Source organism: Lissotriton helveticus, chromosome 4_1, assembly GCF_964261635.1.
Source record: "Lissotriton helveticus chromosome 4_1, aLisHel1.1, whole genome shotgun sequence".
In the NCBI taxonomy this organism is placed as follows: domain Eukaryota; kingdom Metazoa; phylum Chordata; class Amphibia; order Caudata; family Salamandridae; genus Lissotriton; species Lissotriton helveticus.
The window spans coordinates 1,480,983,627-1,481,127,805 of NC_136063.1; positions in this window are offsets into that span (position 1 = coordinate 1,480,983,627).

Sequence of the window (144,179 nt, forward strand, 5' to 3'; positions counted from 1 at the left end):
CAATCTTTAAGAAGGTGGGATACAAGGATTATGTATTCTTATAAAACACTATTTCGAGCAGGAACACTCTTATCTTGCCAAAACACGGGCCAAAAGGAGTTCGCGGATTATGTCAAAAAGGCCAGGACATTTCTAGAGGGGATTACAAGGAAAAAATGCTTTAAGCCGGAGCACGTAAATATGCGTTATAGCAGCTCACACCGAGCACCTGTGAAAACTAATAACTACAACAAATCTTTTCACTGAGAAACGCACCAGGCACTATAAACGGATGAAAACTATGGCTCAGATCAGCTAAAAAAACACCAAAGAAATAATGCAAAGCCCATTGGGTTGAGAGTGCTCCAGTTCCCCCCCCCCCTCCTCCCCCCTCAACCCCCCTCCATCCTCCCCCTCCCTCCTGTCACCTGGGGTAGGCCAAGCTGACCGGGCTGCGGCTGCATGAAACACAGAAAACTGGATATTTGCATCATGAACGAGACCAACTATGTTTCTAACGGTGGCGAGATGAAATGCTGATTATCATTAAAGTAGAGTTAGGAAAACTAAAAGACAGACAAAGACCTATAGCATTGACTGCAGATGCAGAACTGGAAAGCCGGACGAAGACCGGATGTAGGTGTTATCGACAAGGATCTTGCACAAGAACATCCCTTCTCCGCACTAGAACAAATATGCAGCGACGAACAAATAACCTGTGAGGTTTGGCGGGGAGAATCACTTTCAACAACAAATGGATAACCAAAATTTGAAAAGCCGGCTAGGCGAGACAATGAGATGGGAGACAATGCTGCAGAATGCAGTGCAGCATGACACAGCACAAGACATACAGTGAGCTACACTGCTGCCTAGGCTAGAACAAACTGTTACACAATGAATGTAGAGGTGACTCGCTTCCTTCCAGCGCCTATTCATGGCACGGCAGAACGGACGCAAGCAGATCTAGGCACTTGTACGCAGCACATAAAGGACACAGGGCAATAACCCAGGCCCTGGGCCAGGGAGGGGATGTGCACCTGTGCACTTTAGTGCGGGTCAAATGGCAATGGAGGGCTCAGAGGTCATACAGGGCACTGCAGAGCAGAACACTTCAAAACGTAGTTTGAATACAGTAGTTTGTAAGCACTAACATGCATAATGTACAGCAAGATGTCTCACTGAGTTAAACTCTTGCTGCGAACATCGATTTTGATAGGAAGAACAAGCAAAGCCAACGTAAATGTCCATCCTTCCTATGTATGTAAACTGCGTACCAATTCATTGGTTAACTGTAACATCTTTTGTTGCAGCGCTTTCAAGTCGTAAGTGTTGTGAGATGTGAGATGTGAGTGCAGAGTAGTGTGTAGAGTAGTGAGTAGTGAGTAGAGTAGTGAGTAGAGTAGTGAGTAGAGTAGGGAGTAGAGTAGTGACTAGAGTAGAGAGTAGAGTAGTGAGTAGAGTAGTAGAGTAGAGAGTAGAGTAGTGAGTAGTGAGTAAAGTAGTGAGTAGTGAGTGCAGAGTAGTGAGTAGGGTAGTGAGAAGTGAGTAGAGTAGTGAGTAGTGAGTGCAGAGTAGTGACTAGAGTAGTGAGTTGTGAGTGCAGAGTAGTGAGTAGAGTAGTGAGTAGTGAGTAGAGTAGTGAGTAGAGTAGTGAGTAGAGTAGTGAGTAGTGAGTAGAGTAGTGAGTAGTGAATAGAGTAGTGAGGTGAGTAGTGAGTAGTGAGTGCAGAGTAGTGAGTAGTGAGTAGAGTAGTGAGGTGAGTAGAGTAGAGTAGTGAGTAAAGTAGTGAGTGCAGAGTAGTGAGTAGTGAGAAGAGAGTAGTGAGTAGTGTAGTGAGGTGAGTAGTGAGTAGTGAGTGCAGAGTAGTGAGTAGAGTAGTGAGTTGAGTAGTTAGTAGTGAGTAGAGTAGTGAGTAGAGTAGTGAGGTGAGTAGAGTAGAGTAGTGAGTAAAGTAGTGAGTGCAGAGTAATGAGTAGTGAGTAGAGTAGTGAGTAGTGAGTAGAGTAGTGAGTGGAGAGTAGTGAGTAGTGAGTAGGGAGTGCAGAGTAGTGAGTAGTGAGTAGACTAGTGAGTAGAGTAGTCAGTAGAGTAGTGAGTAGAGTAGTGAGTCGTGAGTAGAGTAGTGAGTAGAGTAGTGAGTGCAGAGTAGTGACTAGAGTAGTGAGTAGAGTAGTGAGTAGTGAGTGCAGAGTAGTGAGTAGTGAGTGCAGAGTAGTGAGTAGAGTAGAGTAGTGAGTAGTACATCACAGGCAGCAGCTGTGCAAGCATCTTACACTCACAAGGAGACCACAGGCAGCTGAGGTGCAAGCTTCTCCCACTCACAAGAAGGACATCACAAGCAGCAGCGGTGCAAGCTTCTCACACTCACAAGAACGACATCACAGGCAGCAGCAGTGCTAGCTTCTTACACTCACGAGGAGACCACAAGCAGCAGAGGTACAAGCTTCTCACACTCGCAAGAAATACATCACAAGCAGCAGTGGTGCAAGCTTCCCTTACACACTGACAGCAGGTACTGTGTCAAGGCAGCAGCAGCAACAGAGCAAGAGTCCCTTACAAAGAACAGGAACAGCACAGAGATGCACAATGCAATCTTCTCATACTCACAGGCAGCAGCGGTGCAAGTTTCTCACACTCACAAGAAGGACATCACAGGCAGCAGCTGTGCAAGCTTCTTACACTCACAAGGAGACCACAGGCAGCTGAGGTGCAAGCTTCTCCCACTCACAAGTAGGACATCACAAGCAGCAGCGGTGCAAGCTTCTCATACTCACAAGAACGACATCACAGGCAGCAGCAGTGCAAGCTTCTTACACTCACAAGGAGGCCACAGGCAGCAGAGGTGCAAGCTTCTCACACTCGCAAGAACGACATCACAAGCAGCAGTGGTGCAAGCTTCCCTTACACACTCACAGCAGGTACTGTGCCAAGGCAGCAGCAGCAACAGAGCAAGAGTCCCTTACAAAGAACAGGCACAGCACAGAGATGCTCAATGCAATCTTTCTCATACTCACAGGCAGCAGCGGTGCAAGCTTCTCACACTCGCACGAAGGACATCACAGGCAGCAGCTGTGCAAGCTTCTTACACTCACAAGGAGACCACAGGCAGCTGAGGTGCAAGCTTCTCCCACTCACAAGGACATCACAAGCAGCAGTGGTGCAAGCTTCTCACACTCACAAGAACGACATCACAGGCAGCAGCAGTGCAATCTTCTTGCACTCACAAGGAGACCACAGGCAGCAGAGGTGCAAGCTCCTCACACTCACAAGAAGGACATCACAGGCAGTAACGGTGCAATATTCTCACACTCACAAGGAGATCACTGGCGGTACACACCACATGAACACATTCCATAACACATAGCAACAATACATTGGCATTTACAATGCCATTAGCTCAAACTCAAATAAATCCGAGCCCGATTGCATTTCTAATGCTTGTTTCCAATTGCTTCATTTAAGATACTCTTCCCTTTCTTTTAAATGTAATATAAACTCCCACATAAACAGTATGACACAGATATGAAAGGATGGTGATTGACGACAGCTTCTTCATATTCACCACTTGTTATTTATTGAATTGTTATTTCACTATTTATTATTGGTTACAAGCAATGCACTTATATGTTTTCCGTACTCATAAAAAGCAATTCAGTAGAAAACAATAACTGTTTTGCATTATAAGCAAATATAGTAGAGCAGCTACATTGACCATGAAAACTACTCACCACCATCCTCCACCCACACCTTGCACATCCCTTTATTTAGAGATTTCACCTACCACTATTAAAAAAGTAAAACATGTACATACTTAAAATTAGCTTAAATCCCTTTGCTGCTATAGCCTTGCTTCTACTAGAGATTTTTTTGTGTAGTAAGTATTGGAGGAGGTTAGCTGAAGATTGGAAGTAGGGCGAGTTCAGTTTTTGAAGTAGCTGCCCAGTCACAAGTATTGTGCAGCACAGATCGGGAGTAGTGGGTAGGACCTGGGATGCAAAGAAAATAATAATAATTACCTTCTCGTCACTCTCCTGTTCTCTCCCACATCATCTCAGTCTCTGCTCTCGGGGGCCAGAACAGGAAGCAGCCAGGCTCCCTCGCCTCAGCCAATCACAATGCTGCAATGCAGCGTTGAGATTGGTCTGAGTGCAGAGGTTCGGAGAACAGCCAGGGAATAGGGGCATAGGCATGTTCTCCACACAGGCTGTAATGCAGCCTGCATAGAGAATATGCAGAGAGCGCATGGCTGTTTGACCGGCTCAAGAGGGCTGGCAAAACAATCTTGCACTTAGGAGTGGGCAAACCACTTCTCCCTGCTCTGAGAGCAGAGCAGCCCCGCCCGCTACAAAAAGCTGCAAAGCAGGGCCAAGTACAATGGTATTAACCTTGAGTTATTATCATTGTATTTGTTCTTTCTTTCACTGCATTGCAGCAGTGGGGCGACGCTCCTGCACTGGTACAGCAGTGCCCTCTCAGTAACCTAGATGAACCACCTTTAGCACCAATCAGTAGCTAGGTCCAAATGTCCTCTCTAAATGGGGGAGGACTGGGAAGATCAAGACTTACTGTGGTACTAATATAAACTAGACTATGACATATTAACGCAAATATGTAGGCTACTTTTTCCATTGCACAAAACACAGACGGGCCTATTTACAGAGAATGTTTGTCAGTACAGCGCAGTCAGTCAACTTGTTGCGCTGCATGACAGGGAAAGGGTAGGAATGTGCTGTATTTAAGGCAATATGGCACATTCATGCCTTTTTCCATGCACTCGCGTCATTTTGGCAGCCTAGCGCCAACACAGGCACCCTTGCACCATGGTGCAAGGGTTCCTGCATTGCATGCCAGATTGTTTTTGAGCAGGAAGGTACACCTCCTGCACAAAAACAATCATGAGAGGCACATTAATCTTTTTACGTATGCTGCAGAATGCAGCATACATAGAATGTGGAAGTAACGGAGAAATAAAGATATTTCTCCTCGTTATACTTCATCTGAGAAGGTGTACCTTTTTGGTGCATTCCCAGATCTACTCATTCTGGTAAATCTGGGACTGTGTCAAAAACCATGCAAGTTGAATGGGGGCACCCACACAATGCCCATGGAATGCCTTCCCCGGATAGAGTAAGGCAATGCAGTGATTTGCGCTGCATTGTCTTACTCTATATGTATGAAGGTACTCAGGGCCACGCAAAGTAGCATTGCATGACTTCATAAATCACATGTAATGTTTGTGTCACTCACACACCACATTACGTGGTGCAAGAGCGACACAAACCGGCTCATAAATAGGCCTGATAGGGATTCAGAAAACATTTTTCTAATTGCTAAATGGGTCTAGAAATAGATACCAAATCGGTATTTGCAAGGGGCATTTTAGGGTTTTTCAAAGAACTGATTCATTACCCTATGTATCAATGTTTTGCTACCGCAATCCGGTTGCAGAACTTTGAAAAGGTATAGACTCCCGTGATCGGGTGCTAGCCCATTCACAAAAGGGAAGGGGTCCCCTTATGCAACCCCTTCCTCTTCGTGATTGTAAAAAAAAATGTGTTTGGGAGTTGTCAATCTTCCACTGGACCACTGCCAACTCTTGAAAAAACTATAAAAATACATTTATTTTAAAAACAATGCAGCCTGGTTTCCTTAAGGAAACCAGGCTGCATTAAAAAAAAAGTTTACTTTATCCAAAGGCGATCACAGACTTGGTGGTCTGCTGATTCTAGAAGGCTATTATCTATGTGATGGCCCCCAATTGGAGTGAGTCGCAATTTGCAACCTATCTCATGAATATTAATGATGTAGGTGATTTTGTGAACTGACCTATTCGTACATAGGTTGGTTCACAAAATAACTTAGTGGTCGGAAAAAGTTAATACAAAATTAGCAACCGCTTTCTGAAACCACATTTTTAGTATATGTCACTCATGCCGGTTCCAACTGCAAAAATGCTTTTACATGTTTACAAAACACAAATTGCGATTCAGAAACTTGTTACCAAATTGCAATTAGTTTGTGCGATTTAATATTGGGAAGGGGAGTGTTTATTATATCCATTCCTAATAACAAACCTGAATGGTATTCACAAATGCTTTGCGACCAAAATGCTGTCGCAAAACATTTGCACTTCTATTCACAAATGGAAAGGGCTCTCCAAGAGACCCCTTTCTTTTGAGAATCGTTGAAAAAATATTCTTTAATAGCAGGCAGTGGTCCCACAGACCACTGCCTACTTTTAAAGAAAGAAAATAAAATATTTCTTTTTTTTTTTAAATGCCTCCCTTTTTCCTTTAAAGAGAACAGACTGCATTAAAAAACACAAAAAGATTGCTTTATTTAAAAGCAATCACAGACATGGTGGTCTGCTGACCCCAGCAGGTCAAGTTCCTGTGATTTTTGTGATTCCCAATGGGTCGCAAACTGAGATCTAACTCATTAATATTCATGAGGTAGGTCTATTTGGAAGCCACTGAGAATCACAAAAAGTGTAAAACACACTTTAGTGCACTGGTACTTGTGATTACCAAATAGTGATTCGCAAAAAACTCGCTATTTGGTCATTGCAAACACTTAATAATGCTTTTCTTTCACATTTTCAACCAATTACCTTTCAATAAAATATCCATGCTAACAAAATGTTTATTGAATTGTGTACAATGAAAACTAATTCTGATATTGTATGCAATGCACTGAGAAGAGAAGAGTAATATTGAACAGCACGGCCCAGATTTACTTTAATGTGACGCAAAGCAGTGCAGCAACCTAAGTCATAATGCTGCTTTGCATCAAATGGAAAGAGAAACGTGTCATATCTACTAAGTAATTGCATATTTTTCCTCTCCCCCATTGCTGGTGCCTTTTTGCCTGCCATCAACCAACACATACCCTTGCACCATAGCACAAGGGCCAGTCCGCTCTCTAAAACATAGACTTTAAACTCAAAAGGGACCATTCCAGAATAAAAAATGTCCTTAAGACTTTTCCGACTTTGAATATGTGCTGTACAATGCAGCATACATGCAAAGTTGAAGAAATACGGAGAAATTAAAAAAAATCTCCTCATTATGCCTGCCTCAAGGAGGCGTAAGGTTTTGCCCTAAGTCCCTATTCACAAATGTAAGCAGATAGGGATTTGCGTCAAAAGAACATAGAATATTGCACAACTTTGCTTTTCTTTAGGATACTTTCCAATGCAAATCCTGGTTTGCATTGGGCACTAAATCCCACTCCAACACTTGGCGGCAGGTTTGTGGCACAAAAGTTATGCAAACCCAGCAGAACATTTTAATAAATCTGTGCCCAGATGTGAAGCGATCTTGTGGATATGTTGCAGATCTTGGGACCCAGAGATGTCAAAAATAATGTTTTCCTTCACAACTAGCCAAACAGCTATATTTTTGGGGCAAATCACTTCATCTTCTTTGTCTCAAATTGTCAATACGTCTACTGCAATGTAAATTTATATTGTCACCACATTTTAGTTTCTCTAATTTGGCCTCACCTAGCACGACAGACATACTATTTTTATATGCATATCAGCTACTATTTTAAATACTCCTACATTTTTTCTGTATAGCTAATTTCAGTCTATATCCAATAATGGCAGTCTCTATCAAATAATTTAAAAAACAAGCCCAGTTTACTAAGAATTCAAGCAACATAGTGCAGCAAGGCAAGCTGAAGAGCACCATATTTGCAAAGATATTATGCTCTTCAGCTCTCGACTAATGGTGGCACATTTGATGCTGCCTAACACCAACGCAGGCACCATTGCTGACAGATGTTCCTGCACAAAAACAATCCTTAGAGGCAATGTTGTCTTTCTATGTATGCTGTAGAAAGCATGACTCATAGAAAGAGGAAATAAGGGGAAATAAACATATTTCTCTTTGGGACGTATCTCTGTGGTAGGCTTACCAATTTTATGTAACTCCAGATTTAGTGACCATCCTGACTCCTGCAGAGGTGGTCGCTCCCCACGCTCCCTGATATCGTAGCGCTGGACTGCTACATTGCCTGCTTTTAAATGGTGCCAGATTGGTATCGTAGCGCAGCACTGGACTGCTACATTGCCTGCATTTTCAATTGTGGCACACTGGTATCGTAGCGCTATATCGCATTGCCTGAGTGTTTGCTTCGCCTTGTTTCGCTTTTGTTTCTGCTGCCATTTTGTTGTTTGTTTGCCTCCCAGCCCGTCCCTCCACCCCGCTCCCGCCTCCCAGCTGCTCCTCCCTCCCACAGATAGCATAGGAATCGTCCTGCCTGCCCTAGCGCTGTGACCATCCTGACTCCTGCAGAGGTGGTCGCTCCCCACGCTCCCTGATATCGTAGCGCTGGACTGCTACATTGCCTGCTTTTAAATTGTGCCAGATTGGTATCGTAGCGCAGCGCTGGACTGCTACATTGCCTGCATTTTGAATTGTGCCACACTGGTATCGTAGCGCTATATCACATTGCCTGAGTGTTTGATTCGCCTTGTTTCGCTTTTGTTTCTGCTGCCATTTTGTTGTTTGTTTGCCTCCCAGCCCGTCCCTCCACCCCGCTCCCGCCTCCCAGCTGCTCCTCCCTCACTCCACCCCCTCCACTATCCACTTATGACAGATGCTTTTGCGCGCAGCGTTCACGCGCAGCGGTCGCGCCCCATGCGCGCCGAAGGCGCGCCAAAGGTAAGCCCATCTACGCCCGTCCACGCCTGGACCGCGCCCAGTGCCAGACCCCCTGGCCCCCGCAAAATCCACTCCACCCACGTAACGTACGACGCCGCTACCCTCTCAGCACTTAACCCCGGCCGACTCCCAAACTGCTACCAAGCCGCCCCAGGACACACCCATGGACCCTTCACCTGCCACTCCTGCAAGCTCGACTGCATCAGGACCCACACCAATTCCACAAACTCCAAGCAGAGCTCTGAAACTAACCACCTGAAGTGCATTCTGCTCAACACCCGCTCGGTCCACAGACACGCCATTGAACTTTGGAACCTACTCGACACCACATCGCCGGACGTCGCCTTTCTTACAGAAACCTGGATGAACGCCTCATCTGCGCCCGACATCGCCATAGCCATCCCGGACGGCTACAAGATCATCCGAAAGGACCGCATCAACCAAACAGGAGGAGGAATCGCCATCATTCATAAGAACACCATCCGCATCACGACCAGTTCCGATGACAACCTCAGAACCGCCGAACACCTTCACTTCCAGATTCACATCGACCCTAAGACCACACTCAGAGGCACCCTCATCTATAGACCACCCGGACCCCGCACACAATTCAGCGAAGACATCACTGACTTCATCAGCCCTCACGCCCTCCCCTCCGAGGACTACATTCTACCGGGAGACCTCAACTTCCACCTGGAAAAGAACAACGACAGCAACACCACCACCCTTTTGGACAACCTCGCCAATCTCGGACTCAAACAACTTGTTGACACCCCCACCCACTTTGCCGGACACACGCTCGACCCAATCTTCACTTCCAGCAAGCACATCTCCTTTAATCACACCACAGCTCTCCATTGGACGGACCACAGCTGCGTTCACTTCAACTACAAAAAGACTACGACCCACAACCACCCACAACCAATTCCTCAGAGAAACTGGAATAAAATTACCCCCGACCAGCTCTTCACATCGCTTCACCAAAACCCTCCTGCAAAATCATCGGACCCAAACCAAGCAGCCACCAACCTCACACAATTGATCACCCACAGCGCTGATGAATTAGCACCCTTGAAAAACCATCAAATCAAGCAAGGCAGCAAAAAAGCCCCCTGGTTTAATGATGACCTTAAGAAATCCAAGAAGATCTGTCACATCCTCGAGAAAGCCTGGCGAAAAAACCCAACCACTGACAACCTGGCCACCTTCAAGAACGCCACCCGCAAACACCACCAACTGATCCGATCCACCAAGAAATCATCATTCAAGGATCGACTCGACAACAACGCCCACAACAGCAAAGAACTATTCAACATCGTCAAAGAGTTTACCAACCCCACCGCCGGCACCAACGACATCACTCCCTCCCAAGTCCTCTGCGACTCTCCAGCCTCGTTCTTCCACAACAAAATCGCTGACATACATAACAGCTTTGGAGACCAGCCCACCCCACCCACCTCCGAACTAAAACCCCCCTCCAACAATATTTGCGCCTGGAACCCAATCACCACTGAAGACACCATCCGCCTGATGAACACCATTCACTCAGGATCGCCAACCGACCCATGTCCCCACCACATTTTCAACAAAGCAGATTCCATTATCGCACCCCATCTCCGAGACGTCATCAACTGCTCCCTCAACTCCGCCACCTTCCCGGATAGCTGGAAACATGCCGAACTCAGCGCCCTCTTGAAGAAACCCACAGCAGACCCCACTGAACTTAAGAACTACCGCCCCATTTCGCTCCTCCCATTCCCTGCCAAAGTCATTGAGAAAGCCGTCAACAGTCAACTCGCCGCCTTCCTTGAATCCAACAAATCCCTCGACCCTTCACAGTCCGGCTTCCGAGCCAAACACAGCACCGAGACCGCCCTCATCGCAGCAACAGACGACATTCGAACTCTACTGGACAACGGAGAAACTGCTGCCCTCATCCTACTCGACCTCTCCGCAGCCTTCGACACAGTCTGTCATAGCACCCTCATACAACGCCTCAGCAACGTCGGAATACAAGGAAAAGCATTGGACTGGATAATCTTGTTCCTCGCCTGAAGAACCCAGAGAGTCCCCCTCCCCCCTTTTAGATCAGAGGCCACCGAAGTCATCTGAGGCGTACCCCAAGGATCTTCACTCAGTCCCACCCTCTTCAACGTATACATGAGTCCCCTCGCATCCATTGCGCGCCAACACAACCTCAACATTATCTCCTACACAGACGACACTCAGCTGATCCTATCCCTCACCAAAGACCCAAACACCGCCAAAACCAACCTACACGAAGGGATGAAAGAAGTAGCCGAGTGGATGAAGAACAGGAGTTTAAAACTAAACTCGGACAAAACGGAAGTCCTCATCTTAGGATCATCCCCCTCCGCCTGGGACGACTCATGGTGGCCACCGGCCCTGCGAACCGCACCCATACCAACGGACCACGCACGTAACCTGGGCTTCATCCTGGACTCCTCCCTCTCGATGACCAAACAAGTCAACGCCGTCTCATCATCATGCTTCAACATCCTACGTATGCTCAAAAAAATGTTCCGTTGGATCCCCACCGAAACAAGAAAGACGGTCACACATGCACTGATTACAAGCCGACTGGACTACGGAAACACCCTCTACGCCGGAACCACAGCCAAACTACAGAAAAACTCCAACGCATCCAAAACGCCTCAGTCAGACTCATCCTAGACATCCCCCGCCAAGCTCACATTTCCAGTCACCTGAAAGACCTCCACTGGCTCCCCGTCAACAAGAGAATAACGTTCCGCCTCCTCACCCACGCACACAAAGCCCTCTACGACCTAGGACCCGAATACCTCAACACGCGCCTGTCCTTCTACACCCCCACCCGCCAACTTCGATCGTCCCATCAAGCCCTCGCCGCAATTCCACGCATCCAAAGATCCACCATGGGAGGAAGATCCTTCTCCTTCTTAGCAGCCAAGACCTGGAATTCCCTCCCCACCCACCTCCGCCTCACACAGAACCACCTCTCCTTCAGAAAACAACTAAAAACTTGGATATTTGATAAGTAAATCTCCCCCCCTCCCTCAAGCGCCTTGAGACCCTCTGGGTGAGTAGTGCGCTATACAAATTTAGACTTGACTTGACTTGGCTTTACAAACCTTAGTATGTCTGCAATTGCGTGAAAACCCTAAGTGGATGCACTGGGAAGCCCAGTCTCAACTCATGGTATAGGAAGTGGTGGGAGCACACTGCTACACCTCCCAGCACAGTACGAACCTTAGCATTATGGTCAATGCAGTTCATGTTACATGCTTACTTGAATATTTCCTGAAGTATTCCACCAAGCTTGGTGCAGGTTAGTGCTGTAAATCTCTAGACACATGTTTCTGGATATCATCCATCATCAGTAGAGATAAAACACAAATTGAATCTGGGGTTGCTGAGCAGGCTGCCACAATCCTTTCAGGTCTCAGTACCTCTCACAGGCACACAGATGCATCTTCACAAGCTCATCAGCTCAATGGCTCAAGGAAGCCTTTTCAAACAGGAAGGGGTGGGAGCAGACTGTTTCACCTCCCAGCACAGTTTGCCCCTTAGCATTATGGTAAATGCAGTTGATGTTACATACTTACTTGAATATTTCCTGAAGTATTCCACCAAGGTTGGTGCGGGTTAGTGCTGTAAATCTCTAGACACGTGTTTCTATATATCATCCGTCATCAGTAGAAATACAAAAAATGTAATCTGGGGTTGCTGAGCAGGATGCCACATTCCTTTCAGGTGTCAGTACCTCTCACAGGTGCACAGGTGCATCTCCACAAGCTTGTCAGCTCAATGGCTCAAGGGAGCCTTTTCAAACAGGAAGGAGTGGGAGCACATTGCTTCACCTCCCGGCAGCTTCTCCAGCACCCCCCAAAAAAAGTGTTGCTTTCTACTGAAGAAGGACAATTATCCTGAAACACGTGTCTAGAGATACACAGCACTAGCTGCACCAACAAGGGCCCAGCAAATGCCCAGCCTCTCAACAGTTGGAATTGGAAAATATAAGAAACTATATAGATATAGATATCTAAGCTGAATGTTGATAATACTATAGTAGAGCTTTAATAATTTTGCATCAACACTTGCAATAAAAAATTGTTTGAATATTTGTTGATAAATTAATTTAATTATTCCAGAAAACATAAAAACTACCAGTCCGTTTTCACTATCGTTCATGCACAGAGTATTGCACGTGTTAAAGAAAACAGTTAAAAGACTGTTTGTAATGGAGCCTCAGCATTAGTGAGCAAGGCTGGTTGCAGTCGAAACACGTTTATTGGAGGCCGGACAGTAAAAAGTTTGAAATATTTTCACATGGCGTCATCATCCTTTTGTGTAAGGAGAGGTGAAATTACTAAGTACCCTCACTTGTGAGGTCTGCTGAGGCTACGCGCCCTTCGGTCATAAGAAGCGGTGCGGAGTAACAAGAGAATGGGTGAAAGAATATATATATATATATATATATATATATATATATATATATATATATATATATATATATATATATTACCTACTGGCGGTCGCCAGTAGGTATATATAGTTAGGATTTTTTTCCTATGGGATTTTTGAAAATTCTATGTCGAATAACTTTGGCGTTTGAGGACGGAATTGGCTGACATTTTCAGGAAAATGGAACATTTTGTTTCGGAGCAGCCCCTGAAAATTTGGGGGGGTTTCGTCAAGGGGGGGCTGAGAAAAAAGGGGGGTCCCAAAACGCGTTTTTCCCATGCAATTTTCCATAGGGCGGTTGGACTCACTTTTAGCTCGAACGGCTGAATGGATTTCCACGAAACTTGGCAAAATTGTAGATATTGTTTGCCCGATGTGCCTTTGCTAGGTCTCAATATATGTGCTCCAGTGGATTTTGATAAATTAACGTTCAAAAAAATATATATATCTGTAACAGCGCTCCGGTTAGCGCACCGGTTCACGTACCTGACGCGTAATGGAACTTCGCGAAGCGAAGCTGATTGGCTCTCCGGTGTCTGTCAACATTCTAAACAGTCCGGAGCGGCCGCCATCTTGTCTCTCGGTAGGATCGAGAGACAAGAGGTGAAGAAAAACGAAGGGGGAAATTAATGAAAGGGGGCAAGGTAGACCCCTCCTGACCCCCTAGGATTGATGAGGGGGCTATTAAAGGGTCCCGCGGGGCAAAAAATAAATAAAATAAAAATCTGTTTTTTCGCGGTAGAGGCGCTACCCGGTACGCGAACCGGGTAGCTAACCGGTAGCGTAACGGGAGTCCGCCATCTTGTGTTTCGGTCGAATTTAATCACAAGATGGAGGAAAAACAATGTGGGAAATGGGTATAAGGGGGCACGGGAGACGTATCCTGACCCCCTAGGTTTTCTGAGGGTGGCTGAGGAGGCCCATATGTGCGGAAAAAAAACCAAATTTTTTTCAAATTTTCGCTCGGTTAGTGTCCGGTGCGCGAACCGGGTAGCGCTCCGGAAAGCGTAAATCATGAAAATTAGTAAAAAAAAAGTTACATTTAAAATTTGTTTAGAGTGATCATAGTTAGGGTAGCTCTGAGAAGAGCTTTTGGGTCTGTGGTAGATTTAGGTACTTATAAGTAGGTACCAATACATAGTCTTAAATTCAGGATGAAAATTCTGTTCCCCTCATCTGAGAAGTGAACTCCATCTCCTCTGTAGATATCTTGCATGTAGTAACACAAGTTATTGTTGTAGATGGAGCCCATTCCATGGTCTCTCATGTAAGCTGAAACAGACTTATTTACATGCTTCCTCGATTTCTCAATTTGTGAACAAAATTGGTTGGACCACCTCCATTTCTGTCTTTGGCATATATTTGAATATACCAAGGCAGTTTGAGGAAAAAGTGCCATCAATTGCTCAAAGGTGTCCTTTAAAAGCATTTCCAGACCTACCCCAGTCAAAGTGCCCAAATCATTTCCTCCACAGTGCACTATTAACAGGTCAGGGTTTGGCAAATGCAAAAAGGTTTTCACCAATGGTATCAATTGGTGACATCTCAATCCTCTGTGGCCAATCCAGTTGATTTCCACATTTTGTAAATTGAGGTTGTGTAAATTTCTGTTAACAGCATACCTTTGAGCCCAGTGGATGTAACTATGTCCAATAATCCAGACAGAAAACATGGTGAGAGAATGTTGTGCTGCAGTCAGATGAAGTGTGGGAATGAAATGGCAGTTGAAACAGTAGGAGTTTGTAATGAAAAAAACTGTGGAGTTTCAGTGCTGATGATTCAGTAGCAGTGATTGGTGGATTATGATTGTTGAAAACAGAAAGTTAGGGTGCATGGATGAGTTCTTTGAAAGATGAAATTTGAATGGTTAAGAAAAAATAATTTTAAGAAACAATGCACTGGATACGCAGGTGTACTGAGAGTTCAGAGTTCAATTGAAACATTGTTGTGTGAACTTGTAAACATGAGAGGTCTTTCAGGAGGTAGTTGCTATGGAAAAAAGGCAGAAAGGGCAGAGGGGGGAAGGGTGTTGATTTGAAAAAAGTGAGGGAAGAGTTTTGATTGGGTGACATGAGAGATATGTGTGATGAATTACAGCATTTCTGTGCCTTTGTTGGTTGCAGCCTCTGGAGTGCATACCCTTTGCTCTGCTAAAGAAAAATTGGTGTGTGTCTGAGACTGTTTAGAAACTCAAAAAGAATTTGCTAAGGTGAGAAAAGATTCATTTAATTTAGATAGAGATTAGTATGCTTAAGGGAAAAAATTAGGAAGAAAGTTGTGTATTTAAAATGTTGCTTTGTGTCAAGTGTTTTAGAAATAGATTTTGTTTCTTTGAGTTTCATAGCCCTGTTAAAAGTGACGCAAAAGTGGTGCAAGGGCCTTAAAAATACGCTTTCATGTGTGTTAGGGCATTTTAAGTCACTTCCCCATGAATCTGGGTGAATAATTTGCTTACTTGATGTGTTTAAAAACGTTTCTTGAAGTCAATTAGGTTTCTTGATATGTGCTGCTAGAGTTTCATAGCCAGCATGGGGCATATTTAGAAGGACTTTGAGCCACTTTCACGTTATTTTCCCCATGTTAAAGGTGACGCTAAAGTGATGAAAGGGCCTTGTAAATACATTCTCATGTTTGAGCCACTTTCATGTTATTTTCCCTATGTTAAAAGTGACGCAAAAGTGGTGCAAGGGCCTTGTAAAATATGCCCTCATGTGTGTTAGGGCATTTTAAGTCACTTCACCATGAATCTGGGTGAATAATTTGCTTACTTGATGTGTTTAAGAACGTTTCTTGAAATCATTTAGGTTTCTTGATATGTACTGCTAGAGTTTCATAGCCTGCTTGGGGCATATTTACAAGGCCTTTGAGTCACTTTCACGTCATTTTCCCCATGTTAATAGTGACGCAAAAGTGGTGCAAGGGCCTAGTAAATACGCCCCCATGTCTGTTAGGGCATTTTAAGTCACGTCACCATGAATCTGGGTGAATAATTTGCTTACTTGATGTGTTTAAGAACGTTTCTTGAAATCATTTAGGTTACTTGATATGTACTGATAGAGTTTCATAGTCAGCATGGGCCATATTTACAAGGCCTTTGAGCCACGTTCACGTTATTTTCCTCACGTTAAAAGTGACTTTAAAGGTGGTGCAAGGTCCTTGTAAATACGCCCTCATGAGTGCTTTGCAAATTTAAGTCTTTTCCCCGTGGTGCAAGGTCCTTGTAAATACGCCCCCATGTGTGCTTGGCAAATTTAAGTACTGACAGGGTGTGCTTGTACATAGGAGCTGTGTTGTGTTTTCAAATTATGACCAGAAAATCGTTTTTTTAAAAAAAAGAAATGCTTTTTACATTTATGAGAAGGTCAAAATGGTGTCTGCTTCTTTAAATAAATATTTCACTTTCCACCATGAATATGGGAGAATAATTTCCTTGTTTGCCGGTTTAAAAACACGTTTCTTGAAGTCATTAAGGTTTCACAATATGTTCTGCAAGAGTTTCATAGTCAACATGGGGGCAAATTTACAAAGCTTATGAGCCACATTCACGTCATTTTCCCCACGTTAAAAGTGACTTTAAAGGTGGTGCAAGGTCCTTGTAAATACGCCCTCATGAGTGCTTTGCAAATTTAAGTCATTTCCCCGTGGTGCAAGGTCCTTGTAAATACGCCCCATGTGTGCTTGGCAAATTTAAGTACTGACAGGGTGTGTTTGTACATAGGAGCTGTGGTGTGTTTTCAAATTATGATCAGAAAATCGTTTTTAAAAAAAAAGAAATCCTTTTTACATTTATGAGAAGGACAAAAAGGTGTCTGCTTCTTTAAATGAATATTTCACTTCCCACCATGAATATGGGAAAATAATTTGCTTGTTTGTCGGTTTAAAAACTCGTTTCTTGAAGTCATTTAGGTTTCACAATATGTTCTGCAAGAGTTTCATAGTCAACATGGGGGCAAATTTACAAAGCTTATGAGCTACCTTCACGTCATTTTCCCCATGTTAAAAGTGTCTTTAAAGGTGGTGCAAGGTCCTTGTAAATAAGCCCTCATGAGTGCTTGGTAAATTTAAGTCATTTCTCCGTGGTGCAAGGCTCTTGTAAATACACCCGCATGTGTGCTTGTTAAATTTAAGTACTGACAGGGTGTACTTGTACATAGGAGTTGTGCTGTGTTTTCAAACTATGACATGAAAATGGTTCATAAAGAAAAGGAATGCTTTTTACATTTATGACAATGACAAAAAGGTGTCTGCTTCTTTAAATAAATATATCACTTCTCACCATCAATCTGGGAAAATAATTTGCTTGTTTGTCGGTTAAAAAATCGTTACTTTACGACATTTAGGTTTCACAATATGTACTGCTAGAGTTTCATAGTCACTATGATGATAATGATATACATTTAGAACTGTGTAGGAGGCATGGAGAAACTGAGGCTTCTGTAAGTGTCAAGGGAGGTGAGTAATGTACATTGCTCTGTTGCATACAGCCTTCATCTTCTGCGTACTCTTGGATATGCTAGACTACATCTGCACAATGAGATACCTAAGCTGAGGAAATACAGGTGATGTGATTGTGAAATGAGCAAAAATATTTGCACGTTTTTCAATTATATCACCTGTGTTTCCTAACATTACGAATCACATTGTGCAGATGAGGTTTAGGCCTGTCCAGGGAGACAGAGGAGGTCTGGCCTTTGTTCAAGAGTGCAGTGGATATGACTCACTTCGTTGGTAGGCCTGCACATGTATTATCTCCTCTGTACTCTTCAACAAGCCTAAATTTCATCTGCAACCCTGAGTAGGCCTCACCTCAAACAAACCTCTGGATAGGCCACACCTTATCGGCATCCTGAATCAATCATTTAAAATGTTAGGGGCAGATTTATGATGGCCGTGCGCCTCTTTTGCGCCGCCGTTGCGTCACTTTTGTGACGCAGCAGCGGTGCAAAAGATGCACCATGTTGCAAGATAGGCCTCACTTCATCTGCAACAAGATACCGTCAGTTTAAAATGTATACATTTAGGACTGTGTAGGGGGCATGGAGAAGCTGAGGCTTCTGTAAGTGTCAAAGTTGTTGCATACAGTGCTCACCTTCTGCGTACTCTTTGATATGCTAGACTACATCTGCACAATGAGATACCTAAGCAAAGGAAACACAGGTGATGTGATTGTGAAATGAGCAAAAAAATGTGCACGTTTTTCAATTACATCACCTGTGTTTCCTAACATTACGAATCACATTGTGCAGATGAGGTTTAGGCCTGTCCAGGGAGACAGAGGAGGTCTGGCCTTTGTTCAAGAGTGCAGTGGACATGACTCACTTCATTGGTAGGCCTGCACATGTATTATCTCCTCTGTACTCTTCAACAAGCCAAAATTTCATCTGCAACCCTGAGTAGGCCTCACCTCAAACAAACCTCTGGATAGGCCACACCTTATCGGCATCCTGAACCAATCATTTAAAATGTTAGGGGCAGATTTATAATGGCCGTGCGCCTCTTTTGTGCCGCCATTGCGTCACTTTTGTGACGCAGCAGCGGCGCAAAAGATGCGCTATGTTGCGACATATTTACAACTTGATGCATCTAGGCAGATGTGTCACGCTGTAAAGTCCTGCGCCACATGAAACCTGCGTCAGGTTTCATGTGGGCGTTTTGTTGCAGGGTGGGCGTTCACTTGCATGAAAGCCCTGTAAAACTAACACAGTGAAATTTACAAGATTTCACTGAGTCAGCTTTATGGCATTGCTGAATCAAATCCTTACGCCTGTTTGAAACAGGCATAAGGAGTGATGCACCATGCAATGTGTGGCTTGCCCCTGTGCATTGCAGTAGTCATGTCGCGCTTGCGACGTGATTCCTGCAATGCGCCGCTTTGGCGGCACAGATGCGTGACGCATCTGTGCTGTTTTTGCCCCATGGTGCTCCGCATTGTAAATGCGGCACACCATGGGTGGCAGAGCAGCGGCGCACGTTAACTGGTGCATCCCTGGGGATGCGCCAGTTAACATAAATCTGCCCCTTTACATTTAAGTATGAGCAGGGGACACAGAGTCGGTGAGGCTTATCCAAGGTTAAGAAGAGATAAGTCCTGTTCACTGAAAACTTGGACATAGGACTCACCTCCCCAGCATCGCTGGACATGGCTAAATAATATCTGCAAAATGTTACTCTTGTTAAACAATTTTACTATTATAGTCTCTGAGATTTGTCTCTTACTCTGCAACATCTCATTGTTGTTCTCTTTCTTTAAAGATAACGACAACATCAACCATGAGTGATAATGAGCAATCTGTTGATCTCGATCTTATCATTGAACTTGTCATTAAAACGTCAGTGGAAGTAGATCCCTTGGATGATTTATATCCTGTGGATGATGAAGAATATGACGAGGATGCTGATTTGTCAGATTTGTATGACATAGGGTGGGCAGCTGACCTGCTCGAGCCTATTAAACTATAAAGACTTAAAAAAATAAATTGAAGTTACTGGAAATGAAAAGTAACCATGTTAACCATTTTATTTAAAATTAAATACAACTTCAAAAACAGCTTGTGTGAAGTGTCTTTAATAAAATAGTGAAATATGCTAATAAAATTAGTTCAGATTCACATATAAAAGAGCACAGGTCAAATGTAGAAGCATTGCATTTCTTTGCTACTATTTGTGAGTTTTAAATTTGTCAATGCACTAAAAATTATTGTATGTAGAATTGACAACTAGTGTGTTACTTTTTTGACGACTGTTATTGATTTACTGTTTGGTAATAGTGGTTAATAACATTTTTTATTATATTTTACCACAGATTCAACTGCAGATCATTTCAAAATTAAAACATGCCTTCGAGGCAAAGGAGAAGAAAGGCTACAAAACGTCAAACACAGCAGCTTACTACATGCTTGCAGCAGTCCTCTACAATAAAAACTCGTCAAGTCACCAAAAAAGCTCCGGGTAAGACAACGAAATCTTTCCTAAAAAACATTTCCAGAAAAAAAAGTATCACTACAGAACATGTTTTAGTCCAGAAGAAGAGAGTCAATTTAAACAGGAAGGAAAGGCCCCTTAATAAAGTTAGTGGTAGATCAGGAGAAAACTCTGTGAGTGCCGGTAGAAGGCACAATCAATTTAGGGACATTCGTACACGAATGTTCCGCAACAGGATAATTGTAAAATTTGATGAAAAATGTAAAGAAAGGTCAACAGAAACTGGCTTTTTATAAGAAAAAGAAAAATGTTGAGAAAATTATTGATCAGGCTTTGGAAATGAAGCGAAAGTTATTTATTTTGGTAATCAATAGAATTAGGAAACTAAACAAGGCAATTTAGGAATTTAAAACAAATAGTAGATGGAAGAGAATAGTTAATCGTACACATTTTTGTGAAGTATTTTCAGGAGAATGGATGCATAGTTCAAGTTGTGAGGCATTTTTCAATGAGGAGAGTTACTTCCAGGACAATGATTTGGTGCATGCAGTTGACACCAGTGGTCGAGCATATGAGGTGAAAGACGGTTGTCCAGTTGAAAAAGAAAAACTTGTGTCAACAGAGGCAGAAGAGGTGTTAGGTGATGAAGTTTTAGGGAGACGTCCTAAGGGTCCAGTGTACACCTGGAAGTGTAGTAGTATTTGCAGTGTGCGACAGGATTCCATCAATTTGCTTTGTGATTTTGTACATACATTTAATAAAAAAAGTTTAAAACAGAAAATGAAGTTGTTGCAGGAATTAGATCCATGCAGAGTGAGAGAAGTGACAGGTTTACATGGTCATTCACTGGCTGGTCTTTCCAGGAGAGTATGCCAGAGTGTTTTTCATCATTTCAGGATGCTAGCAGTCCATCATAATAAAGTGAGGAAATTAGTGAGAATGTTGTATTTTGCTAAGAGTCCAGCAATTAAGCTTAAACAATTAAGCAGTGCTCTTTTGCATGGTTCTGAAGTAGATGTGAAGAATATTTGTGAAGAAATTGAGTTTTGTTACTTTTCAAGTAAAGAGGAGAATGTTGAAATTGACCCAGAAGAAGAAGGTAATGTGGAAGAGAGTGTACAGGTTTCCAGTACAGATAATTTTCAGAAGGAAATTGCCACGTTTCAGGTGAAATCAAGTGAGAGGCCTAATTTCACTTGTGTGTGTTGTCGACGCACTTATTATAAGAATCAGACTAAGTTAGTGGATTTATATGCAAAAAGTGAAAGGGAAAATAATAGTGAATGGAAGGATTTCGCAACATACTTGATGGTAGAAAATTGTTTTGATTTGGGATCGGATCAACGTGTGTGTACTTATTGTTGTAACAAATTAAATCAAAACCGGATGCCTGCTAGAGCGGTTCATAATAATCTGGAATTGGTTGACATTCCTTCTGAATTGAAGGATTTAAATACTTATGAATCTATTTTGATTCAAAGTGTCCATCCCTTTCAGGCTATTGTACGAATGGAGCCAAAGACAGGGAAATTGCCTCCATCAGATTTACAGAGAGGATTAAAGGGAAGAGTTGTTTATTTGCCTCTAGATTTGAAGAAAAACATTAATACAATTGGAGTAGAGAAAGTGGAAGAGGAACCTCTGGTTATCTTAGTTAATGGGGTTCCGACAAAGAGTATGAAAATCTGGCAAGATTTAGTGGATGTTAGGAAAGTCAAAAAGGCAACATTGTATTTGATGAAAAACAATGAGTACTACAAGAATGTATGTGTTGCAGAAGAGGAAGTAAGTGAAGAAGAGGGCAGCGATTTGTGTGCTGGACAAATTGAGAAAGTAGAAGCCTCTAAAAATGAAGAAATATATGAACATTATAGTGTTCATCCTTTGCATTCCAAGGAAGTCATGGGGAATGCTATTGAGTTGTTTCAAATGAAACAAGCCAAAGGGAGTCCCATTAGTGTTTGGGAGGAAAGTTTGGAAGCTCGGTGTTTCCCACAGCTATTTCCAACAGGTCAAGGAGGAAGATATGATGAGCGACCTGATCAAATTCCTGCTTCTGAATACCGGACTTTACGATTGTATGCAGAAGATCCTAGGTTTCGTCAATGCATTCCCTATTTGTTTCATCTACTGTTTGAAAGTGATCTGTCTGGACTGTCATATGCAGTGAACCACATCTTGAAAAGTGGTGTACAGATGCAAAATATCTCGGCAAGGGACTTTATGGATAAAGTCAATGTGCAAGACAGTATTTTGGATTCTCACCTGATTAATCTCATGGCATGTCAGCGTGGTACTAATGAGTACTGGTACCGTCGTCATGGTGATTTAAAATGTATGCTGAGGAACTTAGGAACTCCCACATGGTTCCTCACTCTCAGCTGTGCCGAGTATGGCTGGGAAGACTTACTTGAATTTCTACGAGAGGCAAATGGAAACATTGAAAATATCGAATTCAAGACACCCGGAGAACTGTGCTCTTTGGATCCAGTGAATGTATGCAGGTACTTCAATCATAGATTAGAAGCTATGATGTCTTTCATCATGAACAAGAAAAATCCACCTCTTGGAGAGGTGTTGGATTTCTTCTGGAGAAAGGAGTATCAAGCAAGAGGTGCTCCTCATATACATATGCTGCTATGGATCAAAGATGCACCCAAATTTGGAACAGATCCGGATGACTTAGTGATGAGTTTCATAGAACAGTATTCTACATGTGCTGTTCCAAAGACAAAGGAAGACAAAAGCCTAAGAGAACAAGTTTTACGCTTTCAAAGCCATCGTTGTGGAAAGTACTGTCGTCGTAAATTCAGAAACAAGGACAAGTTCTACACAAAATGTCGTTTCGGCTTTCCACGACCGGTGATTTTTAAAGGAAGAGTGAACAGTTTGATGTCTTCGCTGCGACATAATGTGACGAGGAAATCACCCAAAAATACATACAATTTGAAAAGAAACGAAGAGTCCAAGTACATCAACGACTACAACCCAGTGATTTTGTCCATGTGGAATGCTAACATGGATATACAGTTTGTGGCTGATAACTGTATGGCTGTGGCTCGGTATGTGACATCTTACATCACAAAAAAAGAAAAGACAGAATTGAAGGATATGTGGGAGGACATTTCCCATGAAAAGAGCCTCAGTAAGAAGTTGTACAGTTTCAGTCTGAAGATGTTGTCGCATCGAGAAATCGGAGCTTACGAATGTTCTGACCGGTTATCTTCAGCAAGTCTCTATGCCAAATCTAGGAGTATCATTTGGGCGAGTCTTGGTCTTGCTGCAACGCGTAATCGAGTTCTGAAACCTGTACGGGAAATTGAGTATTTGGCGGAAAAGGAGCCAAACAGTACAGATATTTTGAAGACCAACATGTTGGATACATATTATCCAAATAGAAGCAGTCACCTCGAGAATGTTTGTCTGTATGAGGTTCTACAAAATTACATATTCAAGAGGAACATCAAAGAAGATATTGATAAAGGAGTGTATGCTGTAATTGGAAGTGAGGGATGTCTGGTCAAGCAAAGAAAATGCCAATTGGTAAATCATCGAAAATTGAGTGGCGAATCTCCTGAAAGAAAAGAGTTTTTCTATTTAGCTCTTTTGCAACTTTTCAAGCCTTGGCGTGCAGAAGAGGAACTGCTTGGAGATTTCCTCTGTTACGAAGACTCTTTCAATGCAGCCAAGGAGACCATAGAATGTCCTGTTTTTCCAAAATATCTAGAAATGTTGAATGCGGAAATCGAGCAGGAAGCAACAATTGCAGCCGAGATTGCTAGAGACAGTTCTCAGGACAGTCAGAGTTCTGTTTCATTGAGTCAGGATCCACTAGGAGGACCAGTTATCGAAAATGAAGCTGCCACTGCCATGATTGAAGTGGAAAGAGCCATGGCACATGCTCAGGAGAATGCGGTTAACTTAGAAGATTTCGAAAGACAACTCAACGTTGAGCAGAGGAAAATATATGACGAAGTTACCAACCAAATTGATCATGGATTAAGTCATGAGAAGAAAGAGTGCTCATGTACGTCGTTGAAGCCTGTCCGACTGTACGTGAGTGGAGAAGCAGGAACTGGAAAAAGTTTCCTCATTAAAGCAATTTCATGTTATTTGCAGAAAAGGACTGAGTCATCGCTGTCTTGTGTTGTCACCGCTCCAACTGGACTGGCAGCACATAACATTAAAGGTATTACTTTGCATCGTCTACTGATGCTGCCAGTGGAGCATGATAACAAATTACAATACCACAAGTTATCTGGAGATGCTTGTTGTGAAGTTTCAAGAGTCTTGAGGAAAATGAAACTTCTTATCATTGACGAAGTAAGCATGGTTTCCAATGTCATGCTTGCCTTTGTGCATTTGAGAATGCAAGAAGTTCTTAAAACAGAGTATGATGTGTTATTTGGTGGCAAACACATCATTGTGTTCGGTGATCTTCTGCAGCTGACACCAGTGAAAGGACAACCAGTGTTTAAACTACTTACACATGAAGATACCAGGAAGTGCCTAGGGAGCATTGGCAACGTTAATATATGGTTAAACTTCAATTATGCTGAACTGCGTGAAAATATGCGTCAAGCGAAGGATGAAGATTATAAGAATATTCTACAAGATGTTAGAATCGGAAAAGTGACCGAGCATGGGAAAGAAGCTTTACATGCACGATTACTGTCAAATTTGTATCCAGAAGAAGACGTTCTGCCAGAGAATATTTTTCGGAAAATTACTGAGAAGAAATCTGGAATATGTTTGATGCCAACTCTTGCAGAATGTGCCATCTTCAACAACAAAATGTTGAATTTAGAAAACCAAGAGATTGTGAAACTGGAAGCTATTGACAGAATAGAGCATATGGGAGCAACAATTATTTTGTCTGAGAATTTGAAATCTAAATTGGATTCATTAGAGAAGACTATATCTAAAACTGCTGGGTTTTGAAAAGACTCTGAATGTGTGCTTAAATTGCCGTATCATTTTGAGAAGGAATTTACATGTTGAAAGAGGTCTGGTAAATGGATCAATGGGTAATGTTGTTGATTTTGAGAAATACAGAAATAGAGATGGAATTGAATTTTTAAAAATTAAATTTGATGGCATTGAGGAAGTACAGCTAATTGGTCGTTGCTCTGCTAGTTTTTTGCTTGTAAAAGACTTATATGTTCGCCGTAAGCAGTTTCCTGTTTGCTTGGCATATGCGGTGACAATCCATAAATCGCAAGGTTTAAGTGTAGACAGTGCATTGGTGAAAATTGGCAGTTCTGTGTTCAAGGAGGGTATGGCATATGTGGCATTGTCACGAGTCAGATCTTTATCGGGATTGTACTTGATTGAGTGTGATGTCACAAACATTTGTGCGGATCTAGATTGTGTTAAGGAATACAATAGGTTAAGAAGAGAGTATGCGCCACATTTGCCTCAATATCCTTGGTTTGAGAAACGTGTGGTAGGCCGGAAACGAAGACATGTGACCAATAGTAGGGAGGTTGTAGCAAAAAGACGAAAAGTCGATGAACCCGAAATTATAAGCAGAAAGAAAATGGATTCTGTTGAAGATGTTGTTGGTTTTCAATTTGAAAATAGTTCTGGTGTCAACTGCTATGCTAATGTAGTGGTTAATGTTGTCTTTTCTCTAGAAACTTTAAAAGAACAGATTGTGATCAATTCGGATCAAAGTTTTTGCTGTTTATTGAATTCTGTGTTAGAGAAATGTAGCACTGATAGAACAAAAATAGAAAGTGTGTCTGAAATTCGAAATCTGTTAGACAAATGTTCAGGTCAAACGCAATTCTCTCAAAATATTCAGCAAGATTGTCAGGAGTTTTTAATGTATATGCTTGATGTATTGCAAGATGAAGGTGTAGATGTAGATCATCTGTTTGGCCTTTCTTATCAATGGCAGCATGACTGCGAGAACTGTAGGGTATCAAGTACTACTAGTGTAGACTCAGAAAGATTTATATATTTAACTTTGCCAGACAGTAAATCAGTGTCCTTTAATAAGCTAGTAAAAGCAGCCGATCAAAACATGGAGTGTAGCCAATGTAAGTCTGCAATGCTGTCCACATTATTTATACGAACATATGGCCAGTATGTCATTTTAATGTTCCAACGATGTAGGCCTGATGGAACAAAATTGACAACTTTAATTAAAAATTTTGTGGCTTTGCAGTTGTCAATATCAGGAAGGACTTTTGTAACTGCAGCAATTATATATCATGACGGTCCTTCAACAACATCAGGACATTACACAGCTTATTTGAAGTCTGGAAACGGCTGGTCATTCTGCAATGATTCTGTTTTAACTTTCAAAAAAAGATTGCCTTTTGACCTTAAAAATTCTTACCTGGTGTTTTTACAACCAAAATTTTAGGGAAGGAATCTCAGGATTTGCTCTGAGGAATTTCAAGAGGTTCTAATGGCTCCTACACTATTTGGCCTTGAGGATAAGTGTAGTACAGAGTGAAAAGTTATTTTTGAGTTTTAAGTAGTTCCTGAAAAAAAGAAGGTTTTGTTACAGAAAGTGGTGGGCACGGATTAGTTAAAGGACAACAGAGTATTTCCCAAAGCAAACGGTGTTCTTACCATAATACTTGACGTCATGGAAAAATAACTGCACTTTGAATGAGTTCAGAAAAACTGTTTCTTTTAATAAGCTAATTCAAGCAGCCAATCAAAACATGGAGTAGAGGTAATGTAAGTCTGCAATGCTGTCCACATTATTTGTACAAACTTTTGGTTATAATGTCATTTTAAAATTCCAACTATATAAACCTGATGAAAGTAAGTTTTCAACTTTAATTACAAATGTTGTGGCTACACAGTCGTTGATTTTAGGAAGAACATTTGTAACTGCAGCTATTATATGACATGATGGTCCTTTGACAACATCCGCTTATTACACAGCTTATTTAAAATGTAAAAAAAGCTGGTGTTTCGGAAATGATTCCCATTTGACTATGAAACAATGTTGCCTTTTGACTTAAAATATTCTTACTTTGTGTTTTCAGAAGAGAGATTTTAGGGTAGGTAACTGGCCTATAATGATTCTAGGAGTTGATATAATTTTATGTACTGTTTTAAATTGCTTTGTGATTAACAGTGATCAAGAGAATTAAATAATTGTAGTAGTCATAGAGGTAGTGTAAGTGTGCCTCATAGTAAGCAGTATCAGTGTCATAGGAAATGTGGAACATGAGTGAGCAAGAAGGGTGAGATATTACTAGTACAGGATTGTGAAAGTGATCTTGAACGTTTTCTTTCTGAAAGTTGTGGAAAAAGAAAATGACGGGATTTGCTTAGAAGAATTCCAAGAGTTATAAATGGCTCTTACACTATTTGGCCTTGAGGAGAAGTGCGGTAGAGAGCGAGAAGTCATTTATTGTATGTAACATATTTGTCAAAACGATGGAGCTTTTCTTTCAGAAAGTGGCGGGCAGAAAATAATAACAGCACAACAGAGTATAAGCTGTTCATAGGACATCCTTCGACGTCATGGAAAGTAAGTTATTTTTGAGGAGTTCTGATTTCTGATTGGTTATGTTATATGGGTTTTTTAAACACAATCATTTTGATTGTGGTTTTTTTCCCCGCTGTTATATGATGAATACCTTCAACTCACTGTTTTTAGTGAAATTTGATATATTCTGAGAACAGCAAAAATAAACCATTTAACATGTATAATTAATTCTGTACTTTGAATAGTGAATTTTAATTTGTACTCGTCTTGTCTCATGCTCACTCGTCTTTTACTACCTTCTATCAATCCTCTTTACATACTCACATTGCCTTTTGTTTTATTCTCTTTCACCCTTGTTCTCTAACTCCACTTATCTTTCAACCTTTGTTTCCCTATTCCAACTCTGCTTTTTTCTTTTCTCCCTTGCACCACTTTCCAGCTTTTAGACCTTCTGCTTCGCTTGTCTTTTCCATCTTTCCTCCCTTTGTTTTCTAAATTAAATATTTTTGGGTTCTCCTTTTTTGGTGCAATCAGTTAGTATAACTCACCCTCACTCATTTATCTTTCTTTGTTGCCTCACTCAGTCTGTATCTGATACTCTTTCCTTCACTTCCTCTGTCTCCTCTCTCCCTCACTCTCTTTTCCTTATTCACCCTTTCCTTATATAGTTTACCTTACTCACTTTCTTTTAGTAGCTTACACAACTTCAATTTAGTTTTCTCTTCTATCCTTCTTTTCTGTCACTGAAAGTATCTTCCTTTTTTTTCTCTTAGTAATTTACTCAATTACAATTTCTTTTTGTCTCTGACTGTCTATCACCGTTTCTTTCTCTTTTTTTCTGCATGTTTATCTCTAACTTTATTTCTTTGTAAAATTGGATGATTTTCAATCTTTTCCCTTGTCTTTTCTAATTTTTAAATACATGTTTTAATATTTTTCAAATTTTTGTTCTTTCTTTCACAGATTGAAAGTATAAAAATAACAAGTGACTAAGTTAACAACAATTATAAGGTGAGTGTTTTGTACTCTTTTCGTTACATTTCTATCACATTTAACTTCTATTAGTTCCACTGCTTCATTTCTTTAACCCTCAGTTTCCTGCCTTTGCTACTTCCCTCATTCCTTTTTCTATTACTTACTTGCTCTACTCCTTCCATTCCTTTTCTCAGTCCCTCTGTTCTCATAGTTCCTCACTCCTGTTCACTCACTCCGTCTCTATTACTCTCACTGTCTCTGACTCATCACTCTTTCACTACTTGTTCATTATGCTTTCTCCCTGTAGTTCAAGCACACTATGTTATTTACATTTCTTTGCTGTTTTAATTATTCCTTTTCTGTCACTTCTTCTTTTCTGCTTTCTGTTTTTTCTCTCTGTTATTCCACATGTTTTAACCTTAGTCACTGTCATACATCTTGTTTTATTCCTATTTACTTTCGCTCACTGTTTTCTTAACACTTTCCCTCAGGGTTGTCCTTTTAGTCCGGTTCTATCCCTACCTCTTATTCCACATCCTTTACTGTTTTTCTTCTTAATTTGAACATTCACTCACATTCTCTAAGAAACTCTTGTTTATTATTCTTCTACTCTCCTTTTTTTCTTTCACTTCCTTATCTATTTTGTTTTTCTCAATTATACCCTCTTACATCTTTTCTTTGGTAAATAGATCTATTAAACAGTATATCTGTGTTACTCCCTCTAGCTGTCTTTCTTTTAACATTACTCTCTGTTTCCTTCCCTTATACTCACTCTTTCTTTTTAAAAAAAAATAATTCTGTTTCGCTTCCGGTTCGCGTACCGGCGCGCGAACCGGGAAGCGAATCAAAAGAAATAGAGGTTGCCAGAGTGCTAAACATTCTAGCAATTTTTTTATAAATGGGAGGTAGTTCTGAAAAGAACTTTTTTTATTGTTTTTGTTGTTTTATATTTTTTTTATTATTTTTCTGAACATTTATTTACATTTTTTGTATTTTTTGAACGGTTTTATATTTTTTTTGCTTTTTTGGGGGGGGGAAACGAAAATCATTCATTATAAAGGGCTCAACAGGAGCAAAAAAAAAAAAGATAATTTACTTTCTGGGGCGTTTTGTACATTTATGATTTTCAATAGCTCTGTTGATTAGATTTATGCTACTCTCCCTATAGCAAATTAATTTGCCGCAAAAAATGCAGACTTGCTTCACGACCCCGAAGTTCATCTGGATGTTTGGGACCGTCTCCCTCGCCTCTGGTCCCGTCACTGCCTGTTCGGTTGATGTACTGGCCACAGGAGGGGGGTTTTCCTGCAGGTCACGTACCTGCGCAGCACTATAATTTATAGGGTGCCACCTCTCCATGTGCCGATGCATGGTGTAATTCCCGAAGCTGTACTTTTTATCAGTCCCTCTGGACAGAGCTTTGTCACTGATCAGACATGTGACGTAGCGGGCATTTACTTTTTTTTGGCCCCGGGGAAATGTATAGAATTGCCAGATATAACTATCCTTCACATGGGACCTCCTTGGCTCTTCAGGCAAAAACTGTCTCCTCTCTTGCTCCTCTTCCTCTTCTTCCTCATCTTCCTCCTCTTGATTAAGGATGACCTGAGGAGGTGGTCCATCCTTTTTTGGTGGTGGTGGTGGTGGTGGTGGATTGGCTCCAACAGCTGCAGCTACAACACTTGCCATTTTAGAAAATATGGAAAGTAGGTCTTCCTCTCACAAAGTTGAAAGTCAGAGTGAGAAAAAAGGTGGGGGCTTTCATCATTTGGGGAAAAAAATGTTCTAAACCAATGAAAAGTGTTATTTTTAGGTCACATGACCTAGCCTTACATCATTAGGAAACCAAAAGTGAAATGAACCAATGAAAAGTTTTATTAACAAGTCACATGACGTGTTACGCTTACGTTACGCGCTCCGCGCCGCGCCCCGGATCACTTCCGGGGTGTTGCGCTTCGCGCCTCAGTTCGCGCTCCGGAGCACTACCGGGTGCGCTAACGCGGCGCATCATAAGACGCATTACGCGACAACGCGATACGTCGTGCTTACGCGACGCGTCACGATGTTGTTTTCTAACGCGGCAGTTGCGCAAACGGAACGTTTACCGGTTCGCGGACCGGGTCGCGGCACCAAATTGAGCTAACCGGAAGCTACCCGGTGCGCTGACCGGTAGCGAAACAAACAAAAAAAAAAAAATATATATACATAAAAAAATTGTATTAAAAACATACAAAATATATTTTTCGATTTAAAGAAGAATACATTTTAAAGCTTTTGATATTTGCTATTAAAAAACCATTGAAATTCACTGAAAAAACATAGGTTATAGACCATATATAGTTAGGAATTAGCATTTACAAAACCTTGAAAATTCACTGAAAAAACCATAGGTTATACACCATATATAGTTAGGAATTAGCATTTACAAAACCTTATTTTACTCACACAAAACCATTGAAATTCGCATATATAGTTAGTTGCACTAACTATATATCGCGCACCCGCAATCCACTGCTGATCATGTCACATATTACATCATTCATGACATGGTCAGTGACATCACTGATGACATCACTGATGACATCTCAAATGACATCACTGATGACATCACTGATGACATCTCAAATGACATCAAAAATAAGGTTTTGTAAATGCTAATTCCTAACTATATATGGTGTATAACCTAAGGTTTTTTCAGTGAATATATATATATTTGATTTTTTGTTTTTTTTTTCCCTCCGGGAGTGAAAACATTGTTGTAATAGATATCGGCGTGGTTCTGCCGAAGGTCAAACACCGCCACAAGAGCGCCGTAGATCTCCCGCCCTGAACCATCCTGTTGGACTCGGCAAAACCGAAAACAGGGAGATTGGTGCCGCCGAGGACTGTATCTCGGCATTGGTTTTTGGAGTCGGTTGAAATGTAAGCTGACCCGGGAAAACTCTCTACCAAGCTGAAGATAAAAATGTGGAAATAAGTGCTGAAACGACAAACAGCATAATGCTCTACCCACTGGAGGGTTACAATTACTAATCAGCCCTTTTTGAATCACGAGTCGGAAAAAGTGTCCTAAAATAGAGTCAGCACGGAGAGAGAACACCAGGTGAGACACACAAAATTAATGGGAACAAACTTGAAAATAAATCGGACTGTGAAACAAAAATGACTGGGATCCATGCACAACCACAAGTCCCACAATTCATTTCAAAACGGAAGTGATTCCATAAAAGAATGCCACTGGAGGCAAACGAAATGATTCCAAAATATCGAACTGTGGAGTGAGTTGGAATTGGTTTACAGAGCGAGGCTTACCTTTGAAGAAGTTCCAAGAGGAACGAAACATGTCAGGACTGTGCCACAAGCTGTTTGTTTTCCGTGAATAAAAGAAGCTGAAGTAGAGTTTTCAGGTGTGACCAAGTTTTTTTCCCTCCGGGAGTGAAAACATTGTTGTAATAGATATCGGCGTGGTTCTGCCGAAGGTCAAACACCGCCACAAGAGCGCCGTAGATCTCCCGCCCTGAACCATCCTGTTGGACTCGGCAAAACCGAAAACAGGGAGATTGGTGCCGCCGAGGACTGTATCCCGGCATTGGTTTTTGGAGTCGGTTGAAATGTAAGCTGACCCGGAAAAACTCTCTACCAAGCTGAAGATAAAAATTTGGAAATAAGTGCTGAAACGACAAACAGCATAATGCTCTACCCACTGGAGGGTTACAATTACTAATCAGCCCTTTTTGAATCACGAGTCGGAAAAAGTGTCCTAAAATAGAGTCAGCACGGAGAGAGAACACCAGGTGAGACACACAAAATTAATGGGAACAAACTTGAAAATAAATCGGACTGTGAAACAAAAATGACTGGGATCCATACACAACCACAAGTCCCACAATTCATTTCAAAACGGAAGTGATTCCATAAAAGAATGCCACTGGAGGCAAACGAAATGATTCCAAAATATCGAACTGTGGAGTGAGTTGGAATTGGTTTACAGAGCGAGGCTTACCTTTGAAGAAGTTCCAAGAGGAACGAAACATGTCAGGACTGTGCCACAAGCTGTTTGTTTTCCGTGAATAAAAGAAGCTGAAGTAGAGTTTTCAGGTGTGACCAAGTTTTTTTCCCTCCGGGAGTGAAAACATTGTTGTAATAGATATCGGCGTGGTTCTGCCGAAGGTCAAACACCGCCACAAGAGCGCCGTAGATCTCCCGCCCTGAACCATCCTGTTGGACTCGGCAAAACCGAAAACAGGGAGATTGGTGCCGCCGAGGACTGTATCCCGGCATTGGTTTTTGGAGTCGGTTGAAATGTAAGCTGACCCGGAAAAACTCTCTACCAAGCTGAAGATAAAAATTTGGAAATAAGTGCTGAAACGACAAACAGCATAATGCTCTACCCACTGGAGGGTTACAATTACTAATCAGCCCTTTTTGAATCACGAGTCGGAAAAAGTGTCCTAAAATAGAGTCAGCACGGAGAGAGAACACCAGGTGAGACACACAAAATTAATGGGAACAAACTTGAAAATAAATCGGACTGTGAAACAAAAATGACTGGGATCCATACACAACCACAAGTCCCACAATTCATTTCAAAACGGAAGTGATTCCATAAAAGAATGCCACTGGAGGCAAACGAAATGATTCCAAAATATCGAACTGTGGAGTGAGTTGGATTTGGTTTACAGAGCGAGGCTTACCTTTGAAGAAGTTCCAAGAGGAACGAAACATGTCAGGACTGTGCCACAAGCTGTTTGTTTTCCGTGAATAAAAGAAGCTGAAGTAGAGTTTTCAGGTGTGACCAAGTTTTTTTTCCCTCCGGGAGTGAAAACATTGTTGTAATATATATATATATATATATATATATATATATATATATATATATATATATATATATATATATATATATATATATATATATATATATATATATATGCCACAAACTCCTCCCGAAAGAACGAGCAGAGACCCAGGGGAACTGTTGGAGGCTTTTTAATGAAAAGTGATGGCGGATGCATTTCTAGCCGATGTTTGGCCGTCGTCAGCGCCACAAACCTCCAAAGATGGGATGCACTCTGCTGGTGAGCGCCGCCTTTTCTGAACTCGTGGTAGCGAGTTCGCACCGCCCCCTCAAACGTGAAGCACACCTGTGCAGAGTCCTCAAATGTTAAAGGAAACTACATGTCCCAGAGTCCTGTGTTGCGGGTCCCCAGGGATGTTGCTCGGGGGAAGGATCGGTGGAAAGAGATCCACTGTGCTCGGCGGAATTACCGCAATGTGTGCCCAAAAGAAGAAAAAACCCAAAATGAAACGGTTTAAATTCTGTGGGTTTGTAATCCATTAAAAGTCCTTCTTGGCTCCCCGTACCACCTCAGCTTCAGGTTGCAGGGAATGCATGCGGCAGGGGCTACGCTGACAGTGCAGGCAGCCCAAAGCAAGGTCGGATGACCTCATCACCACCAACTCCTTTCCCCGGGTTCCAAAGCGGGCTTGAACTGTTTCAAGGTGCTCTTGAAAAAGGTTGATTGTAGCAAGGGAATGCCACAATAGGTGCCAGTGTTGTTCTCGCCCAAACGAGGCAGGGGTCTCTGAAGTGCACCTCTGGCCGATGCACGGTTTACTTGCCACAAACTCCTCCCGAAAGAACGAGCAGAGACCCAGGGGAACTGTTGGAGGCTTTTTAATGAAAAGTGATGGCGGATGCATTTCTAGCCGATGTTTGGCCGTCGTCAGCGCCACAAACCTCCAAAGATGGGATGCACTCTGCTGGTGAGTGCCGCCTTTTCTGAACTCGTGGCGGAATTACCGCAATGTGTGCCCAAAATGAAACGGTTTAAATTCTGTGGGTTTGTAATCCATTAAAAGTCCTCCTTGGCTCCCCGTACTACCTCAGCTTCAGGTTGCAGGGAATGCATGCGGCAGATGCAGAAATCCAACAGCAAACAACAAGGAATTCAGACGAGCCCACAAGATAGTTGCAGCAGGTGAGTTTATTACTGGCAAAAAAGACGACGCGTTTCAACCACGTCCGTGGTCTTGGTCACATGATCCACGTCTCCACAGTGCAGGTATTTAATGGTGCATTACAATTAGTCATTCACATGGGCATAGAAAAAAGACTCTTTTCCAACATGTTAATGGTCACAGTTTTGGAAGTAGTGTTAACAGTGCATTCCATAAAGTTTTTTTATATCAATCAAAAAAAGAGATTTTTTCCAACATGTTAGATTGTCACATACAGGAAATATTGTTTATAGTAAATTTATGACATGTGTGCAATAATTAAAACAGGGGTACTGCAGGTTGATTTGAAATATTTCGGTCAGGGTATTACATGTTGAGAGTACATTGGTATACAGTCATGGTCGGGCAGCATGGTTTACAGTGTTTAAACAAGTCAAACAAAGCATTGTAAAAGGTTTTACAAAAATCAAAGTGCAACACATGTTCTCAGTGCGGGAGTGCTAACGTGATAAGGAATAGTTACTCCTAGTGCAGGTATAATACCTGGGTGTGCTCGTTAATCAGAAGTGACTTGGAGTTTCGGCAATAGCCATGGACTCCGGTGCTCATATCTCTATCGCAATTGTGACATCACGATGCAAGCTGTAAAGCACTCTCCTGCAAGATGAAAATATACAATTAATACATGAAAATCAACATTAATGCATTCAACGTTAATTATAGTACATGGTATGTATAGGTTCTGTCCCCTATGTTCTGACCATGCTCTGAATCGTGCCCAGGTAAGCAGTACCCTAGGAATTTAAAAGGACTGGATAAGGCTGTGAATGTTAATGTTAATGTTAATGTTAATGTTAGTCAGCATTTATTGAGCGCTCGTACGCCCGGAGGCTTCATGGCGCTATAGGGCGGAACAAGGCACGACAGTCAGTTAGTGGTGATGGCAACTCAGTGATGTACCTGAGAAAAAAGCCAGGTCTTCAAAGAATGTCTAAAACTGAGGATATTGTCACTCAGTTTTAGATGAAGAGGAAGAGAGTTCCAGAAGGCAGCTGCAAGGTGGTCAAAGCAGCTGCCTCCGAGACGTTTCCTCTTGTATGGAGGTACAGTCAGGAGGAATTTGTGGATGGATCGGAGGTTACGGGAAGGACTGTATCTTTTAAATAAGTCTCTAATGAAAAGGGGCCCAGTGTCATGTACAGACTTAAATAAAATGCACCCGGCCTTAAAGGCCACACGTTGCTCAACCGGCAGCCAGTGTAGCTGTTTAAGGCCGAGTCGAACAGATTGCCTCCTAGGTATGTTCAAAAGAAGTCTGGCTGCTTGGTTCTGAACCAGCTGGAGGCGTTTAAGCTCTCCAGTTTGGAGCCCAAGGTAGAGACTGTTAGAAAAATCCAGTCTGGACAGAACCAAGGAGATGACGATCTGTGTGAGGGCCGCTGAAGAGAAGAAACAAGCTATTTTTTTTATTTTCTTTAACTGAAAGAAGCTGGAGGACACAACTGCTCCAACTTGTTTTTTTAAAGAAAGATCCTCGCTAATGAAAATGCCTAGGCTCTTAACCGAGGGTGACTTAGATGGGGGGACGCCCATGCTCGTGGGCCAAAAGCTGGGATTCCAACTAAGTGTACTCTGTCCAGGCAAGACCAGTTCGGTCTTGCCTGGATTGAGTTTCAGATGATTGCAGCTCATCCAACTCAAAATGTGGGACATGGTGTTTTGAAATTCTACCACAGAGTCCTTGGTGTTCAACGGAAAGATGAGCTGCAAATCATCAGCGTAGTTGAAGATGGTGGCCTTTGCATTCCTGAGGGAGTACAAAAGGGGGCGTAAGTACAAATTAAAAAGCAGGGGAGATAACGAGGAGCCTTGGGGAACTCCGCAGGTGGTGGATATAGCAGGAGCCGTGAAGGAGCCCAGTCTGACCGATTGAGTTCGGCCAGAGATGAATGAGCGGATCCAGCTCAGCGCAGGGCCCCTAAGGCCTGCCTGCTCGACACGGTCGACCAAGATGGTGTGGTCGACCGTGTCGAATGCAGCAGAGAGGTCCAATAGCACCAGAGCCTGATGGATCCCTGCATCCGCGTTCCGCCTCAGAGTATTCTGCACCGAAAGAATGACTGCCTCAGTAGAATGGCACGGGCGGAAGCCAGCCTGATTAGGTGCAAGATACTCCGATTTCTCCAGGAACGCGGAAATGCTGTCACAAACATGAGACTCCAAAAGTTTGGCGCAGTATGGCAGCAAAGATATAGGTTTGTAGTTGAGCGGATCTAACGGGTTGGCTCCTGCCTTCTTTATAAGGGGGATGAGGAGGGCTTTTTTGAAATTGCTTGGGACTTTACCCTGTATAAGTGATCCATTCAACATAGAAAGTAAGCACCCGGACAGGCTGGTGCCCACTTCTTTCAGAATGTGAGGGGGGCAGATGTCATCAGGGGAACCGGATTTGACCTTTGTAAGGAGTTTGAATAAAGTGGCAGTTTCAATGGGGGGATAGAAGTCCAGGGTAACAAAATTATAAAAAGTGTCTGCCAAGAAAGAAGAAGGCTGAGTGATAGGGATACTTTGTTTAATGGTACAGATTTTGTCAAAAAAGAAGGAGTTGAGTGAGTTGCAGAGCTCCTGTGTGGGGACCATCGGGAGAGAGGTTCTATCACTAGTGCTGAGGTTTTCCACAATATTAAACAATTCTCTAGATTTGTTTTGAGCCTTGAGAATTTTTTCCGAAAAATAATCGGTTTTATGTTTCAGAATGAGCTTTTGGTAGTCCTTGCGAGCCTTACAGTAGTTAGCCCTGTCTTGTCCTGAGTAGGCTGTTCGCCACTTTCGTTCCAAATGACGGACTTTGAGTTTAAGGGTTTTCAAGTGAGGTGTAAACCACCTATGAGCGTCATTGGGGCGAGAGCGGGGAAAGTTGGTACAGGGAGCATAACCATCAGCTGCCTGAAGTAGCCACTCAGAGAAGGTTACTTCCATTCCTTCAATGTCCTGAACGAGTGAGGGAAGGGAGGAGGTTAAGGATCCAATAAAAGCGGGGATGTCAACATTCTTCCACATTCTAGTCTTTCCTCCTAGCTGAGGCAAGGGCTTTCTACTTCTTTCAGTGGTCATGGTAAAGTTGATCAGAAAATGATCCGACCAAATGCAGGGCATGATGGACTTAATAGCCAAGGAGATGTTTTGAGACCAAATTTGATCTAGGCTATGCCCTTTGTCATGGGTTGAAAGGTGAATGTGTTGGATGAGGTTCATGTCTAAAAGGGTCTCTTTCAGCGTAGCTGCCTGAGAGTCAGACTCAACCAGGTCCAGCCAGAGGTTGAAATCTCCCAGTAGCACAATTTTATTGTGGGAAATTATTAAGGGGGCAAGTTGTTCAGCTAGAGATGCTGCAAAAGTGGGCATATTTTGAGGGGGGCGGTATATGAGGATCAGAAGTAGTGATCCAGTGTTCATATCCATTTTAAAAATCAGATTGTCTGATCCTGTTAAGTCAAGAGATGGTAAGGAAGAGACTTTGTGGATGCTGCGAATAATCGCGGCAACCCCTCCGCCCCTTTTGCCCACTGGCCTGTCGACATGCAGAATGTAATAGTTCGAGGGAACTGCAGCTAAAATGTCAGGCAGGGATCCCTCATTGAGCCAGGTCTCTGAGATAAATAAAAAGTCTGGTTGTTCGGCCTGGAGCAGGAGGAAAATGTCCAGGTAGTGTTTAAGCATGGACCTGGTATTTAAATATAGACACGTGAGGGTAGTTTCAGAGTCAAGGGGGGTCGGAGGAGGAGGCAAAGATTTAAGCTTAGAGGCATTATGAAGATGAAATTCCGGCTTCAAAATGCCGTGAGTGGCGGCTCGCTTTAAAGTGTGAGCGGGTGGGGCGAGTCCAGCGCTGTCAGGGGGTCTGAGGGACAGCAACGAAGCAGAGGAGTATTTGTAGTATGGTCCAGGGGTTCTGGCCCCGGGCCCCGGTCTGCCGCGGACGGGCGCAGACGAGCTTGACTTGTGCGCGACTTCGGCACGCATTCGTCGCGCCCGCTGCGCTCGTCCGCTGCGCTCCGGTCGACACATTGGTTATGTAGCCTCTGTCTCGGGGGGACTAGACCGCTAAATCCGGTCCAGCCCTACCCAAGATGGCGGCTCGCCTCACCCTCCACGCAAACGGCACCAGCCGCGATGGAACAGGGCGGGCTGCAGTAGATAAATCAGTGCGTTTAGGTAAGAAGTTTTGCACAATACATGTAACAATAAAATTTTCAGTTTTTAAAATTTTCAAAGCGCTGGCGCCGCAATCGCGCCAGAGCACCAACAATAGCTGTCCTTTACTGCGCATTATTATGGTATAGCACAGGGTTCCAAAGAGAGCCAGGCAGCTGCCACCAGCCTAGCGTTCTCGGCGGGCTCTGTGCCGGGGGTTGTTTTGTAGCCTCTGTCTCGGGGGGACTAGACCGCTAAATCCAGTCCAGCCCTACCCAAGATGGCGGCTCGCCTCACCCTCCACGCAAACGGCACCAGCCGCGATGGAACAGGGCAGGCTGCAGTAGATAAATCAGTGCGTTTAGGTAAGAAGTTTTTCACAATACATGTAACAATAAAATTTTCAGTTTTTAAAATTTTCAAAGCGCTGGCGCCGCAATCGCGCCAGAGCACCAACAATAGCTGTCCTTTACTGCGCGTTATTATGGTATAGCACAGGGTTCCAAAGAGAGCCAGGCAGCTGCCACCAGCCTAGCGTAATGTGCAGTGAAGGATGAGAGGAGTGGGGGGTGTGTAAGTAGTTTAAAATGGGTTAGAGATAGGAGGAGGTAATTTACGACAGCGAGGCTATGTTGAATTTACTGACTTTGGCACAGAAATCGCTAAAGATGACTGTACAGGTCCTCATCCTGGTTCATGCCAAATGGGAACTTGGCACCGGCCTGGAGGATGAACCGTGACTCACGTTTGCGGAGTGCAGCAAGACGGTTACCTCCTCTGGGATTGGCATTGACGGTATCCAGAGCAAAGAATCTTGCTTTGGTCCAGTCTGCCCCATGTTGCTTGGCAAACTGTGCTGTAGCTATTGTCCCTGTTGGTGATGGCAAGCCAATGTTCTAGGATGCGCTTCTTTACGGCAAAGGTTGTGGACCCTATGTACCATAGGCCACACGAGCACACTATCGCATACACGACCAACTGTGTGTTGCAATTAATCAATTGCGGTATTTTCCATTTGGTTCTAGTTCTTTCCAGAGTGACGTCTGTGACATTGCTGCTGTGCTTACAGGCCTTGCAGTTCCCGCATTTTCGGAACCCCTTGGGCTGTTGTAGCCATCTGCTTTTGTTAGTCTGAAAGTGGCTCTGTACTAGGATGTCTCTGAGGGATGTGTTCCATTCGTATGTGACTGCTGGTGTAGTCCCTATCGTGTTTTTCAGGATGGGGTCTTGTCTTAAAATGTCCCATCTGTTTTTCCGAATGTTGCGGATCTGATTCGAGTGGTTACAGAATTTAGTGATGAACCTAATCAGTTGTGTCCTATTTATTGAACTGTTCTTGTTGGCAGATCTACTCTCTCTTAGTATCTCCTCTATGCATTTTGCTTCTACTCTGGTTTCTGCCTGATTTATAGCCTTTCTTGAATACCCTCTTTCCTTGAACCTGAGTTTCATGTCATTCTTGGTTTGCCTGTAGGCCTCTTCAGAGCTATAGTTGCGTTTGGCTCTAAGGAATTCGCTGTACAGCATACCCCATCTGAAACTAGGGGGATGTGCGCTAGTAGAATGTAGGATGGAGTTCCCTGCAGTAGCTTTGCGGAAAAGATTGGTGCTTATTTTTCCTTTTTCTACTGTCAATTTGAGGTCAAGAAAATCAATGGATGCTTGGTTATAGTGTCTGGTGAATCGCAGGATCAAATTGTTACAATTCAGACAATCGATGAACATGTTCAGCTTTGTTTCTGATCCTCTCCATACAAAGAAGATATCATCAATATATCTTAGCCATTTGGTAACATTCAATCCCCATTTTTCTGTTTGTTCATTCCAGAGCACTTGCTTTTCCCACCAGCCAACCATGAGGTTGGCATAGCTGGGGGCAAAGCAAGTGCCCCTGGAAGTGCCCTGTAGTTGTTTAAAATGCACATTTTCAAACATAAAAACATTTTCTTTGAGACATATAGAAACCATTTCGAGCAGCATGTTCGTGTGTTGCAAAACCCCCACTTTGCAATCTCTGAAAAAGAACTGGCACGCTTTAAGGCCATCCTCATGCCGTATGCTCGTTTAGCGCGCCTCCACATCCAGACATACCAGCCAATCATCATCACGCATTCGGATGTTCTTAGTTTTGTCTAGGAAATCTGTTGTGTCTCGTATGTAAGTTTTCAATTCTTTAACATAGGGAAATAGGAAGTGATCTACAAAGGTGCTGTTTTTTTCCATGAGGCTGTTTTTTTAGGAAACTATTGGTCGTCCCGGCGGGTTGGTTTCGCTCTTGTGGACTTTGGGCAGGAGGTATAGGGTTGGTGTGGTGGGCATAGTGTTGGTGAGGTATTGTTTTTCATTTCAGCTCAGAAGACCTTGTTCATGCCTTATCTTGAGTTTCTCATGGTATGTATCCTTAAGGGTTACAAGGTATTTCCAATCTACTTTGGCATAACAGGTTTTGTCATTAAGTTGGCGATACGCCTCTTTAAGGTGCATTTCCCGAGTAAGCAGGACAATGTTTCCGCCCTTGTCTGAGGGTTTGATAATTATGTTTCGATCTTTTTGGAGATAATTTATCACTTCCCACTGACCCTTGGTAAGATTGTTTCTGGTGTTATGGTTCCCCATAAGGGAGAGGAGATCATGTGCCACTAGTTCGCTGAACACATCTATGTTGTCCCTGGGTAGTATCGGGATATATTTGGATTTGGCCCTGAATTTAGTTCTAGGAGTTTGCCCTGTTTCTACCCTGTTTCTACACCTAGATGGTCTGGAATTTCACTAGCACTTGTGGGATCGAATGGATCAATGATAGCAACGGGAGCGTTGTTAAGAGTCTGTTCAGCTAGGTCAGTCATAGCTTGTAGTGTTGGGACATCCCTGATTCTTAAGCTTGATTCCTCATCGGAGATGCCATCTGCATTTGTCCCTGTTTTGTTTTTCTTGGAAGCATGCAATTTACAGAGTTTCAATTTGCGTCCAAATTCGTAGAGGTCTACCCTTATTTGCGCATAATCTAAGCCTTTATAAGGACAAAATGATAGCCCTAGGCTAAGTACATCATTCTCTGCATCAGATAAAATTCTATTGCTTAAGTTCATTACCGTACGTTTCTGCGTGTTGCTCTCCATTATTGTCTTTTCGCTGCTTGGCCTTTGGTTCCCATACCAGTTGTTCTTATGTCGTTTGCACCTCTCATTCCTTCTCCGGTTCTGTCTGCGTTTCCAGTCCCTTTGCCTTTGGGTCGCCGTCTCACAGAGTGTTCTTTCTCTTTCTGTATTAGTAAGTGTTCCCGGGAAACAGACTGCTGCTCCAGAGTGCCAGATGCTGCGCTGTCCAAAGACTTCTGGTCAGAGCTTATGTCAGAGATCGATCCATCCTTGCTTTGTTCAAGCGTTTCTAGGGCTTTGTCCTTCTTCAGATCTGTTCTTATTCTGTCGTATTTTCTAGCAAATTTTAGTATGCGACCAGCTGCATAGTCTCGTTCGTCACGTATGAACTTCCTTTGTTTTCTGGCCACCACATCCTTTTCGAAGCCTTGCATTTTGTCCTCCACTATTTTGATGATTTTGTTGACTTCTTGTTGGTCTTTCTCCTGTTTGAGATCATCAAGAACCTCCTGTATCTGAGATATCAGCAGCTTCTGCTCTTCCCACGCGTTGTCGATAAATATTTTCAACATGAGGTCTGCTGAGGCTACGCGCCCTTCGGTCATGAGAAGCGGAGCGGAGTAACAAGAGAATGGGTGAAAGAATATATATATATATATATATATATATATATATATATATATATATATATATATATATATATATATATATATATATTACCTACTGGCGGTCGCCAGTAGGTATATATAGTTAGGATTTTTTCTCTATGGGATTTTTGAAAATTCTATGTCTAATAACTTTGGCGTTTGTGGACGGAATTGGCAGAAATTTTCAGGAAAATTGAACATTTTGTTTCTGAGCAGCCCCTGGAAATTTGGGGGGGGGTTCGTCAAGGGGGGGCCGAGAAAAAAGGGGGGTCCCAAAACGCGTTTTTCCAATGTTAATTTCCATAGGGCGGTTGGCCTCACTTTTAGCCCGAACGGCTGAATGGATTTGCACGAAACTTGGCAAAATTGTAGGGACTGGTAGCCCGATGTGCCTTTGCTAGGTCTCAATATATGTGCTCCAGTGGATTTTGAGAAATTAACGTTCAAAAAAAGATATATATCTGTAACAGCGGACTGGGCAGCGCTCCGGTTCGCATACTTTTCGCGTTACGGAGCTTTGTGAAGCGAAGCTGATTGGTTCTCCGGCGTCTGTAAACATTCCAAACAGTCTGTAGCGGCCGCCATCTTGTCTCTCGGTAGGATCGAGAGACAAGAGGAGGCCAAAGCGAAGGGGCAAATGACCATAAGGGGGCATAGTAGATCCTCCCTGACCCCCTAGGTTTGATGTGGAGGTTTTAAAAGGGCCCCGCGGGGCAAAAAAAAAAAATAATGATAATAATCGAACGGCTGAATGGATTTGCACGAAACTTGGCAAAATTGTAGGTACTGGTAGCCCGATGTGCCTTTGCTATGTCTCAATATATGTGCTCCAGTGGATTTTGAGAAATTAACGTTCAAAAAAAGATATATATCTGTGACAGCGGACCGGGCAGCGCTCCGCTTCGCGTACTTTTCGCGTTACGGAGCTTTGTGAAGCGAAGCTGATTGGTTCTCCGGCGTCTGTAAACATTCCAAACAGTCCGTAGCGGCCGCCATCTTGTCTCTCGGTAGGATCGAGAGACAAGAGGAGGCCAAAGCAAAGGGGCAAATGACCATAAGGGGGCATAGTAGATCCTCCCTGACCCCCTAGGTTTGATGTACCATTTTGCCAAGTTTGGTGTAATTCCGTTCAGCCATTCAGGCTGTAGACGTATCTAAATGTCCTATGGAAAATTGCATGGGGAAAACACATTTGAAAGTGTTGAAATTTAGAACCAATTAAAATGTTACTTTGGTTTTGTATTTGTGTGTGATGAAAGTTAATTGGTTATGTATATATCTAAAATGAGAGGAAACCACAGCCATTTTGTGATACTACTGTCTGAGGTACATTTGTGAGGAATTTTTGGTGCTCAATTTCTGGTGTTTGATTTACACAGTACTAACGCTTCTCCTACTTTCAAAAAGGTGAGTTGTTAATTTGTAAGGGGAACTATGTTGTACACTTTAAGATAATTTGAAAAATGTTTTCTGTTATTTATTTACAGTCCTTCTGTTATACTAAATACTTGATGAAGTTAGTTTTATATTATGTATTACTAAAAACGATAAATGAAAGTGATTATTTTTTTCTGCAATTTACAGCAAGAAATTTCAAAATAAAATGGATCACAATGAAGAGACCGTGGCAATTTCTTTTGAATTATCCACTACATTTATTGAAATTGACAGCACCAATAATGAAATATTCTCACAAGGAGGAGATGACTTGAATGATTTTTTTGATCAATCTCTTGACGGCGAATTTATCGAATGTTTGGAGACCATAGAGTTACAAGAATCATCATTGCAGACTTTTCATGAGGAGATTCCTGATGAGATGATTGAAGAGGAAATTCCTGATGAGGACATGTTACTAGTTCTTTCAAATTATGAAAATTCAGAAGAATAAATTTATATTTAGAAATCAAAAATTGTTTGAGACATTCATTTTTATTTTTAATTTATGAGGTTGTAGCGAAGTGATTGTAGTATAAAATGAGACTTATAGTATAGAGTGCAACATTTTTATGTTACATAGTAAGTTTACTCATATTTACTGGTAGCCCGATGTGCCTTTGCTATGTCTCAATATATGTGCTCCAGTGGATTTTGAGAAATTAACGTTCAAAAAAAGATATATATCTGTGACAGCGGACCGGGCAGCGCTCCGCTTCGCGTACTTTTTGCGTTACAGAGCTTTGTGAAGCGAAGCTGATTGGTTCTCCGGCGTCTGTAAACATTCCAAACAGTCCGTAGCGGCCGCCATCTTGTCTCTCGGTAGGATCGAGAGACAAGAGGAGGCCAAAGCGAAGGGGCAAATGACCATAAGGGGGCATAGTAGATCCTCCCTGACCCCCTAGGTTTGATGTGGAGGTTTTAAAAGGGCCCCGCGGGCCTGGGGAGCGTACTACAAGGAAACAAGAATGATTGACTTTTAACTTATTGTATGTTTATAGACTTTTTTTTTTCTTTTTTTCTGCTGAGTGACGTCTCGGCCTATCTCCATGGGATGCAGTCCCTACCATCTCGGCGTTTAAGCCCAGGGGGACCGGTAGTGTGGTAGAGATAACGTCTGTTAACGTTCGATTCGAAGGAAATCAGGAAGTGTTGATAAACATTGTCTGCGCCATCTTGCCTTTTTTCAAATGCCACACTTTTGTCGTGCACGGCAGCCATTTTAGATGCCTTGACCAGACCCACTCTCTGCACGCTGTCGATCCTTAGCATGGCTCCCCACCCTCGCAAGCATCTCCCCCAGGCACTGGTCACCCCCGCTCTCTGTCTTACGCATGGGCAATAAACCTCCCCCCATCTGCGCTGCTCTTCCCTGAGAATCACACCCTGTGCCTGTCCGACACCTCCCTTTCGCCCTATTCACTACCGCACCCTCTCACACTCCTCTTCCTCTGTGTCCGATTGTCCAGGCCGGTCCCAGGCTATCAGCTAGCCCTGCAGATGTAGTTTATGGCCCCAGCTGTAAAGAATCACCCCTCTTCAAAGGAGTTATAGTAGATCAAGGCCCACACCCGATGAGATCCGTCACACCACACGCGTTCCTACTATCTGAAAACCATTCTGTATTGTGATTGGGCAGGGGACCGAGCCTGAAGCGGAAGATTCCAGGGATGCCTCTTTGTACATCAAAGTTTTTACAATTATGTGTCACATTAAAAATATATAGCACTCCAACAAAGTAGTAGGATTATAAAACTTTAATAACTTATAAATATATACAACAAAACAAAAACAGTAAAAACATTTAAACATTTTTAGGGAAAAAGAAGGAAGTAGCGGTCGGTTGTGCGAATAGTCCCAACGCAGCACAACGTCCAGATTTCTGGACGGCACCCAGGTGAGGTTGCCTGGGTGCCGCACTGATTTCGGTATCCGGCGTGGGGCGTCGCGGGGGGTGGGTCATCAGTAGCGGTCTGTTGTGCGAATAGTTCCAAGGCAGCAGAACGATGGCACCAAGGTGATGTCCAGTAAGTTGCCGCCCTCCGAATAACGGCGTGGGGCACCCCGGGGGGGGGGGGTGAGGCGGCGTGAACGGGCCTCCCCAGGTGGAGGCTCGTCTGCTGTAGTGGGGCGCCCCTTTACCGTTTCAGTTGCCATTCCGTCCGTTTTTGGTCCACTGTGTCAAAAGCCGCAATTCAGCTGAGTTGCGCCCACTCTTGCGGTGCAGCGATAGGCGGCTGCCACAGGACTCTCAAAATGGCGGCAGGCTCTTTCCTTTTTGGGCCTGGTCCACTGAAATGGCCCTGGGACACCTTGGAAATCGGACGCTAGTCTGCTAGGTCTTGGACCCCATTCTCGAAAGCGTTCCCTCAGCCTTGAGGATTGTACAAAAGTCTTGGGGGCCCCCGACTCCTGCAGGCTTCCGGTGAGGGGCGGCTGCCATGATTGCTCGCGGAATGACCACGACGGAGCCACGAGATGGTGGTGCTTTCATGCTGACGCCAGCTTCAGTCTGAAACATCCAGAAACAAGGTGGGGCTTTCATCGTTTGGGAAAAAAAAAGTTTTCATCCAATGAAAAGTGTTATTTTTAGGTCATATGATCAAGCCTTCCATCATTAGGAAACCAAAAGTAAAATGAACCAATGAAAAGTTTTATAAACAAGTCACATGACCTGTTATGCGGCATAGGGTATAAAAAGCGTAGAAAATCCGTTGGCACGTGAGGCAGCGTCAGTAGCGGACCGATGTGCGAATAGGCCGAAGGCAGCACAACGCGCCAAGATCCGGATGGCACCGAGGTGGTGTCTAGCAAGTTGCCGCACTGGTGTGGCCATCGTACAATGCTGAAAGTGGGCGTGGGGCGCCCCGTTGGCCTGTGAGGTGGCGTCAGTAGCGGACCGATGTGCGAATGGGGCCAAAGGCAGCGCAACGAGCCAAGATCCGGATGGCACCGAGGTGGTGTCATAGTTGAGAGTTCTGAGCAGCAGTTGTAACACTGTCTGAAGCTTATTTGCAGCTGCTGCAGCTTCACTACGCGCCAAGATCCGGATGGCACCGAGGTGGTGTCTAGCAAGTTGCCGCACTGGTGTGGCCATCCTATAATGCTGAAAGTCGGCGTGGGGCGCCTCGTTGGCCTGTGAGTTCGCGTCAGTAGCGGACTGATGTGCGAATAGGCCGAAGGCAGCACAGCGCGCCAAGATCCGGATGGCACCGAGGTGGTGTCTAGCAAGTTGCCGCACTGGTGTGGTCATCCTACAATGCTGAAAGTGGGCGTGGGGCGCCCCGTTGGCCTGTGAGGTGGCGTCAGTAGCGGACCGATGTGCGAATGGGGCCAAAGGCAGCGCAACGCGCCAAGATCCGGATGGCACCGAGGTGGTGTCTAGCAAGCTATGCAGCTGAGTTGCGTGCGCACTTGCGGCGAATAGGTCGAAGGCAGCACAACAATGTTTTCTGAATAGAAGACACCACAAGGCGCTGAGATTCGGTTGGCACCGAGGTGGTGTCTAGCAAGTTGCCGCATTGGTGTGGCCATCCTACAATCCTGCTCTGAATAACGGCGTGGGGTGCCCGAAGGGGGGGGGGGAGGCAGCGTGAACGGGCCTTCCCAGGTGGAGGCTCGTCTGCTGTAGTGGGGCGCCCCTTTACAGTTTCAGTTGCCATTCAGCTGAGTTTCGGCCGCTCTTGATGCTACAGCGACAGGCGGCTGCAACAGGACTCTCAAAATGGCGGCCTGTCCTTTGGATTTGGGCCTGGTCCACTAAAATGGCCCTGGGACACCTTAGAACTCGGACGCTCGAATTTTTTTTCCTTTCCTCTACATGCAAAAAAGGTAAATTCCCGGTACGTTACACGCTTCATCTGCCACGATGTACTCTCCAGAGGAACCGAAAAAATATATAGTTATGGTAACTATACCATGCATCGTCATATGGAGAGGTGGCACCGATTAATTATAGTGCTGCATAAAAGAGAGATTTGGAGGAGAACCCCCGACCTGCCAGTACATTGTATGTATGTATGTATAGGCATTTATATAGCGCACTACTTACCCGTAGGGTCCCAAGGCGCTTCGACCGCTGCAAAACCCTTCCTGGCTTCCCTGAGAGGTGGTCCCTTAATGGGTATCTCCAGGGTGAGACCAGGCATCCCCGGCGGTCTGGTGGGGCCGTTAGTGAAGATGAGGCAAGCTATTGCCCAGAGTTGCCGAGTGTGAACGCTGATCAGAGTGGGCACCGAGGCGAGAGAATTATCGAGTCCGCTGACCCTGGTCCAGAAACCTGCCGCGTCGGGAATCGAACCCTGGTCCCGGGCCGTCCTCTGCTCTCGGGTCTGCCGCCTCTAACCAGTGAGCCACACTACTTCACTGCTACTACTACTACTACTACTACTACTACTACTACTACATTCATTAAAGAACTGGCACTGACAGCATCAGAGGCAAGGGAAACGGTCCCAAATATTTAGAAGAACTTTGGAAAGATTAAAATGACATGTTTAGATTGTGGCAAATTAATTTCATGTGGACAGATGAGTGTTACTCTAATAAATACAGCATATGAACATCATCATAGTCGATGGTTGGTAGAGACATTTTGACTATATCCTGGACCTGCCCGTCCTCGCCCAAAATGGCGCCAGAATAAATGGGAGTCGTAACTCCTTGTTGTGTACTGGTTGCAGAACATTGAAATCACGAGATACGTATGCAGTTTTGAAGCACATGGCGGGCGGGGACGAGAATTGATTGAATATTTCGACATCCCTATTGATATTAAGTTCTGATGTGTTATTGATTACTGTACTATTGAAAGTTCGAATTAACGTCACTCATGGTACTTGCCCGCAAATGTATATCTAGATAATTTTATTGTAACTGGCCCTGTCGTATTTTAATTATAAAATGTACGTCCACCGATTCCGCAACTGTTAGACACCTTAGTTCTTGCAACCTAATGGCCCGCCCGTTACGTTCCTCTACAGTGTAAATGTCTACTCATCATATACGATTACAGTTTGCTCCGTGGCCGGCCCACGTGGTTATAGGCCCGTATTTGTATACTGACATTTTCACAATAAAGGTTTTTAAAAGAAAACATGGTAGTAGTATTTACATTGGTAAAGTTTTTAATAATAGTCACTGTTTTAGAATCAGTAAAAGGCAAGTGAAATAAAGCATTCGAATTACATGAAGGGTAAAAGGTATAATACGCAAGAACGCAGTTACGATAAATGGTCAAGGGTTGTTGTGTTTTCTACTCCTGCAACATAAAGTGATCGATAAGAATCTGATATTCTGGCGTATCGGCGACTAAGACAGCAGGCCGACCCTCTTTTGCTCAACGGCTCCGTCATGGGACGAAGAAACGCCCTTTTTCTCGAAAAAGGAATATATTTTACTTGCAGGACAGTTGTAAATTTTCCGGGAAAGTACATTAGCCTGGAACATTATAACATATGTTTAAGAAAAAATAATGTTCGAAAGTAATAAAAAGCGTAATTTTTAGGTCATATGACCAAGCCTTTCATCATTAGAATAAGAAAAGTAAAATGAACCAATGAAAAGTTTTATTAACAAGTTACATGATCTGTTATGCTTACGTTACGCGCTGCGCGCCGCGCCCCGGATCACTTCCGGATGCGCTAACGCGGCGCGTCATATGACGCATTACGCGACAACGCAGGTCCAGAATATAGTCAAAATGTCTCCACCAACCAGCGGTCGGAACACAACCCCTTTCAGCAGGCTAAATAGTTCTGTTAAATGACAACAGAAGGGACAGGCAACAAGAACCATCAGTCAAAGAGGGGAGGGCAAGTTCTTCTCTACCGGGTCACGTTGGGGCGCTACCGGAACTGATCGAATTGGTAGTCTACAGAGTTTCTGGATGTTTCAGACTGAAGCTGGCGTTAGCATGAGAGCACCACCATTTCGTAGCTCCGTCGTGGCCATTCCACGAGCAATCATGCTAGCCGCTCCCCACCAGAAGCCTGCGGGAGTCGGGGGCCCCCAAGACTTTTGTAGAATCTTCAAGGCTGAGGGGACGCTTTCGAGAATGGAGCCCAAGCTCTAGCAGACAAGCGTCCGAGTTCCAAGGTGTCGCAGGGCCATTTTAGTGGACCACGCCCAAATCTGAAGAGCCGGCCGCCATTTTGAGAGTCCTGTGGCAGCCGCCTATCGCTGCACCGCAAGAGCGGGAGCAACTCAAGTACATGGTGAGCGAGACGCTGTAGTCGAAAGAGCGGGCGGTAAACAGCTGAATAGCGGAAGAGGCACAGTGTAGCAAAAGCGGGCGGAATGGCAACTGAAATGGTAAAGGGGCGCCCCACTACAGTGTGTCTTTAGGTGAAACGGATTGTGGGACAAGGTCAAGAATGGAAGAGTTACCAAAAGGCAAAAAGTTCCGCTTGATCCCGGGAGCCGGCCACCTATGTCGGGGGCGATCTCAGGCCACACCAGGAGAACACGACTTGGGGAGGGGGCCGGAGCCAAGCGCCCCCTCCGAGTCCGCGCCATCACACCGTCCCTCGGGGGCCTCCGTTAAGCGGTTCAGGGTGGCACCGCATCACATTGTTTACAAATGCAGTAACGTACTCAAACAGCCCCCACTTACTTTTAGAATAGTGAAGATGAAGCAAGTGCAAATAGGCTTCAGACAGTGTTACAAGCACTCTTCAAAACTTTGAATCATCAGAGTGCATGAGTTTCATGCTCGATCGATTGAGCTAGCCGGATCGGGCAACAAAAAGTTTAAAATAGTTATGTAAATAGTTGTTTAATAAAATGTTTTACCCTGTTACTTTGCTGGTGTGTTGTATATATTTGCATAGAGTTAATCGTTATTTTGGGCGGGGTGGGTGGCGGAGCCGAGCTGTCTTGCAGCCATCATGGTGTGGAGTTCAGTTCATCTCACTAGTTTCGTATTTGTCATGAGGGGTTGTTCCTAATGTTTCTATTTTAGCGAGGTCAAAAAGAGATCCCATTAGTGGCCTACTGATTTTGCTCGATTCCTTTAGTTTTTTTACACGATTTTTCGCTATCTGCAAAGACTAAACAGAGTATTGCGACTCTGTGCTTGTTTGTAAATAGAGAATGAACCAAAGAGAACCAATTCTAAAACAGTAAATGCTTGGATAACAATCAATCAAATGGAGAGAGAAGCAGGCACGACGGATTACAACGGGGGCAAAGGCCTGCGTTAACTACCCTTCACTATCTGCAAAGAGAGAGTACTCCTAATAGAAATGAGGGGGGGGGCAGCATTCAAAGCAGATCAGTGTGCATAAACACGAAAATGTTTTTTCTTACCACGTACTTGACATTCGACAGCTTATGATATTTGCTATTAAAAAACCATTGAAATTCACTTAAAAAACCATAGGTTATAGACCATATATAGTTAGGAATTAGCATTTACAAAACCTTGAAAATTCACTGAAAAAACCATAGGTTATAGACCATATATAGTTAGGAATTAGCATTTAAAAAACTTTTTTTTACTCACACAAAACCATTGAAATTCCATTTATAGTTAGTAGTACTAACTACATATCGCGCACCCGCAATCCACTGCTGATCATGTCACATATTACATCATTCATGACATGGTCAGTGACATCACTGATGACATCACTGATGACATCTCAAATGACATCACTGATGACATCACTGATGACATCTCAAATGACATCACTGATGACAACATCCAGTGACTGTGTATTTCTGTAAAGTTAAAATATATCTTACATATTGAAGAATGAGTGGATGTAGAAGTGTCTGGATGAAGGATTTAGTAGGTGCATGACTGACTGTATGAGTGAGTGGTTAAATGTGTCTCACTGAGTGCATGGGTTGGTGACTGAACTGTGTTAATTTGTGCATCATTATGTTTGTTGTTCTGTAAACTGCTGCATGTGTTGATCAGTAGCTATATGAGTAAGTATATGGGTTATTGATTGGTTGCTCAAGTATTTGTATGGGAGACTGAGTGTGTGTGTGGGTGGCTGGGAGGTGTATGACTCTGTGCATTGGTGAGTGAATGGATATCTCAGTGCTACATGTCAAAGTAAGTACATATGTAAAACACAGTACATGTGAGAGTTGGCATATATAAATAACTGTGCATAAGAGCCAGTGAATGTGTGAGTGGCTGCATGGATGATTGTGAACTTGTATCAGGGATTGTAAAAGAGAGTAAATATGTGTTAGTATATGTTTGAATAAGTAAGGTGTGTATAACTGTATAGTTGAGGAAATGGAGGTGTGATTGATTCTTTGCATGACTGACTAGGTGTGTAAGTAACTCCATGGATGAGTGACAGTCTGTGAGTGTCTGTTTACACTGAGTGTATCTAAGGTTATATTAGAGTCTGAAGAGGTTCATCGTATTATCACATGAATGATGTCATCAGTGATGTGATCAGTAATGTCAAATGAGATGTCATCAGTGATGTCATCAGTGATGTCATTTGAGATGTTATCAGTGATGTCATCAGTGATGTCATTTGAGATGTCATCAGTGATGTCATCAGTGATGTCATTTGAGATGTCATCAGTGATGTCATCAGTGATGTCACTGACCATGTCATGAATGATGTAATATGTGACATGATCAGCAGTGGATTGCGGGTGCGCGATATATAGTTAGTACTACTAACTATATATGGAATTTCAATGGTTTTGTGTGAGTAAAAAAAAGTTTTTTAAATGCTAATTCCTAACTATATATGGTCTATAACCTATGGTTTTTTCAGTGAATATATATATATATATATATATATATATATATATATATATATATATATATATATATATATATATTCACTGAAAAAACCATAGGTTATAGACCATATATAGTTAGGAATTAGCATTTAAAAAACCTTATTTTACTCACACAAAACCATTGAAATTCCATATATAGTTAGTTGTACTAACTATATATCGCGCACCCGCAATCCACTGCTGATGATGTCACATATTACATCATTCATGACATGGTCAGTGACATCACTGATGACATCACTGATGACATCTCAAATGACATCACTGATGACATCACTGATGACATCTGATTTGACATCAATGACCACATCACTGATGATATCATTCATGTGACAATACAATGCATCTCCTCACATTTTAATATAACCTCTGTTTCACCCAGTGTTAAATACAGAGTATAATTTTTGAAACCATTGACACACCAATACTAGTTACTACATACGCACTCACTGATTCGTACGTCTACACACACATTCACTCATTCACCCATACAATCATTCATACATACAATCACTCATCTTTACAACACTATCATATGCACTCATACACCTATACAGACACTCACACTCTGCCACTCATCCATGGAGTTACTCACACACCTAGTCAGTCCTGTAAAGAATCAATCACAGCTCCATTTTCTAATCTACACAGTTAAACATAGAGTACCTTACATTTTCAAACATATACTAACACATACTTACTCTCTTATAGAATCACTGATACAAGTACACATTGATCTGCACAGAGTCACACACCTCCCAGCCAGCCATACACACACTCAGTCTCCCATACAAATACTTGTGCAACCAATCAATAACCCATATAGCTACTTATATAGCTACTGATCAACACATGCAGCAGCTTGCACAACAACAGACATGCTGATGCACACTTTCAGACAGTTTAGTCACTAACCCGTGCATTTAGTAAGACGCATTTAATCACTCACTCATACAGTCAATCACGCACCTACTAAAACCTTCATTCAGACACTTATACATCCACTCATTCTTCAATATGTAAAACATATTTAAACTTTACAGAAACACATAATCACTGGATGTTGTCATCAGTGATGTCATTTGAGATGTCATCAGTGATGTCATCAGTGATGTCACTGACCATGTCATGAATGATGTAATATGTGACATCATCAGCAGTGGATTGCGGGTGCGCGATATATAGTTAGTACAACTAACTATATATGGAATTTCAATGGTTTTGTGTGAGTAAAATAAGGTTTTTTAAATGCTAATTCCTAACTATATATGGTCTATAACCTATGGTTTTTTCAGTGAATTTTCAAGGTTTTGTAAATGCTAATTCCTAACTATATATGGTCTATAACCTATGGTTTTTTCAGTGAATTTCATAGGTTTTTTAATAGCAAATCTTTATAAAAATAATACATTTTAAATCTAATTTTATATTTTATTATTTTTTTATTTTTTTTTAATATTATTTTTAGTGCGCTCCCGGGGCGCGGACAGGTGAACGCACGGGTAAGCGCAATCTTGCGGCGCGCCCCAGGGCGCGTACTAATGCGCGTCCCGGAAGCGCTATTGCCGAGAACGAAAACAACATTGTGACGTATCGCGTAGCCGCCACGCCTTGCGTCATAAGACACGTATCGCGTAGCCGCGAGATGCGTCTTATGACGCACCGCGTAAGCGCACCCGGAAGCGCATACGATCGCGCAACGTAAGCGCCCCGATGCGCTTACGATACACGCCCGGGACGCGCCCCGGGGCGCGTAGCGTAAGCGCGTCAAACCATGTGACTTTAAAATAACACTTTTCATTGGTTCAGAACTTTTTTTTTTCCAAATTGTGTGAAACCCACCCATTTCTCTCACTATTGCTTTGTACTTGGAGAGAGCAAGAGCTGTTGTGTCTACTCTATCTCCTACTTTTCTGATCTCCAGCAATGGCTGCAAGAGAGTCATCCAGCAGTGATTCGGAGGGATTTTTAGATGAGGACCCTCCTCAGCAAAAGAAAAAAACCCATTTCATCTGGAAATTTTACGAAATCCCAGAAGGACAGAAAAAAGTCAACGCTCCCAAAGTAACATGCAAAATATGTGGGAGTAGTTTATCCAGAGGCAATCCTCTGAAAAAATATAGTTTTGGGAATGCTAATTTGATCCGGCATGTGAAAAGAAGACACCCTAACAACTTTGCCAGGGAGAGTGTCAGAGAGCTGGCACGGAATGCACCCACAGATGGCGGCAGCACCTCCACTGGTGGAGCAACACCTTCGGGACCACCCCGTGGAAGAATGGTCCCTAACATTCAGCCAGTGTTTGCGGGCATCAAATTTTCGTGCACAGAGTGTGACGAACTGCTCTGCTATGGGGAGCAGAGTGTTGAACTGATTGCCCTAAAGAAACAGCAACACCGCTGCTCTTCCAGTCCCTAAATGTTCAAATTTTTTTGCTCCTGTTGAGCAGTTTTGGAATCCTTGTTTTTGTTTTTCCCTTGAAAAAAATCCAAAAAAAATATAAAATTGTTTTTAAAAAGTCTAAAAAAATATAAAACAATAAAAACAAAAAAATATATATAAAACAACAAAATCAAAAAAAAAGTTCTTTTCAGAACTACCTCCAATTTTTAAAAAGAAGCTTTATTTTTTTAAAAGTCTGTCATTTTTAATCTCCATGGTACGCTCCCCCGTACGCTCCCCGGTGCGCGTACCGGGCGCTCACCCCCGCGAAAATCGATTTTTTTTTAATTTATTTTTTCACCCGCGGGAGCCTTTTATGGCCCCCACATGAAACCTAGGGGGTCAGGGGGTGTGTACCCTGCCCCCTCTTGCTCATTTCCCCCTTTGATTTTTGCCACCTCTTGTGTCTCAATCCTACCGAGACACAAGATGGCGGCCGCTGCGGACTGTTTCGAATGTTTACAGACACCCGAGAACCAATCAGCTTGCCGTGCGCAAGTCGCGTTGCGCGCCTGGAGCGCTCCCCGGTACGCGTACCGAGGAGCGCTCCAGGCGCGGCTCTAGATATATATCTTTTTTTGAACGTTAATTTCTCAAAATCCACTGTAGCACATATATTGAGACCTACAAAAGGCACATCGGGCTACCAGTCCCTACAATTTTGCCAAGTTTCGTGCAAATCCATTCAGCCGTTCGGGCTAAAAGTGAGGCCAACCGCCCTATGGAAAACTCAATGTTAAAAACACGTTTTGGGACCCCCCTTTTTTCTCGGCCCCCCCTTGACAAACCCCCCCCAAATTTTCAAGGGCTGCTCAGAAACAAAATGTGCCATTTTCCTGAAAATTTCAGCCAATTCCGTCCACAAACGCCAAAGTTATTAGACATAGAATTTTCAAAAAACCCATAGAGAAAAAATCCTAACTATATATACCTACTGGCGACCGCCAGTAGGTAATATATACATATACATATACATATATAAATATATTTATATATATCTATGTATATATATATATATTCACTGAAAAAACCATAGGTTATAGACCATATATAGTTAGGAATTAGCATTTAAAAAACCTTATTTTACTCACACAAAACCATTGAAATTCCATATATAGTTAGTTGCACTAACTATATATCGCGCACCCGCAATCCACTGCTGATGATGTCACATATTACATCATTCATGACATGGTCAGTGACATCACTGATGACATCACTGATGACATCTCAAATGACATCACTGATGACATCTCATTTGACATCAATGATCACATCACCGATGATATCATTCATGTGACAATACAATGCATCTCCTCACACTTTAATATAACCTCTGTTACACCCAGTGTTAAATACAGAGTATAATTTTTGAAACCTTTGACACACCAATACTAGTTACTACATACGCACTCACTGATTCCTACGTCTACACACACATTCACTCATTCACCCATACAATCATTCATACATACAATCACTCATCTTTATCACACTATCATATGCACTCATACACCTATACAGACACTCACACTCTGCCACTCATCCATGGAGTTACTCACACACCTAGTCAGTCCTGTAAAGAATCAATCACACTTCCATTTTCTCATCTATACAGTTAAACATAGAACACCTTACATTTTCAAACATATACTACACACATACTTACTCTCTTACACAATCACTGATACGAGTACACATTGATCTGCACAGAGTCACACACCTCCCAGCCAGCCACACACACACTCAGTCTCCCATACAAATACTTGGGCAATCAATCAATAACCCATATAGTTAATCATATAGCTACTGATCAACACATGCAGCAGTTTACAGAACAACAGACATAATGATGCACAAATTAAGACAGTTTAGTCACTAACCCATGCACTCAGTTAGACATATTTAATCACTCACTCATACAGTCAGTCATGCACCTACTAAATCCTTCATCCAGACACTTCTACATCTACTCATTCTTCAATATGTAAAACATATTTAAACTTTACAAAACACACAGTCACTGGATGATGTCATCAGTGATGTCATTTGAGATGTCATCAGTGATGTCATCAGTGATGTCACTGACCATGTCATGAATGATGTAATATGTGACATCATCAGCAGTGGATTGCGGGTGCGCGATATATAGTTAGTGCAACTAACTATATATGGAATTTCAATGGTTTTGTGTGAGTAAAATAAGGTTTTTTAAATGCTAATTCCTAACTATATATGGTCTATAACCTATGGTTTTTTCAGTGAATTTTCAAGGTTTTGTAAATGCTAATTCCTAACTATATATGGTCTATAACCTATGGTTTTTTCAGTGAATTTCAATGGTTTTTTAATAGCAAATATCATAAGCTGTCGAATGTCAAGTACGTGGTAAGTAAAAACATTTTCGTGTTTATGCACACTGATCTGCTTTGAATGCTGCCCCCCACCCCTCATTTCTATTAGGAGTACTCTCTCTTTGCAGATAGTGAAGGGTAGTTAACGCAGCCCTTTGCCCCCTTTGTAATCCGTCGTGCCTGCTTCTCTCTCCATTTGATTGATTGTTCTCTTTGGTTCATTCTCTATTTACAAACAAGCACAGAGTCGCAATACTCTGTTTAGTCTTTGCAGATAGCGAAAAATCGTGTAAAAAAACAAAAGGAATCGAGCAAAATCAGTAGGCCACTAATGGGATCTCTTTTTGACCTCGCTAAAATAGAAACATTAGGAACAACCTGTTGAAAATAGCAATGCGTATGTATATAAGCGGCGTTCATTTGTGTTCACAGTACCCCTTGTTGATTGTTTCAATCGAGCATTGAATTGTTCGAAGTTAATTCTCTTAAGGATCTTCTCTACCTGCAAACGAGGAAGAATAGGAATATTCTCTCTCCCTTTGCAGATAGTGAAGGGTAGGTAACGCAAGCCTTTAACACGTCGTACCTATTTCATTCCTCATTGATTGATTGATTGTCCGAACATTGACTGTTTGGGAATTAGTTCTTTTTGGAGGTATTCCCTGTTTGCAAATAAACGTAGGAAAATCTTTGCAAGTAGTGAAAGGGTACGTAATGCGGACCGTTCTCCCCCGTTGTAATCTGTCATGCCTATCTACTCCCCACTGATTGATGCACCTTTTTCACCCGGACCATTTACTAGAGATACGTCATCTGGCCCGACCAGAGAGCACCCCTAGTGAAAAGGACATATGCAATAATAACGAAGTGATCACTGTATCCTGTTAACAGAAACTTTACCATGAAACAACCTGGAAAGAAAAAAATAGGAAAACGAAAATCAGTAGGCCACTGATGAACATGAACTTTTATTAAACAACGAACAAAGAAACGATAACATAACGTAATGATAAAACCTATTAATGTCCTAGAAACAAGAAAACGTTAAAATATGCCAGTGGTGAGAGACCAGAAAAACAGTAAGAGAAACCAAATCACCCCTCGCTGTCCCACCGCCTGCCACGCCAAAAAAATCGATAGACTAGGGAAAATGCAAGTCAGTAGAACATCCACCCCCACTCTGGAAACTTCCAAGGTGGGGCAGGGTTCCGGCTACGCCCAGCCGGGAGCAGCCCATATAAGGCAGGTCCTGCTGCCACGCCTCGGCCAGGAGATCCTAACGTAGGGTGTAGCCGGAGGAGAGGCCGAGGCCAGCGGGACCCGGCCAGGGGATTGCCTTTACAACGCTGAACAGTTGCAGGGGGGGGGAATGTCTCCTCGACCCTCCCCTCTCTCTCCCAGTCCGGCCGCGGTGGCCCTTGAGAGTTGCAGGTAGTCCCGCCACATGCTCTTCCGGTCTGACCACCAACGGTCGGGGGGCCGAGGCCGACGGGATCCGGCTGCAGCCGATAAACCAAGAAACCCGTTCATGGGGCCAGAGCCAGGGGCGTCCGGCCGACATCCACCGGAAGCCCGGCCCGAAGACGGACGGGACACTTCTTTCTTTTAAAATGGCTGCGACAACACTGGGGGGGGATGTCTTGCACATGCCTCCGACCCCCCCGCCCCCTCGTCCTCATCGCCTGGTCCGGCCATAACAAATCTCAAGCGAGACGCCGTGGGGTGCACTGGGAGGGAGAGACGGTGCGAACAGGCCTCTCCCGCCTCCCCAGGTGGAGGCTTCCCAGCTGCACCCTCAGCGCTCCAGGCGCCCGGAAAAGGGTTCTTCCACTGTGGCCATGCTGCAACGTCTCGCCCGGCAGGGTGGAGCCCGTCCGCTCATGTGACCCCGCGATCGCCGGTAGCTGCCGAACTCTCAAAATGGCGGTCGACCTGGCAAGAGCGGGCCCAGCATAAAGAAATGGCCCGGTCACTGGTTGACTCCACCACCGTAGTCCTCCACGACCTTGAAGATTCTAGAGGAGCCGCGGGAGTCTCCGACCCCCGATGGGGAATGACTGCCATGATCGCCCGTGGAGTGACGAAACTGTATCCGCGGGACGTCGGCGCTCCCATGCTGGCGCCAGCCTCACTTTGAATTACTAGAATCCTGCAGACCTCACTTCCGGTGAAAGCACAGTGTGACCCGGTAGGAAAAATTATTGCACCCCCTCCCCTTTTTGACTGATAGTTCAAACCACCGATCCTTTCCTTTGCCCTTTTAACGGAACTTTGGACTGCCTCCGCCTCTTTTACATTTTCTAGAGAAAACAAAACATTAACCACTACATTAGCATAGCAGTTGACACCAGAACTATTTTCAAATTGAAAACCAACAACATCTTCAACAGAATCCTTTTTGTTTCTGCTGTGACCCTGCTACAGCACAGGCATTGTCCCCAGCAGTAATTCTGCAATGCCGGTAAGAATAGCTGTGGTGCCTACTGGACTCACTCACCCCCGCGGCGCCCCACGCCGTTTTTTGCTGGGCGGCAACTTACTAGACATCACTTTCGTGCCATCTAGATTTCAGCTCGTTCTGCTGCCTTGGAACTATTCGCACAACAGACCGCTACTGACAAGAATATTTCATTATTGGTGCTGTCAATTTCAATAAATCTATTGGATAATTCAAAAGAAATTGCCACGGTCTCTTCGTTGTTTAAATGTTTTTACTGTTTTTGTTTTCTTGTATATATTTATATGTTATTAAAGTTTTATATTCCTACTACTTTGTTGGAGTGCTATATATTTTTAATGTGACACATAATTGTAAAAACTTTGATGTACAAAGAGTCATTCCTGGAATCTTCCGCTTCAGGCTCGGTCCCCTCCCCAATCACAATACAGGATGGTTTTCAGATAGTAGGAACACGTGTGGTGTGACGGATCTCATCGGGTGTGGGCCTTGATCTACTATAACTCCTTTGAAGAGGGGTGATTCTTTACAGCTGGGGCCATAAACTACATCTGCAGGGCTAGCTGATAGCCTGGACAATCGGACACAGAGAAAGAGGAGTGTCAGAGGGTGCGGTAGTGAATAGGGCGAAAGGGAGGTGTCGGGCGGGCACAGAGTGTGATTCTCAGGGAAGAGCAGCGCAGATGGGGGGAGGTTTATTGCCCATGCATAAGACAAAGAGCGGTGGTGACCAGTGCCTAGGGAAGATGCTTGCGTGGGTGAGGAGCCATGCTACGAATCGACAGCGTGCAGAGAGTGGGTCTGGTCAAGACATCTAAAATGGCTGCCGTGCACGACAAAAGTGTGGCATTTCAAAAAAGGCAAGATGGCGCAGACAATGTTTTTCAACACTTCCTCATTTCCTTCTAATCGAACGTTAACAGACGTTGGGGCATATTACCAAAGTTAAGCGATATTTATCGCTAACGATGCTTACCAACCAATTTTTTACCACTAAGCATCGTCAGAAATTATCGAAGATAAACCTTGCTATTATCAAGGTTTATCGCAAATGCGATAATAAACGGCCGCAATGCATGAATATCGCTAAAAACTCAGCGATATTCATGCATTACCGAGCTAATGCTCTTAGCCATGTTATCCACCTCCCATTGGATAACATGGCTAAGAACTGCTCAGGGCAGGTGTTACTTTTTGGAGATATTCGCGCTTAGCGCGAATATCTCCAAAAGTTGGTAATAGGAGATAGATATCTTGCATGTTGTAATGCAAGTTATTGTGGTATATGGAACTCATACCATAATCTCTCAGGAAAGCAGAAACTGATCCTTTTGGGACCGCCTAAAAAGGCCTAGGGGGTGAGGAGTACTCTACTTTGCCCCCTTTTCACGTTCCGAACTATTTTATTTTACTCTCTTCTGTAATTACACAAAATAACAGCGATAAGATGCATCGGAGACACACAGTGAGAGAAAGGAGGCCGGAGATGAAGAAGAGATGTCAAATACACATTGGAGATAATATAGTGGCAGAAGGGAAGTAAATATGAGTAAACTTACCATGTAACATTAAAATGTTGCACTCTATACTATAAGTCTCATTTTATACTACAATCACTTCGCTACAACCTCATAAATTAAAAATAAAAATGAATAATGTCTCAAACAATTTTTGATTTCTAAATATAAATTTATTCTTCAGAATTTTCTAAATTTGAAAGAACTAGTAACATGTCCTCATCAGCAATGTCCTCATTAAAAGTCTCCAATGATGATTCTTGTAACTCTATGGTCTCCAAACACTCGATAAATTCGCCATCAAGAGATTGATCAAAAAAATCATTCAAGTCATCTCCTCCTTGTGACAATATTTCATTATTGGTGCTGTCAATTTCAATCAATGTAGTGGAATCATTCAAGTCATCTCCTCGTGACAATATTTCATTATTGGTGCTCTCAATTTCAATCAATGTAGTGGAATCATTCAAGTCATCTCCTCCTTGTGACAATATTTCATTATTGGTGCTGTCCATTTCAATCAATCTAATGGAATCATACAAGTCATCTCCTCCTTGTGACAATATTTCATTATTGGTGCTCTCAATTTCAATCAATGTAGTGGAATCATTCAAGTCATCTCCTTGTGACAATATTTCATTCTTGGTGCTGTCCATTTCAATCAATCTAATGGAATCATACAAGTCATGTCCTCCTTGTGACAATATTTCATTATTGGTGCTCTCAATTTCAATCAATGTAGTGGACAATTCAAAAGAAATTGCCACGGTCTCTTCATTGTGAGCCATTTTATTTTGAAATTGCTTGCTGTAAATTGCAGAAAAAAATAATCACTTTCATTTATCGTTTTTAGTAATACATAATATAAAACTAACTTTATCAAGTATTTAGTATAACAGAAGGACTGCAAATAAATAACAGAAAACATTTTTCAAATTATCTTCAAGTGTACAACATAGTTCCCCTTACAAATTAACAACTCACCTTTTTAAAAGTAGCAGAAGTGTTAGTACTGTGTAAATCAAACACCAGAAATTCACCACCAAAAATTCCTCACAAATGTACCTCAGACAGTAGTATCACAAAATGGCTGTGGTTTCCTCTCATTTGACATATATACATAACCAATTAACTTTCATCACACACAAATACAAAACCAAAGTAACATTTTAATTGGTTCTAAATTTCAACACTTTCAAATGTGTTTTCCCCATGCAATTTTCCATAGGACATTTACATACGTCTACAGCCTGAATGGCTGAACGGAATTACACCAAACTTGGCAAAATGGTACATCAAACCTAAGAGGTCAGGAAGGATCTACTATGCCCCCTTATGGTCATTTCCCCCTTCGCTTTGGCCTCCTCTTGTCTCTCAATCCTACCGAGAGACAAGATGGCGGCCGCTACGGACTGTTTGGAATGTTGACAGACGCCGGAGAACCAATCAGCTTCGCAAAGCTACGTAACGCGAAAAGTACGCGAAGCGGAGCGCTGTTACAGATATATATCTTTTTTTGAACGTTAATTTCTCAAAATCCACTGGAGCACATATATTGAGACCTAGCAAAGGCACATCGGGCTACCAGTCCCTAATATTTTGCCAAGTTTCGTGCAAATCCATTCAGCCGTTCGATTATTATTATTATTTTTTTTTTTTGCCCCGCGGGGCCCTTTTAAAACCTCCACATCAAACCTAGGGGGTCAGCGAGGATCTACTATGCCCCCTTATAGTTATTTCCCCCTTTGTTTTGACCTCCTCTTGTCTCTCGATCCTACCGAGAGACAAGATGGCGGCCGCTACGGACTTTTTGGAATGTTGACAGACGCCGGAGAACCAATCAGCTTCGCTTCACAAAGCTCCGTTGCGCGAAAAGTACGCGTCCTGGGACGCTGCCAGGTCCGCTGTTACAGATATATATCTTTTTTTAAACGTTAATTTCTCAAAATCCACTGGAGCACATATATTGAGACCTACAAAAGGCACATCGGGCTACCAGTCCCTACAATTTTGCCAAGTTTCGTGCAAATCCATTCAGCCGTTCGGGCTAAAAGTGAGGCCAACCGCCCTATGGAAAACTCAATGTTAAAAACACGTTTTGGGACCCCCCTTTTTTCTCGGCCCCCCCTTGACGAACCCCCCCCCAAATTTTCAAGGGCTGCTCAGAAACAAAATGTGCAATTTTCCTGAAAATTTCAGCCAATTCCGTCCACAAACGCCAAAGTTATTAGACATAGAATTTTCAAAAATCCCATAGAGAAAAAATCCTAACTATATATACCTACTGGCGACCGCCAGTAGGTAATATATATATTCATTGTAAAAAAAACAAAGGTTATAGTGACGTTATAGTTGGGAAATGGAATTTAAAAAACGTAGAAATTAAGACACAAAAAAACAAAGGTTACAGGGATGTTACAGTTAGACTCAGGCTTCACTCATGCAAAACCAGTGAAATTTGGCAGTTACAGTTAGCTCAGCTAACAATAACTTGCGCCCCTGCAATGCGCTGCTTAGGACTTCACATATTGAATCACTCATGACATGGTCAGTAACTGATGACATCGCTGATGACATCTCGAATGACATTACGAAAGATATCACTAATGACATCATCCACAAAATCACTATCAAACCGACTCAAACCCCATTGAACCTTTCATAAATTTACTCCCACTCTCACACAATCATTCACAAACCCATTCACAGACCCATACCAGTACTTACACACCCACTCACTGATTCATAGAGCTACACACACATTAACTCACTCACTCATACAACCACTCATACACCCACTCACTTACTATATACAACCACTGACATATCCACTCATATACCCATTCAGCCATTCACACCCTGAATCAGTCATCTGGCTGAATTTTTTTTTTTTTTTTTTAAAAGCTATGTTTTGCCCCGTGGGGTCCCAGTGGGATCCCCCTAAGTGGTCTAGAGAGTCAGTGTGTTTCTACCCTGACCCCTTTTCTTTTTTATAAACATTTTTTATGGGACTTGGATCACCATGTCTCAAGATGGCTGCCAACACTTCTTGGTTGAAGTGTTGGCAGCCAATTAATTTTCAGTAGGGTTTCAGTAGGATTTTGTTCGCCCAGATATCTATATTTTTTAAACTTAAATATCTCTGAAACTATTGAACGTATTTACACCAAATCATAAAAAGCATGTTTTCTGGACAAACATCTATCTTTTTTCCAAATTTGGTGTAATTCTGTTCAGTGGTCTGGGCAGTAGTCGTGTTAAAAAATGAAGAAGCCCGATAGACATAACACGAGGAAAAAGCGTTTTGGTGCCCCCCTTTTTTCTCGTCTTCCGTTTGATGGATGACCCTGAACCTTTCAGCACAACTCAGCAGCAGAATCTAAAAGGGGAAGTTTTTGAAAGGTTTGTGAAGATTCGTCAAGTGGCGCCAAAGTTATTGGCAAAACAAAAACGCTTTCCCTACAGAAACTTTGTTCCTAACTATACATACTGGTGACCACCAGTAGGTAATATATACGTTACCTATCTATATATATAAAAATATATTCTTCCAAAAATCTCCGAGCTTTAAAGCAGCACTCCACCAGGGTCAGTTCAACAAAACCTTTTATTTCTGAAAGCGGCGTGGATGACCCAATTAATCCTTCTCCCTGACGCGTTTTAATGCTAACAAGCATCTTAATCATAGGGCGGCAGTTGGTAAAACATGGGACGGACCTCCACATTCTTTCCCCCATGTGGCATTCACTTTCCAGTAAGTGACATGCCAGAAGTAGAAGTCCCAATTCTTCTATTCAAGTATAGTCAAAATTTACCAACGTTGTTTTCCTAACGATTTCAATACATTATTTCACTTCCCTCCAGTGGGCCTCAGGTCATGCCCTCCGCCTTCCATTGTATCAACCTCCTACTGAAAGGGCTGCAGTTTGATAACCAGCCCTGCAGACCGTGTCCAGTTAAACAGGAGGTGCATGCTTCCACGGCCGGAGGGGCCATGTCAAAATTCTTCCAAAAAGTTCAGAGCTTTAAAGCTTTAAAGTAAATAAACTTTAATATCTGCAGTAAAACCATTGTTTAAAAACGGATCCCACTGGAGGGAAAGAATCGGGACTACGGCAACCAGCATGCTCTACACTGGAGGTTGCATGCAGGATAAAATGAAGCTGCAGTCCATCCTCTGTTTTTGAACTTACCTACCCTATGATTAGGATGCCGGAGGCATCGAAACGCATCAGGGCCATTCATCTATCAGGTGCGATAGCTGTTTGCTGCTAATAAAGTGTTCTGGTGAACCATTTCCTTGTGGTGTGCGTCTCTGAAGCTCGGGGGCTTTTTGGTTGATATAAAAATATATATACATATATACATATACATATATATATGGCCATGTGATCAAGCTTCATTGGAAGCCAAACGCGATGTGGCAGCTGGCTGGCTGAAAATAAAGCACTCTGATTAAAGCACAGAATTTTGGGTCTGCTTCTCGTCATTTCTTAAAAAAAGCAGGAGCCTTGTCCTGGTGATGATTTACCTACATATATATATATATATATATATATATATATATATATATATATAGCACTAGTAGCACTAAGCTGAAACCGGTAGTGCCAATGTCCTTTCAATAAACGAAGAATTACATGCCAAACTTCGCTGTCGTCTCTAGTCTTCTTCAGCACGGAGGGGTAAAGGCTTCCGAGGAGTGGAGAGGTTTGACCTGTTATTAGCGCGGTTTCCTGAGACGCGCACTAGAGACCCTCTCGCAAGTGGCTGCAGATTGCACTGGAAAATCTTGGTTGGTGACTACGAGTCGGAAAAGTCGCGGCCCGCCATTCAATCGATGGAGGCTGAGGACACACCTATGAAACCAGGCATGGAGGGTACGGATGGACGCCTATACCCGACCTGTGCCTTTGATGTGTAAGCTCGATCGAATGTGGCAGAGAGTAAGAAATTTGGCAGCTGCAAGTTTAAATTTTAGTGAAGTCCCACCACTGCATCTGGACTGTGAAGCACGGTGTATGATGGGACTAGTAGTCCCCAAAATGCTCAATCAATCCGGAGCAGGTGAGCCCGCCGCCACTAGGAGGGGGAGCTATAAAGGAATCCCTAGGTGGGGCAACGCTGTTAACGGACTAGGCATCTGAAGAAGGCACTAAGCTGAAACCGGTAGTGCCAATGTCCTTTCAATAAACAAAGAATTACCTGCCAAACTTCGCTGTTGTCTCTAGTCTTCTTCAGCACGGAGGGGTAAAGGCATCCGAGGAGTGGAGAGGTTTGACTTGTTATTAGCGCGGTTTCCTGTGACGCGCACTAGAGACCCTCTCGCAAGTGGCTGCAGATCGCACTGGAAAATCTTGGTTGGTGACTACGAGTCGGAAAAGTCGTGGCCCGCCATTCAATCGATCGAGGCTGAGGACACACCTATGTCATCAGGCATGGAGGGTACGGATGGACGCCTATACCCAACCTGTGCCTTTGATGTGTAAGCTCGATCGAATGTGGCAGAGAGTAAGAAATTTGGCAGCTGCAAGTTTAAATTTTAGTGAAGCCCCACCACTGCATCTGGACTGTGAAGCACGGTGTATGATGGGACTAGTAGTCCCCAAAATGAACAGCATGCTCAATCAATCCGGAGCAGGTGAGCCCGCCGCCACTAGGAGGAGGAGCTATAAAGGAATCCCTAGGTGGGGCAACGCTGCTAACGGACTAGGCATCTGAAGAAGGCACTAAGCTGAAACCAGTAGTGCCAATGTCCTTTCAATAAACGAAGAATTACCTGCCAAACTTCGCTGTTGTCTCTAGTCTTCTTCAGCACGGAGGGGTAAAGGCTTCCGAGGAGTGGAGAGGTTTGACCTGTTATTAGCGTGTTTTCCTGTGACGCGCACTAGAGACCCTCTCGCAAGTGGCTGCAGATCACACTGAAAAATCTTGGTTGGAGACTACGAGTCAGAAAAGTCGCGGCCCGCCATTCAATCGATCGAGTCTGAGGACACACCTATGACTTCAGGCATGGAGGGTACGGATGGATGCCTATACCCGACCTGTGCCTTTGATGTGTAAGCTCGATCGAATGTGGCAGAGAGTAAGAAATTTGGCAGCTGCAAGTTTAAATTTTAGTGAAGCCCCACCACTGCATCTGGACTGTGAAGCACGGTGTATGATGGGACTAGTAGTCCCCAAAACGAACAGCATGCTCAATCAATCCGGAGCAGGTGAGCCCGCCGCCACTAGGAGGAGGAGCTATAAAGGAATTCCTAGGTGGGGCAACGCTGCTAACGGACCAGGCATCTGAAGAAGGCACTAAGCTGAAACCGGTAGTGCCAATGTCCTTTCAATAAACAAAGAGTTACCTGCCAAACTTCGCTGTTGTCTCTAGTCTTCTTCAGCACGGAGGGGTAAAGACTTCCGAGGAGTGGAGAGGTTTGACCTGTTATTAGCGCGGTTTCCTGTGACGCGCACTAGAGACCCTCTCGCAAGTGGCTGCAGATCGCACTGGAAAATCTTGGTTGGTGACTACGAGTCGGAAAAGTCGCGGCCCACCATTCAATCGATCGAGGCTGAGGACACACCTATTTTTTTTTTTTGTAAATATATTTTTATTGCAGGAAACAAATATAATCACATAGTAGGCACCTGCTCGATGTTTCAGAACCAATTCGCTGGCAATAGTAAAGCATCCATACACGGCCATTTAGCCCACAACCCGGGGGTCGGGCGGCGTTTGCATCGGATCCTTAATGGATAGCTCAGCGTTCTACCAATGTAAAATAGGTGAAAATGGATAGGTCTCTTCTGCTTTTCCAAACAACCTAAAGAAACTCCCTTCCCCTCCCAAACAGTCTTACCCCCCCAGAGGATTAGGTCCCACGTCCTTAATGGTATAGTTCTCCGGTGCTTAGCGGAAGCGAATGGCGCTCCCCTTCCCTCTTTCCACCTCCCCCCTCCCAACCCGCCATCGGTAATTTAGTATATGAGCAAAGAGCATGTGATAAGAGACAGTGTCCTTTCTATTGGGAGTATCTCGCCAATGTTATGCTACTGGGGCCTAGGCAGTTCCTCAGCAACACTATCAGAGTCAGTGTGCGTGTCATGGTCGCGCAGGGCCTGCACCAACGTCTCCCAAGCCTGCGCTGCCTCTAGAGCTCGCTCGTCCTGTCGTCGCCTCGCCAGCTGGAATCGCAATGTGCTCTCGCTCCCCGCCCACTTGAGAAGTTCACTGCGCCATTTAGTGCCCGTTGGACCAACTCGCGCCTTCCAATGTCTGGTTATTTCCCGTTTAGCCAGGAGCAACCCCAAGTCGATAAACTTACTAGAGATTTTATTCTTGGGGGTATGTGGGAACCAGTGTAGAATCCCCACCGCCGCATCAATCTGCAGGGATCTTCCAGTTACCTCGGAAAGCGTGTCTCCCACAAACAACCAGTAGGAGGTCAGCGCGGAGCAGGACCATAACATGTGAATGAGGTCCGCCCCAAGCGTCCTGCATCTAGGGCAGGCTGCCGTCTCCGAGGCGAAATATTTCTGTAGTTTCTCCGGGGTCAAGTAGGCTTGATGCAATATATATAAGTGGACCAACTGGAATCGAGCACTACGCGTGCCCTTCCAGGCTCGACGCAGCAGCTGGGCCCACGTGGTCTCCGGGATATCCTTCCCTATGTCTGTTTCCCAACGGGTCTTGAGCATCTCCAGGGGGGCCAATCTCTCATTGATCATCCTGGAATACAGGCATGACACTGCCCTAACTGACCCCGCAGACAACATGACGTACTGACAAGCCGCGGACAACTGTGGTTCCTCATGACCAGTTCTCCAGTGCGCCTGGAGTGCCCTTGTGACCGCCGCGTGGAGCAAAAAATCGCCCCAGGGAATGTCAAAGCGATCCAGAAGTGCCTGAAAAGGCAGTTGCGTCCCGTCCTCATAGAGGTCTCCCAGGAGCTGATTGCCCATCTCCTCCCAAACTCTCAGCCGCGACCAGTCACCGCCATGCGGTAGTGCAGTGAGCATTCCCAGCGGGATCTCCGGGGCATAGGGCCGTGACATTCCCAGCCGGCGGTGCACTCGGTTCCAGCATGACCGTATGGTGCGTTCCTCCTGGGTGAGGTCCTTCAAATCAAGCCTCTGTTGCAGTGCGATATACGATAAGACATGTCTGGGTATGCCACATCCCCGCGTCTCTTCCGGGCCACGAAACTCCCGCGCCACCTCCTGAGTATAAGTCTGCAGTTGGGCAGCCAAATAGTACGTTTCAAAGTCGGGTACCGCCAACCCTCCCTCCACCTTCGGTCTCAGCAGGGTCCTGAGCGCAACTCTGTGGCGGCCCAAGCCCCAGAGGAACGTCACGAGCAAAGAGTCTAGGTTCCGAAAGCTAGATCGTGGGATCCAGATCAGAAGCGTCCTGAAGTAGTATAAAAGCCAGGGTAGCGCCACCATCTTTAGCAGCGCAATCCGTCCCGCTACCGAGAGGGGCAGGGTTGACCAAAAGGACATGCTACCTTTTAACGCCCGGATGCATCTGGAGATGTTGCCTTCGAGGGTGTCAGCAGGGTGATGATAAACGTGCACCCCCAGATATTTAAAACAAACAGGCTCCCATCTGATCGCCCTGGGAGTGTCCGGCTGAGGTCCATCTCTGCGTACCGGGAACAGGCAAGTTTTAGCCCAGTTTACTCGTAGCCCTGATACCTCTCCGAAAGCTGTAAGCACTGCATCAGCCCCGGCCAGGGCCGTCCCAGCGTCTTCGAGGAAAAGCAGTAGGTCGTCAGCATATAGGGAAATATACTGATGTCCCGACAAGGACTGCAATCCCCTATAATGGGCCCCCGTGCGGATCGATATAGCCAGCGGTTCCACTGCAAGGGCGAATAACAGCGGGGACAGCGAGCAGCCCTGTCTCGTGCCCCGTTCCACGGGGTAACGCTGAGAAATCAGTGGGCCCGACTTAACCCTAGCCACCGCAGAGGCATATAATACCGTGGTCCATCGCAGGAACCCCTCTCCCAGGCCAAACCGCTCAAGGACCCTGCGTAGGTAGCTCCACTCCAAGCTGTCGAAGGCCTTCTCTAGGTCAATCGAGAGGATCATGGGAACAGGAGCATTAGCGTGATCCCCCTCCAACAGGCGAAACAAACGGCGGATGTTCATTGTAGTATTACGCTTGGGGATGAATCCCGCCTGTTCGACATGTACTAGAGAGCCCATGTAAGCCAGCAATCGTGCGGCCAAAACGCTGCTCAAGATCTTGTAATCTACTGTGAGCATCGATAGCGGCCTGTAGGACGCCGGCTCACTGCCTTCCCGATCGGGTTTGAGCAGGGGTACCACCAGGGCCTCTCGCATCGAGCCAGGTAAGCGCCCCCAGGGCCTTCGCTTCTTTGTAAACCATCAAGAGCCTGGGGGCCAGGAGTTCTATGTAGGTGGAGTAAAACTCCAGTGGGAGTCCATCAAGGCCCGGTGTTTCATTTCGCGCCATCTTTTTTATGGCGCTACGGATCTCCCCTAGCTCCACATCTCGCCCCAAGTCCTTTGCCTGTGCAGGCTCCAGGGTGGGGATCGGCAGATCGCGCAGGAAAACGTCAGTCGAAGTAGTGTCTGGCGGCAGCCTACTGCGATATAGCATCTTATAGTAACGCCAAAAGCAGTCAAGGATCTCGGGTTGAGTATAAACCTCCTTGCCCTCCGCAGTGCGCATGGCCACAGTGGGCGAGGTGCGTTTCAGCGGGTTGGCAAGCCAAGCCAGAAGCGCTCCCGATTTATCACCCTCAGCAAGCGACCTAGTCAAGTAAACCTTGTGGTCATAGCTTCGCAGCCGTTCGACCTCCACGGCCACCGCCTCCCTTGCTGCCAAGGTCTGTTGTTGGAGCTCCGGACGGCCGGGGCGGATAACTTCCAGTTCATGGAGTGTCCGATCAGCCTTAGCCAGATCTTCCAGGATGACCCGACGCACCCCTACTCTCTGCGTTATGCAATAGCCCCTAACCACAACTTTAAAGGCGTCCCATTCCGTAGCCCTCTCTACTGTTGTGCCCTCATTCACCTCAAAATATCTAGTGATCCTGTCTTCTAGGTCGCTGCGGAACACCAGATCTTCCAGCAGCTCGGGGCGCAGCTTCCAAGTCGGCACACAGGGGGTGCCCGGAAGCCACCGGAAATCAACTAATAGTGGGTTGTGGTCGGAGATAGTCCTCGTCAGGTACTCAGATCGCACAGCCGAGGAAACTAGTTCTCTCGACCCCAGCAAGCCATCCAACCGCACATGCAACTCGTGCATGCCGGAAAAATGGGAGTAGTCCCGGGTGTGTGGGTGCTGGGCCCGCCAGATATCCGTCAGTCCCCACTTAGCCTGCCAGTCCGTCCTGCCCCTGGCCACCCGATGGGTCGGGGAGTCCAGGAGGGGAGGATGAGATCTATCAAGGGTAACGTATACCACCGAATTGAAGTCCCCCCCCAATAGGAGGGGTCCCGACAAATAGCGGGCCAGGGAGCCCAATAGCGCAGTCAGAAAGGCGAGCTGGTCCGTGTTAGGCGCGTAAATGCAGCAAATATTCAAATCTATTCCCCCCTAGCTTTCCAGCAAGTGCCACGTACCTCCCCTCCGGGTCCACAATGTGACTATCCACCTGCAGGGGTACCCCAGCCCTTATCCATATCAGCGCGCCCCGAGCATAAGCTGAATACGTGGTATTGTACACCTGTCCTCGCCATCTACGCTGCAGCGCTATTCCCTCAGACCTGGTGAGGTGTGTTTCCTGCAGTAGTGCAATCTGTACTCCTCTGCGCACTAGGTAAGCGTGGACTTTGTGTCGTCTGGACATGGAGTGCAGACCCCGCACATTCCAAGTGATGCATTTCAGAGTTGACAGGTCAGCCATTATCCCACGTTTTGTTCTCCAGTCTCTCTAAACACAGCCCAAACATAGGCAAGCACCCAGTCAATCCCATACCGATGGCGAGTCCCCCCACAACAACAATGAAACAACCCTCAAACATGAATCCCTTTCCACCCTCCCCAGAACAGGTTCCAAAAAGTGCCATCTAGTTCCCATCCAAACTGTACTCCCGAAAAACCCCACTTGTACTAACCTAACGGTAGCCACAGCAGGTGTGCCTTAAGGGCAATATGGGGGCCGAACGTCGACAGGGGGTCCCCGCACTTCAATGCTACGAAAGTGCGACCGAGCCCTAGGTCATTAGGGCCTAAATAGGGCTCCACCACAACCCACCATACAGTCAATTGCCCAACAGTTCCCTTCATGAACCCCACCTCCCCCAACCCCCGTCCCACCCCCACCCCCCACCAGAGCCAGCTCACCCGAAAGCGTTATTGTTCATCAAGCAGGCCCTCCGCCGTCTCCGGGGTGACCACTGGGAGTGTCACGCTATCAGATTCAGACTCCTCCGTGTCCGAGTGGCCCCCACTCTCGCCAGGCTCCAAAAGTTCAGTCCTATGGCCACCTTGGGGGCCAGAGATAGTAGAGACCATCTCCAGCGCTCCTCGTCGTTCCACCTCAGTTTCCACCGTTGAGGGTCGAGTAGTCCTGCCTCTGCGATGTCGGATCCTCTTAGTTTTCCGCTGTAGGCCGCTCCCCAACGGGAATTGGGAGGAGGTCTCAAAATCATCCTTGCCAGCCCTGTACAATTCAAGCCAACCACACGCGTCTTCCGGGGTATCAAAGAACTTGGTTGTACCGTCCAGGATGATATGGAGTCGTGCCGGAAAAAGTAGGGAATATTGGATGCCCTCACCGCGTAGTTCCCTTTAATAGCCAGGAAGGAGGTCCGACGTCTTTGCGTCTCGTACGTGTAATCTGGAAAAATGTTCACTCGACTGTTCTCCACCTGGTAAGTTCCCTTCTGCCTGGCGGCCTGTAGTAGTAAGTCCCTGTCGCGGAAATGAAGTAGCCGCGCCACCACCGGTCGTGGGGGACGGCCCTGCAGCGGTGGTCTGGCCGGTACTCTGTGCGCTCGTTTTAGGGTATAGAAGGGGGAAAGCCCCTCCGGCGCCACTGTCGTCCGTAGCCAATCCTCTAGATACGCCACCATGTCCTCACCTTCAATTTTTTCCGGAAGGCCTACTATTCGAATGTTATTTCTCCGATTGCGCCCTTCCGCATCCTCCGCCCGCCTCTCCAGAGCTTCTATTCGGGATAGGGCGTCCTTCATGGTAGCGTCCAATTTTTTCTGCGCCGGTTCCAGGAATCCCACTGAGCTCTCCACCTCCTTCACCCTGTCTGAGAGCTTACCATGGTCTGCCCTGAGCAATCCCAAGCTCGTCGCAACTTGAGCAATGTCTTGTTGGAGGGCCGATCGAGTCTCAGTGATCGCCACCAGGATTTTGTCGAGCTGCTGTTGAAGGTGCGGGTTTCCAGGTCCTTCTGGGTGTAGGCGCTCTTCGTTATCAGGCGGCTCCATATCAGAGGCAGTCTGGGTGCTTCCTATGGGTCCCCTTGTCTTCCCCATAGCGTTCAGGGCTCTCGGCAGGGGGTCTCAGCGGGAGCGGGGGATGGTCAAGCCGGGTGTTTCCCGCCGATGTGGCGTGGCCGCGGGAATGGTGTCGCTGACCGGTCTTCCACTCCCCAGCCGCGAGCAGGCGCCGAAGGAGATCAGGCCTTTGGGCAATGGCCGAGAGGAGCGTCCGTCGTCAGGCTGGTCCTGGCACCCAGGCTAGAGTACGATGGCGGGCTCCGCCGGTGCAACGCGGCGTGGGCGGTCCAGGTGTCCCCTCCGCTTTCAGCGCGCAGGTCAGGTGTAATCCACCAGCCCCAGTCTCGTGGGCAGGGGGGGCCAGGTCAGGCGTGGGTAAATCACGGGGGGTGGTGGGTCCCCGAGGAACCCCCGCCCTTGTCACCAGCAGCCGGCGCCGCCGGTCATCCGGCGCCGAGCCCAAGCACCGCGGTGCTGCCCACGCCGCTCCTCCAGTTCCCGGAGGGGAGGGGAAGGGGGGCTGTTCCTAAGCTCTCCCCAGCATCGCGGGTTCAGGTCCGCATCACCAGCCGAGCCAGGAATCAGGGCGGCGGACGGCCGCAACGAACTCGGCAGCGCGGCAAGGATCACCGTGCCTCTTCTCCCCTCCTGCACACTGCCCCGCGGCAGGGAACGGCGGCGATCACCCGGGGCTCCTCACGGCCAACTGTCGGGCGCCTCCGGGTCCTAAGGGGTAGGTCTCTAGTGCTGTCCCCCCAGGGGAGGGAGGAAGCAACAGCCACGTCAGGGGCGCTGGGGGTGCCGGCCGCACCAGGGTCTCCGGCCGTCCTAGGGTCGTTGAAGCGAAGTGGGCGCCATCTTGGCTTCCGCTCCGCGGTCTCCGTAGTTCCCCGGGTCTCGGCTGCAGTGCTCGTCACGGATCCCCATCGTCTTCAAACGGTGCAGGACCTACAGCGGTCACCGTTGTGGGGGTCGGGGCGCCCTGGATGCCCTAGAAACAGGATATAAGACCGCTCGATCGCGGAGCCGAGCGTCTAAGCGACCTCTGCCATCGGCGTTCAAGCCACGTCCCTCGCTGAGGACACACCTATGACATCAGGCATGGAGGGTACGGATGGACGCCTATACCCGACCTGTGCCTTTGATGTGTAAGCTCGATCTAATGTGGCAGAGAGTAAGAAATTTGGCAGCTGCAAGTTTACATTTTAGTGAAGCCCCACCACTACATCTGGACTGTGAAGCACAGTGTATGATGGGACTAGTAGTCCCCAAAACGAACAGCATGCTCAATCAATCCGGAGCAGGTGAGCCCGCCGCCACTAGGAGGAGGAGCTATAAAGGAATCCCTAGGTGGGGCAACGCTGCTAACGGACTAGGCATCTGAAGAAGGCACTAAGCTGAAACCGGTAGTGCCAATGTCCTTTCAATAAATGAAGAATTACCTGCCAAACTTCGCTGTTGTCTCTAGTCTTCTTCAGCACGGAGAGGTAAAGGCTTTCGAGGAGTGGAGAGGTTTTACCTGTTATTAGTGTGGTTTCCTGTGACGCGCACTAGAGACCCTCTCGCAAGTGGCTGCAGATCGCACTGGAAAATCTTGGTTGGTGACTACGAGTCGGAAAAGTCGTGGCCCGCCATTCAATCGATCGAGGCTGAGGACACACCTATGACATCAGGCATGGAGGGTACGGATGGACGCCTATGCCCAACCTGTGCCTTTGATGTGTAAGCTCGATCGAATGTGGCAGAGAGTAAGAAATTTGGCAGATGCAAGTTCAAATTTTAGTGAAGCCCCACCACTGCATCTGGACTGTGAAGCACGGTGTATGATGGGACTAGTAGTCCCCAAAACGAACAGCATGGTCAATCAATCCGCAGCAGGTGAGCCCGCCACCACTAGGAGGAGGAGCTATAAAGGAATCCCTAGGTGGGGCAACGCTGCTAACGGACTAGGCATCTGAAGAAGGCACTAAGCTGAAACCGGTAGTGCCAATGTCCTTTCAATAAACGAAGAATTACCTGCCAAACTTCGCTGTTGTCTCTAGACTTCTTCAGCACGGAGGGGTAAAGGCTTTCGAGGAGTTGAGAGGTTTGACCTGTTATTAGCGCGGTTTCCTGTGACACGCACTAGAGACCCTCTCGCAAGTGGCTGCAGATCGCACTGGAAAATCTTGGTTGGTGACTACGAGTCGGAAAAGACGCGGCCCGCCATTCAATCGATCGAGGCTGAGGACACACCTACGACATCAGGCATGGAGGGTACGGATGGACGCCTATACCCGACCTGTGCCTTTGATGTGTAAGCTCGATCGAATGTGGCATAGAGTAAGAAATTGGGAAGCTGCAAGTTTAAATTTTAGTGAAGCCCCACCACTGCATCTGGACTGTGAAGCACGGTGTATGATTGGACTAGTAGTCCCCAAAACGAACAGCATGCTCAATCAATCCGGAGCAGGTGAGCCCGCCGCCACTAGAAGGAGGAGCTATAAAGGAATCCCTAGGTGGGGCAACGCTGCTAACGGACTAGGCATCTGAAGAAGGCACTAAGCTGAAACCGGTAGTGCCAATGTCCTTTCAATAAACGAAGAATTACCTGCCAAATTTCGCTGTTGTCTCTAGTCTTCTTCAGCACGGAGGGGTAAAGGCTTCCGAGGAGTGGAGAGGTTTGACCTGATATATATATATATATATATATATATATATATATATATATATATATATATATATATATATATATATATATATGTATATATGTATATATAATATATATTGCTATCTCCGCAGGCTTTCCATCTTCCCTTTTGTCACACATGGACACGGACCACAAAGTAGGTGCAAATTTTTAAAATTAATTTTTTTGATGCCTCCATAATGCATTTCAACTCCTTAAGAGTCTTGATCACATGGTAACGTTGTGGTTATGCTTTACATTTTTAAAGTGAGATAGTGCTACATGATTGGTTCAGATTTGAACATGATCATGGGCATGGTAGAAATACTAAAAAGTTTAATTTGTCATTGCATAAATGCTTGAATATAATTGCTATATTAGAAAGAAAATCATGTATTATATTTTATAAAATATGTATCATTGATTTGCAATAACATTCGTCTTAATATAAATGAATCTCCTTCAATGCTAAAATATGGAGAGAAGGATTCAATATAAAGATATGTAAACACATTTGTCAAGCAGAACCAGCCCCCTATAAAAAACTGCATGTCTAATTTAATTACATACTCAATTAGTATGGGGCATGGTTCTTCAATGTTATCAAAATAAGTCTGATGTTTCATATGTTATTGACTAAATGATTGCTTAAATGCAGGAAGTCAACTGTTGGAAAATTCAATTCTTATTCGATTCATGTGCAAAATACAGTATCTAAATATAGAACAATTTCTTCAAAGTAATTTATACCAATCCAATCCAAAAATTCTTTATTTCGGTCTATGAGACCATAAAAGATACATAGAATACATTTAACAACAATTTTGGAAACACATTACATAAAGTAGTTACATGCCGTTCAAACAAAAATGGGGAAAAAGATAAAACATTTCATATCAAATGGGGAGCATACATGAATTGTCAAAAAGATCACAGTCCATATTTAAAAACAAAATCATGATTTGAGGTATTAAGTATTTAACAGTTTTCTCCTAATACGCCACATAGCCATGATAAATTTGGCCATGGCAAAGACTATGTGGGGCAGAGTACTAGTTCTCAAAACTCTATACGCTTCTATGTGGCTCCTGAAACCCAAGTTCCTGCATAGGGGGACCAGCCAATGTTTCCTTGGTCTATAGTATGCAGGACAATAGAAAAGAAGGTGGGTTTCTTCCTCATCATGGGAGTTACAACCCGGGCAGGTCTTGTCTTCCCCTGGGAGCCACTTTGAAGTAAAGATTTTAATAGGTAAGGTACCCAGCCTCCACTGAACAAACAGTTTTCTAGCTTGTATTGGAAAAATAATGTCCATAAAAGCCTCAAATTCATAGGAATTTTTGGATTGCAAAAAGCGTTCAGTAAGGGTGCCGTTAGTAGTCGAGGTCATAAGTGACTCAAGGCTTTTTTCCTTATAGGTTTGGGCTAAGCGTTTCCGGGATACCCTCTGACAACCCAGTTCTGGAGTCTCCCAAAGCTCAGGCAGCTTTAAACGATATAATTCCTTCTTAACGAAGGTCAGCCATGGGATTCTATCTCCATGGTTCACGGCCATTACGTGGGTGAGATCATTCCTATAATGTTCAAGCTCGCTGGTGGACCAGAGCCTGTGCCAGAATTTTACTGGCTTAGACTCCAGCTCAGCGGCGATAGGGACCAAACCTACATCCAGCCTAAGGGGAGTCAGAGGAGTGCTACGAAGGAGGGCTAAAAGGCGTCTAAGAAAGGTGTTTTCTACTTTGGCAAGATCTGGTCCAGCTCTGTACCCCCATAGCTCGCTGCCATACATTGCAGCTGCTTTGGCTTGCGTTTTATAGAGTTCAAGTGCCGGGCTTATTGGTTATTGGTAATTTATACTATAAGGCAAATAAATCTCTCAAGTATGTTTTCATACTTTATAACCAGTGCTGATGTGCAAAAAGGTGCAAATAAATTGACAGCGCTAAGTACAATTCTATTTTTCTTTCCTTCTTAAGTACTTTTGCCATTTTGTATTTTGTTAGTATTATGTCAACAATGTTGTTTCAACCTTGTTTGCCCTTTCTAATATCATTTGTTTTATTCAGTAACTAATAACATGACATTTTATAGGATTCTGTAACACAATTCACATATCTCTGGAGTAAATTGCAAAAAATATTAAATTCTTAGATTCATTCTCCTCAACTCTTTTTTGAATCTTAATATGTGTATAAATTCAAATATAAATATAAATATAGCAGCTTGAAATCATGTAAATTGAGTCACATACGTTTCAAATATTGATATTAAATACATAAATAAGTATATATAATTATATAAATATCTTAAAAACATATTGTGCAAAATACATAAAAACCACTATATTTAAAATCCATGTTCGAGTATACCATTTTTTGTTTATTGTTTGCCATTTCGGACTGTGGGTTTTAGAGGCAGGTGTACAAGTCCTCAGTATTATTCAGCCCATCCGGGGATTTGGAGTCCATTTCAAGGATATACCTTGTCTCCAACCTTCTCAGTTTAGCCTCTCTGTTGCCACCTTGTCTACTCGAAGGCACTGAGTCGATTAAATAATATTTTAGATCTTGGCTCTTAGAGTTATGGTATTCCCTGAAATGTCTTGCAACAGGGCATGTGTTATCTTGGTTGGTTATTGCCCTGATGTGTTGTAATATACGTGTGTGGCCTTGAAGCTTTGTGCTTCCTATGTATTGCAGTCCACATGGACACATCAGGACATATATAACATACTCTGTCCTGCAAGTTAGCAGTTTGTTGATCTTAATCTTGTCATGGCTAAATGGTGTTGTATATGAGGTTTTATTTATACCCAATTGACATGCTTTGCATGTTTTACACCCATAAAATCCTTTATGAGATTTCAACCAACCACAATTTTCAATTACTTCATAACTTGTCTTCATTAATTTGTCCCTCATAGATCTAGCCCTTTTGTGTGTGATAGATATTTTGTGGGACAGTGTATGCCCTATCACTGGATCGTTCAAAACCAGTGGCCAATTACGTGTGATGATATTGCGTAATTCTCCGTGTTGTTTACTATATTCCATGATTACTCGAAACTCCTCAGGCTTAATTACATTTTCAAGGATATTGTTTGTTTGTGGACATTGATGTTTTTCCACACATGTCACAGGCTTGGGTTTGATTAATTCTAATCTCTCAGCAATCATGGATTCTGTTATTGCCTCTTCAATCATTTTGAGTGAATAACCTTGTGCTAGAAATCTAGTTTTGGATTCTTCCTAGGCCTCTTTTAGTGTCTTTTGGTTGCTGTTTATCCTCCTCAATCTCAGCATTTCCCCATAGGGAATGCTATTTATAAGATGTCTCAGATGGGCACTGCTGTTATGTAAGGTCGAGTTGCCTGCAGTTTCCTTGCGGTAAAGTTTTGTCTCTATTTTATTATTCTCAATATATAGCCTTGTATCCCAAAAATTGACCATTGTTTTGCTTATGGTGGACGTAAAATGTAAATTGAGGGAATTTTCATCGCCAGTAGGTAGTTGTAGTTAGAGCCTATTTTCCATAGGAAATCCGTAACATTCTATTTGGAATAACTTTGGCGCCAGTTGACGAATCTTTGCGAAATTTTCAAAATTGGTGGGGCGCTCTGGTCCTACGAACTGTTTCAAATATACTCAAACAAGAGTTGATGTGTTTAAATTTATTCACAGGCTCAAATTGAGAAAACATTTCCAACATAATAGTGCTGCCAATCTAGCGTCACAAAACAGATCTGTACAGGGTACATTCTCCAATCTCCAGGCTGCGGATGTGGGTATTCTTGTAACAGCACAATCCTTGGCCAATTCGAATGATGTAGCTGGCAACTCCACACAAGAAAATCTATTGAAAGCAGGTATTACATGTAATATGCCAGTTATCAGCCCATTTAAACCTTCATTCACCTTCATCCCAATGATGCCCAGGGATGCAATTGACGTATTCAGTGATTGCATGGTTGAAGACCTTAAAAAATTGAATTGTGTTGTTATGCGGCAAAATAGACAGCGAAAACATTCTGAAATTGAATATACTAAATTGATCCGCAAACTACAGGAGCATACTGAAGTCATTATCAATAAAGCTGACAAAGGTGGGAACATTGTTTTGTGGCCGCAAGATATGTATATGGAAAAAGCTATGCAACATCTTAGTGACACTAAATGTTATAGGAAAGCTAGTTTTCAAGAATGGAGACAAAACAAGGAATATGTCTTTAGTGAGTTGGCACAGTGGAAGCGCTTGCGTTTGCTTTCTAAAAATGAATTTTGTTTTCTGAAAAATGATTATCGTTTGACTCCCTCCTTGTACTTCATCCCGAAAGTCCATAAAAATGTGGTACCAATCCCTGGGAGACCAATTATCTCGGCACAGAAACGTCTTTTAGAGACTATGTCAAAATACGTTGATTATTTTTTACATGATTTTGTAAACTTGCTGTCATTTATCAGGGACGCTGGACACTTTTTGACCAAATTGAAAACAGTTGAATAGGAGGAAGACTGTCTTTTAATAGTTAGGGACATTTGTTCATTATATACCAGCATCCACCATACTGATGACATCAATGTTATTAGCTTTTTCTTGGAAAAAGAAATATTCATTCGTATGAACACAACAAGATGCTGGTTAAAATGATAGAGATTTGGTTGACCCACAACTATTTTTTATTTAACAAGGAAATATTCCAACAGTTACGTGGAGTGGCCATGGGGACATGCTTCTCCCCTAGCTACACACGTTTACACGTGGGCTGGTGGGAGGAGCATGTCCTGAGGACCACCCACTAAGTCATTTATGACAGACATGTTGTCATTGGTGGAGATTTATTGACGATGTGTGCATGATTTGGAAAGGTTCCCTTGAATCTGCAAAAAATGTAATTGATACTCTTAATGTCAATACCTTGAATTTGAAGTTTACATCTGACATTAGCAAGGAAAAGGTACCATTTCTGGATGTGGAAATTTATAGCAGAGAAAATAGTATCCACACTAGAATGCATAGGAAATTAACGGCTGGAAACTCTGTGCTCTATGCTAATAGTTCACACCCTCGACATCTCATACGTAGTATTCCCTATGGTGAATTTCTTAGAATTAAACGTATTTGCAGTCATGATGTAGACCTTAAAGAATGTCAGAATGAGGCTTTTCAAAGATTTGTTAAGAGAGAATATAAAGCCACTGATTTGAACAAAGCAAGAGATGAGGCAAATGGAAAAAGTAATGAAGGTGGTCTAAATGTAATATCTGAGATCCCTCTATCATCTGGGCAAAGTGAAGTAGACACCAACTTCACTACTGGTGAATCACTTAGCAACATAAGACTCATAACTAATTTCTGCAGACAAGAGAGACAGGTTTGCAAGATACTTTATAAAAATTGGCCGATTGTTTGGTCAGACATAACTATATCACAAATCTTGCCGAAATTTACTAGCTTAACATTTAGAAGGGCACCCTCAATAAGGGATGCACTGGTTAGGAATAGCCCGGGAGCTATAGTGTCAAAGACCTGGCTCACAGCAAAATCAGTTTTTTTAGTGCAGTTCATGCCGTGCGTGTAAATTTGGAAAAAAATGTTTCTGAATATACCACTGCTTTCAGTCCAGAAACGGTCAAAATCCAAGGGCATTATACGTGCAGAACAGATTATGCTATATACATCTTAGAATGCACTTGCCACCTACTACATGTGGGTAGCACAAAACTGCAAGTTTTTAACAGGATTTTACAACACCTTAGAGCGGTGGTTAATTCTGATCCGAGTTACCCTGTGGCACGGCACCTCAAACTGATACATAATAATAACCTCAATGACCTTAGCTATTTTGTCATCAGCTCAGTGCCCAAGAACATCAGAGGGGGCAATAGAGAATAAAGACTAAGACAAGTAGAATCAGAGTTCATTATGTTGCTCGATACAAAAATGCCGAATGGCCTCAACAATAGTGATGATTTGCACAATTCCTTATAAGTTACATATAGATATTTATGACCAATATTGACTAATGATGGAGCTCAGTTTCGCCTTTTTAGTGTGGTTTTATCTCTTCTCTTTTACTGTGTTTTAGTCTGGTTTGTCCAGATTTTAACTGGTTGCGGTGGAGGATATTGCCGTCCTTTTAAGTCCTGAGATTTTATCGTCATTAACATTTATTTTGAACAGGATATTTTAAATCTATGTCTGCTATAGTTATGGTATTTATTTACATACCCTATGTAATAGTGGGTAAATGGTGTTAACTGGTGGAATTTTCGTTTTTACTTGATTTTACCTGAGTTTCCCTCGGTTTTATTGGGTTTTACAGGACTCTTGCCGGTTGTGTCCATTGTGACAATAATATGATATTAGCAAATTGTTGTATGTTCCTATATCAGATATCTTGTATCATATCGTATGGACTGTACATGTATAAGATTGATGGCATTACTAATGCCATAAGTTGCCAAGAAGTACTATAAGTATATATTTCTCCTTTTTCCACTAAAAACGTCTAAACTTTAAATCTGGAGAATGGGACAAGAGCGATTGCAACCATGAAAAATGATTAAGAAACTTATGAATAATGAACTGAAGTAGGGGGCATTTGAAGTAAAAGCTGCTATATGTATATATGATTTATTTTTTTGCAATTTTGCACTTTCACTGGAGCACTTTTTATGCACATTTTTGCACATTGTGAATTGCCATTTAGTGATGTAATAAGATACATTTTAGAGTGCTAATTGAATCGTATAGAGAGGCAAAATATAGGTTGCTGTACAATTTTTCTGCTTATTGTGGGTTAGTAGGATAAACATAATAGATATGACAGCAGTATGCTATAACTTTGTTTTGGCCCAACAGTAATCCAGAATCTCTGAAAATGTTAACTTAACTGCGTATAAAAGAGCACTATGCTTGCATTATTTTAATTATGTATCTACAATAAGTATACATAAGAAGTTTTTAAGTTCACGCGCCACCCTCCCCAAAATATAATTTAAAAAAAAATTAGAAGCAAAGCAGCCCCCCCCTAGATGTGAAAAAAAAGGGCTATGCCCCGGGGGATGGGGTCCCTGGGGCGATTATGGCCTCTGCAGGGGGGCCACGCGGCCCCCTTCCCGAATTGTTTATTAAAAAAAAGCAAAATAGGGGCATGCTCTGGGGGATGGGGTCCCCAGGGCCAAAATAAAAAAAAAAAGACCGACATCGTGCCGGAGCCAATCCCCTTTCTTGTAGCACTCTGCAAACACACCCACTGGTGCCTTAGCAGACGGGGAACAAATTCCCCTTGAATACTGGGGGTCCCTGGGGGCCAACTAGCCCACCAGGAACCTCCAGTATCTGCCAGGGGGCTGCGTTGCAAAGAGGTGTTCTGAGGCCATGCCCCTTTTTATACCTCTCTGGAACGCAACTCTGTGGCGCTTACTGGAGGTACCTGGTGGGCTAGTTGGCCCCCAGGGGACCTCAGGATTGAAGAGGAATAAATTCCCCAACTTAAAACGCGTCACAGGACGTGTTTGCAGACATGCCACCTCAGGTCCCGCCCCCTTCCTTCACCATTGTGCAAACGTGTCCTGTGGTGTGTTTTAAGTTGAGGAATTAATTCCTCTTCAATCTTGAGGGTCCGTGTGGGCCAACTAGCCCACCAGGTAACCCCAGTATGCGCCAGGGAGCTGGGTTGCACAGAGGTGTTCAGAGGCCATGCCCCTTTTTACACCTCTCTGCAATGCCTCTCTGTGATGCTTACTGTAGGTACCTAGTGGGTTAGTTGGACCCTAGGGACCCTCAGGATTCAAGGGGACTTAATCTCCCAACTTAGAACAGCCACAGGGCGCGTTTACACAGGTTATTTTAATTGTTTTATATAGCGCTGGCTAGACCCGAGTGTATCAGAGCGCTTTACATGAGCATCAGATCATAGTTACAGGTTACATCGTTACAAAGGTTACACAGTTATTAGAGCATGGCAACATGGTTACTTGTAAGGTCAAGATAAACAATAAGCACAAATACGTAAGGGGAAAAGCAGGCAAGGGGAAAGATTCAGGGGAGGGGGAAGCAGCTGGGGTAGTAGCCATAGGTAATGAAGGCAGGAAAGAGGACGGGAGGGTGAAGGACACCGCATGGAAAGAGGAGGGGAAGGGCGACGGGGACACAAAGCGGTAGACGAGTCAAAGCAACGTCCAAAGACCAGTAAGCTGTGATCCCAGGGGAAGAGGTATCACTTCCCTATCTCTATTGCGGGAGGCTCCCTTTATGCAGTGGACTCTCTCAGAGTGGTCTCTGATACTCCAAGGCCTACTTATTGGATCCTTCCCCAAAAAGGGGAGAGGGAGTGCTTTGGCAAGGGGTGCCATACCATACCTCAGCTGTGAGTGGCTCCCTTAGTGCAGTGGACTCTCTCAGCAGGTACGCTGAGACTCCAGAGTATAAATATTAGACCTTTCCCCAACAATGGGAGAAGGAGTGCTTAGTCAAAGGGCACAATGGACTGGGGTCTAGGCAGACTAGCAGACAAGGTGAGAGATTCAGGGGAGAGTGGATATGAGCTAGGAGCTAGGGAAGTAGACAAAGAGAGAAAGAGTACTAAATGGGAACAAATTTAATTAATGAGTTATTATGTAGAGTTGGCTAGACCCGATGGAATCAGAGTGCTTTACATGAGGGAAGATAATGTTGCAATTTACATAAGTTAAAAGTTACATAAATATCAAGAAAAGCATTTAAAGAACATAGGGGACAAGGTGAATGGAGCAAGGAAGGGTAAGGGGATAGGGTAAAGGAGTAGGAGGAAGATAGGACGTAGAGATGAGAGGAAAATCTGCCCAAGGATCAACTGGGTAGGTTACGGCAGGGAGCTGGAGTCCACAACCCATCTGCTCTTTAGCTATATGGTAGCTCCACGGGGCATCAGCCAAATTGCTAGGTCTCCACAGTCTGGGGTATGTTCCTCAGTTTCCAAGACCTGCTGTGTAGGCAGGTTAGGGGGTAGGTTTAAGGTCTGGTCAATGTCCAATTGTTGTCCCAGGGAAATAAAACAACACTATGGAAGCCATCTTGGGGTCAGGCAGGGGACTGTACTGTACACTGGTACACTGGTGGCCATCATAAGGTCAGACATCAGGCAGTTAAAGTCAATATTCAGGACAGCGGCCGCCAGAAAATAACAAATCCAGCATGCACACACCATCACATGCACAAGCACACACCAATGTAAGCACACACTCTCATATGTGCACAGACGCACACAGACAAGCACATAGACAGAAACATCCAAGAACACAAGCCCACATAAAATCCCATGCTCTAATACAAAAACACCCAAATACATGCACACGCAAACACCATCACATGCACAGACATGCACAAGCACACACAAATGCGCTCACACTCTCATACACACAGGCACGCAGACATGCACAAACACAAAACATCAAAAACACAAGCACACATACAATCACATGCTCCAGAACAAAAGTACCCAAGGACATACACACAAATACATACACACACACACAACATCACACAAACAGACATGCACGAGCACACAACAAATGTGCGCACACACTCTCATACGCATACAGAGTGCGCACATACAGAAACATACAGAAACATCCACAAGCACACATACAATCCCATGCTCTAATACAAAAACACTCAAATACATGCACACACCATCACACGCACAGACATAAGCACACATACAGAAACATCTACGCGCACAAGCACACATAGAATCACATGCTCTAATATAAAAACACCCACATACATGTCCACACCATCACACGCACAAACATGCACAAGCACACACAAATGTGAACATAGTCTTTCATACACTCACAGGTGCACACACACATGCTTCCACACACACCCCCTCATACAAGCACAGACGCACACACAAAAGCACTCCCATGACACATTTCTCCAGGACTGCCGCAACATTGATGGCACACAAAGGCAGAGTCAGCGGTACCGATGTCCTGAGGGCGCCGTCATCTTAGGACCAGGCAGTCGGCCCACGTTTTAGCGCAGTCGGTTGTGTTCCTCATAAGAGAGCAATGGGTGCACACTGATGGTCGTGCTGTTGCTCCCGGGTCCGTCCAGATGCCACCAGGTCCCAGGAGCTCGCAGGGTGGTCAGCGGCACCTATGTCTTAAAGGTGCCGCCATCTTAAGGTCAGGCATCAGCCCGCGTGGCATCTCTGCCGGGTGTCACAGTGGAGCAGGGAGCACTACCTGATGCTCACACTGGAGACCGGCTCACCTCGGGGCGCGAGAGCTGGCGAGGGGAAACCCTGGTATTGGGAACATCGTACTCCTCAGATCTGGTGTTCAGGAATGATTGTCAGCCACCATCTTAGCCCGCCGCCCCGAGAGCGAGATGTGCATCAGGATTTTTAAAAGAAACCTCTCCCAGAACACACTAGAATCCCTTTGTCCATTTCTGCCGGCACCACGGGCTCCACCTTGGCCCGAGCAGGCGGGGCGGGCAGAGCGATCCGGCACCTAGGGGTCGAGGCCAGAGACACCCATGCATCCGGCTGAGAGTGTCAGGGCGTCACCGCAGAGGGCTGCAGACATCTCGGTCCAGGACAGGGCCTGAGGTGAAGTGTGCAAACACGCACTGCAGCACGTTTTAAGTTGGGGGAAAAAATCCCCTTCAATTCTGAGGGACCCTGGGGGCCAACTAGCCCACCTGGTGCTTCCAGTAAGCACCACTGCGCTGCGTTGCAGAGAGGTGGTCTAGGCTGTGCCCTTTTTTACTTCTCTTTGCTACACAGCTCTGTGGCGCTTACTGGATGTACCTAGTGGGCTAGTTGGAGCCTAGGGACCCTCAGGATTGAAGGGGAATTATTTCCCCAATTTAAAACGTGCCACTGGGCGTGTTTGCACAGTGGTGAAGGGAGGGGATGGTGTAAGAAAGTGGTTCTACATATACTGGACTGAAGTAAAATCTGCCGAACTACAAATTCCGATTTACTCACCTATTATCAGGAGAGACGTCAGTGCTGCATCTTTGAGCCCAGTACTGATCCTGAAAAGTAATTCTAACCATACTTACCAGTAACTTGAATTTCCTTCCATAGGCTAACATTAACTGGTTTCACTTGGAAATTCTTCTAAGTGTGGAGTTTTGGAACTTTAAAATATTCACCTAAAATCACCCGAACAAGGAATTTTGATTTACTCACATGTTATCAGGAGAGAACCCAGTGCTGCATATTTTAGCCCAGCACTGACCCTGAAAAGTAATTTTAACCGTACTTACCAGTAACTTGTATTTCCTTCCATAGGAATCCATTGTCTGGTTTTCACCAGAAAAGTTTCTAAGTGTTGATTTTCACAAACTACAAATATTCCTTAAAAATCACCTGTATGACTTAAACGCATTCTTTCAACTGTTTACAGGAGATGCACCAGTGCTGGATACAGGATCCACCATCGAGTAAGAGAAAGTAACGATAGCACTACTTACCTGCTAAGTGAATTTTCTCCTATAGGATAACATTGGTGATTCTATGTGAAAAAGTTTCTGTCAACTTTTAGAATACAATAATATTCCTTAAAAATTACTACTGTACCCAAAACACTTTACCTCAACTGTTTACAGGAGATGTCCCAGGATTGAATCCAGGATCCAGTAGTGTGGTTAGAAAAGTAATCCATAAAGTAACTAATTGCATTGTACTAGAAATTCCTATTGAGCTCAATGTTGCATTGTGTTTGAAATTGTGCTGCCCATTGCAACAACTGTAACTACTGTACTTAAAAGTCTATTGCCAATTTGCAAAGTATTTAAACTAAAGTAATTCATTCTGGGAAAATATATTTTGTAATGCACTGTATAATGTAATTATAATGTAATTAAAAAAATAAAATATCTACAAATAAAAAGTTTAAAACAAATGTAGTAAATCAGTATCAAAAAAATAAATATAACAATTAATACATTTAAAAATTGTCATTTAAAAAACCTTTGAAATTCACTGAAAAAAACATAGGTTTCCGATATGTTATAGTTAGTAGTTAGCATTTAAAAAGCCTTTGAAATTCACTGAAAAAACTATAGGTTTTAGGGGTGTTATAGTTAGCTGGACATTTCACTCGTACAAAACCATTGAAATTCCTCCGTTATAGTTAGTTGTACTAAGTATAATTCGCGCGCCCGCAATCCACTGCTGATGATGTCACATATTACATAATTAATGACATGGTCAGTGACATCACTGATGACATCACTGATGACATCTCAAATGACATCACTGATGTCATCATCCATGTGACAATCTGATACAAATCATCATACACTAGTATAACCTTTCAACACTCATTATAAAATATGGAGTACCATATTTGAAACCATTGACACACCAATACAAGTTTCTAAAAACCCACTCAGTGATTCCTACATCTACACACACATCTAAACACTTACCTATAGATTCACTCATACATGCTAACAAAGATCAATAGAACACTATTAAATATACTTATACACCTACATCGACATTACACACCAGCACACATCCTATTCACTTATGCAGTCATCCTACTCGCTTATGCAAACAATTGATCATACTCACAGTTACTAAGCTACCGACTTATACAAACACCACTTTATCTATTCATATAGATAGTAACTCATACTTAGTGTGTTATAAAATTACTATTACAAGTATACAGTTTTCGATACAGTCACTCATACAATCTTTTGTATACTTATTTGTATACAACTGTCACATACACTGCCTTTTATATTTCTACTTTGTTGGACATGTATCATTGAGAAATATATTTACTCATCACCACACCCAAAAAGAGATTCACTCACCCAAACAACTGTTTCCACATACAGTCTTATCCTCATATACCTGATAAATCAACTATTTACACATCTTTGGACAGTCACACACCTCCCACCCAACCACACACACATTCCCTATCCCATACAAATACTCACTTAACTAATTACTAATATAGACTTTCACATAGCTAGTAACCAACCTATGTAGTAGTTCACACAACAAGAGATAGAGTGATATAGGTATTCACACAGTTTAATCACTATCCCATATATTTAGTGAGCTACTTTAAATTAGTCACTTAGAAAGTCAATCACAGTGCGACTAAATCCTCCATCCAGACACTTATACATCCACTCAGTCTTCAATGCAGCTTGCTATATATATAATACTTATTTAAATATCGAACCAAGCCACATTCACTGTATGATGTCATCAGTGATGTCATCAGTGATGTCTCTGACCATGTCATGAATGATGTAATATGTGAGATCATCAGCAGTGGATTGCGAGAGCGTGAGTTATACTTAGTACAACTAACTATATCGGAGGAATTTCAAAGGTTTTGTACGAGTGAAATGCCCAGCTAACTATAACACCCCTAAAACATATGGTTTTTTCAGTGTATTTCCAAGGTTTTTTAAATGCTAATTCCTACCTATAACATGTTTTCAGTGAATATATATATATATATATATATATATATATATTACCTACTGGCGGTCGCCAGTAGGTATATATAGTTAGGATTTTTTCTCTATGGGATTTTTGAAAATTCTATGTCTAATAACTTTGCCGTTTGTGGACGGAATTGGCTGAAATTTTCAGGAAAATGGAACATTTTGTTTCTGGGCAGGCCCTAAAAATTTGGGGGGGTTCGTCAAGGGCGGGCCGAGAAAAAAGGGGGGTCCCAAAACGCGTTTTTCCCATGTTAATTTCCATAGGGCGGTTGGCCTCACTTTTAGCCCGAACGGCTGAATGGATTTGCACGAAACTTGGCAAAATTGTAGGGACTGTTAGCCCGATGTGCCTTTGCTAGGTCTCAATATATGTGCTCCAGTGGATTTTGAGAAATTAACGTTCAAAAAAAGATATATATCTGTAAGCGCGCTCCGGGCAGCGCCCCGGTTCGCGTACTTGACGCGTAACGGAACTTCGCGAAGCGAAGCTGATTGGCTCTTCGGTGTCTGTCAACATTCTAAACAGTCCGGAGCGGCCGCCATCTTGTCTCTCGGTAGGATCGAGAGACAAGAGGAGGCCAAAACAAAGGCAAAAATGACCATAAGGGGGCATAGTAGATCCTCCATGACCCCCTAGGTTTGATGTGGAGGCTTTAAAAGGGCCCCGCGGGGCAACAAAAAAAAATTTTTTTTGTTTTTTTTGCGTGGATAGCGCCCGGTTCGCGAACCGGGAAGCGGCCCGGGGAGCGTACTATGAGGAAAAAAGAATGATAGACTTTTCAAATACTGTATGTTAATTGATTGTTGGTTTTGTTGATTATTTTATTTTTTCTTTTTTAAGCAATTATTTATTGTGTTTCAAAATTTAATAAAATGTCTAACATTTCACTGTCTGAAATGTCGTTATTTTCATTGAACATAGCTTGTAATGTTTGAGTGTGTAAAATGTCCTCATTTTCAAGGAGGACATCTACTGCTTGCACACATTGCAGTAGTTCTTGGTCCCAAGTTTCATCCATAAATTCTATATAATTTGGATCAATTATTTCTTGGTTGGTCTCTTGCAGGACAATTTCAAATGAAACTTTGTGTTCGCCTTCCATTTTGTCTGAAATTTGGATAAAAAATATATTAGTAGAGATAGGGCACTGTTGGGATTAATTTTAGATAGGCAGTTTTTAACAGTGAATTTATCTTTGGGCAGTGTATAGTATCAGAGTGGAAGTAGGAATATAAAAAAGTGTATGTGATTTAACGTAAGTAAATTCATAATTATACAAGAGAAACCTAACTCCATCCATAACTATAACAGAGAAGTCTATCTAAATCTATAACTACTACAGAGGGATAGTATATAACTATCAGAAAAAGTTCTCCATATTAACTTATAGTGCACAATATACTTCAGTTTTTAAAATAACAACTTACTTATAGTGCACAATATACTTCAGTTTTTAAAATAACAACTTACCTTTACAAAGAAGTTGAAGTGATTAGTGAAAATCCTATTGAAATGTACACCAGGAAGTAGTAGTCAAAATGGCTGTGTTTCCTTCTCTTCCTTTATATATATTCAGGTACATAACCAATCAAATGTCAGGTAAAAAAAAAATAGAAAATGAAAGTAACATTTTAATTGGTTGTGAATTCCAACACTTCAGATGTGTTTTGTGAAGTAATTTACCTCAGGGTATTTAGAGAGGTCTACAGGCTAAATGGCTAAATGGAATTTCAACCAAATTTGTGAAAATGGTAGGGATTGGTATGTAGTATGAGCAAATCTATATTTGGTGAAAGTGTCTCAAGGGTTTCTTCTGTAAATTACTTTCCCACCTTTTTTAATGGAGCGCTTCCCGGGGAGCGCCCCGGTACGCGAACTGGCGAGCGCCCCGGTACGCGAACCTTAAGCGTTACGGGAGTCCACCATTTTGTGTTTCGGTCGAATTAAGATACAAGATGGAGGGCACATAATGTTCAGAATGGGTAGAAGGGGACACGGTAGACGTATTTTGACCCCCTAGGTTTTCTGAGGATGGCTGAGGAGGCCCATATGTGCGAAAAAAAAACATTTTTTTTAAAAATTTCGCGCGGTTAGCTTCCGGTTCGCGTACCGGGTAGCGCTCCGGGGAGCGTACTTTGTTGAAAATTAGTGAAAAAAGTTAGAGTAAAATAATAATTGTGAGTGATCAGATGTAGGGTAGCTCTGAGAAGAGCTTTTGGGTTTATGGTACATTTAGGTACTTATAAGTAGGTACCAATGCACATTTTTAAATTCAGAATGAAAACTCTGTTCCCTTCATCTGAGAAGTGAACTCCATCTCCTCTGTAGATATCTTGCATGTAGTAACGCAAGTTATTGTTGTACACGGAGCCCATTCCATGGTCTCTCACGTAAGCTGAAACAGATTTGTTTACATGCTTCCTCGACTTCTCAATTTGTGGACAAAATTGGTTCGACCACCTCCATTTCTGTCTTTGGCATATATTTGAATATACCAAGGCAGTTTGAGGAAAAGTGCCATTAATTGCTCAAAGGTGTCCTTTAAAAGCATTTCCAGACCTACCCCAGTCAAAGTGCCCAAATCATTACCTCCACAGTGCACAATTAACAGGTCAGGTTTTGGCAAATGCATAAAGGTTTTCACCAATGGTATCAATTGGTGACATTTTAATCCTCTGTGGCCAAACCACTTAATTTCCACATCTTGTAAATTGAGGTTAGGTAAATTTCTGTTCTCAGCATACCTCTGTCTGAGCCCAATAGATGTAACTATGTCCAACAATCCAGACAGAAAACATGGTGAGAGAAGGTTCTGCTGCAGTTAGATGAAGTGTGGCAATGAAATGGCAGTTGAAAAAATAAGAGTTTAAAATGAAAAAAACTGTGGAGTTTCTGTGTTAATGAAGCAGTAACAGTGATTGGTGGATTTTGATTGCTGAAAACAGAAAGTTAGGGTGCATGGATGAGTTCTTTGAAAGATGTATTTTGAATGGTCAATAAAAAATCATTAAATGAAAGATTGCACTGGATATGCAGGTGCACGGAGAGTTCAGAGTTCAATTGAAATATTGTTGTGTGAACTTGCAAACACCAGAGATCTTCCAGGAGGTGGTTGCTATGCAAAAAAGGCAGAGAGGGCAGAGGGGGGAAGGGTTTTGATTTGAAAAAAGTGAGGGAAGAGTTTTGATTGGGTGACATGAGAGATATGTGTGAAGAATTACAGCATTTCTGTGCTTTCTATAGCTGCAGCCTCTGGAGTGCATACCCTTTGTTCTGCTGAAGACAAATTGGTGTATTTCTGAGACTGTTTTGAAACTCATAAAGTATTTGCTAAGGTGAGAAAAGATTTATTTAATTTAGATAGAGAATAGTGTGTTTTAAGGAGAAAATTATGAAGAAAGTTGAGTTTTTAAAATGTTGCTTTGTCTCAAGTGTTTTACAAATAGATTATGTTTCTTTGAGAAATTGTAATTGGAGAAAATGTGAAGTATTAGTACTGACAGGGTGTTTTTGTGCATAGGAGCTGTGCAGTGTTTTCAAATTATGACTTGAAAATCGTTTTTGAGGAAAAGGAATGCTTTTAAAATTTATGACAAGGAAATAATGGTGTCTGCTTCTTTATAAGGCATTTGAGTGTCTCTGATGTTATTTTTCCCATTTTAATTTAAGACCTTTCCCCGTGGTGCAAATTCCTTGTAAATATGCTCACACCTGTGCTTGGCAAATTTAGATTTTGAGTCTTTGAGTTACATAGCCATGTTAAAAGTGACCCAAAAATGCAATCAAAAAACGCTTTCATGTGTCTTAAGGACATTTTCAGTCATTTCCCCATGTGCAGTGTTTTCAAATTATGACTTGAAAATCGTTTTTGAGGAAAAGGAATGCTTTTAAAATTTATGACAAGGAAATAATGGTGTCTGCTTCTTTGTAAGGCATTTGAGTATCTCTGATGTTATTTTTCCCATTTTAATTTAAGACCTTTCTCCGTGGGGCAAATTCCTTGTAAATATGCTTGCACCTGTGCTTGTCAAAATTAGATTTTGAGTCTTTGAGTTACATAGCCATGTTAAAAGTGACCCAAAAATGCTGCAAAGGCAATCAAAAAACGCTTTCATGTGTCTTAAGGACATTTTCAGTCATTTCCCCATGTGCAGTGTTTTCAAATTATGACTTGAAAATCGTTTTTGAGGAAAAGGAATGCTTTTAAAATTTATGACAAGGAAATAATGGTGTCTGCTTCTTTATAAGGCATTTGAGTGTCTCTGATGTTATTTTTCCCATTTTAATTTAAGACCTTTCCCCGTGGTGCAAATTCCTTGTAAATATGCTCGCACCTGTGCTTGGCAAATTTAGATTTTGAGTCTTTGAGTTACATAGCCATGTTAAAAGTGACCCAAAAATGCTGCAAAGGCAATCAAAAAACGCTTTCATGTGTCTTAAGGACATTTTCAGTCATTTCCCCATGTGCAGTGTTTTCAAATTATGATTTGAAAATCGTTTTTGAGGAAAAGGAATGCTTTTAAAATTTATGACAAGGAAATAATGGTGTCTGCTTCTTTATAAGGCATTTGAGTGTCTCTGATGTTATTTTTCCCATTTTAATTTAAGACCTTTCCCCGTGGTGCAAATTCCTTGTAAATATGCTCGCACCTGTGCTTGGCAAATTTTGATTTTGAGTCTTTGAGTTACATAGCCATGTTAAAAGTGACCCAAAAATGCTGCAAAGGCAATCAAAAAACGCTTTCATGTGTCTTAAGGACATTTTCAGTCATTTCCCCATGTGCAGTGTTTTCAAATTATGACTTGAAAATCGTTTTTGAGGAAAAGGAATGCTTTTAAAATTTATGACAAGGAAATAATGGTGTCTGCTTCTTTATAAGGCATTTGAGTGTCTCTGATGTTATTTTTCCCATTTTAATTTAAGACCTTTCTCCGTGGGGCAAATTCCTTGTAAATATGCTCGCACCTGTGCTTGTCAAAATTAGATTTTGAGTCTTTGAGTTACATAGCCATGTTAAAAGTGACCCAAAAATGCTGCAAAGGCAATCAAAAAACGCTTTCATGTGTCTTAAGGACATTTTCAGTCATTTCCCCATGTGCAGTGTTTTCAAATTATGACTTGAAAATCGTTTTTGAGGAAAAGGAATGCTTTTAAAATTTATGACAAGGAAATAATGGTGTCTGCTTCTTTATAAGGTATTTGAGTGTCTCTGATGTTATTTTTCCCATTTTGATTTAAGACCTTTCCCCGTGGTGCAAATTCCTTGCAAATATGCTCGCACCTGTGCTTGGCAAATTTAGATTTTGAGTCTTTGAGTTACATAGCCATGTTAAAAGTGACCCAAAAATGCTGAAGAGAAATGAAATGAAGAAGCAGACACCATTATTTCCTAGTCATAAATTTTAAAAGCATTCCTTTTCCTCACAAACGATTTTAATTTCATTTTAAGTCATTTCCCCATGAATGTAGGTATACAATTGATTTATATGTTGTGTTTAAAAACGTTTTTTGAAATCAATTACATTTCTGGATATGTACTGCTAGAGCTTCATGCACCTTAAACAAACCTCTGGATAGGCTACACCTTATCGTCATCCTGAATTAATCATTTAAAATGCTAGGGACAGATTTATGATAGGTGTATGGCTCTTTTGCGCCACTGTGCGTCACTTTTGTGCCGCAGTGGCGGTGCAAAAGATTTGCTATGTGGCGACAAAATTACAAATTGATGCATCTAGGCAGATGTGTCATGCTGTAAAAAACCTGTGCCACATGAAACCGATGCAGCAGTGATGCAAAAGATGCACCATGTTGCAAGACAGGCCTCACTTCATCTCCAAGAAGATAAGAAGCTGAGTCTTCTGTAAATGTGAAAATTGTTGTATACACTGCTCAACTTCTGTGTACTCTTTGATATGCTAGACTCCATCTGCACTATGAGGTACCTAAGCAAAGGAAACACAGGTGATGTAATTGTAAAATGAGGAAAAGAAACTCCACATTTTTCAATTACATCACCTGTGTTTCTTAAGTTTACGAATGACATTGTGCAGATGAAGTTAAGGTCTGTCCACGGACACAAAAGAGGTCTGGCCTTTGTTCAAGAGTGAAGTGCACATGACTTACTTCATTGGTAGGCCTTCGAATGTATTATCTCCTCTGTATTCTTCAACAAGCGTAAATTTGATCTGCAACCCTGAGTAGGACTCACCTTAAACAAACCTCTGGATAGGCCACACCTTATCGTCATCCTGAATCAATCATTTAACATGTTAGGGACAGATTTATGATAGCCGTGTGCCTCTTTTGCGCTGCTGTGCGTCACTTTTGTGACGCAGCGGTGGTGCAAAAGATTTGCTATGTGGCGACATATTTAAAAATTGATGCATCTAGGCAGATGTGTCATGCTGTAAAGTCCTGTGCCACATGAAACCTGCGTCAGTTTTCATATAGGTGTTTTGTTGCAAGGTATGCATTAATTTGCAAGAAAGCCCTGTAAAACTAACACAGTGAAATTTAGAAGATTTCACTGAGTCAGTTTATAGCATTGCTGAATCAAATGCTTATGCCTGTTTGAAACAGGCATAAGAAGTGATGCACCATGCAATGTGAGGGTTTCTCCTGTGCATTGCAGTAGACATGTCGCGCTTATGACGTGATTCCTGCAATGTGCTGCTTTTGTGGCACAGATGTGTGACGCATCTGTGCTGTTTTTGCTCAATGGTGCTCCACATTGTAAATTCGGCACACTATGGCTGGCAGAGCAGCGGTGCACATTAACTGGTGCATCCGTGGGGATGCGCCATTTAGCATAAATCTGCCCCTGTACATTTAAGTATGAGCAGGGGACACAGAGTCGGTGAGGCTTATCCAAGGTTAAGAAGAGATGAGTCATGTTCACTGAAAACTTGGACATAGGCTTCACTTCCTCAGCATCGCTGGACATGGCTAAATAATAGCTGCAAAATGTTACTCTTGTTAAACAATTTTACTATTATAATCTCTGAGATTTGTCTCTTACTCTGCAACATCTCATTGTTGTTCTCTTTCTTTAAAGATAACGACAACATCAACCATGAGTGACAATCAGCAATCAGTTGATTATGACATTATCATTGAACTTGTAATTGAAACGTCAGTGGAAGTAGATCCCTTGGATGATTTAAATTCTCAGGATGATGAAGAAAATGATGAGGATGCCGATATGTCAGAATTGTATGATATAGGGTGGGAAGCTGACGTGCTTGAGCCTATGGAACTATAAACATATAAAAATGTATAATAAATGAAAAGTAAAAATGTAAACCGTTTCATTTAAAAATAAAGACACCTTCAAAAACAGGTTATGTGTAGTGTCTTCAATAAAATATTAAAATATGCTCATAAAATTAGATCAGATTCACATATAAAACAGCACAGGTAAAATGAATATGAATTCCATTTCTTTTCTGCTATTTCTGTATTCTAAATTTGCCAAGCACTAAAAAATATTCTATGTAAAAATGTGAAGTAGTGTGTTAAGTTTTTGATGGCTGTTATTGATTTACTGTTTGGTAATAGTGGTTAATAAAAAAATTTATTATATTTTACCACAGATTCAACTGCAGATCATTTCAAGATTTCAGCATGCCAACCAAGGATAGACTTAGAAAGGCTGCAAAACGTCAAAGACAGCAGGTCCATGAAATAATGCAGCAGTCCTCTACCAAAAAAACTTGTCAAGTCACCAAGAAAGCACCGGGTAAGACCACAAAAACATTCATAAGAAATATTTGTAGTAAAAAAAGTATTACTACAGAAAATGTTTCAGTCCAGAAAAAGAGAAGCAATTTAAACGGAAAGGAAAGGCCAATCAAAAATGTTACTGCTAGAGCAAGAGATAAGTCTGTGCATGATAGTAGAAGGAAACAACAGTTTAGGGACATTCGTAAACGAATGTTCCGCAACAGGATAATTGGCAATTTGTTAAAAAATATTTAGAAAGGTCAACAGAAAGTGGTTTTTTATAAGAGAAAAAAAAAAGTTGAGAAAGTTATTGATCAGGCATTTGAAATTAAACGAAAGTTATTTATTTTGATAATCAATAGAATTAGTAAGCTAAGCAAGGCAATTTATGATTTCAAAAGAAATAGTAGATGGAAGAGAATAGTTAATCGTAGTAATTTTTGTGAAGTTTTTTCCGGAGAATGGATGCATAGTTCAAGTTGTGAGGCATTTTTTAATGAGGAGAGTTATTTCCAGGATAATGATTTGGTGCATGCAGTTGACACCAATGGTCGAGCTTATGAGGTGAAAGATGGTTGTCCAGTTGAAAAAGAAAAACTTGTGACAACAGAGACAGAAGAGGTGTTAGGTAATGAGGTTTTAGGAAGACGTCCTAAGGGTCCTGTGTACACCTGGAAGTGTAGTAGTATTTGCAGTGTGCGACAGGATTCCATCAATTTGCTTTGTGATTTTGTACGGACATTTAATAAGAAAAGTTTGAAGCAGAAAATGATGTTGTTGCAAGAATTAGATCCTTGCAGAGTGAGAGAAGTGACAGGTTTGCATGGTCATTCACTGGCTTGTCTTTCCAGGAGAGTATGCCAGAGTGTTTTTCATCATTTCAGGATGCTAGCAGTGCATCATAATAAAGTGAGGAAATTAGTTAGAATGTTGTATTATGCTAAGAGTCCAGCAGTTATGCTTAAACAATTATGCGCTGCTCTTTTGCATGGTTCTGAAATAGATGTGAAGAATATGTGTGAAGAAATTGAGTTTTGTTACTTTGGAAGTAAAGAGGAGAATGTTGAAATTGACCCACAAGAAGAGGGTAATGTGGAAGATAGTGTACAGGTTTCCAATACAGATAATTTTCAGAAGGAAATTGCCACGTTTCAGGTGAAATCAAGTGAGAGGCCTAATTTCACTTGTGTGTGTTGTCGACGCACTTATTATAAGAATCAGACTAAGTTAGTGGATTTATATGCAAAAAGTGAAAGGGAAAATAATAGTGAATGGAAGGATTTCACAACATACTTGATGGTAGAAAATTGTTTTGATTTGGGATTGGATCAACGTGTGTGTACTTATTGTTGTAATAAATTAAATCAAAACCAGATGCCTGCTAGAGCGGTTCGTAATAATCTGGAATTGGTTGAGATTCCTTCTGAATTGAAGGATTTAAATACTTATGAATCTATTTTGATTCAAAGTATCCATCCCTTTCAGGCTATTGTAAGAATGGAGCCAAAGACAGGGAAATTGCCTCCATCAGATTTACAGAGAGGATTAAAGGGAAGAGTTGTTTATTTGCCTCTAGATTTGAAGAAAAACATTAACACAATTGGAGTAGAAAAAGTGGAAGAGGACCCTCTGGTTATCTTAGTTAATGGGGTTCCGACAAAGAATAAGAAAATATGGCAAGATTTAGTGGATGTTAGGAAAGTCAAAAAGGCAACATTGTATTTGAAAAAAAATAATAAGTACTATAAGAATATATATGTTGCAGAAGAGGAAGTAAGTGAGGAAGAGGATAGCGATTTGTGTGCTGGTCAAATTGAGAAAGTAGAACCCTCTACTAGTGAAGAAATATATGAACATTATAGTGTTCATCCTTTGCATTCCAAGGAAGTCATGGGGAATGCTATTGAGTTGTTTCAAATGAAACAAGCCAAAGGGAGTCCCATTAGTGTTTGGGAGGAAAGTTTGGAAGCTCGGTGTTTCCCACAGCTTTTTCCAACAGGTCAGGGAGGAAGATATCATGAGCGACCTCATCAAATTCCTGCTTCTGAATACCGGACTTTGCGATTGTATGCAGGAGATGCTAGGTTTCGACAATGTATTCCCTATTTGTTTCATCTCCTGTTTGAAAGCGATCTGTCTGGACTGTCATATGCAGTGAACCACATCTTGAAAAGTGGTATACACATCTCGGCAAGTGACTTTATGGATAAAGTCAATGTCCAAGACAGTATTTTGGATTCTCACCTGATTAATCTCATGGCGTGTCAGCGTGGTACTAATGAGTACTGGTACCGTCGTCATGGTGATTTAAAATGTATGCTGAGGAACTTAGGAACTCCCACATGGTTCCTCACTCTGAGCTGTGCCGAGTATGGCTGGGAAGACTTACTTGAATTTCTACGAGAGGCAAATGGAAACATCGAAAACATCGAATTCAAGACACCCGGAGAACTGTGCTCTTTGGATCCAGTCAATGTATGCCGGTACTTCAATCATAGATTTGAAGCTATGATGTCTTTCATCATGAATAAGAAGAATCCACCTCTTGGAGAGGTGTTGGATTTCTTCTGGAGAAAGGAGTACCAAGCAAGAGGTGCTCCTCACATACATATGCTGTTGTGAATCAAGGATGCACCTAAATTTGGAACAGATCCAGAAGACTCAGTGATGAGTTTCATACAACAGCATTCTACGTGTGCTGTTCCAAACGCAAAGGAGAAGAAAAGCCTAAGAGAAAAAGTTCTACGTTTCCAAAGCCATCGTTATGGAAAGTACTGTCGTCGTAAATTCCGAAACAAGGACAAGTTCTACACCAAATGTCGTTTCGGCTTTCCACGACCGGTGATTTCTAAAGGAAGAGTAAACAGTTTGATGTCTTCGCTGCGACATAATGTGATGAAGAAATCACCTAAAAACACATACAATTTGAAGAGGAACGAAGAGTCCAAGTACATCAACGACTACAACCCAGTGATTTTGTCCATGTGGAATGCTAACATGGATATACAGTTTGTGGCTGATAACTGTATGGCTGTGGCTCGGTATGTGACATCTTACATCACCAAAAAAGAAAAGACAGAATTGAAGGATATGTGGGAGGACATTTCCCATGAAAAGAGCCTCAGTAAGAAGTTGTACAGTTTCAGTCTGAAGATGTTGTCGCATCGAGAAATCGGAGCTTACGAATGTTCTGACCGGTTGTCTTCAGCAAGTCTCTATGCCAAATCTAGGAGTATCGTTTGGGCGAGTCTTGGTCTTGCTGCAACACGTAATCGAGTTCTGAAACCTGTGCGGGAAATTGAGTATTTGGCGGAAAAGGAGCCAAACAGTACCGACATTTTGAAGACCAACATGTTGGATACAAATCGAAGCAGTCACCTCGAGAATGTTTGTCTGTATGAGGTTCTACAAAATTACATATTCAAGAGGAACATCAAAGAAGATACTGAGAAAGGAGTGTATGCTGTAATTGGAAGTGAGGGATGTCTGGTCAAGCAAAGAAAATGCCACTTGGTAAACCATCGAAAATTGAGTGGCGAATCTCCTGAAAAAAAGGAGTTTTTCTATTTAGCACTTTTGCAACTTTTCAAGCCTTGGCGTGCAGAAGAGGAACTGCTTGGAGATTTCCTCTGTTACGAAGACTCTTTCACTGCCGCCAAGGAGACCATAGAATGTCCTGCTTTTTCTAAATATGTAGAAATGTTGAATGCGGAAATCGAGCAGGAAGCAACGATTGCAGCCGAGATTGCCAGAGACAGTTCTCAGGACAGTCAGAGTTCTGCTTCATTGAGTCAGGATCCACTAGGAGGACCTGTTATCGAAAATGAAGCTGCCACTGCCATGAATGAAGTGGAAAGAGCCATGGCACATGCTCAGGAGGATGCAGTTAACTTAGAAGACTTGGAAAGACAACTCAACGTTGAGCAGAGGAAAATATATGACGAAGTTACCAAACAAATTGATCATGGATTAAGTCATGAGAAGAAAGAGTGCTCATGTACGTCGTTGAAGCCTGTCCGACTGTACGTGAGTGGAGAAGCGGGAACTGGAAAAAGTTTCCTCATTAAAGCAATTTCATGTTATTTGCAGGAAAGGACTGAGTCATCGCTGTCTTGTGTTGTCACCGCTCCAACTGGACTGGCAGCACATAACATTAAAGGGATTACTTTACATCGTTTACTGATGCTGCCAGTGGAGCATGACAACAAATTACAATATCACAAGCTATCTGGAGATGCTTGTTGTGAAGTTTCAAGAATCTTGAGGAAAATGAAACTTCTTATCATTGACGAAGTAAGCATGGTTTCCAATGTCATGCTTGCCTTTGTACATTTGAGAATGCAAGAAGTTCTCAAAACAGAGTATGATGTGTTATTTGGTGGCAAACACATCATTGTTTTCGGAGATCTTCTGCAGCTGACACCAGTGAAAGGACAACATGTGTTCAAAATGCTCACGCATGAAGATACCAGGAAGTGCCTAGGGAGCATTGGCAACGTCAATATATGGTTAAACTTCAATTATGCTGAACTGCATGAAAATATGCGTCAGGCGAAGGATGAAGTTTACAAGAATATTCTACAAGATGTTAGAATTGGAAAAGTGACCGAGCATGGGAAAGAAGCTTTACATGCACGATTACTGTCAAATTTATATCCAGAACAAGATGTTGTGCCTGAGAATATTTTTCAGAAAATTACTGAGAAGAAATCTGGAATATGTTTGATGCCAACTCTTGCAGAATGTGCCATCTTCAACAACAAAATGTTGCTTTTAGAAAAGCAAGAGATTGTGAAACTGGAAGCTATTGACAGAGTAGAGCATATGGGATCAACAATTATTTTGTCTGAGAATTTGAAAACAAAATTGGATTCATTAGAGAAGACTATATCTAAAACTGCAGGTTTTGAAAAGACTCTGTATGTGTGCTTAAACTGCTGTATAATTTTAAGAAGGAATTTACATGTTGAAAGGTCTGGTAAATGGATCAATGGGTAATGTTGTTGATTTTGTGAAATACAGAAATAGAGATGGAATTGAATTTTTAAAAATTAAATTTGATGGCATTGAGGAAGTACAGCTAATTGGTCGTTGTTCTGCTAGATTTTTGCTTGTAAAAGACTTATATGTTCGCCGTAAGCAGTTTCCTGTTTGCTTGGCATATGCTGTGACAATCCATAAATCGCAAGGTTTAAGTGTAGACAGTGCATTGGTGAATATTGGCAGTTCTGTGTTCAAGGAGGGTATGGCATATGTGGCATTGTCACGAGTTAGAACTTTATCGGGATTGTACTTGATTGAGTGTGATGTCACAAACATTTGTGTGGATCTAGATTGTGTTAAGGAATACAATAGGTTAAGAAGAGAGTATGCGCCACATTTGCCTCAATATCCTTTGTTTGAGAAACGTGTGGTAGGCCGGAAACGAAGAAATGTGACCAATACTAGGGAGGTTGTAGCAAAAAGACGAAAAGTCGATGAACCTGAAATTATAAGCAGAAACAAAAAGGATTCTGTTGAAGATGTTGTTGGTTTTCAATTTGAAAACAGTTCTGGTGTCAACTGCTATGCTAATGTAGTGGTTAATGTTTTGTTTTCTCTAGAAAATGTAAAAGAAGAGATTGTGGTCAATTCTGATCAAAGATTTTGCAGTTTGTTAAATTCTGTGTTAGAGAAATGTAGCACTGATAGAACAAAAATAGAAAGTGTGTCTGAAATTCGAAATCTGTTAAACAGATGTTCAGGTCAAACACAATTCTCTCAAAATATTCAGCAAGATTGTCAGGAGTTTTTAATGTATATACTTGATGTATTGCATGCTGAAGGTGTAGATGTAGATCACCTGTTTGGGCTTTCTTATCAATGGCAGCATGACTGCGAGAACTGTAGGGTATCAAGTACTACTAGTGTAGACTCAGAAAGATTTATATATTTAACTTTGCCAGACAGTAAATCAGTCTCTTTTAATAAGCTAGTAAAAGCAGCTGATCACAACATGGAGTGTAGCCAATGTAAATCTGAAATGATGTCAACATTATTTATACGAACATATGGCCAGTATGTCATTTTAATGTTCCAACGATGTAGGCCTGATGGAACAAAATTGACAACTTTAATTAAAAATGTTGTGGCTTCACAGTTGTCAATATCAGGAAGGACTTTTGTAACTGCAGCAATTATATATCATGACGGTCCTTCAATAACATCAGGACATTACACAGCTTATTTAAAGTCTAGAAATGGCTGGTTATTCTGCAACGATTCTGTTTTAATTTTCAAAAAAAAATGCCGTATGACCTTAAAAATTCTTACCTGGTGTTTTTAAAACCAAAATTTTAGGGAAAGAATCTCGGGATGTGCTCTGAGGAATTTCAAGAAGTTCTAATGGCTCCTACACGATTTGGCCTTGAGGATAAGTGTAGTACAGAGACATAACTTCTTACCATAACACTGGACGTCATGGAAAAATAACTGCACTTTGAATGAGTTCAGAAAAACTATTTCTTTTTATAAGCTAATTCAAGCAGCCAATCAAAACATGGAGTAGAGGGAATGTAAGTCTGCAATGCTGTCTACTGTTTTATATTGCTTTGTGATTAAAAGTGATGTAGAGAATTAAATAATTGTAGTAGTCATAGAGGTAGTGTAAGTCTGCTTCATAGTAAGCAGTATCAGTGTCATAGGAAATGTAGAACATGAGTGAGCAAGAAGGGTAAGATATTAGTAGTCCAGGATTGTGAAAATGATCTTCAACATTTTAATTCTGAAAGTTGCGGAAATATAAAATGACGGGATTGGCTTACAAGAATTCCAAGAGTTATAAATGGCTCTTACATGATTTGGCCTTGTGGAAACGTGTGGTAGAGAGCGAGAAGTCATTTATTGTATGTAACATATTTTTCAAAACGATTGAGGTTTTCTTTCAGAAAGTGGCGGGCTGAAAGTAATAACAGCACAACAGAGTGTAAGCTGTTCATAGGACATCCTTCGACGTCATGGAAAGTAAGTTAACTTTAAGGAGTTCTGAATTCTGATTTGTTATGTTGTATGGTTTTTTTAAACACAATCATTTTGATTGTGTTTTTTTTCCCCCGCTGTTATATGATGAATACCTTCAAGTCACTGTTTTTAGTGAAATTTGATACATTCTGAGAACAGCAAAAATAAACCATTTAACATGTATAATTAATTCTGTACTGTTTGCATTTATGATGTACATTTAGAACTGTGTAGGAGGCATGGACAAGGAGAGGCTTCTGTAAGTGTCAAAGTTGTTGCATACAGTGCTCACATTCTACGTAGTCTTTCATATGATAGACTACATTCCCACAATGAGATACTTAAGCAAAGGAAACACAGGTGATATGATTGTGGAATGAGCAAAAAAAATTGCACGTTTTTCAATTATATTACCTGTGTTTCCTAACATTACACATCACATTGTGTAGATGAGGTTTAGGCCTGTTCCAGGAGACAGAGGAGGTCTGACATTTGTTCAACAGTGCAGTGGACATGACTCACTTCGTTGGAAGGTCTGCACATGTATTATCTCCTCTGTATTCTTCAACAAACCTAAATTTCATCTGCAACCCTGAGTAGGACTTACCTGAAACAAATCTGTGGATAGGTTACACCTTATCGGCATCTTGAAACAATCATTTAAAATGTTAGGATCAGATTTATGATGGCCGTGCGCCTCTTTTGCGCCGCTGTGGGTCCGTTTTGTGTAAAAGATGCACCATGTTGCAAGATAGGTTTCAGTTCATCTCCAGCAAGATACCATCAGTTTGAAATGTATATAATTAGCACTGTGTAGGGGGCATGCAGAAGCTGAAGCTTTTGTAAGTGTCAAAGTTGTTGCATGCAGTGTGCATTTCTGGGTACTGTTTCATATGCTGGACTACATCTGCACTATGAGATACCTAAGCAAAGGCAACACAGGTGATGTGATTGTGAAATGAGGAAAAGAAACTCCACATTTTTCAATTACATCACCTGTGTTTCCTAAGTTTACGAATGACATTGTGCAGATGAAGTTTAGGTCTGTCCACGGACACAGAAGAGGTCTGGCCTTTGTTCAAGAGTGAAGTGGACATGACTTACTTCATTGGTAGGCCTTCACATGTATTATCTCCTCTATACTCTTCAACAATCCTAAATTTCATCTGCAACCCTGAGTAGGACTTACCTGAAACAAATCTGTGGATAGGTTACACCTTATCAGCATCTAGAAACAATTATTTAAAATGTTAAGGGCAGTTTTATGAAGGCTGTGTGCCTCTTTTGTCACTTTTGTGTAAAAGATGCACCATGTTGCAAGATAGGCCTCAGTTCATTTCCAGCAAGATACCGTCAGTTTAAAATGTATATAATTAGGACTGTGTAGGGGGTATGGAGAAGCTGAGGCTTCAGTAAGTGTCAAAGTTGTTGCATGCAGTGCGTACTCTTTCATATGCTGGAGTACATCTGTACAATGAGATACCTAACCAAAGGAAACACAAGTGATGTGATTGTGAAATGACCAAAAGAAATTGCACGTTTTTCAAATACATTACCTGTGTTTCCTAACATTACGAATCACATTGTGCAGATGAAGTTTAGGCCTGTCCAGGGAAACAGAGGAAGTCTGAACTTTATTGGTTGGCCTGCACATGTATTATCTCCTCTGTACTCTTGAACAAGTCTAAATTTGATCTGCAACCCTGAGTAGGCCTCACCTGAAACAAACGTCTGGATAGGACACACCTTATTGCCATCCTAAAACAATCACTTAAAATGTTAGGAACAGTTTTATGATGATTGTGCACCTCTTTTGCGCTGCCATTGCGTCACTTTTGTGAGACAACAGCAGTGCAAAAGATGCACCATGTTCCAAGATAGGCCTCACTTCATCTGCATCAAGATACTGTTAGTTTAAAATGTATATCTTTAGGACTGTGTAGGGGGCCTGGAGAAGCAGAAGCTTCTGTAAGTGTCAAAGTTGTTGAAAAACTGTTTGTCCTTCAATCTTTTCCCTTGTCTTTTCTAATTTTTAAATACATGTTTTAATATTTTTCAAATGTTTGTTATCTCTTTCACAGATTGAAAGTATAAAAATTACAAGTGAGTAAGTTAACGACAATTATAAGGTAAATGTTTTGTACTCTTTTCGTTACATTTCTATCACATTCACCTACTATTAGTTCCACAGCTTCATTTCTTTAACCCTCAGTTTGCTGCCTTTGCTACTTCCCTCATTCCTTTCTCTATTACCTACTTACTCTACTCCTTCCACTCCTTTTCTCAGTCCCTCTCTTCTCATAGTTCCTCACTCTTGTTCACTCACTCCGTCTCTATTACTCTTAGTGTCTTTGACTGATCACTCTTTCACTACTTGTTCATTATGCTTTTTCTGTGTAGTTGAAGCACACTAAGGGGCATATTATGAACACAGCCAATAAAATTATTGCTGTTTTTATCGGCAGAAAACTGCTGCAAAAGTGGTTTTAGCGGCAGTTTTCTGCCGCAAAAGCGGCTTAAGCGACACATTTCTGCCGATAAAAGCTGCAAAACTTTTATTGCCTATGTTGATAATATGGCCCTATGTTATTTACATTTCTTTGCTGTTTCAATTATTCATTTTCTGTTACTTCTTCTTTTCTGCGTTCTGTTTTTTCTCTCTGTTATTCCACATGTTTTAATCTTATTTTGAACATTCACTCATATTCTCTAAGAAACTCTTCTTTGTTATTGTTCTACTCTCTTTTTTTTCTTTCACTTCCTTATCTATTTTGTTTTTCACAATTATATCCTCTTCCCTCTTTTCTTCGGTAAATAAATCTATTAAACAGTATCTCTGGTTTAGACCCTATAGCTGTCTTTGTTTTAACATTACTCTCTGTTTACTTCCCTTATACTTACTCTTCTTTTTTTTTAAAAAAAAGTTTTTGGTTCGCTCCCGGTTCGCGTACCGGTGAGCGAACCAGGAAGCGAACCAAAAGAAATACAGCTTGCCAGAGTGCTAAACATTCTAGCAATTTTTTTTGAAAGGGGAGGTAGTTCTGAAAAGAACTTTTTTTAAATGTTTTTGTTGTTTTATATATATTTTTTTTTTCTGACCATTTTTTGTTTTTTTTGTATTTTTTGAACAGTTTTATGTTTTTTTTGTTTTTTTGGGAGGGGAAACAACAAAAAACAGGCATTGGAAAGGGCTCAACAGGAGCAAAAAAAAAATTTACTTTCTGGGGCGTTTAGAGCACTTGTGATTTTCATAAGCTCGGTTGATTAAGGTAATGCTCATATTGCCACATGAGAGTAATGCACCGCAATACAAACAGGTAAACTTCATATGGACAAAGTTGTCCTGAATGTTTGGCACGGTTTCCCGTGCCTCTGGTCCTGTCAAATATACCTGTGTTGATGTCGTGGCCACAGGAGTTTGAGGATTGTCCTGAAGGTCACGCATCTCTGCCCGGCTGTAGTTTAGTGGATGCCGCCTGCTCATGTGATGATGCATGGTGTAGTTGCCGAAGCTATACTTTTTTAAGGTGCCTCTAGATAACTCCTCTTTACATATGAGGCACGTCACATATCTAGCATTAACTTTCTTCTGCCCTTCAGGGATTGAAAAAAACTGCCAAATAAAACTGATTTTACGATGAGAAACCCGGGGCTCCTCTTCTAAAAACTGTGGTCCCTCTGTCTCCTCTTCCTCTTGTTCATCCTCTTCCTCCTCTGTGTTGCTGATGAACTGTGGAGGTGGTCCTCTCTTCCCATGAGGAGGTGGTGGTGGTGGTGGGGGTCCACCAGCTGAAGCTACCAATGAAGCCATTGCTCAAATATCAAAAAAGGTCTTCCTCTCACAAAGATGAAAGTCAGACTGAGGAAAGAAGGAGGGGTTTTCATCATTTGGGAAAAACAATAGTTCTAAACCAATGAAAAGTGTTATTTTTAGGTCACCTGACCTAGCCTTACATCATTATGAAACCAAAAGTGAAATGAACCAATGAAAAGTTTTATTAACAAGTCACATGACCTGTTACGCTTATGTTACGCGCAGCGGAACGCGCCCCGGATCGCTTTCGGGTCGCTGCGCTTCGCGCCTCGGTTCACGCTCCGGAGCACTTCCGGGTGCGCTAACGCGGCACGTCATAAGACGCATTACGCGGCAACGCGATACGTCGTGCTTTCGCGACGCGCCCCGGATCGCTTCCGGGGAGCTGCGCTTCGCGTCTCAGTTCGCGTACCGGAGCACTTCCGGGTGCGCTAACGCGGCGCATCATAAGACGCATTACGCGACAACGTGATACGTCGCGCTTCCGCGACGTGTCACGATGTTGATTTCTAACGCGGCAGTTGCGCAAACGGAACGTTTACCGGTTTGCGGACCGGGTCGCGGCATCAAATTGAGCTAACGGGAAGCTTCCCGGTTCGCGAACCTGGAGCGAACAAAAAAAAATATTTAAAAAAAAATTATTAATAAACATATAAAATATATTTTTGGATTTAAAGAAGAATACATTTTACAGCTACAGATATTAGCTTTTAAAAAACAAATGAAATTCACTGAAAAGACCATAGGTTATACACCATATATAGTTAGGAATTAGCATTTACAAAACCTTGAAAATTCACTGAAAAAACCATAGGTTATAGACCATATATAGTTAGGAATTAGCATTTAAAAAACCTTATTTTACTCACACAAAACCATTGAAATTCCATATATAGTTAGTTGTACTAACTATATATCGCGCACCCGCAATAAACTGCTGATCATGTCACATATTACATCATTCATAACATGGTCAGTGACATCACTGATGACATCACTGATGACATCTCAAATGACATCACTGATGACATCACTGATGACATCTCAAATGACATCACTGATGACATCACTGATGACAACATCCAGTGACTGTATGTTTCTGTAAAGTTAAAATATGTCTTACATATTGAAGAATGAGTGGATGTATAAGTGTCTGGATGAAGGATTTAGTAGGTGCATGACTGACTGTATGAGTGAGTGATTAAATGTGTCTCACGGAGTGCATGGGTTAGTGACTAAACTGTCTTAATTTGTGCATCATTATGTCTGTTGTTCTGTAAACTGCTGCATGTGTTGATCAGTAGCTATATGAGTAACTATATGGGTTATTGATTGGTTGCCCAAGTATTTGTATGGGAGACTGAGTGTGTGTGTGTGTGGGTGGCTGGGAGGTGTATGACTCTGTGCATAGATGTGTGAGCAGTTGATTTACTAGATGTATGGGTTCAAAAGTGCATGTGGAAACACCTGTATGGGCGGTTGACTGAGTGCATTGGTGAGTGAATGGATATCTCAGTGCTACATGTCAAAGTAAGTACATATGTAAAACACAGTACATGTGACAGTTGACATATATAAATAACTGTGCATAAGAGCCAGTGAATGTGTGAGTGGCTGTATGGATCATTGTGAACTTGTATCAGGCATTGTAAAAGAGAGTAAATATGTGTTAGTATATGTTTGAATAAGTAAGGTGTGTATAACTGTATAGTTGAGGAAATGGAGGTGTGATTGATTCTTTGCATGACTGACTAGGTGTGTGAGTAACTCCATGGATGAGTGACAGTCTGTGAGTGTCTGTTTACACTGAGTATATCTAAAGTTTTAATAGAGTCTGAAGAGGTTCATCGTATTATCACATGAATGATGTCATCAGTGATGTGATCAGTAATGTCAAATGAGATGTCATCAGTGATGTCATCAGTGATGTCATTTGAGATGTCATCAGTGATGTCATCAGTGATGTCATTTGAGATGTCATCAGTGATGTCATCAGTGATGTCACTGACCATGTCATGAATGATGTAATATGTGACATGATCAGCAGTGGATTGCGGGTGCGCGATATATAGTTAGTACAACTAACTATATATGGAATTTCAATGGTTTTGTGTGAGTAAAATAAGGTTTTTTAAATGCTAATTCCTAACTATATATGGTCTATAACCTATGGTTTTTTCAGTGAATATATATATATATATATACACACAAGAAAGGATGCAAGGAACTCTGGGTAGTTCCCAACTTTAGGTGGAAAGCAGCTAATTTCGTTTTTATCACTTAGCTAGCTGCCTTAAAATATGCAAAAATGCAAGGAGTAGATAGAGTGGAGAGAGAAGGCTCCCAATAAGCTACATATAAACAACACACTGACAGAAATAAGTCTGCATCTAAATACCTTGAAAAGAGGTAAGAGTGGGTTGAAAAGAAATGGGGTGTCTTGCTAGGGGAGGGAGAGAGGATGATTTGAGGGAGGCTCATGGGAGAAAAATGGGTGAGCCGCAAGAAGAAATAACTTTTGGGCTTTTGTATGGGAAATGTAACTGTAATGGGTATTTTCTATAGAAATGAATTTGTGTTGAGTCATTCAAAAGAAAAACTTAAGCAAGTTATGCGCTCATGTACAAAATACTTGCGAGTTATTAGGGTGACATGGTTTCAGATAACTTGAGATAAAACAGGTGACCAAGGTATGCTCTTGTAAAATATTTGCAAGCTACCGGCACATCTAACACTCACAAGAGAAGCCTATGTGAGTGTATAAGTGTGAGAAACGTGTAAAACCATTGGCAATTTCTCTAAAAATATCAGGGCTGCCATCTCCCTGTTAAAAAAACAGGTTCCGCGTAATGTGGAAGTAGTGACAGTACTGCCCCTTCGTGGTCTATCTCTGCCATTATAGTGCTCTTGCTGACCAAAAAAACAATAAATACTAAATTCTGAAAAATCATCAAAGGACCAATATAGCAAGCATAAAACAGAAAAAGACAAAAAACTGAAAAACTAACAGGAAAGAAAACCGTCAGTAGCAGGCAGATAAAATAATGAGCATGCAAGAAAGCAAGGAAGGAAGGTAGGGGTGAAAAAACAACGAAACTCACTGACCACAAAAATCACGGGAATTTCGTCCAAACTAAACAGCTAGTCCTTTCTCATTTTCACAAAGGATGAAAGCGGGGCACAAATCGGGGCTACATGCGTTAAAGGATTTTTGTGTTAAAAGCATTAACCCACTTACCTAGCTATGTCAAATAAAAATCTGGCATCTGCATGTTACATAATGTGCTTTGCAGGAGACACATTAACCTTCCATGCTACTTTGAATCACAACTGGGGCTAGCCAAAACACAGATCTCACCAGCAAATGCATTAATCTCCAGAGTTATTTTACCATTATTATTCCCTGAGATTTAGTGGGCACCCAAAGATCTCTGCAGCAGGTGCCTTAACCCAATAAGATATTTTAAAATGCAGACTTTGCAACCAATTAAATAGAACAGATTTACTACTGCATTTCTCTGTGCTGCCAATTTCTTAGTAGCAGATTTGTTACAAATAAATGTATAGGCTGAGGTACACATTTTGTTTCGGGGTGTGTCACTTTTTTGGCAGAACCCCAATGCAAAATATCACTTGTTAAATCTCGTAATGCGCTCAACTATTGTCTGAGGTTTTAAGATCTAATGTCACTTCTTGTGATGTCTCTACCTGTGTAGTCATGGGTTGTGATGTCACTTCCTGTGATGCCATGTGTGATGTCATGCATCATGATGTCACTTGCATATTGCCTAACGTCGTTTGTCCCCTAACTTCTTTTTGTTTAACATGTGCCCTGGATGAAAGACTTACATAATCTCACATTGCATGAAGTGATTTAATACACCGGTAACTCATGCATATTTTTCATGTGACTGCATACCTCATGTAAAATTTTGTTACAACTGACTCAGCAAAAATATGATGGAAAGCTATGTGAAATCATTACATCCAGGGGCAAACGCTGAAATCGGGGCCCTAGCAATGAAAATCATTGTGAAACTCATGATTTTCACTTTGACTTTGTGCATTTTGAATATTGTATACAGTTTTTATGAGGAATTCACAAAATATACAAGAAAAAGGAAAACAACTACACAGAACTCTAGACTGAGCCTGCCTAGTTACAGTGCACACTGCTTCAGTCTTACATGAATGAAGAAATAAGCAGTAGTGGGCTCACCACTGTTTAGTGAGAAGCACCTTCTCTCGTCGCTTTTGTCATGTAGACCTTAGAATAAACCTTGATTTAACTAATATTTTAAAATTAGGTATCATGAAAAGGAATGTTATTAAATTAATTAACTATTTTTAAACATCTAAAATCTCTTGTTAACTAATAGTTTACCTTGTTTAGCTACTTTTCAGGATAGCAGATTTAAGGTGTTTACAAAGCACCAATCAATGTATGATCATAATCAGATGGTATCTTTGCGCACAGCAATGTTCAGTTTCCTTCTAACAAATTGCACTGCAGAGGTGAAAAGACGCCTTGTGACGTGGTTCTATTGATTGGCTCTTTGAAAATACTTTGCTCTGTTATCCAGAATAGTAATTAAAATAACAAGAATCTAGAGATGCTTGGAAATAGAAGTTCAAGGTATATGAAGACGCTACAACACTGGTGCAAAAGTAAGGAAAGCAATTGGGGTTAATTGTGAAAATTTACATAACCTTATACTTTACTAAAACCATTCAAATTTGCCCACCAGCACATGCATACACTGCTGTGTCCGACTAGTTACTAGTGTATCCTCCAGAGACTAAAACCGACCTGCAGGGACATCCCCATTACAAACCTAATATTTCACATTATATGCAAAGTTGCATCACAATGATATTACAATGTGTGTGGGAAATCTGTCTAACAATCACAAATTCATTGACATGTTTTTTTACAAATGTAAAAATAATAGTATTTTTCTGAATTCTTTGCTTAGGAACAATCATCTTATATGTATTGCATACATGTTTGTTAAACTATTTGCATCCTACGAAATTAGAAAGGTTTCGTTTCTTTACAGCAGTGTTCCATTCACTATCCACAAACTTTACAAATATTGTCATGGGACAGCCAATACACGTTTCGAAGCGAGGAGTCCACCACCACTTCTGGGCTAATTATAATCCCAAGAAAGGTTACGCAAATTGTTACAGCTTCTTTCTGATTGGCTTCACCGTTCTTACATGAGCAATATCCTTCATCCTCTATTTTTTTTTTTTGTTGACTAAAGTTCACAAAGTAAAACATGTCCGTGACATCGTCAACAAGAAGATTTGCAAGCCAATGACAGGGTCCAATAAGCCTTGCAGTAGCATTGTGTAAAATCGCAGTCAAAGTCACATAATAGCATGACTATAGCTAATACAAAGTCATCGTAATATCAGGCTGCCTTCCGTAATTTGGTTCTGTAAGTTCAAAACGGTACAGCTGTATACGAACTTGGAAACAACAAACAGATATAACGTGCACAGATCTTAAGCTATCGAGGAGCAGAGATGTGCCCGGGCATTAGTATTGTCCAGCAGGGGGAGGGAGGAGGCACCATTCATTTAGCAAGATTCCACATAGTGGGAGGGGGCATGGAAGATATCCTTAATCAGAAAGCTGAAGTGTCTGAAGTTTTCGGGGGGAAAAGCAAGTAAACTCTATTTGCTTGAGGTATTGGATTACTGGCTTCCACAGAACTTTTTTTCAGTGTTAGTCAGGTTGTCTGATATCCGCTCCATTGCTAGGCGATACCACACTCGAGTGAACCACTGGGTGACTGAGGGGGCTGGTTAATTCCACATAAGAGCTATGAGTTGTGCTGCCAAGAGTAAGTAAGTAATCAGTGTCCAGTCTGCGTGGGTCACTGCGGCCAAGTGAGAGGGTTGTATGCCTAGGATGATCATAGAACATGAAAGGGGAAGGGGATAGCCTACAATGTCTTTAATGTAGCCCAGTATCTCGTTCGAGTACGTCACAATCGCTCTACAAGACAACCAGATATGACAGCAGGTACCCTCTCTCTCCCCGCAACACCAACAAAGAGGGAGACCTCTAAATAGATGGTGGACAAGCACACAGGTGTATAGTACCACTGAACCATCAATTTATATGCCTTTACCCAGATGGAGAGACTGCGATAAGTTTTGGGCATATCCCGCCACAGTATCTCCCACTGTTTAGGTGTTATGAATCCATGTGGCATAACACCACTCAAGAGGAAATATGTATGTGTGCGAGTCGGGCGGAGTGCTGTAGCACCTGGTATGTGTTGGATAGGAGTCCCCGTGTACCATGAAAAGCTTTCACCAGCTTCCCCCTCTGGAAGTCAGCCAGGATGGTGCGGCAGAGGGAAGACCAGTTGGCCCGAGACTGAGAGCTGACTGGGTGATATTAAGGCCTAAGTATTTGATGGACACCAGTGAAAGGGCACTAGGGTCTGCAGAGTTAGCACATCTCGGGCCAGAATAGTGAGATTATGCACAAACGACTTGGCCATATTGATCCTGAGTGGAGTGGAGAAGTGTGGCTCAGGGGTTAGAGGCAGCAGACCCGGAAGCTGAGATCGGTCCTGGACCAGGGTTCAATTCCCTGCCTCGGTGGGTCTTGGGCTAAAAATTCCACGGACTCGATAATTCTCGCCCCGGTGCCTCCTCGACTCACGGGTTCACACTCTGCGACTCTGAGCAATAGCTTGCTTAATCTCCACAACGGCCCCTTGCGGCGGGATGCCTGACTTTCACCTTGTGAATACCCTGCTATCTCACAGGGGAATACCAGGAAGGGTTCCCTAAGCAAGCGCCGGGAAACCCACTGCGGGTAGCTGTGCGCTATATAAGCTCAACTACATTTACATTTACATCCTAAAACCAGAGACAGCCTTGTTGTGCTGCAGGCATTCAACAACACTGTGCAGAGATATCTCAGGTTGTCTCAGTGTAAGCAGGAGATCCCCCTCGAACAAGCGTATCTTACATGTTTGGTTGCAAAAGGCATGCCTTTCACAGTGTCCGTAATGCTATTTTGATAGCAAGGGGCTCAACCGCCTGGGCGAACAGTAAAACTGATAGAGGACACACCTGCTTTGTACCCCACGGAAGGGCTACAGGTCCTGTGGTTGGCCTGTTAATATGGATACTAGCTCCTGGTGCCAGCATGAAGCCATAATTTTGGTGATGAAGACCTGTCCCAGCCCTATCTTATTCAGCACTGCATGTCGATAGAGCCAATGTACCATGTCGAAGGCCTTCTCCGCATCAAGCGACAGAAGGCACGCCAGGAAATCATATGGATGCGATTTTTCTACCAGGTGTGCTATACGGTGAACATTTTTTGCCCCTTGTCGGAGGCGAATGAACCTCACTTGATCCGGGTTAATGAGGCCTGGCAGGTATGGTTCCAGTCCTGGAGCCAATATTCTGGTGCAGAGCTTAGCATTGGTATTGAGTAGGGCTATGGGGCTTTGCCTACTTTGAGTATGAGAGATATTTCTGCTGCTGCCATTAAAGGAGTTAAAGTGAAAGTGGGGCAGAAAGAGCCTGTAAAAGAGGACCAGGAGTCAATCAGGACCAGGTGTTTTGCCCAGAGGAAGGGCCCGAACCGCGGTGCATAATTCATCTAGAGAAATTGGTTTATCTAAAAGGGCAGCGTATTGCGGGTGCAGGGGTCCCATTCACTATCAACCAAGAAGGAATGAAGCCACGCAGGGGAGGGTCTTCCTGAGTATATAACTGTTGGTAGTAAGCACGGAAGGCGTCCAGTTTATCCTTCTCTGCTATAGCCCATACTGTGTTGTCTACTTGAATCTTTGTGATGTGTGTCTTGGCCCATATATGACGCAGCCTGTGAGCCAAGAGTCTACCCACCTTGGTTCCCCCCTTGTAGTATTGCTGTTTTAGAGCAAGGAGCGCTCGCTCCACTTAGCCTGTCCGATAAGTGCACGATTCGCCATGTAGGATAGCTAGCTGCTGCTTGGTCCGGTGGGAGGGGGCAGTTTTGTCTAGATGTTCTAGTTGTTTAATATCTGCTGATAGGTTTGACTCTATCAGCCCCCACCTCTGCACCACGCCATGGCGGTGGACATGATTGTGCCCGAAATAGTGGCTTTGAACCCATCCCAGAGTGTGTGGAGGGAGGAGTGCATTGAGTGTAAAGTAGTCAGTAATTCCTTTCTGTATCTCCTTTACATTTACAGGATCGCACAGAAGATGCGGGGGCAGGTGCCAGCATGGTGTGTCTTCAGGGTGGTTGTGCTGTCAACCTATGTAAGCTCTAAATTGGCTTTATCTGAGCTGGAGATGTCAGAGAGCTCAACCAAACTTAAGCGCAGAGAAGGGACGGTGTGAGAAATCATAGTCTATGCAGGAGTAAGAAGCGTGGATGTGTGAATAGAAAGATTAGTCCCGTGTTTCAGGATGTTTATAGCGCTATGTGCCAATGAGGCCATGGTCCTCTTTGTCCCTCTTTTAGCGCAAAGACTTAGCCCCAGTGTTCTGGTAGGTCGTTCCGCTAAAGTCTACGGAAGGGTCACACACCAGGTTAGAGTCACCACAAACGATAAGTTCACCCTCTAACTGCTCTTGTAGGATGAACCTGAAGTAGGCATCCTGCAACGCATTTCGGGCATATAAATTAAGCATCATCAGTTTGTGCCGTCCCTGGAGAAGGTGTAGCAGCAAATAGCGACCCTCCTTATCATGGACCTCTCTAATCACCGAGGTATGAAAGCTAGTCTTACAAAGGATAGCTACTCCCAGCGTTTTAATAGTAGTGTATGCCCAGTGTCACATATTTTGGATGCGCCACACGATGGCAGTCAACCCCCTTCAAGAGGGTCTCCTGGAGCAAGAGAACATCCGGATCATGCAGTGAGACATTCTGCTAGATTTGTTTACGCTTGCTTGAGGAGGTAAATCTTTTCGCATTCAGGGATATTAGCTTAAAGCCGCCAAGAGTAGGTGTAGAGTTGGGCAATATGCATTAAGTGCTCTACGGGTAAGGGAGTAAGGGAATATAGAGGTGTGCCCTATGCAGCAAGGGGTTGGCTCAACTCCACTCGTCCTCCCCCCACCATGACACTAGCGGAAGTATACCCAGGGTCTAGCGCATCGGCGTCCCATCAGGAGGGTAATGGGGAAATGGTTATTCATAAGCAAGTAGTGTCCCTGCCCTTCACCCATGGGACCAGCAGTAGCAGTTATAACATCTCTCATGTCCCGCAGCCAAGAAAATACAGCCTGTGCAAAAGAACAGATTAGAACAAGAAGTGACGACAGACCAACAGGGTCTAACTGCGGCTTTTTCATCTTGCAGAGGTCAGCACAGAAGTGCTCCAAACCTGCTATAGGAGTCACCCTCAGGTAAAGAAAGTCGATCGGGGCGGCCACCAGAGAGGATACCGGCGTGGTGGAGTCCAAGTGTTGCCAAAGCCCCCCCAGGCCCGAGGCCCACCTTCACATGCAACAGGGCAGAAAGAGGGGCCGACAGCTGCAGTTCATTCCCACTGACGCGGAGTCACGCTGGGTGGCATTTAAATTCAAGTTCAAAGGTAGCTTGTGGTTGAGCGAGGGGGGAGGCATCCCCACTGAGGTTACGGAGGTGTTGAATAATATTGTGCTTGGCTTCTTGTAAAGATGTCTCTGCTTGCCATTTGCAAGGCTAACATTATGGGACCGTGAACCATTTAGGTTTGATACCGTGCCCCGTAGGGTCTCGTGGTGGAGAGGCACCCACGTTCTGAGAGTCTATCAGGATTCCTAGAGGGGTTTTTAGTCTCTATTAAAGATCTTATTGAGTGGTGTTTGCCTTCCCATTGGAACAGAAGAGCAAATGAATGACCCCACTGATAGTGGATTCCCAAGGTATGTAGCTTGTCAGTAACAGGCTTAAAGTCCCGCCACTTTCTTGAGGTGATAGGAGAAAGGTCTTTGTGGAGTTGTATTGCAAAGCCTTGAAACATTAGTTCAGTTTTATCCCTGGCTGCACCCATGACCGCCTCTTTCTCTGTGAAGAAGTGTACCATGGTCAGAATGTAAGGGACCATCCCTGCACGACCGTTGGCAGTAATCACCCTGTGGGCCCGATCCAAAGTTGGCGGGAAGGCATCCTCATTCCCACAAACTGCCTGTAGCAGTTCCTCAGTAAAGGACATGATGTCACTGCCTTCATCATTCCTAGGAACTCCCCGGATGCGGATGTTGTTGCGGAGGCTTCTATTTTACATATCTTTTTGCTTGGTTTGTAGGTCAATATTCTGTTCTTCCAAGACTGTTACCAGCCACCACAGTTCCTCCTGATCTTCAGACCTGGAGTCGACTGTCCGCTCAAAATCGCTCCCCCGTTCTCCTATTTTGGAGACATCTCTCCTAATGTTGCGTAAGCAGGGTTCGAATTCATCTTTGAGTGAGGTAATATCTGTCTGAATTTTTTGTAGGTTATGGTCTATCTACCCTTGGGTGATGGGGCAGAGGATAATTCCCCTCCCGCCGGGGACAGGGTGGGCGGCACCATTGCATCCACTTGCAGAGTCTTAGTCCAGACAAACAGCACAAACTGTCTTTTGCTGCTTTGTGCTACCAAGCCGCAGGCCGATGGTGGTGCTAGGGCCTGCCACTCCCCGAGTAAGGGCCGCTGTTATCAGTGTCTCTGCATTAAGGAGCACTACGCAGCTTGCAAAGTTCAAGCAGTGGTCTTTAAGTTGGCTGTCACCGAGCTCGGGGCCGTGGCTGGCAGGTAGCAAAGTCTGCTTCACATACTCCCCGTCAGGAAAAGCTGAGTTGTGTCAATCTGGTCCACTCAAGGTACGCGCTCACTCCTAGTTGAGGTACCGCTCCGTTTCAACTGGGATCACCCTGCCAGTGTGGGGGTTCAGTGAGAAATCGCACCCTGTCAAGTGTCGTAGTATCCTTAGTTAGTATGGCAGCTGCTCTGGAGTTTGACGCGGGCCGGGCGTCTCATTACGCCTGCTTCCTCAGGGGAGATCCCTTCATCAGCCCTCATCAGTCCCCAGTTGCAGCCGGCTAGATCACCAATCATCGCTATGTGAGGTTTTCTTGTTGTGCATGTCTCTTTTATGAGGATTGGTCCATTAACAAGTAGGGTTGCAGATCCCAATTAAGGTTGTGACAGCAGGATTGGCATCTTCTGGGTGTCCCCTCTCAGACCCCCATGATGTTCTCTGCTCCCAGGTCTCAAGTCTTAACTTATGCCTGCACCGTGTGTCTCTTCAGGCGGGTTGTCCCTGTCCACTCAGGCTGCAGCAGTAGTCAAATATTCGTCACGGGGTAGCTGGGCACATCCCCAGACAGCAAGGAGGCAATGTCGCCTTCAAGTCCCGGGGGAGCAGGCAGCCCCACATCCCCAGCAGGCCCAAGCACGGCCCCCCTGCCAGCTGTAAAGAGTCTGGGGTCAAAGCTTCCTCACCATCTCACCTCTTGTCTGGATCGTGTTCAATGTTGTTTACTATGCTGTCTGTAGCACGTTCATCCCAGGGGGCGTGGCTCCACAGGCTCCAACATCAACAAGCAGCGAGGGCCCAATCTAACCACGCCAGATCTTCTCTGGACATGGTGGGGTATCAGGCAGCAGGTTGAGAGATCTCCTCTGGGAGGGGAATGCCTTTAGCACCCAGGAGACGGAGATTGTGCAGCAGTGCAGAGAAGAAGAAGGCCGCCAGCGCCTGGGCCCAGCCAGACGCCGAGCCGTCCTGCACCACCACCGACACCGACGGACACCACCTCTGCCACCCTCAGGGTGTCCCCACCTAAGCAGATCTCGGGGTAGCCCCCGTCACCAGGCCCAGCACTCAGCAGGTCCACCTTGGCACCTCACCGCAGTTCACGCAGCTTAGGCGGTTCAGTAGCCGTCGGAGGCAAGATGGCGCAGATGACCAGTCTCCACTGCAGCAGGCATCCTCATCAATTTAACTAATTTAGGCACCTTTGCCAGAGTGCCAGACAGCCTCGGCTAGAAGCCGGGCAGCGGCAGGAGTCATTGGGGCTACAGGGTGACAGCTTGATTGCCCTGCGGCTATCAATAGCGTCACGATGGGCCCCATGGACACGGAGAGCTGAGAAGGCATGTCCTACTCCATTGCTTCCCATGCCACATCCCTTCATCATGTATTTTTAAACATCTAAAATCTCTTGTTAACTATTAGTTTACCTTGTTTAGCTACTTTTCAGGATAGCAGAATTAAGGTGTTTCCAAAGAACCAATCAATGTATGCTCACAATAAGGTGGTATATTTGTACACAGCACTGTTCAGTTTCCTTCTAACAAATTGCAGGGCAGAAGTGAAAAGATGCCTTGTGACGTGGTTATATTGATTGCCTCTTTGAAAACACTTTACTTTGTTATCCAGAATAGTAATTAAATTGACAGGAAACTAGAGATGCATGGAAATAGAAGTTCAGGGTATATGAACATGCTACAACACTGGTGCGAAAGTAATGAAAGCAATTAGGGAAAATTGTGAACATTTATATAACCTTATACTTTACTGAACCCATTCAAATGTGCCCACCAGCATTTGCATACTCATGACCAGGTCCAGGCCCAAGCAGCCATCTCTGTATTCATTTTTAAAAACAGAAACAAAATTAATTCATAGCTGTCCACCCTTGCATGCTAGCAGTGACCTCCCATAGGATGTGGTGTACTGCAAGCAGCAGTAGGGACCCCACTGCAGTGTCTGTGAAGTGGCCTGGTCTTCGCTAAAAGAAATAAAGCTTTGGTGACAGAATATTTCCTTTAAAATGCAGCCTTGGTTTTGGGAATGGCACTTTCTGCAGGGTCAACTCCAAACATTTTGCCTTACTCCTCCCCTTTTACTGAATTTGTTTTTGTTGGCTTTAAGACTCTGAGCACTTTACCAGGGCTACTGTGCATGTGCTCTCCCCTTTAAACATAGTAATATTGGTTCATACCCAATTAGAATATTTAATTTACTTATAAGTCCCTAGTAAAGTGCACTAAATGTGCCCAGGGCCTGTAACTTAAATGCTTCTAGTGGGCCTGCTGCACTAATTGTGCCTCTGACTTAAGTAGTCCTTTAACCATGTCTCAGGCCTGCCATTGCAGAGCCTGTGCGTGCAGTTTTATACTGCCATTTCAATTTCGCAAAATAAACCATTTGCCAGGTCCAAACTATCCTTTTTAATACATATACCTCACCCTAGGGTAGGCCTTGGACAGCCCAGAGGGCAGGGTGCAATGTATTTAAAACGCAGGACTTGTACTTTTAAGTTGGACATGTCCTGGCAGTGAAAAACTCTTTAATTCATTTTTTCACTGCTGCAAGGTCTATATCTCCCATAGGATAACATTGGTGTTACCTTATTACATTTTATAAGAGTAGTTTCCAATTACCATGAAGATATTCATGTTTGGTGTGTCTGGGATCTTAAACTACAATCCTAACTTATGGTTAAGTCAGATTTTAAATCATAATTCTAAAAATGACACTTTTAGGAAGCTGACATTTTCTTGCCTTAGCCATTTGGTGCCTGCAGCCTGTCTCTGGTCACCTGACCGGGTTTAGTTGGTGTTTGGGCTTTGTTTATTCCTCTTAGACAGCCACACACATTGGGAAGTGGCTGTCTAGATGTGTCGTAATGTGTCCTCCCTGGCAGGATGGGAGGGCGGCGCAGGGCACACACAATGGTCGATATACCCCCTGTAGTTATTCTGGAGCGAGGGTGGTGAATGCAGGATATATGTGCACTTCAAAGGCATGTCTTTTGAAGTCTCCCCCAATATAAAGACACCACTGGGAATAAAGACTGGACCTCATACCTCAGACCATTTGAGTACCCTTCTGGAACTGTGAATACTCTGCCTGGAAGAAGTGCTGCTGTCCTGCTGAAGGACTGCCACTCGGCTGGACTGCACTCTTCTGGAATTCTGCTTTTCTGTGCTTCCTGCTGCCCTCTTGCCAGGGTGAGAAGGACTAGACCTTCACCACTTTACCCCAAAACCCAGAGTGACTCAAAGGGCTAGTTGGTTGGCCTACTGATCTGAAGTCTCAGGGACATAACAGGCTTCCAACCCTTGCACCTGTAATCTGCCATCTGTGAGTCTACCCTGTCAATAGGTGCCACCCCATTCCTGGATCCTTGGATGTGGGCCTAAGGTGCTTACCAGCAGAACCAATGCTTCTTCTCTGCTGGGTGACTTATTCCCAAACAGAACCGCTGCATTGCTACAGCTGTGTGGATTGGTCTCACCAGCAAAAGACTCATATCACCACTGCCTCTCTCATCGAGGGACAGATGTATCACCTTCGGAACCACCACCGGGCAATGGTTTTCCAGGCACAAGCATCTTGCATCCCTCATTGATGGCAGGTTCGACGACGATGCTGGTACTCTGCATCACAGTTTCACCACTCATTGGAACCAACACATCGCCTCAGCTGTGCCTTGAATCATCAATACCGAACTTTGCATCACAAGGCCTGTCAACAGGATCAACGACGTTGATGCATCTGGAGCACGCACCACAGCCTCGCCTCATCTCGGAACTGACGCATCTCCTCAGCTACGTGACACTTCTTCAGCATGGATCCACGCAAAACTGCGCAAGCAGGATTTAAGGTACTTTGTTCAGCGGTCCTAACTGGCTCCCTCTTCCCCGGTGGTTATGAATTATTTCCCACATCGCCACATGATTGATCTGTGCTAGTGATTACCACAATTTTTTGGTATGTTTCATTTATGTATACATTGATTGATTTTTTAAATTCTTATTTGTCCTTCAATTTATTGAAATGTGATTTTTTACTTCCAGGTTGTCCATTAAATCCTTTTTCGTCCTGATGTTGACCCTTGTAACTTCTATGGGGTTGAAACGTCGTCAAAGATATTAGTGGTCTATCTTTTCATTTGATTTGGAATAGAAGGCTGAGTCCGAAAGAGGCTGTATGCTCAGACGTGAGTCCCTTGTTCGCTTGGCCACTGGATTCAAGATAGCCTGGCTGATGAGGATTATGAATCCGAAACCGGTCCCAGGATGCTTGTTTCCGGTCCAGGGAAGACATGGCTTGGCAGTTCGGGCTGGACTGTTCCCATGAGGCACAGGGTCAGACTGATTTGCATATGGCCATGTCTGAACTGGGGTGGCTGAGTGAGCTAAAGAATGGTGATGGATTAAACCCAGATCAGTTGACTGGGGGTGAGTGTTTGATTTGCTCAAGCGCTCCGTCCATCATCCCCTTTTGTATCGCTTTGTTCGCCCTAAGTTGGCAGGGTATGCTCAGACGTGAGTCCCTTGTTCACTTGGCCACTGGATTCAAGATAGCCTGGCTGATGAGGATTATGAATCCGAAACCGGTCCCAGGATGCTTGTTTCCGGTCCAGGGAAGACATGGCTTGGCAGTTCGGGCTGGACTGTTCCCATGAGGCACAGGGTCAGACTGATTTGCATATGGCCTTGTCTGAACTGGGGTGGCTGAGTGAGCTAAAGAATGGTGATGGATTAAACCCAGATCAGTTGACTGGGGGTGAGTGTTTGATTTGCTTAAGCGCTCCATCCATCATCCCCTTTTGTATCGCTTTGTGCGCCCTAAGTTGGCAGGGTATGCTCAGACGTGAGTCCCTTGTGCACTTGGCCACTGGATTCAAGATAGCCTGGCTGATGAGGATTATGAATCCAAAACCAGTCCCAGGATGCTTGTTTCCGGTCCAGGGAAGACATGGCTTGGCAGTTCGGGCTGGACTGTTCCCATGAGGCACAGGGTCAGACTGATTTGAATATGGCCATGTCTGAACTGGGGTGGCTGAGTGAGCTAAAAAATGGTGATGGATTAAACCCAGATCAGTTGACTGGGGGTGAGTGTTTGATTTGCTCAAGCGCTCCGTCCATCATCCCCTTTTGTATCGCTTTGTTCGCCCTAACTTGGCAGGGTATGCTCAGACGTGAGTCTCTTGTTCACTTGGCCACTGGATTCAAGATAGCCTGGCTGATGAGGATTATGAATCCGAAACCGGTCCCAGGATGCTTGTTTCCGGTCCAGGGAAGACATGGCTTGACAGTTCGGGCTGGACTGTTCCCATGAGGCACAGGGTCAGACTGATTTGCATATGGCCGTGCCTGAACTGGGGTGGCTGAGTGAGCTAAAGAATGTTGATGGATTAAACCCAGATCAGTTGACTGGGGGTGAGTGTTTGATTTGCTCAAACGCTCCGTCCATCATCCCCTTTTGTATCGCTTTGTTCGCCCTAAGTTGGCAGGGTATGCTCAGACGTGAGTCCCTTGTTCACTTGGGCACTGGATTCAAGATAGCCTGGCTGATGAGGATTATGAATCCGAAACCGGTCCCAGGATGCTTGTTTCCGGTCCAGGGAAGACATGGCTTGGCAGTTCGGGCTGGCCTGTTCCCATGAGGCACAGGGTCAGACTGATTTGCATATGGCAATGTCTGAACTGGGGTGGCTGAGTGAGCTAAAGAATGGTGATGGATTAAACCCAGTTCAGTTGACTGGGGGTGAGTGTTTGATTTGCTCAAGCGCTCCGTCCATCATCCCCTTTTGTATCGCTGCATTGGGCCACTACTCTTGACCCTCCATCTGCTGCACCATCAATTCCTCTGGTGAGTCTTTTTCTGCATTAGATTGACTGCCAGTCCAACTTTAGCTATGGACAAGCGCAATTTAGCTATGGGCAAGCACTATGGGCAAGCGCCAGGAAGGACCGTACCATTGTTAATCCTCAAGTTGTCACAACATTGGACTCCCTCTTGGTTCGTGCAGTTAGTGTAGTTACCAAGGAGATAGAACTGACTGAGAGGCATTTGTCCCTTGACATGGGGGAGAGGCCTAGTTCTGTCACACAAATTATGAAGCTACTACCACCTGATACCCTTTAGGTCACCCCTGCAAGCTGAACCAATATAACTGATTTTGCAGCCCCAAGCCATGCCTCCTTGAGGATTTTGGACAGGACTCATTTATGGATGCCCCAGACTTGCCCTTGAGTACTAGTTAACTTTTTGCAAGAAACAAGAGGAAAACCAAAACAGGATGCCTGACAATTCTAAGAAACAGGGGCCTACTACCTGTTTATCTACTAGTGCTTTAAAATCTGCTGATCTTAGTCTTCCACAAGTGGAGTTGGCGTCAATTATCTATCGTGAAACAAAAGGGGATGGGCCTAAATGCACATGGGAGGCTTTCCTGGATCAAGATAAAACCATAGTAGCATCTGCGATTTCTCCCCATGCAGACATTATAATGTCTCTGAAAGGAGCCATCCCACTGCCGCTTGCAGTCCCCACACAAACACTTGTTCGAGCATTCCCTAGTAATGGTCCCAGCATTAATACCGATAACTGCAATGCAGACCAGAGGCCATGCCCCCATAGAATTAACTGCCCCAATTATTCATTTATCTACTCCAGTATTAGGGGCATGGTCTATTCCTACAACTAGCTGGGGCACAGCTGAACCTGGGCATAAGAGGCCATTGCTAGCAGATCTTCTCTGCAGCCCCATTCTCCATGCATCTACCAGTCTCTGAATGATGTATGTATGTGTCGGTTTTGGTAGGAGTACCACCTCTTTTAGCCCATCGGAAGGAATCATATCTGGAACTGAAAAACAAAGTCTGCCATTGGCTCTCAAGGAACACCGCATTTCCCATATTGGAGTACAATGATATATTACTGGTGAGGAGAATTGGGTGGATAGGTCAATCGCCTAAAATATCTGAGGGGGACAGGGTGGTCATTAACGGAAGGGACCCAGGCTTGGCGTACCACCTGGTCAAATCTGGTTGCAGGCCGGGTAGCATCTGATCAAACTTAAGCATTGTTCTGCTGGGTTACGTTTATAAACCCAGCCCTCCCGGCCCTTCTGGTCAGCCTGCAAGAACGGGGACAGCCCACCATTGATCTGAAGTATTGGGTGCCTCTAGTGTTTCCATCTTTAATAGATATTCAGCACTTTCAGGTCGGGGTGTTAATGATTGACATGTCCCATCTTTGGATTGACAGAGGAAACCTGGAATATTGAATGATATGGAAGCTGGAATTGGTTCTAATGCTTCCTCTTATCTCGAAGTTATTGATTATCCTCACCCTGCAACTGATGTTCCTAGCTTACCCCTTGATCATATGTTGCAGTCCCATGCATCCAATAGTCTCCAACCCCCTGTATCTGTTGCTCCCTTTGTTTCCACTGGTAGTGTACCCATGCTCAAGACAGCTCCTCCCACCAAGCTTGTCTCCTGTAACCATACCAGCATAAAAAATAAATTGCCATGACATGAGTGATGTGACTTTGCTGACCAATTTGATATATGTATGTTTCAGGAGACATGGGCTGTTACGCCCCACTTTCAGTCTGGGTTTGCTAACTTTGATCGACCTGCTCACATCTCTGGGAAGGGCAGACAATCAGGGGGCTTGCAATCTGGGTGAAAACCACCCTGGTATGTACATCCAAAGCTATCGATCTCTGGTCTCCAGACTTATTGTCTGTATTCTTGCAATTTTCTGATTTTGTTTCACTATACTTGTATAATGTTTATTGTAGGCATTAATAGCAGCTTAGCTGCTATTAATGTAATAAATGTGCACCTGCCATCTCTCCCTTGTTGGTGCATTTAGGATTGTGGCGGGGGACTCAATTGCAATTTCGAGCCTCTCAGCATTGCTACTGACAGTAAGTAAGTAAAAGATTTTATTGCACAATTATTTAAATTCATTGCAATATGCACATACAAAAAAATGACTGTTTAAGTAAAAAAGAATTTAAATCTGTTAAAATAGGCTGTCGGATTGATGGGTAGGGAAAGGGAAGGGAAAACAGAAAAACCAAAGAAATATCACTTAACGGGGCTTAAACTTCAAGCTTAATCAAATGGTTGAGTCCAGGAATTAATTTCTATACAAGAATGACTGTTTAAATATAGAGAGAGTTCCAGACTATTAAAGGAAGCTATAGGATTAATGGGTAGGAAAAAAAGGAAGGGAGGGCAGAGAGGCCACAGGAATGTCATTTTTGCTACTGACACACTTGGGGATGAAAGGACAAAATATGGGCAGTCCCAGAGCTTTTGCTCAAACCGGCAAAACATGGCCTGCTGCTGCCCTGCAACTGAATGCCTTTACTCTTAATAATGGACTGGGAGCCTGCAATGGGCGGACCCTATCAGATAAAGAGAGAAAGGTCAACTTCAACCTACAGGGAGGAGTTAACTGCATAGACTATATATTGATGGACATCAGGTTATGGTCACAAGCAATTGACATGGAGTTGGTCTCTAGGTAGGACAGTGACCACAATGCTCTGGACCTCTCCCTGAGATCAATGAGCCTTAGTTCTCCATCTCAAGGTCACAATTTTATTTACAGGAGGCTACTACCAACTAGCAACCCACGTAGTCTGAGATGGAGTGTTATCACTGCTATGCCAACTATCCAGATACAGTTATATAAGGTACTTCCTACTGCCTTGGAAGCGGTTTTGGCCTTGGGAGGGAGTTGTCTCACAGCGGCCTTATGGGAGGGTTACACAGCTATCCACATTTACCTGTTTTACTCTTTAAAGGAGCTCTTTATGGTGGTGGAAGCTAGGTCTTCCCCAAACGGGCCCATGAGGCCAAATGGTTTACCAAGGTTTGAAGACTAGTTAGGTGCACCCTGATGGTTGCTATCAAAGGTGGGACTAGAGCCACAATCCAGGAAGCCGGAGCTTCCTATAAAGTCAAACTAGAAAAGGCCAAGCGAGATTATGAAATTACCAAATGGGAGGCACTATTTCTTGCAATTAAATGGAAAGACCATTGCTCCTTTTGGCAAATATTGGCTAACAAGGGCCCAGATTTTGCTGCCATTCTGTGTAGTAACATAACAGCTGCTGCTTGGGTTGATTGTTTTACAGGTCTTGATGCGTGCGATTTGGGGCGAATGAGTTGACCATATTGCTGTCTGCTGGAACTACAGTGAGACCTGTTGGCGGGGCGCTTAAAGGTGTGACCATGTCATGTTTTGTAGGTCGTGCGACCATCCTTGTAAGGATGGTCAGAGGAAGATCAATTATCCAATGGTCCTTATGAGGCTGTTTTGACAAACCAGGCCGATTGTGCTTCTTGCTCTTTTACTGTGAATGAAGTTACCAATGCTATAGACAGGATTACCCCAGGGAAAATGCCAGGGCTGGATAAGGTACCGGAGAACCTGTTCAAAGCTGAGATGTAATTGATGTTATCAGGAGGCTCCACCTGGAAAACTATGCACAGGCCAGGTGTTGCTCCCTAGGGGAGTTGGCAGACCCCATTCCAGTGTCTTGGGGTGTAAAACAGGAGCGCAATTTAGCTCCTGCCCTGTTTTTTGTCATTCATTAATGATCTGGTGACTGTATTGGAGCAATGCAAGTATGATGGTGCAAGCCTGGCTAATAGAAAGGTCCTGGCTCTCCTGTTGCAGACGACACCCTGCTGGTCGCGAAATCCCCAATGGGTATCCAAAATCTGTTGGACCAGTTCGGTGTCTACAGCAGACATAGAGGACTAAAGATAAATCTTAACGAAACTCAAAACATGGTATTGAATCCCTGCCATACCTCTCGGTCACACTCTGTTTTCAATGACGTTCCATTGGAGAGGGTCCATACCTTTGAATATCTAGCGCACATATTCAACAAGTATTTTGGCTGGCCTCCTCAGATCCAAAAGTGCAAACTTAGGCTGGAGCACGATATAGGAGGTACTTTGAGAGTTTTTCAGAGCTCTAGCTTTCGTTCAATAACCCCTACATTGCAAATCTATCATTTACAAGCCTTGGGGGGGGGTCATTATATGGTGGGAAACTTTGGGGGCATGACAATGCAAATGATATGGAACTGGCTGAGACACATTTTACAGGACTCATTACCCACCTCTCTGTCAGTACCCCACTCGTCCCACTTTGGTTAGATCTTGGCATCCGACCCCTTGCCAACAGAGTAAGACTCAGACCCTTGCTGTACTGGAGGAGGCTCTGGTCCTTTGTGGACTTAATGCCCTATCAGATGGTCTTAGAAGAAATACTAAAACTCCCTGGGGCCGCTAGGATCCCGTGGCTGGGGTATATCAAATGTTGCTTAAAAGAGATTGGGTGAAGAATTTATGGACTCACCCAGAGATATCACGTAGTGTATCTGAGTCTATTGGCAAGGAGATGTACTGGAGCCCTGTAGATAGTGGTCTCCAAAGGACTGAGGGGGTGGGCCCTCTGACCTCGGCTTTCATGGGGTTCACTCACTTTCTGGAAGAGTACATGGATGCCATCGAGAACCGGCTACCAGAACTCTGTACATTAAAATTTGTTTAGGGACCTTGCCACTTTGAACATTTTCTCCGAAATTATGTCGCCCCCTCTCTGAACCAGAGTTGAGCTGCCCCTTTTGCCCTGAGGCTTAGAAATCCATAGACCATGCCCTGTATTTTTGCCCGCATTATCATGTTTTAGGAGGACATGAATTCTGCTGCTGTGTCGCAATCTGGGTGTTAGTGACTATAAAATTGCAACAAGGATATTAAGACCAGACACAGCCCAACCAATTGCATTTGCTGTCTCCCGTTATCTATTATATATGTGGAGATATAAACAGACAAAGTTTGCTTTGTTGTCACTTGACTAGGTCCCGGGACTTGTATGCACTTTATGTTTGTACCATGTATTTGATTGTGACTACATGAACAATATGCTTTTTTAGACTATGGATGTGGTTTATTAGCATACGTTTGAATATTAAGTATATCCTTGACACTATGAATGGCCTCTTTCCATATGTTGCCATTTTATATTCTCCTTTTACTCTTTTAATATTTTTTACTGAGATGATTTTAATGGTTTTATTGTATTGATGTATTATATCTTTAAAATTATTTATGGCAATTGCCAAATAAAGAATAATAATGATTTGGAATATGACAGTCTGACATAGAGTTGTGTGTAACAACAAATGTTTTCATACCAGTCACTTGTATATATGCCTTCTGTATAGCACTTGCACACTTTAAATTCACTCTTTTCGCTTTTACTGCACCGTAGGATTCTTTGGAGCACCTCGTTTCAAAACAATGTATTATTTTAAAGAAAATCTATTTTTAACCTTATTATTTTGAATTGAACTGAATACATTTTGATTTGATTCCTGTTTTTTGTATGGTTGCCATGGAAGATGAGGCTTACACTTCTCCGATAGGGACCATTGTTTTTCGTTTATACATTGTCTAGACCTAGTTCCAGGGTTATTGGGCTGCTCCTTTTCTGTCAGCAACCATCAAAGGGAAACACTTGGTATTCTGGGAACTGAATTAGGAGATGGGCCTGCTGAAGTAGCAAACAAGAGTCTGAGAAATGGGCACAAACGAGAGTGGGTCAAGCGTATATGCGTGCATTTTATGCTGTTTTATTACAGTTCCTGTGTTTTCTGTTGCTCCACTATTACTCAGGCCCATTCCTCAGACAAGAATCAAAAATGGCATATGAATATTTTTTTTTAAACTTTCATAAAGATTTCCAGCTTTAATAGCTTTCTTTGCCACTTCTGAGGGAAATTGCCCTAAAAATGCATATTTTTAGCCACTATGTCTCAAAAGTTTATTTTGACAGGCTTGTCTCCCACTACTCCTGGGGAGGGTCAGACTTACCTTACACACTATGATCATAATGATATACGTTATTAGTGTGCCTTTAGAACTTAAAGAAGTTGTATCTAGCTATGTGAAAATGGTACTGTAAAATGCACAATTTGGTATTGTTGAAAATTATGTTGATCACAGCGCAATACACACTTTGTTTTTTGACCATCAGTAAGACCTGGTTATTATGCTACCACAGTCACAGCCAGCCCACTGTCTTATGTCAATGTCTTTGTTCTTTGAGAACTCAATTATATCTATCCCCTCAGAAAATGTATTTTATGTTTTCAGCATTGGACTATAATCTTGTTTTAGTTTTTTCTATTTAGGGCATCAACTGAATTTCTGATTGACATCTCTGAATCTCGCCTGAATCTTGCCATCATTAGTTATAAGAATTTGTGGAGATTTTAATCTGCAGTCTTGAGAGGGACAGGCCTATATTCCTGGGAATGACTGGACATTTTCCATTTTCCAAAAGAATATTAGAAAAGACTTTTAGATATTTGGACAAAACATTGTTCTATTACAATGGCATAGGTTTACATTTCTTAGCCTTGTTATTCATGTGAAGTGTTTTTCATAGGGCAACAGGGGAAAATTAGATAAAACAACTTGATAACACAGCAAGGTGTCCACAAAATCAGACAACGCTTACTACAGTGATCAGTAAAGCAATGTTTTGTGAATTTGATCCTTTAAAATAAACCCTACATTTCGATGTTCAATTGATAGTAATAAGTCACCCCTAGGTAGGTCCTGTTGTCCACAAGGCAGAGTGAATGGTTTTTAAAGTAGGACATGTAGAAATTTAATGTTAACATGTTATTACAGTGACTAGCATCCAAATTCTATTTTTCACTGTGGCAGGCCAACCAGAGGACAGATTAAAAATCCTACTACTGTATCTCAGACCATTACACAACTATTTTAATAGCTATTATAAATCCAATTCAATGGTGAAGTTGTATTTTAAATAAATATTAGGGAAAATGAAGTCACCTTTTTCCTACTTGAAGTTATTGGAGGCTAAATTTCCATTTGCGCTTCCACTTCTGCTAGCCAGTACTTAGCATTTGAATAGGTGTGAAAAGGTGCAAAGTGATTCCCTGGAGCAAACAATAGGATGAGCTGAATGGGAAGAGACGACACCCTTGGAACCTGACAAAATGTGCAGAGTATGAACAAAGCATCCTTTTTTACCTTACAGTGTCAAATTCAGTTTGAATGTCAAATCCTGCTTGAAAGGCCTGCTGGGTTTGCATATAACACTGGGGCACACTAGAAAGGATGTGAAACAGGATGCCAAAACAATTCTTGTGCATCCATTATCTGGTTGAAGGAAACCCCTGCTTTCTTCTAGCTGACTACCAGATTTCTGTCTCTGGCTTTACTGTGGGTACATGGGCTGCCATAAACTGGATTATAGAGTTAGATGTGGGAGGACACTAGGGTTCCTGTAGTACACTCCCCCACACACACAACCCTCACAGCCAAAGTTTTGTGTCGCTTAAGACGTTCTCCATTTTGAAAATATCCAAAGTGGGCAGGGTTGGCCCCGGGAACTTTTTCGCCATTGGCTAGGGCATGCCCAAAAGTAATTGCCGCTCACTGGCTCATGCCAGGCCAGGCGTGAATGTGGCATCCGCAGACACCCACATTAGAACTCTTCTGGACCTAAGGATTGAAACTGCTGTCTGTGACCTTAGAAGAGACCTGATAGGACTGGACATGGGCTCTCTTGTACCCAGCACTGGACTGTAAGTGTCTTAAGGCAGGCCTCCTATTAAAGATACAGGGGAAAAACACACAACAAGAGGTCTTTTCCTAGAACTGCCCAACTGACCAGGGGCAGGTGGACCTGGACTCGACCTTGCTGTTTGGCCTTTGCCTGACACCTTGTGAGTCCCTAAATGTTTAGAAGTATACTCCTGTGGTTTATTAGAACTGAATGGACTAAAGTCAAAAGGCAAAGTATTTGACAAAGACAATTTTGGCTACTGTATATGACACATGCAGTATTGAAGTCAGCATTAAATCAGTTTAAAAAATATTGTCTCTAATCGCTCAATTAACTACATGGGCAATATGCATAAACAAGGTCCTCTGTGCAGAGTGAAAAGTGCTCATGAAATTGTTAAGTGCATGTAAATAGATAAATACAATGGTTTGATCAAATAATCATAATTGTGCAAGTCCACCCAACTGATTTAGACTTCAATTTAGACTGAGTCATTTGTTTGGGTTCTTTGAAATAAGCCAGCCCAACTGAATGGTACAGATGAAGATTATTGTCGATGTTCCAACCCTGAGGTTACGTAGTTTTCAGCCTTGCTTCGCTACAGCCACCATTTTGCGTTTAGTCGCCATTTTATGTTGCCTCACTCAGGCAGCACGGCTAACGTGGAGAAAATGGTCTTTTCTGCCACTTCCAGCTGTTCGATGTTTTTCTCGTCAAGGAGCAACCTTTGTCCTTGTGTGCGATACTGATGTCAGGGTCCGGCTGAGTTCGCAAAGCCATGTCTAGACTGATTAATCCATGACTTACTCCACTGTTTGGGTCCCACCATTCTTCTCTACCTTATCTTATTTAACTGGACTTCACTATTCTCTTCGTGTGTTCTCTTGTTACATAGCCCTTCTTTTGAAGCATTCTACACATGTTTTGCCACCTGAAAATTGAATTACGGGTACTAGTGTTGATTAACCTAATGGGAGGAGAGCACACGGGCTCTGAAAGGAGGGTGTGTTTTAGACATCTGATAGCTTGATTGGAACTATTCCTATTTGTCAGTTTTGTGTATATTGGGAGTTGTCATTGTAAACTTGTGTTGTATAATAGACTGTGCGCCACAGATTGAAGTGGCAGTCTCTTGAGAACCTACCTGTGTGGTACTTCTTAGATAACTGTGCTTAGCTGCAGCTAATAAAACTACTTTTCTACGCCAAACAGAGTGTCCTGTGTCTCTGTCGGTCGAGGCAGGTGAACTCGAAGATCTTAGGCGTGCCCTGCGTCGCTCGGCCCATAAGGTCGGGTTCTCCAATTGGCGGCCCAACGTGTGGGCGACTTCAGCGGTAGTAGCTCTGCCTGAGAGTCGTGAGGAGCTTCGCAAGAAAATTCCGGAGGATTTCGCTAACCACGTGGGCGACCCCTGCATGTCGAAGTGGACCAAAGGTCTTTTGAAGCGTGGCTACTCCTTCCCGACGGCTGCTGACGACTGCTGCCCTGACTGTCGCCCTGCCTTGGCCCTTTGGTGATGACTGGTATCGCGAGACGATAGACGGACATCTGTTGGCGTGAGAAAAGCATTTAGTTAAGTATTTGTGGGTAGCGCCCACTCTCTTTGTTTTTGTATTTTGTTATTCGATTAGCGCGCTAACCGAAGCCAAGGGGTAAGTACGTTTGTGCTGTGACTCTATTGTCTAAAGAATCCCTTGACGTTTGTAAGGACAAAATGCCTGGATTTAGTAAGTTTAAGACATTTTGTTGTTGTGGTTGTTTTGCGGATTCCCGATTGGAGGATTCCTATCCAATTCCTCCAGTTGGAACTCCTACTTACGAACTTTACTCAAAGCACGGTCTGAGTCCTATAGTTTTTAGTGAAATATGGAGCCGTTACACTAAAAAAGACGGTGTTTTGCAATGGCCACAAAATGGGTCCTTTGAGCCAGATATATTAGATAATTTGGAAGCGATTTTATTCAAGAGAAAAGCCCGGCCGGCAATGTTTGACTCCTTTCGCCTATGGCGCAAGGAAGCCAAACAGAAAGAAATTAAGCAAATGAAGAAAGATAAGAAAGAGCAGAGTATGTCGATTCTACAGGCTGCCCAACAATTTAAAAATGATGAAGCTGATCAAGCGATTGAGGTTTCAGAAAGACAACATCGCATGGCAATAGATAGATGCTATCCTGTATTGCCTACGGTATCTAAGAGTAAAACTCCTGATGACGATTCTTTCATGTCCCATTTATTGACATTACCTCCGCCTTATGTGTTAGGAGCTAATGCACCGCTATTACAGCCCGCTGCCAATGCAGCTGCTGTACTTCCTGCACAGTTGCCTGTCCCTGTGATTCCGCCTCAACCCCCTCTGCCAGCAATATCGGTACCCCAATCTCCTGTGCCTCAGCCTTCTCCTTCTGTCGTTTCTTTTGCTACAGATTCCTCTTCTGTCTTACAGAATACTTTGTCCCCCGTTTTAGTGTCAGGTTCCCCTGCAGCTCGACGGCGTTTAGTCGACACTGTTTCAGGTCTTTTGTCGCCTTTTCTTGGACCTCTTTTCTTCTCTCCTGCCTCGTCTAGGAGGCAATCTCGTAGTCAATTTCCAGATTTGGAAGAACGGACTAAATTAGATTCCCTTGCCTATAATTGGATTATGAGTCGTGTACAGTATAATGCACATGATATTTTAGATACTTTCCTTCAATGGAACGCGCCCACACAGAGATATGCATTTGATGTCATGTGTAATACTCTGATTAAGGAATGGGGAGACGTAGATTTAGACTCGCCTCCTCACGATTTATTTGACATACAGGATCAATTTGATAAGGGACTTATTGTGGGTCCTGCTGTAGAGCATGCTGTTCAGAAACTTGCTGCTTTTCGATCTACACTTTTCTCTCCAAATTCTCTAGAGCCTGATCCCGCGGTTCGTCGTAAAACGGCACAATACCCAATGCGAGAAGTTCCTCCGATATGGAGAGATGCAGTTCCACAAGCAGGTAATGTTCCTGGTGTTCCTGCTCATTTTCAGCGTATATGGGTACATGACCCTTGGAAAAGGTCAGAAGTATTGGCACTCAAACAGTCTTTACCGGACCCTCGTAAGAATCCTGCGGGGTATTATAAAGAGCTGTCCCAGACTGTTGACGCCTGCGTTATGAATTTGGCAGATATTGACTTACTCATGGGGAATGTAGTCCCACAAGCAATATGGGCCAAGATTCGTAGGCAGGATCATGCGGTAGCTCTGGGTGGTGATTGGGCTGCCATTACAGCTGCGGATGCAGGTCAAGTAGGTGGGGCCAAACCGGATGCCCTGATCACAGAATTGCCTGGAAAAATAATAGATTTAATGAAAACTTTAATGCCTGCGATGCGTGTTAATTGGGATAAGTTAGCGGCGTGTAAGCAAAAGACGGATGAAAGTGTCTCCGACTTCTTTACTCGGTTTGAGGAGACTTTCATCGACCATAGTGGTCAAGACATGAGTACTGAAGGTGGACAACGATTGTTCGTAGACAAATTTGTTTTTAATTTACTTCCAGAATTATCGAATAAATTAAAACAATCAGAGAGTTCTTGGGCTGTCTCTTCCACTGCTAAGATATTGGCTACTGCTCAATATTATGAGAATAGGGATAAGGAGGACAAGGAGAAAGCGGAGAAAAAGACTAAAGACTTGAAAACAAAAGTCCTTCTGCAACAGGCTTATCCCCCTCGTTCTGCTCAGCCCTCATTTTCACAGCCCCCGCAGTTTCAGAGGTTGTTGCAGAAGCCAGTCCCCTCAGTTCCACGAGCTCCATTGGGCCCCAACCAGTGTGCTTATTATAAAGAAGATGATCATTTTAAGAATACTTGTCCAATTTTATTGCAATGGTATGGTGGATCATTGGCGCCACGGGGTCGTGGTGATTCTCGATCCATATCCAGAGGAAGGGGTCGTGGTGCGCCACCTCAGGAACGACGTCCCTCTCCCTCTCAAGACTCTACGAATTATTTTGATCATCAGAATTCTCAATCTGCACAATACTACAATGATGACTATTGTTTCGATAATGGGAACGATGCTTTCCATACTAGCTAGGACAGCCATAGGCAAAGTAAGGGAGTCATATCAGTTCCAGTAGATCAGGACGGACCTTATGTTAATGTTATGGCATTAGGTGTTACAGAACCATTTCTCTTGGATACTGGTGCTATGAGAAGTTCCATAATGCATTCTAAACTCCCTGGGGCACCTTTGTCTGGCTTAACAAATGTTTCTGTAGGATTCTCTGGCGCCCCAGTTTCAAATACTATCTCTTGTCCTTTGCCCATTTCTATTGGTCCCTACGATTTGGAAGCTCCACTCCTCTTAACGACGGGATGCGGAGAAAATTTGTTGGGTTTGGACCTCCTGAAACGTTTACATGCTACGCTGTATTGTTCACCCTCTGGTCTCCACCTTACTTTAGGTGATAAGTTGATTTCTCCAATGTATGTATCTAAAGAACAGCTACCACCTGAGTTGCGTTCACTTCCCGCTACACTTTGGGCTGTGGGTCCAAATGATGTTGGCTTGTTGCAAATTCCACCATATGTAATTACTGTTAAAGACAATGTTAAGATGCCACGTGTTCCACAATATAAAATATCCAGTGATGGTGAGAGAGCTTTGTTGGCCATTGTTCATGATTTGGTTCAGAAGGGTGTGGTTGAAGAGACTAGAGGAAATGTTTGCAATAGTCTTGTTTTGCCTATTCTTAAACGTACTGATCCCTCTCAACCACCTGTGTATCGTTTTGTAATTGATCTTCGAGAGGTCAACAAAATTGTTGTCCCTCAATTTCCTGTTGTGCCAGATATCACAGCTTTGCTTACCATGATTCCTGCTTCAGCAGATTGGTTCTCAGTGATCGATCTTAAAAATGCTTTCTTTAGCATTCCCATTGCCGAAGAAAGTAGGGATCTTTTCGGCTTCTCTCTCGGAGGCCGCAGCTTCCGGTTTAAGCGCGCACCCCAAGGCTATTGTGAAAGTCCTTCAATATACAGTCAAGCTTTTAAGTCACAACTTGATACATTTTCTTTGCCCTCAGGTGCCACTCTTATCCAATATGTGGATGATTTGTTGATCGCTGCAGATTCTGAAAATGTTTGTAAAGCGGCAACTGTATCGCTCTTACAGCATTTGTCTGATTCACATCATAAAGTATCGTCTTCCAAGTTACAATATTGCCGACAAGAGGTTACCTATTTAGGTCATCTCTTGTCGAAGGAGGGAAGGCGATTGACTCCAGAAAGTATTCATGCAATTGCACGAATGCCTGTACCGTCCACACAAAGAGAAGTGCGTGCTTTCTTAGGCATCACCTCTTACTGTAGACAGTGGATTCCAAATTTTTCCCTTCTTGCTAAACCACTGTTGGCACTTACACTTAAAGACACACCCCAGCCTTTGCCTTGGACTGATGAATGTCAAAAGAGTTTTTCTGATTTGCGTACTGCTTTGTGTTCCGCTCCTGTGTTGGGTACTCCAGATTACAGTAAACCGTTCACACTCTATGTGCATGAAAGGGAAGGTTGTGCATTATCAGTGTTGACGCAACGATTTGGCGACAAACAAAGGCCGTGTGCCTATTTTTCTGCAACATTAGATCCAGTAGCTAAGGCATTACCTAGTTGCCTTAGAGGAACAGCAGCAGCGGCAATTTCTATTTGTCAGTCCGCTGGACTAGTGCTAGATCATACTCTTAATGTTATGGTGCCACATGCAGTAGATACTCTTCTTAATAGGACGAAAACTCAGCATTTAACGAGTGCTCGCTTGTCTGGATACGAGTTGACACTTCTGGCTAGTCACATACACATAAAAAGATGTAATGTCCTGAATCCAGCAACATTATTGCCTGCTTTGGATGCTAGCAATGTACAAGATCAGCATGATTGTTTTCTTCGCACTGAAGAAGAAACGAAGGGTCGAATAGACCTCAAGGACACACCACTTGTGGATCCGGATGGGATCCTATGGGTAGATGGGTCATGTTTCAAGCTCCCTAATGGTGAAACCACAGCTGCTTATGCAGTAACAACGTTGTATACAGTGGTAGAAACTGCACGCATTCCGCATAATTCAGCGCAAGCTGCAGAATTGATTGCGTTGACAAGAGCATGTGTGTTGGGGAAAGAGAAGAGAGTGACTGTCTATACCGACAGCCAATATGCATTTGGCGTCGCCCATAGTTTTGGTCGTTTGTGGAGGGAAAGAGGATTCTTTACCTCCCACGGCACCAAGATACAGCATGGTCAGTTGGTAACTGACCTTCTCGAATCACTTGCCCTGCCTAGCGATTGTGAAGTGCAGTGCGCATAAAAAGATTACTGATGATGTGGGTCAAGGAAATGCGTTTGCAGATGAGATAGCGAAGGAAATAGCGAGGAATTTTGGAAGTCGCATGTATGTTGCAGGGCCTGCTAGATGGGTTGCAGAAGCTGGTATGTGTGAGGACACAGTGGAAAGTGTGAAAGCAATCAAGAAGGAGGCCACTGAGAAGGAATTAAGTATGTGGAGAGAAAGTACGGGAATGTTGGATAGTACGGGATGTTGGACGGAATTGTCAGAGCATCAACGATGGTTGTTACCTGATGCGTATGTACTGCCTGTAGTTACTATGGCCCATGGACCAGCCCATATTAATGCACGGGGTATATGTAAGCTTTTAGCTCCAGTATGGCAGAATGCTGGTATTCCTAAATGTGCAGAAAACGTGGTGAAACATTGCATTGTTTGTTTAATGCACAATCCAGGAAAGGGAACTCCAACTCCAGCAGGTCACTTTGCACCCCCTACGTACCCATTCGAGGTACTGCAAATAGACTACATCCATATGGAGCGTTTCAATAATCTCAAGTATGTCCTGGTGGTGGTTTGTGCCTTTTCCAGATGGATAGAGGCCTACCCCCTAAAGGACAACACTGCTTTGTCCACTGCAAAAATACTCCTGAAAGAATTCTTCCCGAGGTTTGGTTTGCCGCGCATTGTCTGGAGTGACAATGGAAGTGAATTTGTAGGTGAAATTCTGCAAAAGGTGTGTGTAGGTCTAGGCATTAGACAGAAATTCCACACGGCAAACCATCCTCAGTCAGCAGGTTTGGTAGAGTGCTACAATGGCACTCTCAAACTCAAGCTAGCAAAGATTCAGGCCAGCACGGGCCTTTCTTGGCCTGATGCTTTGCCTTTGGCACTCCTTTCTACTAGAACAACTGTTCATTCTCGTTTGGGGCTTAGCCCATACGAGATTGTGTTTGGACGCCCAGCTAACATCTGGGGAGTCCCCAGACCCAAAAAGTAGTCAGATATCCCCTACCCACTGTTGGGTGATGATTTGCATGATCTCAAGTGTGCAAAACTTCCTAGGCAATCATAATGAGGGAACTAATGCAAGGAAGGACGAAAAACTAAGTAAATGCACATACATTCATGTATTATTTATTTATCAAACAGTTTTTTATATACACATAACAAAAAAGGAAAAAATATATATATTTTTTTTTCCCCCCAGTTAATATATCACAATTACATACACAATTAAAAGAAAGGTTAAAATGATGATACAATCACCAACATTTAAGGAGAAAGAACAACAATTAATATTTTAAAACAAATGTGGCAATTATTTATCGACGCGGTGTCGAGCATACGGGTCAATAAAGGATGAGTCGCGTAGATTCAGCTACCGTCTGGCGTCCGGTGCAGTGATAACTAGCCAGTTATCCTGTTTGTAGCAGCGTGGAAACATAAAGCGAAGACATGAATACGGCTCCGCTATATATTGGAATTGAAAGCCCGTTATGAAACGTGGTGACGGCTTTACAGACTCGAAAAGAATTATTGAAAATAGTGCCGTCTTCTTTACTGACGATACCATTGTCCTATATTCTTGACACGAATTGCCCGTGTGTCCCATTGCGCCGTGCCCTTTCAGCTAGACGTCTTTAACGTAGGACTCTGGAAGTATTTTAAAAGGTGCACATACTATTGATATATGGATTGCCATAGCGCTTTTGAGAATCCTGCGTTGTGTGATAAAGATTGTAGCCATATCCAGTGAAGGCTCAAAGATAGACGTACCCTGTCTGTGTTTTTTAAATTTGTGTGGCTCCTGAAGAAGGCGTTGTCTTGTACGCCGAAACGCGCGTCGATAAATAATTGCCACATTTGTTTTAAAATATTAATTGTTGTTCTTTCTCCTTAAATGTTGGTGATTGTATCATCATTTTAACCTTTCTTTTAATTGTGTATGTAATTGTGATATATTAACTGGGGAAAAAAAAAAAATTCCTTTTTTGTTATGTGTATATAAAAAACTGTTTGATAAATAAATAATACATGAATGTATGTGCATTTACTTAGTTTTTCGTCCTTCCTTGCATTAGTTCCCTCATTATGATTGCCTAGGAAGTTTTGCACACTTGTTTATATCCCTGTCCTAGGAATCATTATCTCTATTCAGGGGGCCCTTGTTTTTCACATATATTTGCATGATCTCACCACTAAATTGCATGTTATTCGTCAACAGGTCCAAAACGCTTTACCAGAGGCCTCTTCAGATCCCGGACACACCATCCAGCCTGGGGATTGGGTGTGCCTGAAAAATTTCCAGAGAAAAAAGAACCTGGAACCTCGTTGGGGGCCTCCAAGACAAGTTCTGCTTACAACTCGTACAGCTGTCAAGGTCCTGGGGAAGAAACACTGGATCCACGGTGTGCACTGAAAAAGGATACCATTGCCTTTGCCGTATGACCAGTGGGTCCGAGAAGGTATTGGTGACAGTGAGTTTGAACAGGTACCCAGCTTTGTGCCGTTCAGCAGTGCACACCTGGATTGGACTAGCTCGGAGAAAGAGGACGATGATGTTCTACAGAAAGCTGTACCCGTTCATCTGAGATTCGATACAACAGATCCCGAACATTTATTCCAGGACCAGACAACCCTTGGAAAGAGACGATACAATTTGAGGAAAAGATCCCCTAAGGACAATCAGTTTTGACTTTCATTTTTTAAACTCTATTCATAAAGATACATTTTTCATTCCCTTATCCATCAAGTTGCAGGGTCACGGTAGGAGTCTTGAGCTGTTACCTGAATAGTGACTAGGTCAACAGGACTTGCAGTGTCATAGGACGGCTAACAATCACAGGCAAGTGATTAAGGAAGATTATCCTGAGCGACGCCTTTAGAGTAATGGATAGTGCAGGGAAAGGAAGTGATATTAAAATGTTGAAGAGAGCTCATTATAAGAAATTATTATTCGGTCGTTGTGGCGTAGCCCTATGTGTTTTAGTAGGTTTAAGTAGTTTATTAGCATGCCTAGGATGGATTATTCATGTCCTGCAGTCAGTGCCTGTTCCCGTTTCTGTCCCTCTAACTCCCTCTACTACTGTTTCACCGCATAAGTTTTACTCACTCCCAGATCACGAGCAAATGAGAAGAATGGAATATATTAACAATTTGTTTATTCAACTGTTACACCAGCACCAATTGATAGTAAATGTTACGACTCCTCAGCGCCCGACATCGCCATCGCCATCCCAGAGGGCTACAAGATCATCCGAAGGGATCGCATCAACAACACAGGAGGAGGCATCGCCATCATCCACAGGGACACCATCCGCATCACGACCAACACCGATGACACCCTGACAACCGCCGAACACCTGCACTTCCAGATCCACACCGACCCGAAGACCACCCTCAGAGGCACCCTGATCTACCGACCCCCGGGACCACGCACACAATTCAGCGAGGACATCGCCGACTTCATCAGCCCGCACGCCCTCCCCTCCGCTGACTACATCCTCCTCGGGGACATCAACTTCCACCTGGAGAACAACAACGACCGCAACACCATCACCCTGCTCGACAACCTAGCCAACCTCGGCCTCAAGCAGCTGGTGTCCACCCCCACCCACCTCGCCGGACACACACTCGACGCTGTCTTCTCATCCAGCAAAGACATCGCCTTCAGCCACACCACCGGACTCCACTGGACGGACCACAGCTGCGTCCACTTCACCTTCAAAAGAACGACGATCCACCACCACCTGCAACAGGTTGCTCGAAGAAGCTGGAACAAGATCACAGCCGACCAGCTCGCCGCGTCCCTGAGCCAGCACCCTCCCTCCAGCTCAGCGAACCCCAGCCAGGCCGCCGACAACCTCACGAAGTGGATCAGCAACTGCGCGGACGAACTCGCCCCACTGAGGACCCCGCCCAGCAGACCCAGCAGCAAGAAGGCCCCATGGTTCACCGACGAACTCAAGAGCTCCAAGAAGAACTGCCGAGCCCTCGAGAAAGCCTGGAGAAGAGAACCAACACCGGACAACATGACCACCCTCAAGCTTGCCACCCGGAAGCACCACCAACTGATCCGCGCCACCAAGAAAACTGCATTCAAGGACCGGCTGGACAACAACACACACAACAGCAAGGAACTCTTCAACATCGTGAAAGAGCTCTCCAACCCCAACGCCGGAAACAACGACATCACCCCATCGCAAGACCTCTGCAACTCCCTCGCCTCCTACTTCCACAACAAGATCGCGGACATACACAACAGCTTCAGCACCCAACCGACGCACGCCACGACCGAACCACCGCCCCCCACCACCACCCTCCGCGCCTGGACTCCGATCAGCACCGATGACAGCGTCCGCATGATGAACTCTATCCACTCCGGATCTCCAACTGACCCATGCCCTCACCACGTCTTCAACAAGGCCGACGCCGTCATCGCACCCCACCTGCGGGACATCATCAACACCTCCTTCGACACCGCCACCTTCCCGGAGAGCTGGAAGCACGCCGAACTCAGCGCCCCACTCAAGAAACCTACAGCGGACCCCACCGAACTCAAGAATTACCGCCCCATCTCGCTCCTCCCGTTTCCAGCCAAAGTCATCGAGAAGACCGTCAACAAACAGCTGGCCGCCTTCCTCGAGACGAATGGATCCCTCGACCCCTCCCAGTCTGGCTTCCGAGCCAACCACAGCACCGAGACCGCCCTCATCGCTGCCACCGATGACATCCGAGCCCTAATGGACAACGGAGAAACAGCGGCCCTCATCCTCCTAGACCTCTCCGCGGCTTTCGACACTGTCTGCCACCGCACCCTAGTGCAGCGCCTCAGCAACGTCGGAATCCAGGAGAAAGCACTGGAATGGATCATCTCCTTCCTCGACGGAAGAACACAGAGAGTCCGCCTACCACCGTACAAGTCAGAGGCCACCGAAGTCATCTGCGGCGTCCCTCAAGGATCCTCGCTGAGCCCCACCCTCTTCAACGCGGCCATCGCAC